This window comes from Diadema antillarum, unplaced genomic scaffold (genome assembly GCF_040938485.1).
Source record: "Diadema antillarum isolate AM-2024a unplaced genomic scaffold, OU_Dant_1.0 scf00000013, whole genome shotgun sequence".
NCBI lineage: Eukaryota > Metazoa > Echinodermata > Echinoidea > Diadematoida > Diadematidae > Diadema > Diadema antillarum.
The window spans coordinates 1,182,295-1,310,828 of NW_027270902.1; the positions used below are offsets into that span (position 1 = coordinate 1,182,295).

Below are 128,534 nucleotides of genomic sequence, written 5' to 3' on the forward strand. Positions count from 1 at the left end.
TGCGATTACAGCGGGGATTACAAGCTTAATATCAAGGTAAAGTTCATGAACCTTTTTTACCTTTGCCCTTGACGTACTGCACCCATATTCGAATTTGACAGCTATCAATGAGTTATGTGTAGCTTTGGTGTGAGTTTATTATTTTAGCTCCATCTAGGGCGAACGATGACGACCCCTAGTGATTCACCCCAATTGTCTAGTCAGCAAACGCCATTAACCAGGCACACTGAATGAATAATATGCTCAAAACCTACAGGAAAATTGGAGGGAGAACACCAAATCGTTGACGGCGGCGACGATGACAACAATGAGGAGGGAAAGTGACGCCTATAATATTATGTCTCGCGGGTGAGACAACAGCGAGCTTTAGATCTGGGATGCGAACGCTAATTCGAAATAATTAGGAAACATGAATGAATAAAATAGATAAACAAATAAATCTACAAAGGAATAATTATAAGTTCTCTATCTGCGCGAGACGGCCGTTTCCATTGTTCGATCCAGGAGGATGCGTTGTCTTTATCATTCGTGTCGCAGGTCTAAAGCTTGCTAATAAACCAAGAGGAGAACTTATCAGAAAGGCAATGTTCATTTTCTACGACGTACGCCCTATACATTTTATTATACTGTACGTGAATGAAAGTAATATAATATGCAGTGCACTCCCGTTATAACAAGCACGGTTATAACGAAACTAAGGTTACAACGATGTACAACAGTCCACAATATTATACTGGTTGTTATTTTGTGTGTGTGTGTGTGTGTGTGTGTGTGTTTGTTTGTTTGTTTGTTTGTTTGTTTGTTTGTTTGTTTGTTTGTTTGTTTGTCCGGTTATAACGAAAGGAAAGGAAAGTGCCGGTCCCGAAGACTTGAACAAGAGTCTACTGCATGTACAAACCTGCATGCAAATCAGTCTATTTATCTCAGTACGGTCAACGACGCTACTGAATAACTACAAAGAAATGGACATTTTTCATATCATAGGGCCTACATACATATCATATAAAATCATGTAGTAGACATGATAATAGGCCTACAGTCAAAATTGTCTATAGCAGCCACTCAAAGGAGACAAAAAAGGAAGCCCCTGCAGACAGGTGCCCGCTAAGACTAGTCTGACTGTACATAATATAGGGGAGACCCAGGAGAGTTGAGCCACTTTTTACATAATTTGTCATATTTCTCCCTAATTGTATTTTGGGCTGAAGACTTTCTTATGATTGGAAGTTAAGGTCATATGTCATAATCCAGTTTTGTTAATTATACGGAAGGTGATTGCATTTCAGAATAAGAGCCCGTTCAACAAAAAAAAATGTCAAATGGCACAAGTCTCCTGTAGGACGAGGAGAGTTGAGCATACCCGCAATGAGAGTTTAGCCACCCATGGGAGAGTTGTGCCATACTGTACAAAGGAGTGGGAATGTCGTATATCTCGTGAGGATGGGCCCGCATAAATACATTTAATGTGCTGTTCTTATCGAATATCACTATTTTGTAAATTGAAATACAATGACTCTAACGGAGAACTATGATTTTTTTTTTCAGATAGAAAGAACTTCAAGATAGGCTTTCCAAGTTGTAGACAAATTGATGATGTCATCGAAATGTTCTGACTTAGAGTTGGCTACCTGGGGCCGACAATCAATAACTTTAAAACACTTCCATGACATATGCTCCGGCGACAAATACCTCGGCACGAATTGCTAATGTTGAAGCTTACACAAACCCTTACCCCTACCGTAACCTTAACCCTAATCCAAATCCTTACCCTGCTCTGACCCAAACACTCAATCATACCCACGAGGCTCACTCTCTCTTCGGAGAGATATTAATGTCAGAGCAATAATTGTCGGCGGAGCATATGTCGTGTCACCCTTTAAAACACAATAACTTCTTTGAGAAATCGTTACTCATGAAGACAATAATTGAGTAAGCGAAAAACCATTGGCAGCTTAATCAAAACTTTAAAACAACATTAAAACACAACTGATATAACCCTTACTTAGATCTTACAATGCTTTTCAGAGCTCGCTCAAACAGATATGCAACCTTAAACAGGAGATAAAGATTGTAGTGCGTGGAAATTAACATGACATTTTGTTTCATTTAGCTCACGTCAGCTTCAGGCTATGCTATTGATATTTATGTATCATCCCCTTTGTTGTGAATTTCAATTTCCACGGGGTTTCATTCAACGTCTAAAGACAACAAGGGGCCACAAACTTTCCAGAATTGCCTGAATACAGACACATCTTTTCCAGTCACATCCTTTCAAATTTCAGACGATGATATCGTATTGTTAACAATATCTGCTCAAAAAATGTAGTCCCATGAACGACATAATGCCAACCAGTGACTCTTCCATCTACCTGGCAAAACAATACAAAATAACAAAATGACCTCAACAAATGATTTGTTAGATTCAACGAAATGCAGAATACCATGATTGCAGTGTGAACCAACACAACTTTAACAATAATGACACAACAAATGATGGTGCCCTTCACTCTTAGAAAAAATGTGCTGATTAGAACCTCCTCTTGTCCCGTATTTAAGATTCTTTATAGACCCTTTTTGTATAGGGTTCTACAATGTATAAAGAACCCTATACAAAAATGGTCATTTTTCTGCTTATCCATGTATCTCTTGAGTGTCATTCGATCTACACCAAATGCTCGAGCGGCAGCTCGAACACTGTTCAACTCTTCGACTGCTTTTGCTCCTCGCTGGAGCAATCCTGGATCACTCCCACGGTCTGATGTCCTTTTGTATATTTGTGGTATTGTCTGAAAGAAAAGTGAAAAAATTGTATAAATAAGATAATGGTAAAAGGAGAGTTGAGCCATGGATCATGTCTCCTCATGATGAGTGGCTCAACTCTCCAAAGGTCGGCCATTTTTGCATGTGACTTAACTACCACTAGAGCAGTTGCATCATATTTAACCAAAAACATCAGAAATAATCAATAATGCAGAGGCTACGCGTTGCCCATATTGCGACCAAAGTAACTGCTAGTATATGAATAATAAGAAGGGTCTTACCTCTAACTCTCAAATCCACTTTTCAGCGCGATATTTGGTTTTCCTTTCACAAAATCTCCCATGAGGTACCATGGATCTTGCTGACTTAACTGGAAAGAAAGTTATATTATACACTACCAGCAGAGGGAGTTTTAACTTTTTATCTAAAGTGCAAGTGTGAGATTTAGGGGGTGGATCAACTCTCCTTGTGGCTCAAGTCTCCTGGGTCTCCCTTACGTATAATGCACACACACACACACACACACACACATATAAACATGTTGCGAATTCACGTATTGGCTCCAATATAACGAAGAATCAAGAAGTAAACTTGTAATGCATTATTTCGCCAATAAGAATGAGTTTAGATGCACGCTCCCGCTACAAATTAAATTTGTTAAGATCACAATTGCTGATCTGTAAATTAACAAACATGTCGGAAAAAAGGAACCAGTGGGACTCGAACCTTTCATCTACTCCTGGGTTGTGTTCCTTTTTTCCGACATGTTTGTTACAGATCAGCAGTTGCGATCTTAACAAATTTAATTTGTAGAGGGAGACAAAGTGAAGAAACTTGCATCTGAACCTTCACCCCTCTGAATAATATCTTTCTTTCATTCAAGAATGAGTTTGTTGTACTCAAATTTTCGGCGGCATCCACCTTCTTCAGGAGTCGAGACTCCTGAAGAAGGTGGAGGCCACCGAAACTTATATATATATATATATATATATATATATATATATGCATAATATATACTAGGTGTTTCAAAAAACATTTCCCACTTTTGATTCTTAATAATTCATAAACTATATATCAGATAACACTGTCATTGATACGAGTAATAGTTGAATAGTGTACAATTTGGTTGAAGGTGGTTTGAATATGAAAACATAAATCAGTTTCATGAAATCCATGATTAATTTCACAGTTAGGTTCCAGATTTTGCTCTATTTTCAACCCTCTGTACAAAATTTCACTTTGCACAGGGGTCAATGGGTGTGTATGGGAGTGTGTGGTTAACACCCTGACAATGGTCCTAAACAATGGTTAGGGTTTGAATGCTTCATTATTTATTCATGAGAAATTCCACTATCACAACTAGTCTTTATTCAGCCTCTGGCAGTATCCGCGTGCAAAAGTCAAACGCCTGCCGATACTGTTGTTGGGTCTCGACAGTGCTCTCCCTACTTCTGAAAAATGAAATTACAATGAATACCTTCTGTTCTATCGTAAACATGGTGACAGGAAGCAAAGAAAATCAATTAGAGTATACACTTGTGTGAATGGAGCCTTAAATAAATCTAGTGTGAAACATATCCCCCAATGATAAATGCTGCTGAACTCTTAACCAAAAATGATTTCTTTTTTGTCAGACTATTTAATTAGTAGACAGTTGTATTAAAATGAGGAACTTTAGATCATTTATGCTTATTTACATCCCAAATTTAGTGATATGTGAAGCAAAAATTGAAAATGATTGGCAGCTGGAATGGAATGTGGTGTTTGCAAGCACATGGAAACGTGTGCTTCCTCTTTCCATGTGCATGCAGTTTACCCTTTACCGTGCATGAATCCAGACTAGCAGTACCCAGGGCAATCCACATGAATTATTGATTAAGCATTCATGTGCCTGGGAGCACAAGACTGACGCCTAGTCAACAGGTGGTTCAGGCATGTCTATTGTTCAGGGCCATTGTCGGCACGCACTCACATACACATCATTGGTTCCAGTGCAAAGTTCATTTTTGTACAGAGGGTTAAAAATTGACCAAAATCTGAAACCTTACTTCAAAATCAATCTTAGATTTAATGAAACTGATTTATGCTTTCACATTCAAATTACCTTCAACCAAATTGTACACTATTCAGCTATCATTTATATCAATGACAGTTTTATCGGATGAATGGTTTTTGAGCTATTAAAGATAAAAAGTGGGAAACGTTTTTTGAAACACCTAGTATATATACATATATATATATGTATATACATATATATATATATATATATATATATAATATATAACTATATATAATATATATTATATTATATATATATATATATATATATATAAATATATATATATATATATATATATATATATATATATATATATTTATACACATTTGGGTGTGTGTGTGTGTTTTTGTGCGTGTGTGTGTTTTCTATCTCCAAAAGCCACTCCTCTGAATACACAGATGATGCAGCCTCCATTTCTTTTTTTCTTTTTAAAGATCTGGTTGTGTGAGGATTTGTGGGTCCACCTGAAATAGCATCAGTCTGCGAATAATGTGCATTCAAGCATACACTCATCTGTAACGGCCGACTCCAGTCGAAATTCTTCAGCTGTTTGTTAGTAATAAATCATGCTGAACACAATAATTGTGTTACAGTTATTCTTGAATATACAGTGAACTCCCGTTATAACGAACATGGTTACAAAGAAATTCCGGTTACAACGAAATAAAAATTCAGGCCACAGCATTTTCTGTTCTATGGCTTTAACTGTTTATTTGTTCAGTTATAACAAAGTTTCGATATAACAAAAGAAAACTGTTGGTCCCGAGGACTTCGTTATAACAGAAGTCCACTGTTTATATCTATAGCATGGCCAGTGAGGGCATTATCAGACTAGGATGACATTTTGCACACCCTAGAACAGCTGTAAATGACACAATTCTTTTTATGGCTAATTCTAACTTTCAAAGCAGTGGCATTATCCTATCCAAATTATTATAACTGGACGTGAAGAGTTGGGAGTGTATTTTTTTTAAAGAAAATGAATAGAGATATGTTAGACACACCTTATCTTAATATAGGCCTATTATTGTACCAAAAAAGTATTAAATACACACACACACACACACACACACACACACACACACTAACGCTGGTTTGATTATCCCAAACTTTGAGATTATGTAGTATAGAAGACCTGCTGTTTCAGAAACTGTATATTAAAAAAAAGAAGATTTTTGGTCGGTTTGTTATGCACAGTCGCATAATTCAATAACTGCATTGTTTGATATAGGTTTTCCCGCCCGATTTCATCAGATTTGCATTCGAATTAATGACAAGGCGTTCAAATTCGAGGGACTTTTGTCACTGATCTACTCTCACGGTTCATTTTAATTCTTTGAGAATTCAATTTCATTTTATGTCATTTCTTTTAGAATTCATTTCATTCAATTTAGAGAGAAATTCATTTAATTTAACGGCTCAAAGTTGGCATTCAATTTCGCGCCAGCTGGATACACGTTCAAATCCGCACCAAATACCAGTTTCCATTTCATATTCAATCAGCATACCTAGTCCTGTAATTCTATGCAATTCTTATGAAAATTCTTACGTAGATGAATGGCAAATTCATCAACGTTCAGTGTTATCATTTCATTTCAACTTACATCTCTTTTTCACGGTTTTTTTTTTTATTCTGCTAGTTTCACTTTCTATCCCCTTCAAAATGGATATCACATTATTTTACAGAATGGTTAAACTCCGACTTTGCTAACATAACGAGAGAGCACATGAGGACGTCAATATGTCAAGTGAGATTATTATAGCCGTATTACAGATTTTGTTTTCAGTCACGGTCGAGGTTTGAAATTTGTGTAAGATTCATTGCATTGGGATGTTCCTTCTTTTCACTTAATTATTCATAATTTCGATGTTCAGTCTCTCAGTCTCTTCAGCCGTCGATCTGTTGACGCGCCAGGCAACTTGGCATGTACGTCTGAGAGTGGTTGTACCATAATTCAAACAGATGGAGAATATACAAGGAGAACATGAGAAGCAACGAAAAACACTTCCCAGATGCTGTAAATGTTTCCCTTTTCGTTCATCGCAGCTGTGCTGGTGCGAATTTGAATGCGTTGCACGTGCATCTTTAATTTGAACGCGCTGTTCACAGTCATGTTCATGTGACAAAATCAGGAATTCGAATGCTGATGAAATTAAATTGAATGAACTACTTAGGTTTTTGAATGTTTTGAGCTTGGTGATCATTTAAATTCGCTCGAAAATAAATGCTCGCATCATTAAATCGAATGCAAATCTGTTTGGACGGGAAAACCTATATTCTCTCGCATGTATACCGCACTTACATGCATCACACACCTCCAGACTGCGTTATTAAGAATTATGACTGCTAATGAAACTTTTGTGCAAATGCACACTCACAAAGTAATAATAAATACAAATGAAACTTTTTGTTGGTAATTTCTATCAATATCTCCATTAAGTGTCCCTGTCGCTTTGAAGACTGACATACGGCATTGCACTATTCTTTTGCTCCATACAAGATGGCAGTAAATGGAGACGTAAAGAGTGAAGCATCGGGTATAAAGCATACAGTGAAGGTTTTCCGTTATACACATTACAACCGCCGTTGGCGAGATATTATTATTTTTTGTGTAATTTATATGTTTTATTGATTTCAACTGTTGGCATACAAACTTAATCGTTTCTAATTATAGCATACAAATGACACAAGCAAGAAAAATAAATTTTGAGAGAAAAGAAAAAATGATAGAAAAGAGAATAAAGGCAGCAGAATAGAAATACGTTTTCAGACCTTAGGATCTCCATCAAGGGGAGATTCGAGGGGAAATGATAAACTCGAAGATAAGCGGTAGTTCACAACAACAACAAAAAGGAGATAATTCCGATTCGCCACAGAGAGAGGGGAAGAGGATATTATCATAAAGGCCTTATACCCAATAGTCAGGAAATATGGATAGTGGCGATAAGCTGCAAGCAAGGAAGTAAAAAAAGACACACTATATTTTAATCATTTCTATTCTTTTGGCTAGATGCTATCCGGAAATAGAGTAACCCTACACTGTAATCCGTTTTGTAGACAGAATGATGTTTTCCTTAGCACGCAGATCTATGCTTATCTATATAAAAAGAATATATTGTTTTAACCTCATCATAACGAACTGAGAATCGATATGTCCCAAATTTCCGAATTGATTTCTACGTTCTAATTCAGTCGGGTCCCCCCCCCCCCCACCCCCATCATGAATTCTGAAGGCGGTAATTGGTGAGACAAAAGAACTTGATAAAGATTAGTTTCGGTGAAAGTCCCCTATAGGACCGGTTTTTTAATTATGATTGTTATTATTATTATTAGTAGTAGTAGTATAGTAGTAGTATGATTATCATTATTATTATTATCATTATTATTATTATCATTATTATCGTTAGGTCTACTACTACTACTACTACTACTACTACAACTAATACTACTACTACTACTACTACTACTACTACTACTACTACTACTACTACTAGGCCTACTATTAGATAAGTAGCTAGTTACGGTTACAATGAAGTAAAAATTCAGGCACCAATATTATCCCCTGTATGTTTTTTAATGTTCTTTTTTTAGCTGTTTATTTCTTCGGTTACAACGAAACTTGGATACAGTGCACTCCCGTTACAACGAACACGGTTAGAATGAAATTCCGGTTGCAACGAAGAAAAAAATTCAGGCACCGACATTATCCCCTGTGTGTTTGTTTGTTTGTTTGTTTGTTTGTTTGTTTGTTTGTTTGTTTGGTTGGTTGGTTGGTTGGTTTTTGTTTGTTTGTTTTTTATAACTTGTATTATTCATTTCTTCGGTTATAACGAAATTTCGATGTAGCGAAAGAAAACTGCCGGTCCCGAGGATTTCGTTGTAACGAGAGTCGACTGTACAGTTCACTTCGTCTTTTTCTTCCCAGCCTCATCTCCTCACATTATGCCTTATTCACACGCCCTTCGACATATCCGTACGCCCGGACGACTGCGAGCAAGACTAAATTGATTCCCATTTGTTACGATTTTTGTACACATGTTTTTAACAGAAAACACATATTGGGTTTATCGACAAGGAAATAGCAGGAACCTGAAAAAAAAAAGAAACACAAGATCAGAAAGTTCATCAGAGATGTATACCAAAATATATCTACTTCTTTCCTGATGTAATAAAAATTATGTTTTTTGTACAGCGAAAAGTGCATTTAAGTTTCTTTAAGCGCTTTTCAGAAATGAGAAAAGACAAATACATATACAAGAACTCACAAAAACAAAAAAGAACTGTTATATATCCAGTGATATTTCATTTTATATATAACTTTCAGTTGTCAAGGGTCAACTTTGCGCGGAACAGGCCTATTTATTTATATATTTATTTTCCGCGTCTTTGTCTCTGTTATCTACTTACCTCCTCTTATTGCTTCTTGCGGGAGACAGCGTTTGGGATTTTGTTTGTGTGTTTTGTCTCTTTAATATTACAATGTATTTGTGTTTCGCGCAAAGGTGATGCATGATGGAGAGGGGCGTTTGGCGGCTCTGATAAATGCCCAGGCAATTGGCCGACCATGTCCACTGTCTGATTGAAGCCACTCTAAAGCACACACTCAGACAAGGGACCAGGATGGCACGCGCGCTTGTTATACTCGCAGGGCTCCTCTCGGCTGCTTCGCTCCGGGTGGATGCGGGATCAATCTGCCCAACGTACTGGACAGAATTCAACGGGTATTGTTACAGGTAGGGTCCATTTGCCACATTTTGTTTGTTGTCATGAACGATAACTATACCGCTTTTTTATTGGGGGTGGTCTTGTGTATTTGGTAGGAGAGTAGATCGTATCACCGGGCGCTGTTTTTTCGTGGCTTTGAATTCCGTACTCAGAGGATGAAATTTCGGCTAGAAATAACACCACTTATTCACAGACTCCTGGAAATTATGAATTCAGCCAACTTACGACAATTGTTCGCTCCAGTTTTTAGAAAACATGCTTCAAACATACCCCTCTAAAAAAAAGTTGTCTTTTTGGGCGGTGCAAAATCGGATTGTAATTCCGGACACGATTTTCGTAATGGAATGATTGCGGTCTTTCGCACCTTGTCCTTGCACCAGAATCACAATTCATCCCACGAATCACCGTACACATTTTCACCGAGCGGACGATAAAGAAAAAATTGGCAAATGACGCTCAAATTTCGTATTTTACAATAAAATGTCTATCTTGAACATTTCGAACAGTTCACGCAATAAAACCTTGTGAGAAATCGACAACTTCTATTTTACGTGCTTTGTCTATGGGAGCTGCATGAGCAGGTGACGAGTTGCGGGCCCCTTCCTTAGCGCACAACTATTCCGCATCGTTCGCGTTTGAGGACGATAGCAGCAAATTTCCGATATCGATCAGTGAACTGTTGGAATCTTCAGCATTTTTCCTGTATATGAGTGGGATTTCATAGAATTTCAGTCACGAAATGTTATTCAAACATGCATAAATATTAACTTTGACGAGGTGTGGGTCACTAAACTATAAATTTTAGGGAAATGTGAATTTCTTCGTGTTTTTACAATTTTTTTTTGCGATTTCGGTCCACACAAAGTTTTGAGGCTATGTGACACCTACAGAGTGTCATTAGTACGCAAAAATGTGCGTGTCCGGAATTACCATGCTGTCCGGTACTACCATACCTGTATATAGGCCTACTAGAGTCTATATATTACCGGCCAATTTCGCACTTTTGTCAGTCCATTTGATATAGTATAAAAGGTTCATTCAATTTAGCGAAAATCCTCGTCACTGCACATTCTTTCATTCAAAATTGCAACTGGTTCGTTCAAGTAGCATTTTGATCAATGAAATTCGCACATGTGCCTTTCGAATTCGTAAAACGGGCATTCAAATTGGCACGTGCTTCTTCAGTCATTCAAATTCGCCAACACTGGCGGAAAATGGTATTTCAGTCATTCATTTCGCGTATGGGCAGTCAAATTCCAAACATGTTCATTCAAATTGGCGTAATGTAATTTCTATTTTGAAAAGGCGAGAACCGTGATTTATACGTATTCAAATGTGAATTTTTGTTTCATCCACACACTGTTAAGTATCAAGGTATCTTTGACCCTAAATAACTCAAGTATGTTGTTCTGTGACGCCCCTCTTCTTTCATACATGTTATCAGAACTATACCTGCACCAGTACCATAGATTCACTTCACTTTCTTATGTCCAGTCATGGCAGCACGAGTTAGATACAGGCGTATCTCTCAAGAAGACAGGGAAAGAATCAAGAAGCATTTGAGGGTAATAACCTTGACAAATTGATGGCTAGAGCTGATCCAAGAACTTTATTCCTAATGATGATTAACGCAATATAGCATCCACCAAATGAAAATAATGAAACATGCAGATGAAAGAAATAATCACGATGTAAATTGAAACCTCCTTCTCCCAATTAATGTCAAAACAAACTTAAGATTAATGTATCTGTGAATGAAATAATTCTATCGAACGTTATAAACACATACACATATTTTGAAAGTACTGTTGAAAAGGTGATATCAGAATAAAGGATGAATACGAAAATATGCATTAAGATGCTTGCAAACAATACCTATGATGAATGAAAATGGAAAAAAAAAGGAATAAAAGCATAAACGTGTCTGCTAAATTGAATGCAGTAAATGCGAAATAGGATGCCCAAGAATAAATTCGAATGAACGAGCGCAGCGTATACGTGATCACGTGACTATGCTAAATTGAACGAACGATTTGCGAAATGGTGTTTGTCTTACGAATTTGAACTGAAAAAGTGCTGATTCGAATGATGTTAAAGGTAATTTGAATGCTCCAAAATGAATTTGAATGAAAAGATTATAAAATTGAAATAGCGAACATGCCATCTAGTCTTGATTGTGCTAAATTGAATGCAGCAATTAGGAATTGGACTGAAAAAAAGTGCGAAATTGACCGAGAAAACCTATAATATGCCCCCAATTTTTTATATTGTATTACTTTCATGAAAACATTCTACTTTTAGTTGGAAACGTCATATTTATTGCACAGTGAGAATTTTATTCTCGTCGAATTCATACATCTAACTAAATCGAAAAATCACATGAGATAGTATTTTTCTTATAGTAATGTCTTTTATTGAAAAAAAAACCTCAACAAAACAAAGGACATGCTGACAGTATTATATACACCAGGTCTATGGTCTTATATCCTGGACACAAGTCATGTCAGGCAATGGCACACTTACAAAAAATGCTAACGATAACCAAGATACATTATACTTATACACATAGGCCTAATATACATGTATTTACATCAACATTTGATGACTGACAACAATCACACAAAATCTATAGTTAATCACCTCACATTTCCCCATGCAGTAGGCATATTATGGGCCCAACACTTCTCACTCCTTATATATAGTTTCCGTTTTATAGTATTAAAGAGGAAATCCACCCCAATATAGATAAACCTCAAAATTATAAGAAAACATATTGCATAGATGACGCTAAAAAACTGACAAAAATGGATATGAAATAAGGAAGATATGATATTTTGAAATTACATTTTTTTTTTACATTTCTTGACCTGTCTGTCCAGTGATTTTCAATATTCATATCAACAAATTGACGATGTCATGCTCTCACAATTCACTGCACCGATTTTCCACCCCGGAACAGCTGTCTTTTTTCCGAGTCCTAAATTATGACATCAAAGGCTCAAAATCCTTAAAGGACAAGTTCACCTTCATAGACATGTGGGTTGAGTGAATGCAGCAATATTAGTAGAACACATCAGTGAGAGTTTGAGGAAAATCGGACAATCCATTCAAAAGTTATGAATTTTTCAAGTTTCTGCTCAGTCACGGCTGGATGAAAAGACTAAGTAAGCTTGTGATGTCACATGAGTACAACGATATAAAGAAAATATAAAGAAAATTCAACATATTTCCATTTTTTCGCATATCAAAAGAATGCTCAACTTCTCTCTTTCAGAAAGCAGGGGGATTATTACTATCCTTAACATACGTCAGTAGCAAATCGAAGAAATGTGCAGTTTATTCAAAAAGTAAAGTTTTGTGAAATTCTCTTTTTATTTTCCTTATAAATTATTGTTGTACGCATGTGACATCATACACTGTAGTAGACTTCTCATCCAGCAGTGATTGCGAAGATACTTCAAATATTCATAACTTTTTAACGGATTGTCCGATTTTCCTCAAACTTTCACTGATGTGTTCTACTAATATTGCTGCATTCTCTCAATCCCAATGTATATGAAGGTGGACTTGTCCTTTAACGAGTGCATCGGTACATTTGGTGGTTTTAAGTTCGGTGCTAGTGCTAGTGCTAGTGCTAGCTCCCAAATAACAGCTTGAAATCGAACTCCAACACCGACGGTCAGATTAACGAGGCGATACCGATCAAAATTATCGATCACCAGCACTAGGTGTTGGTGGAATCACAGCTGCACCGCGAGCTCCGCAGGAATTGCGCGACGAAAAAAGTAATGGCACGTGATTACAGTCAAATATTAAAAGATGTAGCCAAAACTGCTTAGTTTGCGTGTCGACTACTTTATAAGCCCACCGCACACAGTACCAGAGACTTTAACTCTCCCGCTTTCTTATTTCTGATTTCTCACTTAGTGTCGTCGTATGTTGAAAAATAAGCCTTAGATAGCATGAGATAACATCTAGAACCCTAGTCTCTGGACCCCAGCCACAAGGAACTTCGCGCTTTGCGCACATCAAGTTGGAGTCTTCCGTTTGCAAGGGGTTTCAGGCGGGAGAATTTCCGGATCAGAAGGCGCTTGAGGTTGGAGTCTCTACAGTATTACCACTCACGACTATACGACCTGAAGACCATGAGACAAGGACCAGGTCGTACGATCTGGCAACGCACACTATACGATCAGACTACACTAGACTTACGACCACTCTGGAAAGGATATTTTTACCAATGAAATAAGTGCTGAGCGCATAACCACGCAGTGCACATTGCGTGCGCTTCGATTCTATGCTCTTTGCAAATGCGCTGTCTTTTGTTTGGCTGATGAAAGCCCACAACCGGTCGTGGTAATTCAAATTGTCAACTCACTACGACTGGCACTAAGATCCAGTCGTACGACTGGAAAATGGCAAGACTGGTGACGTCACACTTCCGGTCTTAAGATCGTACGACCGGGCTGATCGTATGGTGTGCCTCGGGCTCTACTCCTGATGAAACGGAGATTAGTCAGCTTTGACCTTGACATAACATGCGACATCCCATGGTAACACATTTTACGATACCGTACATTGTAGCTCCTGCAACAAGAAACACAATTGCAATCACATCCAGTAGGTAGTATTGGACGACGTTCAGGTTTTTGAGAGGACCCAGGTGATCGCTACCGTGCTTGATGACGTGTCGATCCAGAATGCGGTCCTCTGAGCTGGCCTCATCGGGCGATCACGGAAGATATCCGAAAGACGGCTTGCTGTCTCCGAGTAACTCACATTAGTAGTAATTGTTCGCAAGGCGTTGTACAATTCGTCCTTAGTAAAGTCCTTGCTAATATAGTCACTCGGAATTCGAGATGTACACTCCTCATGGCATTGTCCATCTCGTCTCCTCACACAGGCATAACAATTGTAGGGACCCCGTGATATATGGCCTCGTAGTAGGTATTATGGCCACCACGATAAAAGAGAGCTTTAGTTTTGGGATGCCCCAGTAAGTCGTTCATCGGAAGCCAAGGGAGGGTTTTCACATTCGGCGGGAGAGGAAAAGATAATTTGCCCGCCACCTGCCAAACTACCCTTTGAGGCAATCGTCCGAAAACTCGTCCAGGCACTTATGTGATCTTCAGTCATATCAAGAAAACTTCCAAAAGAACATACAATAATGCCATGATGCCCGGATCCTTGAAAAAAATCTTCCAAATCTGGCGGGAGTGGGCGAGGATCTCGGGTAGTGAGTCCTCCAACAGATATGACGTTTGGAGAAAGGACACACGGATATTCCCCAGCAAAATCACTGTTCACTAACCACAATTTAGACTGTTCAAACATTTCGGTAGGGGACTTTCCATATCTCTCAGTAATATTACTGTATCTGTCTATAAAGTTTATTCTATCGGCGACAGATATTAGGACGCACATAATGGTGTTGATTACTAGTTGATAGAAAGTCATGGCCGTTTGTTTGAAAACGGTGTTGCAAATACAGGGATTAACGATGGATTAAATACTTAAGATGCCGATATGGTAACCATGCATGGATTCGGGAACGGACACACTGCAAAAAGCGGTATACCAAACTCTTCAGCTATTATGGCACCACAGAGCCATGTTATGTCGTACAAAACGGCGGAAAAGTTTGACGAACGCAGTCGAGACATCAGCTTCTCATCATTTAGCAATGCGTTTTAGCAATGCGTCACAATCATGATTGTTTCCGTGCCTCTACGAGCTTCCCGGTGATTTCAAACTCTTTCATTGGATCGGGCGGGGAAAATGCCAGTTGACTTAAGTTGTCGAACATCTCATGGACCTCCATGACGGGAATAGGATGTGTAAAAACTTCAAGATGAAACATGTGACCGTATACACTGTCCATCTCTGATCCTATCTTCGAAAGCGTTGCTGCCCAGATAGGTGATGTTGTATCCTCTTTTTACGAGTTGCTCGCTAATAGAAGCTGATAAATAGAAATGGCTTCCCTTGCCGAGTATGGCGTTCACCAGGATGTTAAGCCCTGAGCTCCGAGCAATCAGTAGAAATAGCAAGTAGGCAAAGATGCCTCGCGCTTGGCCTGAGAAAACTAGAGTGGCCATATCGGTATCATACAAGTGGAAATAGCCAGTGACCGTTATTTTCAGCAGCCTGTGAGCGGACAAAAATTAAGAGAGCCACAAAATTAAGATTTGTTTAGCACACACACACACAAGGTGATAAAATATCTAGCATGAATGCAGAATTGTATTCTGAACGGCTTTGAGAATTCAACAGACGAAATTTGGATTGGAATATTGTAATCTTATGTTATGATAAGCGTATGTCCAATCAATTTGGGTAAGCTTTCCCGCAAAGAACCGTTGTACATGCACTATAATCAATAAAGCTAGGGATTGTATGGTGGTGATACAATCATTGTATTTGCCATGTGAAGTACATGTATATTACAGGCAGAAATTGAATAAAATGTAAAGACAGCTTTCCAGTTGACAAAATAAAAAATGTTAGTTGGACAAATTGTGGCCGGTCGGCACAATAAGATTATAATACTGCATTCCCATGTAGACGTCATCAAAGGGGCACCACACCACAATAATTGCAGATTTTGCTTGTCAGGTCTGATCGGTCTACATGGGTAAGAAACAATAAACGACCATCATTCCAATTGAACGGGCTCATCTTAGTCGTGTCGTCACAACAATTAACGATTGAGTGACAAGCGATAAGTCATGTAAGATTCCAATATGTATAAGATATGTATTTATATATTTGTTGTTGTTCATAAAACTGGCTTAAGCATCTCTGCCACCTGATTGGTCAATTATCATTCATTGAATTTTACGGACAAACAGTGAACCATGCGTCCGGTAAAATCTGAACGCATGGATGACACGTATATGGTGTTGTATACGTGCTGTACTGGATGCATAATTGGGAAAAGGTTGATTTTCATGAATCTACAGGCCCTTTTTAAAAGAATAATACATAATCCTATTTCGTGCATGGATCGGTGGGGATGGGATGCTCTCGTTTAACTTCGGAAACACTTTATAACCCACTCTCTGCGCTCGTCGGTTTAAGCATTTCCAAAACTTGCGCATCCAATTCTCAATGATCCACTCTGTCCTGTGCATCATTTGTATAAAGTCACGTGACCACGCTGACTCATATAGTTGTACTTTTTAACCAAGGACATTGAAGGAACTAACTTATTTCTGGGTCACATGTTAGCTTTAAGTTGCAGCGGTTTAAAAAAAAAAGTATGATCTCTCCCCCATTCTAATAAATACCATCAGGCAATTTCAGTTCTCATTCTTTTTTTTTTATTGTCCGTTTCCACGATTCTCTTTTGAAATCTCTGGCAGTGGTATTTCAGAAAACGATTTACACTAATAAAGGATATTCAGACACTGTGAAGAGTAATAGGACCTGCCTTTATTACTCCATTACGTTCATGTTTAAAGGGTATGATTTTGGTTGTGGTCCTCATGAAAGGTGGGCGGTCTCACCTTTTTTTTTTAGTACCACTTGGTTTTGGATATCTCGGCCTTTTCAAAACTAATCATTATCAAATAAATTTTATTCTTTTTTCTCTGTAATTGCATTCGCTCTTTCATAGCTTATAAATAATTTATTTATTTCATATTTCATAATCTCTAATTGCCTTTCTCTCTCTTTCTTTCTTTTTTTTCTCTCTCTCTCTCTCTCACACACACACACATAGATTAAGCCCAATTTCAACAAACCTGAACTATCCCTTTAATGGGATGATATTTTACTCGAACTTCATCCCAGTCGAGGTGTATAGCGACAAGGGAATTCAAATGAGCGGATAAGTGTGATAGGCCCTAATAATCCAGTTCGGAGTTATAGCTCATGACACATTGGTACGAACAACCTTTCTTTTTTTCTCAGTCGGTTAGGGGCACTTCATTCGTTTTTAGAGCGACATAATTCATAAGCTACAATTTATAGGATTCACCGATCCTGTTCAAACAAAGAACGAACCTACGCAGCGACCAGATGCCCAGAATAATCCGTCAATTAACACCTCTAAAAGCATCCATCTAATTATTTGGCAATTAATGTATTAACACTCTCTTCGTATTGAAATTGCCAAATACCAATTTTGCTGTGAGGTAGATATGATGGCAAGCAACAATTATGAGGATTTCGTAAATAATCATTACATTACAGATGCTTATCCCAGTGAATTAAAAAACTCACATGCCTGTTGTCATCCGGTTGGTAGGAGTGCCTTTTTTTTTCTGCTCATGCGCAAAGTGGAACTGCAAACTGGCGTTTACTCCCCATAGTACTTCTTTCCATGTCTCCCCCTCCTCCTCTTTTATCTGTAAACATGAGCCTGCAAAGGATATTATTTTCCCGCAATGAAAGCCATGCTGCTAATAATCTCGCGATCGTCTAAGATTGACTCCATTGTGGTGCATGCGTTGTCGATGCTTCATTTATTGTTTGGCTTTCTATACCTTTAGATAGTAAAATACCAAAGTGACATGATCTTATCAATGTCGCCGCCCATATCTGCTCCAATTACAAAGTGAAAATGAGGAAATAAACCCAAGGAGAGATAACAGAAACGAATACGGGTTCGACGTCATGACTTACATTGAATTCAATTGGGTCGAATCTGTTTCTGAAACATTTCACGACAACAAACAAAATAAGATGCATGATCACTGGACAATCCAGTACGAATCAGTGAAACTTACAACAAATGTAAATACAGTGATATAATTTTGAAAATAATGATAATGCAAGGCTATTCTTCAGTACATGACGGAACCATGGCAAAGGTCCATAACGAATAAGCGTGTGAAATATACCCCAAGTTGTTTTAATCGTTTTTATGGTTTTGCAATATGTATTTGGTATGCCTATGTCCCTTTCTTTTGGATGTGATTTTCCTTGTCCTCATTCATTGCAAAGTTGTTTTTTTTATGTGAATCGTGATTTATGATTATAATGACGTGTAGCTTCAACATTGTAAACGTGTAATAGTTGTAATAGGATCAGCCTCTAAAGGCTAATGGCCTACTGCTGATTTCCACCACCATTATACTCGAATTGTTATAATGTAAAATTATTATTAATGTCAAACTCCATCACACTTTTTAATTATGACTATGTACTTACCTGAAATAATTTTTGTTTTTATATTTTGATTGATTGTCTCTCCGTGTATTCCTTACTAAATTTGTGGAAATAAAGTTGAATTGAATTGAATTGAATTGAATTAAATTGAATTAGATATGACGAACCAGCTGGAAGCAATGCGTGTATTAAAGTATCATCACAGTCGGTTTTTGCGGTTGAATGCGTATGTTGAATACCTATGTTGAACGAGATGCCCACGAGCATTCGTGTATTGCACATCTGTTTATTGAAATATAATTACACTGCCATTTCAAAGGAAGTGCCAATAACATCCGTGGATGGTTTCGATTTTTACATGACAAAACGATCTGGATAATCAGAAGGAACATAACAGACTTTGCTGCTCGAGTTGTGTGTTCGACTTCCTGCTTCTGTCTGTATTCGCCTTTCCCCTTTACATTATAAGCTGCGTTTTGCTCGAAACACGATGAGTTAAATCGAAAATCTTTAGGGGATTTTATATTATACAATGCATGGTTATGGCATTCGAGTATTTTTGTCCCATTAACTGCACAGTGCGTACACCAGCATAATCAATTATTACAATATTGTCACTTGATCCGTGGCGCATCGAACGAAATACACGCTGTTTCCTCATCTGGAATAATGAACGTCGATTTTGCAAATAATGTTTCTTGTGTGTGTGTGTGTGTGTGTGTGTGTGTGTGTGTGTGTGTGTGTGTGTGTGCGCGTGTGTGTTGTGTGTGTGTGTGTGTGTGTGTGTGTGTGTGTGCGTGTGTGTGTGTGTGTGTGTGTGTGTGCGTGTGTGTGAGGGGGGAGGGGTGGAGGGGTGGAATGTAATTTTGTAACATGATGATGACTCACACACACTTATAGTACATTTCCGCTGCATGTTCAGTTGGTTTTAACAAATACAGTGACATCAAACAGTGGTGTCATTAAATGTGGACAGACTTTGAATTGTAAGAAACATCACAGTGACATACTTTTCATAAGTGCTTCAGAAAACTGTAGTGATTGTTAATAGTGGATGCAGTCAGCGGTTTGTGAGGTGAAACATATATTCATATCCTTTTCCATCTTAATTATGAAAGCAGCTGCTGTTTAAATCTTTAAAAACCGGGTTGAAAAAAAAATGAGTGAAGAAAATGGGTTCCATCACGATTTGAACCCGAGTTACCTCTGGGGAAAGACTATATTATACAAGCCATGAATAATGATAATGATAATTATATCAATTTATAAAGCGCAAAACCTACAAACATAATCATATTCTTCTGCGCTGCAAAAGCTTCTGATGTGCTTGATAATAATGAACAGTTAAATGAAAAGATGTGTTTTGAGTTGTGATATAACAGTGTGGCGGATCCAGAGGGGGGCGCAAGAGGCGCACGCCCCCCCCCCCCTTTATTTATCGTAAAAAACAAAAGGAATTGAAATGAAACCCGGAAGTGGCACCAAAAATAATAGTTACGCCCCCCCCCCCCCCCCCGCCCGACAGAATTCCTGGATTCGCTGTAAAGACTGCTACGGTTGGGGATTTCCGGACTTCTCATGGTAGATCATTCAAGAGTTTGGGAGCTGCACAGGCAAAATCAATGCTCTGTCTCCCAGAGTTACTTTTGTTTTACATGTTGGACTTTGTAAGAGAAGAGTGTCCTTAGAACTGCGCAAACTATGAATATGTCTATGAGATTTAAACGCTAATAATTCGGATATGTAACTAGGGGCTTGACCGATGAGTGACTATACACAATCAACAAAATCTTAAACAATATTCGTTTACGAATCGGAAGTCAGTGTAAGTCTTTCAGAACGATACGAATGTTTAAACTACTTTTGTAGTCATGGTAGTGTCTGCCTTTTCCCATTAGGTTCTGTATTGTTTATTATACCACTGCTTTATTCCCATGGAAAATGTGCAAAACACAAGATGTAGGGGCCTAAGTTCCTTTCTTCTTTGCAATAATGAGAAAATAATGCATGTTTTATCACTTCTCATGTAGTCAGCAAATCTGACAAATTCATTTAGAGCACTGCTCAAAGTTTTGATATGTGCCAAAAAAGGTGAGAATGGAAAGAAGTAACGGCAATCATTGTGCTGTAGACAAGCTTGCCATTAGAAACGTCTCGTGCGAGAATCAAATAGACACAAAATGGCAAAAAGAAATGTGGAATTTTCAAGTTGGCTTAACTGAACTTGATAAAAACCCGATAGCTGGAGCTATATAGTGCGATTGTTTAGTTATCAGCCTGGGAAGTTCAACCGGGTGTTTGGAATATACGATGACTTTAACCTTTTGCATGTCACTTTGATCATGAACCTTGTGCACATTTGCCTCATTAGTACAGAACGGGTTAACATGTCCTCATGAATCGCACGAAGTTTATACGATCAGGGCCGAATTTGAACATTTTCCTTACAAGTGTTTCCATCTTTGTTCAGCTTCGGAACAGTGTGATGATGCCTAATTAAACAATGTAACAGGTCTAAAGGAAGTGCCACCTTGTACACTAATATAACTCTGTACATCATTAACAAAGTGACACTACGTGTTTTATATTCACAAAGTAATGAACATTAACAAGGTAATATATATTGGCAAAGTATATGAAGAACTTGCTTCCAAAAGGCGCTGATTGTTAGCGCCTTTTGGAAGCAATCTCTTCATGTATTATATTCACATGGTAAAATATATCAATAAAGTAATACAAAGTCAAAAAATTCAAAATAATTATTATTTACAAGCTCTGCTTTTTAGTCCATTTACTGAAATAGAAGGAAAACTGCAATGACTACATGTATTATTGAAATATGTGGTGTGTGATTTGTTGTATTCTGTACTCATGTTAGCGGTATTTACATTGCCTTTACTATATACGGAAATAGTAGAATTATTTTAATGGAATAATTTAATGAATTCAATTGAATTGAACTGAACAAGGAGAGAAAGAGAGAGAGAGAGAGAGTGGTACAGGTAAGAAAAAAAATATTGTTCTTCTTAATGCTGATTTCACTTTAATATTCTAATTTCATATATATCACATTTCGCACAAAAAAAAAAAAAATCCGTAAAAATACGCTGCAGTAAATGATTATGTGGGATATAAGTATTAATTGTATGGGCAATCAACCTCACCGATGTCGAATCTATTCTTAGAGACCGATTTGATATTCTTCGGTTTATACTAAAATTTACATAATTATGTGAATATATACCCATGCTTTGTAGAATACATAATTTCCAGGACTTCGCCAGTTGTTCTACTTGTGCAAGGTCAATACGGGCGAGGTTGACTGCCCGTAGGTCCCTATATAATTATGTAATATACACAAACAGACAAATAGGCCTAATACAGCAGAGGATACATTATCCTTTCACACAATCACTCGTTCTCAGGGACATCAATCGGGTGGGGGATGGGGGGGGGGGTGGGGGGGGGCAGGGGGAAAGTTCCCCCCCCCCCCCATGAAAATATGGAGGATGCAAACTTATCATTTTGTCACCCCCCCCCCCCCCATCATTCCCGAGATGTGGAAAATTGTCTTTCTTTTTTTTTCAAATAGAAAACTGTCCAAATGTTTCACCCGAAGTGTGCAGCAGATTATTGCATTTAGTTCCAACCATGCAAAATCTCACTACCGTGGAAGGGGGATAACCCCTCCCTCACTCCTCACCCCTCCCCCCCCCCCCCCACCTGCATCACCTCCCGTTAGGTCACCTTTCATAAATTGAGTACACTTTGGAGGTTGACACATTTTCGAATATTTCATCAAAGAGACGGGAGTAAACCATATCTATCACTTCAATTCCAATAATTCCAATACTTCCCGCATGTTTTATTGACACTTTCCCCACTTGGTTAACTACCCAAAGATTAAGTAGGCCCTACATTTCTTTAATTTCTTTAATTGACATGCATTTTCCCTAATTTTGTATAAAATGTGTATAGGCCTAAGAGATATATTCATTTCGGTTCAAAGCAAAAGCTCCGCCGAATTGGAGGGTTTGGGAGACACAATCTTTCTACCCGTACCATCCCATCCCATCCCCCCCCCCCCCCCGCTATAAAAGCCTCCGACCCCTCTACACATTGATTAATACTACACTTTGAGAATTGACAGTTTTCCAATATCCAAATATTCCATCAAGATGTTCGCGAGATAGTTTACTCGCAAAATTAAGCTCCCTCATGTGTGTGTGTGTATGTGTGTGTGTGTGTCATCTAGGCCTATATGGAGGGAGACCATAGGTGACAAACTCACTACACTTCTCAGGTGCAAATTTCCTGATATTCCACCAAAAGTGTGCGCCCAAAATTGCTGAATTTCAATTTTATTTCAATTCTGAATTTCAAGGTTCCCGCGAATGAGAGAGGATACGAATATGCCCAACCCCTATATCCGACCTCCCCCCTCCTTGCTTGAGGGAGACCATAGGTGACAAACTCACTACACTTCTCTGGTGCAAATTTCCTGATATTCCACCAATTAGTGTGCGCCCAAAATTGCTGAATTTCAATTCTATTTCAATTCTGAATTTCAAGGTTCCCGCGAATGAGAGAGGATACGAATATGCCCAACCCCTATATCCGACCTCCCCCCTCCTTGCTTGCCCCACCCCCACCCCCTTCCCCTCCCCATCATTCGGTACCCTTTTCATAAGCGGTTAAAGAGGGGCGCACGCAATTTTCCCCTATTTCTTAGTTTTTAACAAAAGAAATAAAAAGAAAGAACCATCTTTGTCAGCCAATTGTAGTGGCAGCAGAAAAATGAGTTGAAGCCTTTTATTGTTTTGTTGTACTTTGTTTTTTAGTTTTGTTTTGTTTTGTTTTGCTTTTGGTTTTGTTTCTGTTTTTGGTTTTTTTTTTCGCTTGTCAGCCGATGAATCCCGGACTGGTCACGAGGAATGGAAAAATTGCGCGCTGAAGCAGCTTTTTTTTTTTCCGGAATTCTTGGATCCGCCCCTGCTTTCGGGACTGACAATTTTCCAAATATTCCACAAAAAGTTTGAATCAGATCGTATTATTTCAATACTAAAAATGCAAAGGCTCCGTCGTGTGGGAGGCAATCCCACGTACCCACCACCCCTCAACTTCCTACTCGTATACAATCTATAACAGGGTGCAAACGTAGAACAAGAGCTGAGATACCGCGATTAAGTCAGTGACACTTCTGTGAATATTTCTTTTTCTTTGTTTCCTTTGATAGAAAAAAAAATACATACACACACACACACACACACACACAAATGATTTCATTTACAGAATACGCCCGATCTTGGCTGAGGTCTGAATTTGTAAATTGAATGCAAAATCTCCCTCGTGAAGGAGGGGCGATACCTCCATTCCGCACCCTCCCTCCGTCAGCTTGGTCGCTCCGCTCGCTCGCACAGATCTTCCAAGTTTTGCTCCCCCACCCCAGTAGTGTAGCCCGTCTAGATAGTAATAATTCGACCTTGATTTTTCCGAGAAAATGGGAAAAAATGAGAGTAATAAATATAAAAATAGTATCGCTATGTATTTTGTTGAAAATCAGGTCACGTACTTTGGAGAGGTCAGAGAGCTTATAGTAATAATGTAGCCTTGAAAATAGGGAGGAGCGGGCAAATCAGAAAGTGAGAAAAAGAAAATTATGAATGTATCGATAAATCTATAGTATTGATGCTGAGTTGATAAAAATTTGTTTTGACGGGATAAAGCCCGTAGAGCTGCTGGAGGAACGAGAGCAATGTGAGGAAGAAATGTGCGGGTACGAAGTGTACACTGATGAGCGCCGGACATATCAGACAGTGACCGACGGTCAGAGCAGACAGCCAGTGAAACAGTATATCATGAATGGACGAAGTCTACTGTGAAATGCGAGGGTACGAAGTGTACTCTGATGACCGACGGTCAGAGCAGACAGCGAGTGAAACAGTATATCATGAATGGACGAAGTCTACTGTGAAATGCGAGGGTACGAAGTGTATACTCTGATGATCGATGGGCATATCAGACAGCGAGTGAAACAGAATATGACATGTAGTATGGAGGCTGTGTCGATGAACATTTGTTTTGACGGGATAAAGCCATAACTGTGAGAGGTACTAGGGTAATTAAGACATGTGAGGGTACGAAGTGTACTCTGATAAGGTCAGAAAACTTAGAGTAAAAATATGACATTGAAGAGGACGTAGTTGTAAAATAGGAGAGGAAGGAGATGTTTGATAGAAGAGGGCTAATATGCAAGAGTGAGCGAAAAATACTCTGATGAGGTCAGAAAACCGATAGTAAAAATATGTCCTCGAAGAGGAAGGAGTTGTCTGATAGAAGAGGGCTAATATGCAAGAGTGAGCGAAAAGTGCACTGCTGAGGTCAGAAAACTTATGGTAAAAATATAACCTCGAAGCTGTTAAAAATAGAGGAAAACAATGCAAAATAAGCCGATTGTGATGAGCTCTGATACATTTATAAAGAGTGAACATGAACAACATCGATCATTCTACAGGTAAAATCAGTATTGCGATCTTTGTCTTGAACGTGTAGCACTTTGAGTTAACTGAGAAAATGGCCTCTTACAGTTATTCTGATGCCAGTGCCTATGTGAATGATGAGGGGGATGTTGCTGGTGTTTCCAAGGGACGAAATGAGGACGGTGACAGTTCGGCATCAATGGTGAGTACATTATCGTTTTTTCGATGGATATGTTTAACACAGATGATTTTAGAAAAGTTGATTGTCACAAAATTAAAATACAAATTAAGTATAGTTTATCACGTCTATCACTTAATTACAGTGCCGTAGGGACATACTGCATTATTATGAGTCTACGTTTCAAATGATCCTACGTTTTAGTTATTTCTATTCGTTTCATTGTTATTTTTTTTGTAGAATTCCTCCACGAGTGGATATGCTGGAAAGTCAGTGACGTCACCATTTACTTTCGAGGAAGGAGCCATTCCCTTTCACTTGGGTTCAAAACGCTTTGTTGTAGTGAAAATTTATCAAGGCACTGTCTACGTGAACATTCGCGATTATTATCAAAATCATCTTGGCAAGATGTGCGCGGCTTTGAGGGGTATAAACCTTACTGTGGAGCAGTGGGAAAAGATGCGTGATGCGATGTTTCCAATTTCGCGTGCGATTAACCAGTTGCAAAAAGAGGCCAAAAAGCAACAACTACAACAACATCAGAAAAGGAAGAGGGAGAACAGCAACTCCCATTCATATTCTCGCAGCACTTCTTGGCAAGGTCCCGATTATTATCATTAATGGTCTAACAGAACTCGCGCTTCTATTTTTTTTACCCACCCCCTATAGAATGAATATCCACTATCACTACTTCTACTGCTAATAATAATAATAATAATAATAATAATATTAATTTTTTCGATAGGTCAAAGCTGAACTTACCCACCACAAGGAAATGAGAAGCATAAAACCATTGCCCGCTGCCAAACACGTGTCGGTAGATGAGATTCGGGAGATGGTGACATCGAAGAGGGCCAGTGAGACGAGCGGAAAGGACGAGAAGGAGATGGGAGCAGGTCAGGACGGCGAGAAAAGGAGGGAGAGATCAAACCTGATTGATATTCCATGGGCGTCACCAGGGGGGGTGCGTTGGGTGCGAACGCACCCCCCTTCAGACCCTAAAAAAAAAAAAAACCTTCAGTCTGCGAGCGACCTCAACGCCGGACACTAAATGATTATTATTTTTTATCTATTTATTTATTTTTTTGACATTTTGCATCGGGGACAAAAACAAAAAAAAAGAAAAAATCGTGGGCAAAAGCAATTCGCACCCCTGGTTCTGGCAGCACTGATTTTATACATAATTATCTACTAGTGCAAGTGTATTCTATACAGTGTTGACTATATACATAGATTTTGGACATCCTTCCCATGCTTGGTCACTTCGACGCCACCTCGCTGGTCATACCCCCCCCCCCCCCCCAGTCATGAACATAAACCGACACCCTTGACTACCAGTGGCGGATCCAGGGGGAGGAGCTCACCGGGCGTCTCCGCCCCCTCTTAATTTCCAAAGCGAAAAAGTATAGCTACAAACGGCAGTTTTTGGACTGTAATGTCAAAATTTTCAAGCTCGCTCGCTGGCATTTAGTCGTAATTCGTAATGCCATTCTCCTGAAGTTGCTGCCAGTAATTGCCGGCAGTTCCACCCGGTGCCCCCCCCCCCCCCCCCTTACTGCAAAAAAAAAAATATATGTAGCTACAAACGGTAGTTTTGGGACTGTAAAATGTCACAATTTTCAAGCTCGCTCGCTCCGCTCGCTCGCATTTAAATTCTCCTAATATTGCTGCCAGTAATTGCCAGCAGTTGCGCCCGGTGCGCCCCCTCAATTTCCAAAGCAAAAAAACGATATAGCATCAAACGGCAGTTTTGGGACTGTAAAATGTCAAAATTTTCAAGCTCGCTCGCGTTTAATCTTTATGCAATTCCCCTGATGTTACTGCCAGTAATCGTCCAGTTGCGCCCGGTGCGCCCCCCTTAATTTCCAAAGCGAAAAAATATAGCTACAAACGGCAGTTTTTCTACTGTAAAATGTCAAAATTTTCAAGCTCGCTCTCTTCGCTCGCTCGCATTGAATTGTTATGCAATTCACCTGATGTTGCTGCCAGTAATTGCCAGCAGTTGCGCCTGGTGGCATGCGCTCCACCCCCCCCCCCCCCCCGCCCCTTAATTTCCAAAGCGAAAAAAAAATATGGCTAGGAACGGCAGTTTTTGGACTGTAAAATGTAAAATTTTCAAGCTCGCTCGCATTCAATCGTTATGCAATTCACCTGATGTTGCTGCCAGTAATTGCCAGCAGTTGCGCCCGGTGCGCCCCTTCCCTTAATTTCCAAAGCGAAAAATATGGCTAAGAATTGCAGTTTTTGGACTGTAAAATGTAAAATTTTCAAGCTCGCTCTCTTCGCTCGCTCGCATTTAATCTTTATGCAATTCCCCTGATGTTACTGCCAGTAATTGTCTGCAGTTGCGCCCGGTGCGGCCCCCCTTAATTTCCAAAGCGAAAAAATATAGCTAAAAACGGCAGTTTTTCTACTGTAAAATGTCAACAATTTTAAGCTCGCTCTCTTCGCTCGCTCGCATTGAATCGTTATGCAATTCACCTGATGTTGCTACCAGTAATTGCCAGCAGTTGCGCCCGGTGGCATGCGCTCCCCCCCCCCCCTCTTAATTTCCAAAGCGAAAAAATATGGCTAAGAATGGCAGTTTTTGGACTGTAAAATGTAAAATTTTTAAGCTCGCTCGCATTTTATCGTTATGCAATTCACCTGATGTTGCTGCCAGTAATTGCCAGAAGTTCCGCCCGGTGCGCCCCCTCTCTTAATTTCCAAAGCGAAAAAATATGGCTAAGAATGGCAGTTTTTGGACTGTAAAATGTAAAATTTTCAAGCTCGCTCGCATTTTATCGTTATGCAATTCACCTGATGTTGCTGCCAGTAATTGCCAGCAGTTCCGCCCGGTGCGCCCCTCCCTTAATTTCCAAAGCGAAAAAGTATGGCTAAGAACGGCAGTTTTTGGACTGTAAAATGTAAAATTTTCAAGCTCGCTCTCTTCGCTCGCTCGCATTGAATCTTTATGCAATTCCCCTGATGTTACTGCCAGTAATTGTCTGCAGTTGCGCCCGGTGCGTCCCCCCCCCCCCTTAATTTCCAAAGCGAAAAAATATAGCTACAAACGGCAGTTTTTCTACTGTAAAATGTCAAAATTTTCAAGCTCGCTCTCTTCGCTCGCTCGCATTGAATCGTTATTCAATTCACCTGATGTTGCTGCCAGTGCCAGTAATTGCCAGCAGTTGCGCTCGGTGGCATGCGCTTCCCCCCTTAATTTCCAAAGCGAAAAAATATGGCTAAGAACGGCAGTTTTTGGACTGTAAAATGTAACATTTTCAAGCTCGCTCTCTTCGCTCGCTCGCATTTAATCGTTATGCAATTCACCTGATGTTGCTGCTAGTAATTGCCAGCAGTTCCGCCCAGTGCGCCCCCCCCTCCCTTGATTTCCAAAGCGAAAAAATATGGCTAAGAATGGCAGCTTTTGGACTGTAAAATGTAAAATTTTCAAGCTCGCTCGCATTTAATCGTTATGCAATTCACCTGATGTTGCTGCCAGTAATTGCCAGCAGTTCCGCCCGGTGCGCCCTCTCCCTTTATTTCCAAAGCGAAAAAATATACCAACAAACGGCAGGGGTTTTTTTTTACTGTAAAATGTCAAAATATTCAAGCTCGCTCGCTCCGCTCGCTCGCATTTAATTGTTATGCCTGTCTCCTGATGTTGCTGCCAGTAATTGCCGGCAGCTGCGCCCGGTGCGCCCTCCCCCCTTTATTTCCAAAGCGAAAAAATATAGCTCCAAATGGTAGTTTTTTTTTACTGTAAAAGATGAAATCCTAGCTACGCCGGTGCCCTTTCCCCGCTTGGTTTCCCTCAACAACAGTGAAAGTCTAGGGATTGAGAGCTTCCTATATTCCAAATGTCTATCCAAAAAAAAATCTCGCTACATTAGGGTCAAAACGCACCCCCCTTGAAAAAAAGCTGGTGACGCCCCTGTATTCCCAATGATATCCACTGCATCACCCGTACGACCTATGCCGGACCGTTCATCACAGCCACCAAAGTGATCATGAAAAAGATCAACGAACTTGTACTGGAGAAATGCTACGGTTGTCAAACGAATCATCCTAGTCAGAAACACCACGAGTGTCTGTGGTTAGACTGGGAAGCGAAGATAGACACATACATGGATTCAGCAATATCGCAACTGACGGAGCCGGAGTTCATAGAGAACTTGGACGCCGTGTACGACATGGACAATTTGTGGGAGGATGAACGTTTGATAGTCCTGTGCGAGGCTGTGGAGTTTTATCACTTTTACTTGCGTACACCAGAGGTGGTGGAAGAACTATCGCAATACATAAAGTTACACTGCTAGTCACTTTATGGCATGGGTGTGTGTGATAATGTTACATTATAGCGATGCACTATGCATTAAATAATAATGATTATAATAATAATCATAACAATAATAATAATAATAATTCAATTGACTATCTAATCTGTCAATAACGCATTAAAAATTGAAGCCGAGCAATCCAATTGGGATCGAATGTGAAGAAGAAGAACTACAGTCTCGATGTGTCATACTGTTGGTATTTTCTCGTCACATGAAAGGTTGAAAGAAAGAGAGAGAGGAGGGGAAGTAGAGAATGATATTTTGTCTTTCGTTAAAAATTGCACATATATATATATATATATGTATTGTTTGCCTGTACGAGTGTTCGGTGTGATACGTTCAACTAATTATCCAAACGGGATCTTGTGTGAGAACCTATTACACACACACACACACACACACACACACACACAAATAATGATTGATAGAGAGAGAGAGAGAGAGAGAGATAGGAGGGGAGGAACAGAGATGAGTTTTCGTGGTTCGTTAGAAATTACACTGTATATTATATATATATATATATATATATATATATATATATATATTACTTGCATGTACGAGTGTTCAGTGTGATTTGTTTAATTAATTATCCAAAAGGGATCTTGTGGACATGCCATCCTATTACACACACACACACACACACACACACACACACACACATACACGCAACCCTGAAAAATTATAAAGTACGATAGCCCAGGGACATCGTCCTTTGCTCCTTCGAAAATACAAAGTTCAAACGTCTCAGAGTGCACAAACAAGTTTTAAAAATAAGGGTATTACAGTAAGGTGACCGGCGGATGTCTCTTTGTCTTTCTTGAAAAACACAGCCCTCAAAAAAAAATTATAAAGTACGATAGCCCATGGACATCGTCCTTTGCTTCTTCGAAATACGAAATTCAATCGTCTCAGAGTGAACAAACAAGTTTTAAAAATAAGGGTACTTCAGTAAGGTGACCGGTGGATGTCTCTATGTTTTTCTTGAAAAACACTGCCCTCAAAAAAATTATAAAGTACAATAGCCCATGGACATCGTCCTTTGCTTCTTCGCCGAAATACAGATCTCATACATCTCAGATTGAACAAACAAGTTTTAAAAATAAGTGTACTATAGTAAGATGATCGGTGGACGTTCCTTTTCCTTTTTTAAAACACAGCCCTAAAAAAAAAAAAAAAGTTTACGCAATATGATGTAAGAAGCTAGTACCATAATCACTGTACATAACGCCCCTTGCTCTGACCAGTATAAATATAACTTGCGAGAACTGGAGTACAACCGTTCGAAAAAAATGGACAAACAAGGGAACTCTGGAGCTGTCGCTCCAACACCACCACCCCCACCGCCACCACCACCACCTTCACCTCAGAAGGGGGGGAAAAACGCACCCCCCAAAAAAAAAGAGAAGAAGAAGAAGAAGGAGAAGAAGCCAGGCCATATCCCAGCGGGCACTATGGCTTTTTCAATGCCATCTACTGTACGGATCCCGGCACTAGAAGGCTTGGAAAGAAATGGGGATGGTGATATCATCATCCCCTTAGAGCTGCTAATGGCAGTTCAAACACCCGATGAAGAAGATTACATTTGGTAACTCTTCTTCTTCATCACACACCACGTGAGTATACCCTTACCTGTGTTTTTTTTTCCTAGATCCGTGTACTATTTTTGTACATTGTATGTTCACTCGAATATAAATTGACAGTCCGTGGTCTGACGTATCATCATTATCATTCTAGCAGCATGGATTCCAATACATTTAACGAGAGACTGACAATATGCAATTCGCTTGACGATTTGAATGCATTGTTAATGGAATATGAACAGTACCAGGGTAAGTGTCATACGTTCATTCATCCCTACAAGAAATGTATGGTTTCTTGCGTGTTTGTGTCTGTGTATTTGTGTTTTGCCAGTCATTCTCTATTCTCTTTTTTTATCTTTGTTTTTTCCTTCTTTTTTACCTTCACATATAGACCAACGTCTGCCACCAACACCACCACCACCATCACCATCACAACTCACATCACCCCTAGCGACCGAAGCCGGCCCCCGGACCAGCCAAACACATTTTCCACCGCTTTCCACCGAACCACCACTACCTGACATCTCTGCTGCTCCTGCCCAGCAAGGCGGCACCAACACCACCGCGGAGGAGGAGGAAAAGGAGGAGGAGGAGCAGGAGGAGCAGCAGGAGGAGAAGGAGGAGGAGGAGGAGGAAGCAGATACACCCACCACTTCTCACGAGTCGCCATCCCCCGCATACTTTCTTCGACGAGTGAGTCAAAGAACCAATAAGAAATTTAAAGCCAATGTTGTTGATTACACCGTCTCTTTTCCTACCCATAACGAACTGACGCCACTGATAGATGCCTTGCCGCGTGCCAGTAGTTTATTTCAACGTATAGTAGATGATATGATAAGAGATGCCAGTGATCACGACATGATTCGACTCGTTTTTAATACTCCTAAGTTAGACAAACCCATAAGTCTTCCTTTTGTGAGAAAAGATCAACTAAGTCACGATGTGTTCATGCAAAAGTTAGAGGCAACCTTACAGTCCCACGAAGAAATAACCTTGGACGAAACGGTAGCTTTCAACGTGATACATATGGAAATGCCAGTAGGTGGTAAGAGGGATAGGAGAAAATGTTCGGATTACGATGAATTACTGAAAACCATGCGATGTGTGTTGCGCATTAATAATAATACTGACAATGATAGAATGTGTTGTGCAAGAGCGATCGTGACCATGATAGCCAAAATTGAAAATCATCCCCAAAAGCAATCTATTCAAAGAGGTACTAGATTACAAAGACAAATGGCTAGACAGCTGCACGAAGCTGCTGGTATACCCATCGAACAGTTGTGTGGTATTCCGGAAATCAAATGTTTCGAACAGACTCCCATGATGACCAATTACAGAGTAGTGGTTGTTTCCAGAAGAGCCTGTAACTACATCACCTATATTGGTCCCGAAGATAGAGATCATACGATTTATCTTCTGCAGACAGACGATCACTATGATTTGATCACCTCCATGAAAGCCTTTTTGAACAAAAGCTACTATTGCGAGAAGTGTATGAAAGGCTACGATCACAGGCGCGAACACTCTTGCCAACGCATTTGCAAATTGTGTTACGGTTCGACTTGTCCCGCAGTTAGCCGAGCGGACGAATATGTAGAATGTCACAAATGTAATCGTAGATTTAAGAACGCTACTTGTTTGAAAAATCATGTCGAAAATAAAGTGTGCGAGACCATGTACAGGTGTGTGACGTGTGACAGAAATGTCAGCGTGGAACTCTTAAAAAAACACAAGCGCGAGCATGACTGTAGCAAGAAATTTTGCAAACACTGTCAGGGCTTTTTTCCGTTCAATCATCAGTGTTATGTCTCACCCGAACCCCTCGAGAAAAATAAACAAAAAAGTTATATATTTTTTGATTTCGAGTGCACTCAAGAGAGTGGGATACACGTGCCCAATTACTGCGTGGCCCAAATTACCTGTTTTGAATGTCGTGACCAAGCTATCCACACTCCTTGTACGCATTGTGGAGAAAAGAGACAATTCATTTTCAAAGGACCCACGACTGGCGATGATTTTTGTAAATGGTTGATAGACGAGCATTCCAACGTCATAGCAGTGGCCCACAATATGAAAGGGTATGATGGGATGTTTGTTCTTGATTATCTCTATCGCAATTGCATCATTCCCAAGATGATTTTGAACGGTGCAAAGATCATGAGCATTGATATCTCCTTGAATGACATCAAGATCATCGACTCCCTCAATTTCTTACCAATGCCTCTGGCGAACATGCCCAAAACTTTCGGTATTGAAGAACTGCAAAAGGGATACTTTCCTCACTTTTTTAACACGACCAAAAACCAGACGTACACGGGTCCCCTACCCGATGTCAAATATTATGGTCCCGATAGTATGTCTTGCGCCAAAAGGCAAGAATTTTTGAAATGGTACGAGAGCGAGAAATCCAAGAACAAGGAATTTATCATGGCAGAACAATTACACGCATATTGCGTCAGCGATGTCGACATCCTGCGCAAATGTTGTATGCGCTTTCAGGACCTATTTTTTCAAGCTACCAACGGCGTCATCCCCTTTGAGAAAAGCATCACCATTTCCTCGGCCTGCCACTATGTGTACAGGAGAAATTTTCTCAACGAGAATACCATTGCTGTTCTTCCCCCTAAAGGCTATAATCTCCGTTACAAGCACTCTAAAGTCTCAATAGAATGGCTAACTTACATGAGTGAGAAAGAGAATGCGTACATACGTCATGCGAGGAATGAAGGGGAGGTAACGGTGGGTAGATACAGGGTAGATGGTTTTTGCGAAAGCAACAAAACTATCTATGAATTCTACGGGTGCAAATATCATGGATGTCCCAAGTGTTACCAATTTGATACGCCTAGTCCAGATTATGAAGATAGGATTATGGGTGAATTATTTCTAGACACTCTGGCTAGAGAAGCGTACATTGTACAAATTATGAAGGAGTATCAAGTGGTCACTATGTGGGAATGCGATTGGCAGAGAATGAAAGACGAAAATCAGGTACCGCCCCACATCAAAACACTGCCCGGTATCGATGACTATGTACCACTTGACCCAAGAGAGGCTTTCACGGGAGGTAGAACCAATGCTACTTGTCTTTTGTACGATTGCAACGAACACGAAAAAATCAAGTATGTGGACTTCACCTCTCTATATCCATGGGTGAATAAGTATGGTGTATACCCCTTAGGACATCCCGAGGTAATTACGAGCAATTTCAAACCTGTTTCCAACTATTTTGGTCTTATCCGATGTAAAATACTACCTCCAACTGACCTCTTTCATCCTGTTCTACCTAGTAAGATCAATGGTAAATTAATGTTTCCATTGTGTAGAACGTGCGCTGGAGATTACAATCAGCAAACCTGCCAACATTCTGACGAAGAGAGGATGTTACACGGTACTTGGGTTTCTATCGAACTGAATGAAGCCATAAGAAAGGGTTATGAAGTTAGCTCGATCGAATCTGTCTGGCATTTCCCCCGTAGAACGCAATATCAGAAATGCGCGGAAGAGGAGGAGGAGGAGGAGGTAGAAGAAGAAAGAGAGGTCTGGGTTGGGAAGCCACGCGACGAATCAAAAACTGGTTTATTCCGGTATTACGTAGATCAATTTTTGAAAATTAAACAGGAGTCCTCGGGGTGGCCAGATTGGTGTAAGTCAGAAGCCGATCGAGATAAATATATCGCGGATTATCTTCGTCACGAAGGTATAGCGTTAGATAAAGAAAACATCAAGAGAAATGAAGGCATGCGCGCGCTGGCGAAATTACAATTATGTTCATTTTGGGGTAGGTGGGGTATGAGAAATAACTTGACCAAAATAGAGATAACTCAGGATCCTGCAGTATTATACGAGTTTCTCACAGCGGATGACAAGCAAATATTAGATTTAAACTTCGTTTCTGACGAATTGGTAGAAATAAGATGGCAAGTGGCGGAGGAATTTGAGGAACTATCTAAACAATCTAACGTGGTCATAGCTGCCTTCACTACCGCTCAGGCCAGGCTTAAGTTGTTTCATATCTTAGATCGTCTAGGAGATAGGGTGCTCTATTATGACACGGATAGCATCATTTATGTCGAAAGAGGACATATTCCCGACGAATGGTCGCCTCCCTTGGGAGATTACCTCGGTGATCTTACTGATGAATTGGATGGTCGTTATATTGTGACTTTTGTGGCAGGGGGGCCAAAATCTTACGCTTATCAATTGAACGATGGTAGTACTGTGTGCAAAATCAGAGGGATCACTCTAAATTACAAAAATTCCCAAGCCCTGAATTACAATGTCTTGAATCGCATGGTGAAAAAATTGAATACCAAAGAAACTTACAAAGTAACGGTCACCGATAATCATCACATCACGAGAGATATCAAAAGACAGCGCATTTTGTCTAAACCACTCAGCAAAGACTACCGCATTGTTTACGACAAGAGAGTCATTCAAGATAACCTGTTTACCGTGCCATACGGATGGGTTCCCCACGAATAATAATATAAATCATACCTCTTAACAACAAGAAAGGCCATTTCGGCGTATGCCTCTCAAGAATGATGAACGTGTCTGATTCTCGCGCACGGGTGAACGAGGGGGAGGAGGAGGTAATAGGGGAAGTGGAGTATCCGGTAGAACTCACGGAACGTGACATTTTGACAGTTAAGCGAAATATGCCTTGGAAATCAGTTTTTCTATCTGCTTTCCTAACCCTTCTTTTTGTAGTCACCTTTAGTTTAACTTATCATTCGGAAGAAAAAATCTTAAAACTCCTCCAAAATGGTGTAATTCCAGATACTGAACTCTTTAAGCCTTTACGTTCATTCTTTTTCAACGCATCCAACATCCTGGTTTAGCTATTAAGACGCAACACTAAATAATGTCCATCTCATCAGAGTATAAAATAGACTGCGATGACACTAAACCGCGTTAGTTCAGACGCAATTTCTCGAAAGAAGAGGGGAAAAACACTGTCATCGTCATGTCGTTAAAATTCATTCATCCATTTACCTGCATAGTGGCAGGTCCCACGGGGAGTGGTAAGACAGTATTTGTCCGGAAAATTCTAAACTCTCACCGCGAGATGATCGATCCGCCTCCAGAAAAGATAATATGGTGTTACGGGGTTTATCAAAAAGCTTACGAAGAGATGATGCGAGAAATGCCTTTTGTACAGTTAATAGAAGGCATACCGGGCAATCTGGACGAGCTGATAGATCCTACATTTTGTAATCTTATTATCATAGATGATTTAATGTCGGAATGCGGTAATGACGCGCGAATCACCAATTTGTTCACTCGCGGTTCTCATCATCGCAACCTCTCCGTCATATTCATAGTACAAAATCTTTTTCACCAGGCCAAAGAACTCAGAACCATCAGTTTAAACAGTCATTATCTGATTGTGTTTAAGAACCCCAGAGATAAATTGCAAATTGCTCATCTAGGTAAACAACTATACCCGGGGCGTGGCAAATACTTGCAAGAAGCGTACCAAGATGCCACTCGTTATCCTTATGGATATTTGTTGATTGATCTAAAGCCCGAAACGCAGGAAGAGTATAGATTACGTAGTAAGATATTTCCTCCCGATTTGACCGTTGTGTACGTTTGTAAAACGTAAGATCAGAGAATTACTCTCTTTTGTGCATCACGATAATACGTGGTGGTTGATTGTGACTGGCAGGTAGCCATAAAATAGACGTTTGTAGCATTTTTGCGTCACTCTTTCAATATGTCTCGTAGATTAAAGAACCACTTGCCGGAGCTGCAAGTCTTGAATAAATGTAATTCTAAACAGAGAAAGGCTCTTTTAGAATACGCCAACAAAGATCTCATTTTATGTCTATCCGAATGTTGCGCAAACTGCTTAAAAGGTAACGTTCAATTAACTAAGAGCCAGAAGAAGGCATTATCGCGGCACAAGAAAGAGCTGCGCTTCGTAGGTAACAAACGCAATGATTATAAAGCTCGAAAATCAATGTTAGTCCAGAGAGGAGGTTTTCTCACATCTCTGCTGGGACCTATTTTGTCAATGTTATTAAAATGATGTATTTTCTAATCAAAGTGATACTAATAGATTAAGTTTAAGGTGTCGAACGAGTGTATGATTGTCAGAATCGATTCTCTTTGTTAAACTTATTGGTACTTGTCATGGCTAATAGTAGTAGTAGTATGCAAAACACCAAGAAAATGATATTGGTGCCTCACGATTTTGCTAGTTCTTTGCAAAAAGTATCTCCACAGCGTGAAACACCCACGGGTAAAGCTCTGTCTATATTGGACGAGTCTATTCGTGATGTGCTAGAAAATCACACCTTATCGGATAGAGAAAAATTGCAAAGATACAATGACATCTTGTATAGATACTTGCAATTGCAAAAGCAAAACAGTCGGAAGAAGCCGATCGAAGTGCTCTTAGGAGAGCGACACGCAGATACCCATGATCCGACATCTACAAAAGCACAGTCCGACGAATTGTCTGACCATCAATACGCTACCTTGAAGGAGGATGTGTTAAAGATTTTACCCCCCTCGGTAAAACATCGAGGGAGTTTGTTATTAGATCATTTACTGCAAAAGAAAGACAGCACCGACTGGCTGAATAAAAATAGAGAGTTGATCGTTGGTGATTCCATTGTACCAGGCTCAAATGTAGTAGATCTAATATACGATGTCATGAGGGTACGCAATACGCACGAACCAGCGGGTTGGAAAGAATTTCTTAAAATTCTGATCAATAGCAATACGCCCGAATCACTTATTGTCAATACGGCACGACGCAACGCAATGCAAGACATGAAAATTAAAGGGTTCATACCTACGTCTGTAGACAAGAGGGTTACTAAGAAAGGGTCTAAGAGCGCAAGCTCAATGATGATGATGACTACACGTGCAAAGAAAAAAAAGAAGAGAACTCTACCTTTCAAGTGGGAAAGTCTCTGAATTATTGTGACCTAATGCATTGAGATTTGAGAGAAATGTGTTTATGATAATGAATAGTATAGTATTTTCTTGACGATAAATGTCTAAGCTAATGTTACTGAATACGTTGATACATCAAGACAATTGTTGAATGTGTATTGTGTTATATCATTTTTATATTATCTTTCTCGTCTTAACCCTACCGCGTCTCGGTAGAATAAGAGGAAACGAATGCCCATGATAGGTCACACATATTGATACCATACATGTATCGCAACGTTTTTATGCTCCTTCGCCGTGTATTGTTTGGTGTAATGTTTTGTTATAGGATAGATTACAATTGATGCCTTACATGCATCGAAACGATTTAACGAGAGTACAACGGTACCTATTGACTTTTATGACACTTGTGTACGATCGTCAAGTTTTATGTGAAGACGACTGATTTTTTTTTTCAGCCTACCCGATGGTATTGTGAAATGACGTTGGTAATGATTATCATAATCATATTTTATGCATTCACTGAATGTTACAATACATAACGAACCTCTACGTAAGACGTGTACACGTGAATTCAAGCAAGATGAAGACAAATGAATATGAATTGTAAACGCTTTATTTATTTATTGAGACCACAATCGTGTATTATAGTCAAACATGTACAGACAATAAATCTACCATGTACAGCGTATAAAACTTTGCAACTGTATCACTCTTGTCCGAGTCTATGCTACACATTCTATAATCTTATAGACTAAGCTGCAATAATTCCCACAACCGAGGTTTTGCATGTTTGCGTGTGTGTGTGTGTGTGTGTTAGTGTGTGTTGATTAATACTGTAAGACTAATACATTATAAACGTGTAGCTTATGTGAAGTTGTGTATGTGTGCGTGTATGTGTGTGTGTGTGTGTGTGTGTGTGCTGATGTGGTTAGGTTAATACATTATAGCGTGCAAAAATTTACATTTACTATATATATATATATATATATATATATATATATATATTATTGTTAACATGCAACACCATAAACTCTATAAGATAAAAAATAACTATACAAATAGTCTTCAGGTTATAACATTCACGCCGTAATTCTTAATAATATCAACTATCACAGAGACAGAGCTATACATCATACATTTTGAGCATACAATATCTACGCCTGACTTCATGGCACCTATGTACATAAAAATCTTAGCAATATAATCAGAAGATACATAGCGTAATATACCTACGTGTGTGTGTGTGTGTGTGTGTGTGTGTATTTGAGATTTTATTTTCTTGACAAGACAGTACGATTTATATTCTACGAATATACTTCTTACTGATACCATCATATCAGACAATGACATTATTCTACACGCGTGTGACATTGCTAACAGAATGCAAGTTACTATATCGCGGTCAGTTAAATAGGATCAAGTCACGTCACGACATAATCATTACAGTGTACAAGACGACACAGGGAGAGAGAGAGAGAGAGAGAGGGAGAGAGAGAGAGAGAGAGAGAGAGAAAGAGCTATATCTTATACGTACAAACTACGAACATATATGAACAGCTTCGCGGTACTTATGAGGGTACCAAAGACAACACGCTTCGTTAGGTTATTATGTAACAGTACAGTCAGACATCTAATTACTACGGCATGCTTTGACGTACCACGTTAGAACCAGCATATCTTTCATAGCATAGCATCTATTTCAACATCCACGACTTTGCTATTTGATTGTACAGAAAATTCGCATCTACTAGTGGTGGCGGAGAGTGTAAATAATTGTTGATGTAATGGTACACTCTCTGATCATTCTGCCCCCGTGTGCGAGAATTAAATTCAGACAAAATGCTACTCATCGAATCACCTCTGGCTCTACGTATAAGATAATAAAGACAGTACTGCCCGCACACTGTAGACCAGCTGGATTGTAGCGATTTTCTATTGTACGTCCACACATCGGCATTGGCATTCAAAAACTTGGTAAAGTAGGGCGAACATAAAGTAGGGTGTCTACCATATGAATCAAAAAATTCACCACGCCCTCTACTGTCGATGTAAATAGCAATCCAATGAGAACCTATTTCTCTGTGACCATCTACATTCGCAATCAATGACACGGTTTTTTTCTCAGCCTCTCTTCTTCTTTTTCTTCCATTCCTTCTTCTTCTCGTGGCTAAAACTGGTAATTTATCGGCGGGAAAAACACCAACAAAAGTCCCGTTTAGTTTGGGTTCTTTCTGAACAACTCCCAAGAGTTCACGCGTGTTCATCTCGACAGATATCTAATTACCATAGTCGAGAGTGACATTACGATTACGATCAACTTCTAAGATAGATTCAAATTCGGAATAAACGACGACATTCACAGTTTCGGACAGGGGAGAAGCAAAAGTCAATTCCAGTCGAACTGATCCGGAAGTCTTGGGTTGAAAGTAATCGTCGGTCGACAGATCTGGGGTCAAATCAAAGGCGTAGAGGGCGTATCCCTTTCCGTAGTCGTCTCTAGTGATATGATTTCCCTTGTCGTGAAACATACTATTGGTACCAGAAAACAGAGTCTGATAGGCCAAGATGTAATTGGGGGAAGATCCAGTAAACTGAGGACGGAGCGGTTTCCACGGTACTTGTTCTGAATTAGCATACAACGCTATGTAATTCAGGTCATAATGATGAAAATTGAAGGGATTTCTGGCGTAAGATCCATTGTAAGCCGTGTTACTGACACAACCAATCACCATTCGCTTGGGAATCTGTCCTATAACCAGGCTCTCTCGGGTAAAAGACAACTGTCCTTTGGGAATTGAAAAAGAGGTTGTCACGACTCGTCTGATAGGATACTTGGCCGTTTCCGTTTCCAATGTTTTAGCGTGCAGTAGCGATGTGGTCGGGCTCAATTTCACGCGTCTCACCAAGAGACTGGCTTCGGTGATTTTGACTTTGTAGCTTGCTTCAGGGGTAGACGACATGAGACTAAATGCGTTCTTGCTGCGATGAAGTTTGAATTTAATGTCCACCCCTCCCATAATCAACCGATCTTGGAACGATGCATCCACGTGTAGCCTTCCTACCATGTCTACCGTTTTAGACAATTTGGTAAACTCGTGGCGTTTATTCAGCCCTTCGTTGGTATTACTCGAGGCCAGAGGGTCATTGATTTCCATATATCCCGCCGTGTCTTTGTAAAACAAGGACGAAGTTAGCTGCGACAATTTTGCATCACGACCGTAGGTGAGAAGATTTTCGAACATAGCTCTATAAGGATAGGTGTTCGTGGAAGGGGTGATGAGTGTATCGTTGAACATCACATCTACCTCGCTGAAGAGCGAATGTAGAAAAAGATTGACTGGTGCTACAGAAGATTCATCGGTGAGGGCGGTACCATCCGCATTAACAACTTTCGCCTTGAGATGTAGCAGCGTTTGAGAAAGATCGGTATACTCTTCCGGCGAACTTTGCAGATGAAATTGTATGGGCGTGGCATCGGCTATGCTCGTCACGGGGAAGAACTCGACCCATTTTCCTTGCTCTATGGTCGTCTGAGTCGGGGGGATGCTGAACAGGTCAATTTCCGATTTAGAACAGTCGCACGATAACTTGTGTAGCTTTTCCATTATGCCCTCAACTTTAGCTTTCACTCTCTGTCTTCGGTTAAAAATAGTAATAGAGTGATCAGGACCGATCAAAAATATTGTTGCTTCTTTTCACCGGTCGAGAGCCAGTGTAAATGAATGCCTTCTTCTTACGTCTGGTCTTTTTATTCACTTTCTTGTCATTCTTCTTCTTCGTCTTTCTTTTCACAGGAGGTGCGTCCATACTCTCGACCAATCGACGTTTAATTTTTTTCGCTTGTGCGGCCGAAGCAGTTTTCAAACTTTTTCCCGCCATGACATCTTGAGCTACATTAACACCTGTTTGCAACGCTCTTTTCCCCAAGTACTTTGTACCAGCTTTCAGGAGTGGTACGGCCGATTTCCAGATACCTTTAAGCATACTTCCCAGCCCATATCCCCGTTGCACTCTCGCCCCTCGAAAATAGGGCAGAGATCCACTCCCATACTGGGGATGAGACCACACTTGTTCTCGATGGCGCGGCATTACACCGTTAATGTAGATAACGACAAGCTCTAAAATGGAGTTTAATTACCAACTTTCCGGACTGAAATGGCACTTTTTCCCCAAAGTCACTTCTTATATCAACTTGTATAGTGTCTATGTATTTTGATTTTACGGGCAGATAGTGAGGGGTTTGATAAGTAAACGTGACGATCTCACCGGCCCTTCTGTGGGGAACGGGAACAATTCTCAGGAGAGGGGCACTGATGTCACCCACGGGCTGATTGCAAATCACGTCCGTATACAGATAAAGTGTATTGATCCCTCCATTCACGTTCGGAGAAAAAGGCGCCTGTGCGTGACCGCGAATGATGCCGCGGGGAAATCCCAACAGGTAACCTAATCCCTCGCTTAACTGTATGGCGCTGACTTGATCGAAATCAAAAATAACTTTGCCCGAGCTCGAATCGCGTTGTACAGTGAAGTTGTTACGAAATCGTTCAGGTAGAGCAGCTGTCAGTGCCTCGCATATACTACCTATATCTTTGTAATGTCCTTCAGGTATAACGCAATGACTGACCACCTCTTCGGACAGTAGAAATTGAAATGTGTTGTTCGTAATATTCACGTTATACCAAGAATAGGGATAAATTATTTCCACCAATGCCACCTCCCACTGCGCGTGAAATATGAGCGGCGCGGCCAATTTAGTCTTAAAACTGGTGACTGTATTATCCGGAAAATAATCGAACGAACTATTACTGGGTAGAGTCACGTAAAATTGTTCCTCGCCTTCCATACTGATTCTTTCGTCAAAATGATGCCCTCCCTCAATTGCGATAGGTTTTATCGATGTTATCTACCCAAGCATTAAACGTGTCTGGATAGCCTAGAAATTTCACGAAATATTCAGTTTTACCCTCTCGCTTTCGCCGTCTCAGTATCTTTTCCACCCTATACATGTCTGCCTTGTCCTTACGCACCCTCTGCAATTCAGGTTCGTAAAATGTACCTTTCAATTGTTCGTTATTATCATCGGTTAAATGATAGACGGGTAAATCACGATGTTTACGACCAGACACTGTGTACACTTCCTCTGTCCAGTTGGGGAGGTACCCCTTTTCAAAAGTTCGTTTCATCTTACTGATGCGTACTCTTTCACCTTTTTCGTAGCGAGGTCTGTTTTGTTTACGTAATGCCCATGATTGATCACCATACAATCGCTGCCAGATGATACCTTCATTTTTCTTGGTGACGAGCACGGGTTTTGTTTTGATCGAACGGTGCTGGGCATTATTGTAGGCTCGGAGGAGTTTCGGGAGTATGCGGGTATACTTCAACGTGTTGGAGTGAGTAAAATATTTCCACATCTTTTCTTTCAACGTTCTGTTAAAACGTTCGACGACACTAGCCTTGGTTTCGTTTTCAGTTGTAAAAAACTCAATGTCTTTCTCTTTCAAGAAGGTTTGAAATATTCTGTTGGTAAATTCAGTGCCTTTGTCCGTTTGAATCTTTAGCGGAGACCTCTGCGTTTTGAAGATAATTTTCAGAGCACTGACCAAGCTTTTGCCACGTTTGTCTTTGATGGGCACTACCCAGGCAAATTTAGACAAAATGTCTATACATGTAAGGAGATACCTATACCCCGAATTGTAACGGGAGAGCGCAGACATATCTACCAAATCCATTTGCCACTGATCATCCATACCACCAACAATGACTCTGCTTCTACTAAACCGACGTCTGGCCGGTTTGTGCAACGTGTAGGTGTCAATACCCTCTAACCATTCTCGTATTTGTTTCCTACTTAAGCGATATCGACCATCTTCTCGCACGAACTTGTACAATTTTTCTACCCCGCCAAAACTGGCTTCGTGTTCTGGATTAAAATAAATGTCATTCAGATATCGATTCATGTTCTCAACGTGTCAGTGCGAGCACGTCCACAATACCTATATACTCCCACAAAAACAAATGTTTATCAACTCTGTCTCAATACTACGTATTTATCGTGACAGTCATATTCTGTATTCAGTCACTGTCTCATATGCCCGTCGGTCATCAGAGTACACCTCTTACCCTCACATTTTACAGTAGACGATACTGTTTCACTCGCTTAGACTTCGTCCAGTCATATGATATACTGTTTCACTGGCTGTCTGCTATGACCGTCGGTCACTGTCTGATATGTCCGGCGCTCATCAGTGCACACTTCGTACCCGCACATTTCTTCATCACATTGCTCTCGTTCCTCCGGCAGACGATACTGTTTCACTCGCTTAGACTTCGTCCATTCATGATATACTGTTTCACTGGCTGTCTGCTCTGACCGTCGGTCACTGTCTGATATGTCCGGCGCTCATCAGTGTACACTTCGTACCCGCACATTTCTTCCTCACATTGCTCTCGTTCCTCCAGCAGCTCTACGGGCTTTATCCCGTCAAAACAAATTTTTATCAACTCAGCATCAATACTATAGATTTATCGATACATTCATAATTTTCTTTTTCTCACTTTCTGATTTGCCCGCTCCTCCCTATTTTCAAGGCTACATTATTACTATGAGCTCTCTGACCTCTCCAAAGTACGTGACCTGATTTTCAACAAAATACATAGCGATACTATTTTTATATTTATTACTCTCATTTTTTCCCATTTTCTCGGAAAAATCAAGGTCGAATTATTACTATCTAGACGGGCTACACTACTCACCCCCGTATACAATGGTGAAAACGGATCGACGCCCCTTAAATTGCTAGTTTTCGTTAGTTCTTTTTTATTGCACTCTTTCAGAAAAAAAAAACATACTTTCTCGTAGTAAGGCTCCATATTAAATGTTTGTCTCTTTTCTTTTCTCCTATACACTTTTACAATGTTCTAGACACTTCGCCCGCCAAATGACTTGGTGGGAAGCCGAGATACACTGTCAGACGCACGTACTTCCCTCTGCCAGTGACTGCAGTACGTACACCATAGCTCACCTTGCGTCCATCATCACACAATCTGAACAGGAATTCGTGTACACATTCTTCAACACGAATGCCAATGCAGACTCCGAGGTACGTGACCTAGTACTTTGATAATCCACATCATAACTGAGTGATTACACTTACGCCACCTACGCCGCCTAAGTCTTAAAGTACATGTGTACCTCAAAGCATAGCAGTATTTTTTTTTTCACGTTATAGTAGCTATAGATAGTGGCGAACATATCGCAAGTTTTATTCGCAAATTATAGGCTGGCCGAAAGGAGAAATAAGTACACTATTTTGAAAATCAGCCGTAAAAACGTTACTTTCTCGTGAACATTTTGAATTTAACGTGTTGTTTTTGGTTGGTTTTTTTTTGCATAATTATACATTATGTCTTATTTAAAGGGATCGTATAGTTTTGGTTGAGACCTAATTTAAGGTTTCTAACATTTTTTGGTGAGATAATGAAAAACCTCTTCTGAAATATGAAAGAACATGTAATTCTATGAGGAATTCAACGTTTATTTGATGAATACTTATTGGTTCTGAAATGGCTGAGATATCCCAAAAGAGCGAGTCTAATAAAGTGTGGGACCCACACTTAACTTTACGATCGCTTTATTTTCCTTTGTTTTTGGATGTTTCAGTCAGTCCAAACCCGATTTTCATCAAATAAACTTTGAATTCCTCTTAAAATGGTATGCTCTGTACTATATCAAAAGTGTTTTCTTGGTATCTCACAAAAAGTTAAAAGCTAAATTCTCATCTCCACCAATTTACTGTACCATCCCTTTAATAGAATGAGAGAACGTTCATTAATGGATCTTCAAATACGTCTTTGTTTGTTTCTGCGTCTGTTTTGTTTTGTTTGTTTTGTTTGTTTTTGATTTGTCTGGTTTTTTTGTTCTGTTCTTTTACGGTGACCTGTCTGTCTCACTTGTTTTTGCCCAATCTCCCTGCGCTACTTCCGGCTTCCCATAATGCACCCGCGTCCTGTCTCTGGCTGGACAGACGGACGCGAAACTTTGGATCGGGTTCAACGACATCGCCGAGGAGGGGGAATTCGTGTGGTCCGATAGGTCGACTGTCTACTACCGAAACTGGATTTCGGGTCAGCCAGACGACTCTGGGGGTCGCGAAGACTGTGTACACATTTACTTGACCGGTGTGCATCGTGACGAATGGAATGATATAGACTGCAACGCCAACACAGTTCGTCACTTTATTTGCAAAGGACCGGCACGTATTTTTGACCTATAAACACACAAACGTTGAGTGTATACACAGTCGTACAATCGGTTTAACTTTTATTACGCCGTGTATAGAGATTTTTCTCATTATTTCATGATACAGTGAAATGTCAGTAGGCCTATATACGATGTCCAATAATAAAGAGAACCATCTTATGTCACAAGAAACGAATTTGCAAATTTATTAGATTTTTGCTCATTTGATTTATTAATTTTGCTCTTGTAACCTGATATCTTTGGAAACTGCTACGTGTATTTCACGATGAAATAGAAGGTCGTTATGACGCAGTCGAATATAAGAAAAACCCTCTCACAACAAGGTTATTCGCAAATTCCTTACTTTTTTGCTCATAATTTCTTTGGCTATAGGAAAACCACCATTACAATTGTCAGGTATGCAACGGGAGCTCGTTAGTGTAATGAGGTAGTAGAAGAACACCCTCTCACAAGGTAATTTGCATATTCTATACGTCTGCTCATCATATTGAAATATTATTGTTTTCCTCTCCAGATAAAGGCTATAATCATAACCAAGAATCATAACACATTGTATTATCAAAGTATTAGGGTCTTCCTAATAAGGAGGTTCCCTGTGTCTGGCATTTTCTTGTCGGCAGTCGCGGAATCACATCAACAGACTTACAATACAGCGTGTCCCAGAAAAAAAACGGAACCGGGTTTCCATGCACTTTTTTTACTATCGAAATCATACATGTTCTTCATGAGATATACATCAATGGAAAGATAAACTTTTTCTTCTTTCGTTTGATATACAACTTAACGTTCATCGTTCATGCATGACTGAGTTAAAACAATGAACAGTGGTGCTACCAAATTTTCATTTGCACGCGCAAATGGTGACTTGAAGTGAAATTTTCAGACTTTTAACGTTACGTTTTCGAAAAACAAAATTCATAATCCAAATATTCATATCTTCTTCTTTCATATGAGACCCTGCGCGTCAAATATGAATAACGTATGCTTGAGAAAAATTTGCATGAAAACATGCTTCATTTCTACCGATTCTACTCTCTAAAAAAAATCGAGTGAAAATGTTCACTCTAAAAAGAGTGAATACAAAAAAGAGTGAATTTCGAGTGAAATTGGAGTGAAGTTTGAGTGAAAGTGCTCATTTTCACTCATTTTGGAGTGACGTCAGGGATCACTCCAAAATCTTCGAGTGATCCCTGACGTCACTCCAAAATGAGTGAAAATGAGCATTTTCACTCAAAATTCACTCCAATTTCACTCGAAATTCACTCTTTTTTGTATTCACTCTTTTTAGAGTGAAAATTTTCACTCGATTTTTTTTAGAGAGTACGGATGGTCGAAAAACGAGCATTCAGCTCTCCCGACTTAGCATTAGACAATAGGCTCATGTGCACCATTGAATTCACACAAAACAACCGCAGTGCTACAGTGAATGTTGTGGGGGGGGGGGGTATTTACAGAGAATGCTGTATGAGACGGAAAGCCCTTTGATGTCTTTTATTAATTAGAATAAGCTATGAGACATAACCAAGAATTGAAGAATAATGTCGTGAGTATATTCAGGCTGCACGCAGTCCAATGGCTATGGGAAATCAACATTACAACAATGATATACATTTCGATGATTTTGTACCTCAAACTTATTTCACTGTTTTCATTCCTCTCCACCTTTCCCTAACGCGTGGTTAGTCCTTCATCACTGACAGGGTTTTGAAGTTTTTGAAGGGGGAGGTGAAGCAGAAAGAGAGAGTACATCACTTTGTTTATCACTGAACTTGCGCTTCTAACATTTCAAAGGTACTAGTGCAGGGCAGAAAGTCGTCTTTTTTGTTCTTTTTTTTTTTTTTGGGGGGGGGGGGCTTGGAAGGTTTTTTTCGGTCCGTTGATCCCACCCCACCTTCCCAAACATTCCGCTGTTGAACACCCTTTGCTCTGTAGTTAGCTGCATGGTCAGGTAAGCTCATGATCATGAGCTAATTAACGACCCTATTCATAACCGAACCGTCTGTAACAGTCCTTTTTACCCCTCCCTTCATGTTTGTGTAAATATTGAAGCATGCAGGCCATTGTTAATCTGCCAAGTTGGGCAGGTGTCGGGAAAGCTAACTGGCTCCTTATTTACTATCTATCTATCTGGGTAAAATGGAAGCATATTTTCAAATTAAGTTTTCTCGAGCAGGCGTTGATTATTTTTTTATGCCTGGGACATCATATGAAAGAAAAAAGAGTGGATATTAAGGCTATGATTTTATTTTTTTGCAAAAGATTGCTGACAAAGTCTGAAAACATCATCCAAAGTCGCTATTTGCTCGTGCAAATGGAAATTTAGTAGCATTACTGTCTATTGTTCTCAGTCATGCACGAATTTTGAACAATGAGTTGTGCATCAAATGAAAGAAGAAAAGTTTCTCTTTCCATTGATGTATATTTCATAAAGAAAATGTCTGAATTCGATAGTAAAAAAGTACATTGAAACCCGGTTTCGTTTTTTCTGGGACACGTTGTATTATGAACGAACAAAGACATGCTGTATCAAATAGGCCTACATAGGAGAGGGATCTGAGCAACAGGGTCATTTTGTTCCCTTACCATGTGGCATCTACTGTGCTTATCAATGTGTAAAATAAGTGAATAAACGAATAAAAGATAAATAATTAAATAGTTAATTAAAAAAATATATATACACATACATTGTGAGATATGAAAAATCGGTGCATAGCTTTGACATCATTATTTGTCTCACTGTTCCTCCTTTTCACAGGTACATGTATACGTGTATATATCATATATACATACATATATTTATGTATGTATATATATATATATATATACATATATATATATGTATATATATATATATATATATATATATATATATGTATATACATATATATGGTTGCGCCAAAAACGAAAAAAAAAAAAGAGAAGAAAACGTGATGATGACGCGGACAAAATGACGTTTATTGTGTTCACACATGTCATTTTATATTTAGCAGGCAAAATGTTAGACGGCGCTGGGCTGCAATTTCTTTCGTTCTGAAGCGATCGCCGATTGGATCATAAGAGGGCGCCAACGGTTTCGAACATGGGGGAGGGGGCAGAAAACCAATTCAAACAAGATACGAACAAAACATGATGATGACGCGGACAAAATGACAACGTTTATTGTTGACGTTGTTCGCACATGTCAGTCAATAATTACTTGAATTATCAACCACACACTGAAGAGAATCCCGTACTTCCTATATACGACCATGTTCAGAAAATGCTCACACTGATTTGTAAGTTTTATCAAGCTTATGGATTCAATTGTCGCATGATCTATTATTTTATATACAGGGCAAGCCACCATATAACAGTGTGCCAGCATTGTATGATTTACAAGTACAACGAACTATGAGATAAGTGCAATGTTTCCTACACAGAAGTATACAAATTGTTTTGTAAGCTAAAATACATAGATTTTCGGGTCGCTCGCTGCGCTCGCTCGCCAAAATTTATCAAAATTCATTACATTTCAATCACCCTCAAAAGACCCCTTTTACGTGCTTGAAAAAGCATATCATGTGGACTTTTGTAAGACCCTACTGGGATGGGGTTGGAGTTGGACACTTTCTCAGAAATTAGGGGCGCAATTTTCGCGCTTGCCCCGGGGCGCCGTTTTCATTCGATACGCAAGTGTATAATAAATGTATTATGTATTATATTTATATATATATATGAAAAATATGGAAAATGAGTGAAATTTCACCATAATCTCCACTTGACCTTTGACCCCATGGCTCAAAACTTTTCCTACATAATCACTGTGTGGTATACATAATACATGTATGTTGCACAAAATTCAAGTCTGCCAACCTCAGTGAGAGTTTGGAGTGAGACGCTGTGAGGGGGTGGGAATGGTGTCAAGGGTAGTGTCTCCCCCATCCCCCAACATTGATTATATGAGCTGAAATTCAACTGAATTGTTTTAAAAGTTTAATCCACAACATTTTGTACAGATTCTTATGAAAATTTGCCATTGTCATGGCAACTCAATATGCCTACCAACGAAAAATGTGTCTTGCACATCTACCTTAGATAGAATTCACACATGCCAAATTTGGGGTCAATTGCTCATATTGAGAGATTACTCTAGTAGTTCAATCAACAAGATTCTGCAACAATTCAAACCGACTGCCTGCCCAACCAACCAGCCACCCGACCTCAGTGATTCCTACCCCATACACACTATAATTAATGTGTGTGTGGGGGGGGGGGGGGGTGTACAGAGTGCTGGACAGACAAAAAGAAAAACAAATTGCCCCTGTTGCCACTTCATGGCAGAGGCACAAGATGTAAGATGTAAAACTGGATACTTTCGCCTGACTTATTTTTTACCTTCAATGGAGTAAGAATAGTTTCACATTATCAGGAGGTCTCGGGTTTGAATCCCAATGGAATCCCATTTTCTTTGCTCATTTTTCCACTAATAAACTATAGTCATTTCTGGTCAGTTTCCTTCTCTCTGCATTTGTTACATACTCAAAAGTTACATCACTTTGGTGATCCCCTGCATTTACTCCAAAGTTGAATTATCCTTCAAATTTATGTCAGGTTCAAGTGTGTGCGTGTGTGTCACAGTCACACACATACACACTGCTATAGCTTCTGACCATTCGAGCAATGAGAATTACGGGTTTCTGAGACAAACACTGTACTAGGGCTTTCTATAGCTCAGTCGGTAGAACACCGGGCTAGCAATCCGGAGGTCTGGGTTTGAATCCCGATGGAATCCTATTTTCTTTGCTCATTTTTCCGCTGTTTTTAATTCCATGGAATCAGACATCAACTATTATAAAATCGGCTTAGAATCTCTGCAATCTGATTGGTCAATTGTCATGCATTGATTTTACTGATCCACAATGAGCCATGCCTCCGGTAAAATCTGTCGCATGGCTCAAGTCTTGTTTAGTATAGTAGGTGTACCGGACGCACAATGAGGAAAATGCTTATACATGTATTTCATGAATTTACGGGTCCATTTTATAACACAAATGATGCACGGGCCTATTTCGTGGATCAGTGAGAATTGGATGCTTTCGTTTAACTGTGGAACAGTCTAAAACCCACTCGCCGCAGTCGTGGATTTAAATAGTTCCAAAGTTAACTCCCGCAGCCAATACTCCCCGATCCACTCTGTCCTGTGCATCATTTGTATACTGGAACATATGGTACGCAAAAATATTTGCATGCTTTTACTTCCGCACTAGTTTCTGGTTAATGCGTGAAATGTGTACAAATTTCAACGCCGCAAAAACTTCCCCTTTTACAGTATACAGGAAACATTTAGTAAATATGACACAACAAACAATTGTATGCGTATATACTCTTTCAATTTTAATTTCCACTGCTCAAATCTTGGGGGATTTTTTTTCTCTTTCTCTCTCTCTCTCACACACACACACACACACACACACACACACTCTATCTATCTATCTATCTATCTATCTCTCTATCCCCATAAAAGTACAAGAAAAAATGAAATGTTGCGACTATTTGTCACAAAGAGTAATTTTCACCTATATAATGTGGAAATAAAGTTACTTTCATCCACACAGAATGAGTGTTATTCTCTTCACTCTGTCTTGACAGGAATATAGTCATGTCAACTTTGTCACACAGCTAATTCATTCTGCAGACGTACAATCAGTATCCTCCTCCAAGTGTGGTAATATACTTAGCAAGCCAGTCATTAGTTACATCATGAATATTTGTGATGAATGCACATTTCATGATTACAGAAAAGCATCATCACACAGGCCTACTGGAATTCACAAAATGGTTCTGTGATATTGAAATGCAGCATGCTATATCCGCATGTCACTAAAATATCCATACCAAAATCCAATTCCAACTGACAGTTGTACAACTAACATAAAGTTTGATGGCACACTGTTTATCATTTATATTGTTATTATTGTCTTTATTGAATAAATGAAGAAATCTTTGGGTAAAGATTTCATCACTGTTTACAGATTTAAGTAGCTGTGTTATCACACAATTCAATATACAAGTACTTGAATAGATCACAAAAGATAATTGGTCACAAATGAAGTGAGCAAAATGTGCATGCAACTTTCTGACTCAATATTGACTATTTTGAAAGAAGACTTTACTAATAAATGCAGTGTATGTCTGTACTGTCTAGTCTCCATTTCAGTAGCTGGTTTAATTATGTTGGGCCTACAGCTTGATAAGCTTCACTGAGACAAGAAGTGCTCTACATTTCAGAAGTCAGGTTTTATGATTTAGCTACCAGATTTGCAAGTTAAATTTGACTGAAACTTAAGAAAGATCATACTTGCAGTTAATGGAAATAAAATGTATTCAAAAGTCATTGTATTTAGAACACAAGGTATTTGAAGTACCATATCAAGTTGTATTTTTCATATTTCTTCTTTACATATAATTTTCTATCAATATAAAGCAAAGTATTCATATCATCAAAACATAGTTATTTCAATAACATGTCTTGTTACTCAAATGGCAAATGCCCTAATAGAAACAACTTTACCAAGAAAAATAAGATTCCAGAAAAATAGTGCATACAAAAGGACAAATGCTAAAAAATGAAGGCCACATTGAAAGGGATCTTGTCATCATTAGGATATGAACACTCAGACAGACAGGGAGAAATCAAGGCACTTGTAAGAACACTATCTATCCAATTCCAAATCACTGTCTGTCTACATCATGACCAAAAATTTTCAAAAATACATGGCAAAGAGCAATAATTTCATGAATGTCAAAACTCAGACTCGTAACAGTTAATCATTGGGTGTCTCTATACCTTTCCCAGCTAACTTTGTTGGATGCATTTCTCACAGTTCGATGATTGGTAAAGCCGTTTGCATTCATACTTTTGCTTCACTGTGGATTAGTTACGTTTTAGAGAGTTTGTGTGAACATGTGTCTCTGTGTGTATTTAGAATAGTGTGAGTTCAAAGATGTGTGTCTGTGTGTGTCTGTGTGTGTGTTTGTGTGTGTCTGTATGTGTGTGGAGAGAGGGAGAAAGAGAAAAAAAATGGGGATATGTATGGAGGTTTGGGGTAGATAGAGTAGTGTGTGAGTGAAGGGAGTTATGTGTATAGAGATAGGGGCACATATGGAGTAAAGACAAATGCCACAGTTCCATATTACCTCCATAAAAAGTATGATTTTGGCAAGAGAATCCAATGATTAAACTTTGACACACTATTGCCTTGTTTCTACAAGCTGCTGAGCAGTGGCTTCTAGGGTTAAAGTAATCAAAAGCTTGGCTGGAACTCCATGTGATGCCATTACTCGATATACATCACTGCTGGGTGACTACTGAAAGTTTCTCATCTGATAGAAGCATGACATACATTGTACATTAACATCAGCTCAACAATTTGCTTCTCCGGAAAGTGGACATACACTGTACAATGACACTTTGGAATGTTCAGATAGAATATTGCTTGTTTATGCAATATATTTGGGAAATATACATGGAAATATATTTTGTATATGTACAAAGAAATGGTGACTAAAATTTAATGCTTAATTCTACAGAAAATGACAGATGACTTTTGAAGTAAGTCATACTAATTTCTTACAAGTAACAGGTAAATTAGATATTTGCTTGAATAATAAGTAGCCATAACATCAAAAACAAAATTAGATGATTCTACACTACACTGCTGGTCATGGAAGCCACATTACCAATATTTGCATTGACAGAATTGTGGCAATACGCTAGTCTTGATGTTCACAAGTAACAATCATTGAAAAGTTGCATTACCAAAACCTTCTCATTCCAAGACAGGATAAGATTTCTAATCTCACTGGTTTTCAAACCACAAGAACTGCAATTTCCAGGTTAACAAAACACATGAATTGCTATATTAATGCAGCAAAGATTCTGTCCTACCTCACTTAAAGCCTGTAGTGTGGGTATCCATGGAGGAGGAAGGCTGGCCTAGCTTGGATATATTCAAGAATCATCACAAAGAATTGAGTACAGCTTTACCACTAATCTCTGTGTAAGTACACACACAGCTAAAGAATCTCGGCTGCAGTTGACCGTTACCAATGAGTGTACACTCTGATTCGCTGATGGGTGCTATCTGTGGTTTTCAAATGTACCCTTATGGGTGCTATCTGTGGTTTTCAAATGTACCCTAATGGGTGCTATCTGTGGTTTTCAAATGTACCCCAATGGGCAGCGAGTGAATCAGGCCTCCCATGAATGCCAAAGCTACCAGTAATAGCTTGCCTTGCCAAGATAATGTCAGATATACAAACAATGGAGGTTGATTGGTCTTATTATGTACCACCATGATAGGAATGCTTCAAAGCATATGACTGAACACGCAAGATCCATCTTTTTATTCAATCACAAAGAACTGAGTTCTGTAATGTCATATACTGTACACACCATATATTTAGCGTGTCTAATTTTTTTGTGAATCGGGACTTCCCGACAATTTCGCAAGTGTTTAAATCGCAATGGAAAGTACAGCAATGCACAAAGAAATGTACATTTTGCACACATGTATGCTGCATTCATGTCGGGATCAGAGTTACCAGGTAATATTTTTGCACGTGGTTCAATTCATGAAGTAGCAGCCAACTAGCGAAACTGGGAAAAATAGAAACCTGGCAAAATATATGTGTATACAGTAACACAGTACACAGCTCTTCCTTCCACCTATATATCAAAAGCCATAAACATCACCTAGCAAGTGTTCAAATTCCTAGCATGTTTAGATCACATGCATTAGTATTTCTGACATGACTTCTCTATAACCAGCATTCTCTTTTCATTTCTCATCAGGTTGGACACTGGCAAAGAATCTTTGAACTCAAATAACACTAACAAAACACCACTACAAAACATTGAGTTTGGATTTTCATGTCCTTATAATTATGGTGTTTTAAATCCTACAACAGGTCACATGACTGTCTAGTTAAGTCTTAATATCAAGGCCACAAACATTCTTTTCACATATTGGAATGGTACAACCATCTCAAACAACACTGACTTTTTGTTCTTCTTCAGAAACAAACATTACATGTTATAATACAAGCATACTTTTTTTTTGTACAGCTTCTTTATAATATATCTTGACATGTATAAACCATGAAAATAAGTCACTCTCTCTACAGATTTTTGTAGTTGAAGGTTAAAGTTGTTCTTATACCTGAGCAAATGTAAGTCTTAATTGATTGTTAATGCTTAGATAGTATTTATACTCTTATAAATGCAAAGAATGAAAATAAATGTTGACTATATTTTGTACATGGAATATATATATGAGGATTCTCTTATATGAAAAAGAAAAAAAAAGGAGAGAAACATTACATACAGCAATATGATTACGTCAAATGCATTTGGCAATTCAAAGAGTACACACAAGTCATGTAACCAGACTGAGATACACCAGCGTAATGTACCAAAGCAGGCAGCTCTAGAGAAGTGTTGATCGAATGGTGCACAAGATATACAGGAATATTTACAGAGGCTCCATTCTGGCAGCGTTTGAAGACAAGACTTCCACTGACCACATGTGACTGTGCTTTCCACAGGTAAGTATGTAAGGACTGGGCAGTGTGGGTTTCATACTGGTAGTGAGATCAATATTACTCAGCTACAGTAGGAAAGAAACAAAAACTACCTGGTACTCAGCAGTATGGCAGTGCCAAGTGAGTAGTCTGTGTGAAAGTTGTAGGCTCTGTCTGATCATTGATTTAAATTTGAGAATTGTGCACCTTCCAATTCATTCTACACTACACATCCCATTGTTTGCATCACAGTCATACAAGTGTCAATCAAGGACACCTTTTCTCTACTTTTTCTATTCATCAAAGAGATCTGTGAGGTGAGAAATCTTACAATATTGCAGAGTTCAAACAGTGATAACATCCATGGATAAATGACCATAATCATGTTTAAACAACAATTACAACAGCCCAAATAGGTGATCTGCCCACGTGACAGGTCATCACTCCATTACAGTCATCATTCCAGATCAAACTTTTACATCCATTTTTGTTGCCGTGTCACTTAAACCTGTCAGTAATTAGAACCTGAGGCAATTAAAGCAAGTGGTATCTGGAAAGTTTGCTCTATCATTAAATATGCAATTTCCCATCTCTTGAAATACAGGAAATATCTGAAGTGTTTCAAACTCAAGGCTAAGTGGTGTGAATTCATCTGCAGTCAGAACCTACACAGAGCTCACTATGTTAACATGGCATCATCATATCATAGTGTAACACAAGACTGTGAGATTAGTGACAACAGACTAGAATGACACACAGAGACATCAAGCAGTGATCACTATTGTGTGTCTGATAAACTGTGTTGACTAACATAAATCATTACATAATGAGCCTACATTGCAACAAAATACGACATGACAAGTTAACCTGTGATACACTGCTGCACTGGTACCATCAGTGTATAAACACAAGGATGTGATATGTGCAGTCAAGTGGGGCTCAATGACCTTTTCACACACAATGAATAAAAAAACCAAAAAAACACAATAATGTAACAAGCTGCACATCAATGTAACAATCATATCCACTTAAGATAGATAATGTAATCATTCATCACAGTAACACTCTTTGGTTTGAGTGATCTCATTTGAGTAGAATACTACCAATATCATAATCATTCAGACAACTCATATAATAACATCTTATATAACATTCACATTTTGCCCCCGTTGCTTATCACCACAAATCAGCCATAAACATCAATTGATATCTACTGCAAGACATGTTCTTGCAGCTTGGAAACAATCTTGCCTAAAAAACAAACAAATAAACAACAAAATACTGCTGCACACACACATACATAAGACTATGTAATAAGTGAGGAAAATATGCATTTGAACCAGTATTTTCAAAGGTAAGTCCAAACAGACTTGTATTGATTGCTAATTCAATTTTTTTTCTTTTTTACTTGTGCGTCAACACACATCTAAGACTGAATTGCTATCATAAAATGATTCCTCCTATAGAAAAAAGTTGGCTAGATGTTCCTAGAGATTCTAAGTGCAGCACTGACAGTATCAATGAAAAATACTGAAATCATACATAGGAAGTTGTAGTAATGCACAAGTCAATGGTAAGTACATCATCAGCTATGAAGCAAGAACAAATCACACATCAGTGTATGGAAAGTCGTTACAAGGTTCATCTTCGAACTTGGAATGGCCACATTCACCTTGTCAGTTATAATCATCTTGTGCACAAATATGAGAAGACATGAAGTGGAATGAAGGCCGCAATCAGTCCTGACAGGCAACCCTCTATAGCAGTCTCTAGATCTCTTGTCAAATGATCATAGAAAGTACCACCTTAACTTGGCTCAACAATATTTGGTGGATTAATTCATACAATTGTCATATCCAGATACAAGGCAAGTGCCAAAATATGTCTCGCCCATTCGCGTAGAAGAAATTAATGTTTTTCCAACTCCCGGAAGTTCATTGACTCCGACTATGACCTTTGACCTTGTGGTGACCTTAACTCCCCATGGGACATTTACCAGCCAAGTTTGGTCACAAATGGACATATGGAGCAAAAGTTATGAGCCATAATCGAAACATGAGCCATAATCGAAACACGCCGTAAACACGTAACACTGGGCCCTAAAAGTTCGTTGACCCCTGTCTGTGACCTTTGACCTTGTGATGAACTTCAACTCCCCAAGGGACATCTACCATCCAAGTTTGGTCACAAACGAACATAAGGATCAAAAGTTATGAGCCATAATCGAGACGTGCCGTAAAAACTTAACATTGGGCCCTAAAAGTTTGTTGACCCGTCTGTGACCTTTGACCTTGTGGTGACCTTCAACTTCGGTCACAGACATATACATCAAAAGTTATGAGCCATAATTGAAACACGCTGTAAAAACTTAACAATGTGCCCCAAAGTTCATTGATCCCTGCCTGTGACCTTTGACTTTGAGGTGACCTTCATGTTTGGTAAAATGTGTAACTTTGTATAACCACTCTTCCCTCCAAGTTTGACTGAAATTGAAGTCCTCAGTAGAGAGTTATTCAAGCTTTTGTAGCATTACTGACAGACGGACAGACGCCGCTGACGATCCCATTGGGTGCGTTCGAGCGTTCTAAAGTGAACCAAAGCGAACTGAACCAAAGCGTTCCGTACCAAACTGTGCCAGTTTTGGAGTGTTCGAGCGTTCTGTGAAGAAAGCGTACCTCACGAGTTATTTTTAGAAAAGGTCATGCATTTTTGTAGCAAGAATGTCATCCACCTGGTGCTTGAACAACTTACAGCTGTCCCGAACAAAAAGAATGATGTCTTTCCGTTGTGACGTATGCGCATGATACGCGCATGCTTTACAACGAACTTTTGGTACGCTTTGGTACGCTTTTGGAGCACATCGGGAGGTGGTCCACATTTGGCTCGGTACAGTACGGTACAGTACACTTTAGGAGCATTTGAACGCTCCTCTGGCACGGGTACGGTACGGTACAGTTCGCTTTAGGAGAGCATTCGAACGCACCCTTAGTCTCCCCGCACCTCCGGTGGGCTGGACAAAAACACTGACTTAAGCCCATTCCTCATTACAGTTTTGTTTTGTTTTGTTTTGGTCGTTTTGTTGTTGTTGTTGTTGGAGGTTTTGGGGCTTTTTTTTTGGGGGGGGGGTCCTATACTTGTTTTCAACTATACCCTTTCCAGACATAATGTGCACTGTTATGCAAAGGCAATTTGGAGTGCACATGAAAGTATCAATTCGTCCTGCCAGTCCCTGATACACAAATGTAAATTTCTGTTGACATTTGATTTTTGTAGTTCAAGGTGGTCACTTCTTTCGTAGGAGGCTTTAAATTTGAGAGTTTAAGGCAACTTTGTGCAGCATCGGAATGCAATGTTGGGCTTATAGATATTTTCATTGCTTTATGAAAGACAAGATGGCACCCCTCATCCTCAAAAACCTGCAGCAAATTACATTTTAAGTCCTGCACACTATTGTAAAATACTATCTCAATATTTTTTTTTTCACACAACTTTTACATAATGGCGGTTTTGAACCTATTACTGTCCAGTACTTTCACCCTGATAGACTCACAGGTAGTCACCAGAAGCTGTGTGTTCTAAGGCCAGAATATACAATCCTCTCAAAAAAGCTTTCATTTAACTCTTTAGATTTGTGTCACACAGTTTTTATCTGAAGTAATAAAGGAAAGCTACAAGCATCTGATAGGAAATGCTGGAAGTCTCTCATCATACAGTAACAAAACAAAAAGGACAGGACTTTTTTTCTCTGCAGTTCGAGTGTGACTAACAAAGATAGATCCCTTCAAAAACTAAAATACTTTTATTCACACAGTCATTCATAGGGTCATTTGGATAAACCTTGATCGGTCTTTTCCTGGGTTAAGTTGGACTAAAACAAATACAGTGCTTAATAAGTTTTTTCTACAAAACCAAAAAGAAAAACCAAGTACTTAGAGTGTCAGAAGCAAATGTCTTGGATGGACTTGTCCTTGCTTATCTGCAATGTCAGTACTTTATACAATCTAAAGTGAAGGTACATGTATTGTAATTACACTCTCACAAATAAAATACAAAAATACAAAATAATGATACCAATCAAGCTAATTCAAAGTTAAGTGCACATTTTAGAACTGCTGACACAAAATATTGGGAAGTCTTCTAGTGAAGCAATTGAAAGCTTCATCTTAATCTCTTGCTAAAATTCCTGCAGGTATATACTTTCATTCTCATAAACCAGTGAGAGCACTATGGTTCCTTACTCATCAAAATGCTTATATTAGGATTGTTGTCATAAACGTCTATCACTTTGTCCTCTCGTCTGCATGAATCACATTGCTGTAACATACAGGTCGTACAAATTGCAATTCATTACAGAAATAGAATTGTAGCACAACTAACTTTACAGTGACAATAGACAACATGTACACTTTGACTTCTGTTACTGTCATGTCATAAAACTTAATTTTCCCTATCTGTCACATCAAGGCCAATGACCCCATTCAGACTAGTTGTCTCCTTGACAACCGCATCAACTTTCTGTGAGCGACGGGATTTGGTCTCCCTCTGTGGCAGTGGAGTGTCCACATGCCCCTCCACTTCACCATTTGAAATGGCACCATTAACAGGATGAATGTCTCCATTCATTAAATGACCATTTACCATCTTGGGCTCCCCCTCTGCACTCTTCTCATGTTTATTTTTCACCTCCAAACTTGCCTGGTCTTCCTTCTCTGAGCCAAGGTGATTGGACACGATATCCTTGCTATTCCTCTCCTCCTTCTCTTCCTCTTCTTTACTGCTCTCTTTTACCATCACCTCCTTGTCCTGAGATTTTTCACTGTTTGACTTATTTTCAGTCTGGGTAACTTTCACCTCAGACACAGCTTCTTCAGACTCTGTCCTCTTACTAGATGTCACACCTGTCTGTGCCTCTGATTCTATACCTTCTTGAATATCTTCTGAATTTCCACTTACAGCATTCGTCTTCTCAGCACCCAGCTCCTCTTGTCTCCGACGGTTTTTGTGTCGCCTGCGTACATTTTTGTTTGACCGTACTGGCTCGCTCTGCTCACTACCTGCTGGGACATGTGACTGTTTCTGTCCTTGGTTTAATTGTGACCCTTGACCTTGGTGTGATACTGGTCTGGGCTTGGACCCCTGCTGTCCTTGCTTGGACCCATGTTGACCTTGAGACCTGTCATGCCGGGCCTGGTTTCTACCCTGCTGCTTGCTAGAGGTCTGGGCTGGAGTGTCTTGGTTTACACCTTGGGATTGACCTCTGACATGGCTTTCAGAGGATTCTGGTCTCTTGTTCTGTGGTTTTGACCTTTCAACTCGTTGGCTCTGATCCTTGGTCTGATTACCATCTGGTTGATTAGCAGCCTTAGGATTTCTCGGTCCTTTGCGACCCTGAATTCGAAGAATCAAGGATGTCAAGATTGTCAATTAAAACATACCAGGAATAAGGCTGCATGCAATTAAAACATGCCTTCACATATCTCAAATTTCACTCCAAAACTCTGCAACACAGAAACCAACAATTTACTCCAGTGTAAATATAATCAACTGTAACTGGTACTCTCATTTACACAAAACAGCCCAATATTCAAGTATGTAAATCTTAAGTTTTTGAAGTATTAGTACACCACATTGTGCTGTTTCAGTCACTCACTGTCCCAGTACTACACTCTTTGTACTCTTTGTTTGTTCCTTAATCAGCTCTATTGCACTTGTATCACATACATAATCAGCAGTAAATGCTGACTTTGTGTAAAAGCTCCATTCAAAAATATAGTAGCTAACACTTTGACAGTTCTTCACTCCTTACTACAAAGTTCAAGCTACTGCAAACTTGCAGCTGGATACAACATGCATAGATACAGTAGTCATGAATAAGTTAATAAAAGATATCTGACCTGTGTCAAGGATCGCTGCAGTCTGGCAGCCATCTCTGCCACCTCTGCCTTCATGTCAATCTCACCAGTAGGTGAGCGAGGTGACACAACCTCATGGCTATCACCCTGTACCATGCTACGACTAGACATGGCCCCTGGGTCCTCACTCACTGATGTTGTTCTGGAAACAGTGTTGATGCTAGACAGAGATGAGACAGACGGCCTGCGAGTCGTATAGTGATGGTGGACAGGAACAACTTCACCAAACGTTTTGATTTGCTGCATAACAAGAAGAAGAAAATGCAATCCACATTATCTAATGGGACAAGCTAAATGCCTCAAAATTTAGGTTCCAATCATGACAGAAGAGGATAAGCTACTAAAGGATATCTTCTTTATCACTTCAGAGGAGTACAAGCACATCATCTTGGGCAATAAAACTCAGATAAGCTAAGAATATTACATGTAATCAACTACTAATACGAAGTTTCCTACATACATTTGATTTTGTTTTGATTGTCCATACATTTCTCATTGCTGGTAGTCAACTTGAAATATGACATGTTCTCCTCATCACCTTTACTAACTTTGCCAATCAGAATGCAATGCTTTGAATCACCCCTCCTACAATAAATCTGAATTTTGTACGTAGACTGGTTTTTTTTAAACCACTTATATATGTAATGAGCAAAGACATACATTGTATATGTATGCATAAAAATACATTTTATGCATAATTAAATATCTTTGTATACACAACCATAACACAAAATGACTTTGAATTTTGCAGACCACTTCCTATTAAAGTAAGATTCCCTCTTTGACCGAAGTTTAAACGCGGCTGGTTAACCAGTTCCTTACGCAATTCTCTGAGTGCCTTTAATGCCCCAAACGAGATTCTTTTTGCCCGTCGACAGAGAGGCGGACAGGTTGGTAATCCACCTGTGTGAAGGCATTCAAGCAGTACATTGTATCCCCCTTTCCATGGTCAACTATATGTGCCAGCGAACAATGGAAATATCGATCGGGTGCGAGGTATGAATAGAGCGCGCGCTGACGAGCTCACAGAATCTTTTGTTCTACACAAAACCAGGCACCTGAATGGGGTGACTGGGGTCAGCGAACACAGAAATCTAACTGATCTCAGCCTAGATCACTATGTACAGTGTACATATTCGTACAAGTATACCAGGTTCCCGTAAGGAACGGAATTATTGCCTTAAGTATACAAACTTTGTTTGTTTTGTTTTTTTCTAAAAAATACAAATGATATTGAAAGATGAATACAAACCTCAATCAACTGATCTGGGTTCCACGTATACCTCAAGGTTTTTCCTATCTCCTCATCAACTTTACGGTCAGACACAAATTGCTGTTCAGAGACATAAAAGTGCAGAGAGTGGAAATAAAGTAAAACATGGAAAAGAACAATTCAATCTCATGCATAAAAATATTGTTATGAAAGGCAAAGATGACCCCCATTACTATCATTCCCACTTGTTACATCAAATACAAACTCAATTCAGCAAGTCTACATGAATACAAATCATGTTACACGCAGACCCTAACAACAACAAACCCAAAACACACATTGGCAGAAAAGTTCTTAGCATTTTCTTATTTGCTGACCTCTTGTTTTCATCAGCTTCTATTTGGGAATATACAGTGTACATCATATAGGGAGGTAAAAGAGGATGCTAAAAGCAAGTTTTTCTTGATTGTGTCTAGATATCCACCTGTGCCAACTCACCAGGAAATCCTCATAACTAACATACTGCAGTCAACTATTAAATACATGACACTTCTTACAATCAATGACAAATGAAAATATGAACAGGCACCAATCTTGGTGTAAGCTCTTATTACACATCTATTCTAGAAAAACAAGAAGGCTACATGACTGCACCACGGAACTCCGGGTAGCACTTTCCAAACACTGATTAGACACAATGTTTAGATTAACTGTGCTAAAAAAAGGGGAAGGGGTAAATCAAAGGGAAGAATGGTAGAAGTTTCAACAAAATGGAAGTGAAGTTAAAGTAAGATATGAAAAGACAAAGTTTTCTTAAAACAGTGATATCATTAACAACAACACAGAAATAAGATGAAATGATGTCTGCCTACACACATACCAACCTGACTCATACACAAACCCATACTAAATTTCCCTCTTTGACATTAAATCAAAAAGAAGAGTTAGTGTCATTCGTATTGGATTTTGTTCCGATAAGCTGTTACATATTTTTTGATCTAACATCCATTCTAACGAAACTGTTTGCCAGACTTCATTCTTTTTCTTACAGTCTTCTCAAACATGGAGCAGAAATTGCACTTAAACTCATCAATAACACAAAATAGATTAAAAAATAACATTTGAAATGTACATACACTTAACATACTGTGAGTGCATTTCTTACACTGACACCAGACACTAACATATGACACTAACACCAGATCTTGATGAGTCGGTTCAGGTTTCTATACCACTAGACACTAATATATGACATTAACACCAGATCCCAATGAGTCAGTTCACGTTTCTATACCTTAATCTCTGCTCTGAGCTCCATCAGCTGGTCTTCAGACATGGCTGCTGCTCTCAAAGTCTTCTTCTGCAACTCTCTGGCTTGCTCCTCCCTTCCTTCAAGCATCTCTGTTGTCTCTTGCTGCAGAGAAATTACCCACAATTCCACACAATAAAGACAATAGTCACAAACGTTTCCTTAATATCTCTCATTAATTAGCTTGCATGGAAGTTTCTCAAAAGTTTCACAAAGCCTCTTCTCTCTCACATGTCCTATTTCAGCAATCATCTTGTCCATAGTGTAAGCTCCAGTGTTTTGATTAATTCTGTTCAAATCTTACTCAAGAGGACCTTGAAGGCATAATTTACCATTTGCAGATGAAACAAAAGCCCAGCATTAGTGCTTCAAGATAGTTCTAAAAGGCAGTTAGGGATAGAAACAACCAATGTAAAAATTTTAACCAGTATAATCGATGTTAAGTATTGTTAAATACACAAAATGTGAACAATAGTTATAATAAAAACTGTCTCTAGACTAAACCGTCTAGTTATGGTTTAATGAGAAAAATAGTGATATCTCCTTGTATCTTAGGCTTTCTTGCAAAATATCTATATGGTAGGGTGTCTTGTGATACACCTGACTTACACATCGTATGCATCAAAAGTGATATCTTGAACATTTTTAATATCACCGCTCCCAAAGGTAAACAGAACCTAAGAGGTCCTTACTGAGCAGCAAACTTGCAATGTGTGCCACCTGCAACAATTTTACTATAAAGAAATGCATGAAATGGCCTTCAAATAGTATTCTGTAGTAATATACTATAAAGTAGCCTGCATGAAGACACATAAGCAAGCTGTAAGATATTGGATATACTTTAGAAATATGTGACTGGTGCTCCAGGTTAGGTTCTATTAAATCTTCAGGGAAATTTCAAAATAACTTACACTTTAGATTATTTCTATTGATGAATAAAAACTAAAAAAGTCGATCAATCATTTTTTCAATATTTATGTAAAAAAGGACTATCAAAACACAACCATGTCAGATGAAAATACAAAATGCTACAAAAAAAATTTAATGTGTATAATGCCTTAACCTGTATTTGCTTTTCTCCCCAAAAGAAGTCCCTAGTCCAAAGGATCACTCAAACCTTTGTATACAGCAGTGAAAACTATAATAATATATTTTTTTTTTAAATGATGGGTCAACATCCTCACCTTCACAGCAAGAAAGCTGTTTGTGACATCAAGCCGCCTCTCTGTTAAGAAGCGTAAGATCTCATCAAAAGACTTGGCTATACTCTTTTCTGACTGCTCCAGCTTCTCCTTCAACAAGTTTTTATGGCGTGTTAAGGCTGCTGATGTTCTGTGCAGGTCTTTAGATGATTTTTCTAGTACTGCGCCTGTGTTACAAGACATTGCAAATTACAAAAGGTTTCATTTTCATCTAAAAATTTGTACATTGTCTACACAGAACAATAAAGAATCAAAGTTGCTTGCATAGATTTGATGTTCGTTTCGTCTTAATGGATATGATGCTGACTAAGCTTTTCAAGATTAAATGTGGATTGTTGATACCACACGGTTTGCATACTTACCAATGAAAAAAACAATAAAAAGAGAACATTTGTGACGGCATATTACAAAAACTGAACTACCCTACAACAAAGCATCAAAACAAAAAGAAGGCATAGATAGCCATGTCCAATTCTATTTCACCTCAGCCTTCGACCTTGGTAAAACAAATGGCACTGCACTTTGACTAATTATGCATTTGTTGTGCAGATGATCTATTATAGTGCATTCAAAATCATGTACCATTCATATAATAATGCTCCATGCAATGTAACAATGACTTTGTACCATTGTTGTACAAGTTAATGGAATCAATGTTACACATACATACACTGTATTATTCACACTACCAAATGGTGCATTATCTGTCATACACCTATTTTAGATGACAAGCAAACACAACGAAAAAACACACCAGTTAGTAGCTTTGGAGTAGGCTTACTAGTTTATTTGTTCTCACCTAGTTTCTTGGCTTTGACAGTGTCATGTACATAAGGCAGAGTGACCTCAGCTGGGACATGAAGCTTGTCTGTTGGATGAGAAGAGCTTAACCTTTCCTCTGAGGTCGCTTGAAACTTGCCCCTTGAACCTCGGTCTCTTTCATCACTTCTTGCAGCTAGTGGATGAAGAGGCAAAAGAAGGTAAGCTATCAACATTCCACAAGTATCTTATGTCTCGAAAATGACAATATATGCTTTGTGTATTGAAATTTGTGTACCTCAACTGCTATGTTATTCAAATTCTAAATCCCTAATTACTTTTGTTTTTTGATACGGTAACATCACAGAAATGTCGAACCAATCAGTGAAAGTATAAAAAGGCTCAGTTCACATTTTGTGACATAATACACCATCTTTCCTCCCTTCAGCAGTGTGTGCTGTATAAATAAATGTACTTTATACACCATGGTATTTAGTGAGTCTATTTCCAACAATTTTGTGAACATACAGTACAGTTCTGCATGGAGAAATGTATAAGTGCATGTCACATTTATGCAGGGATCAGAGTCAATATTTTTGTGTGTTTTTAAGTTCACAAATAGCACCTGAGTCACGAAACTGACATAAATATAAACTCTACAAAATATTTGGTGTATACAGTAATGACGGACATGCTCTGGTAAAAGTTGAATGTGTAAAATAGTGATTCTGTCTCTTACATGATTCTGACTGTGCCTGGTTGGTGCTAGCACTAGGCTGGTGTTTGCCATCACCGACCCTGTCTTCTCTGGGGTAAGATTTACGATTGTGATCCTCTCTCCTGCCCTGTGGGTACTGTCTTGGCTGGGACTGCTGTGGTCTGTCCCGGGAATACTGAGGTCTCTCGCGGGACTGTTGTGGTTTATCTCGGGACTGCTGTGGTCTGTCTCGTGATTGTTGTGGTCTATCGCGGTACTGTTGTGGTCTCTCCCGGTACTGCTGGGGCCTGTCCCGGAACTGTTGGGGTCTGTCCCTGCCTGATTTGTTGGAATGGCTGTCAGAGGGCGTGGCATTGCCATTGCTACCAACTTGAGACACTGTACCTGTCGAGGTAAAATGGCAAGAAAAAAAAATAAAATAAATAATAATATCAAATTTAATAAATGAGAGAGAGAGAAAGAAAGGAAGGAAAGGAGAAAAAAGAGACACTGGAACACAGATCGCAGACAATAAAACACAGACAGACAATCAGTATGATGAGTAGTACAGATGAGATGCATTTATTTGGAAAAAAAAAAAAGAGAACTGAATTGAAGGAATGGTTCTTTTACACCTTTCAAAAGATCTAAAGAGGGGAGGGGCACCTATAAAATGAGCCAGTGTTTTAATGTACCTTTCTGTTCAACAACAATCTTTTATAAGTATTATTCTTCCACAGAGCTTACAAAACTACATGTATTTGTTTTTCAAGGAAGCTACCATTCCCTGAATTCTTCAGAAGCCTGATGCACCTTGAAAAGCATGGCAGGGCTTCAAACTGTCCATCATCTGCTATGGTTCAGGATGGATTCCAACTTTAATATCAATATCACAAGTTAGATTCATTTTGGAAGATAACTGCCTATTGCATAAATCTTTGGATACCAGAAAACTCTTACTGGCCAAAAGAATCTTCCTATCTGAGAGTAATAAAGTTTTCTTTCTTTATGATTTGTAGTATTGATACTTCATGAACCCTCCACAATCATGACAAGGTCATACACATTTGTATGGCTTCTTCTTGACCACACTTTGTACGAGTGGAGAAGATCTCTCCCCAATGAAGGTCATACAGAAAATTATGTGCAATTTGCAAAGGGTCACTGCATGATCATGTTTCAAGCTTGCAGCATTCAACTTTATTATGATGCATGGTTCAAGAGAATAAACATTCCTTTATGATATATGCTGAGACAACACTACCTAAGAGATAAATCGTATAAAGCTGACAACACTACACATCATTACTATCTTCTCTCACAGATTTGCCTCATTGACACCCAGGACAACATTAAAATGCAAAAATAGTGGTGATAAAGCTATGATGAGTAATTATGCACTAATTGATCTTTGAAGCTTAAGCGTCATGCTATTGAATACAAAGAAACTTCATCTTATTTTCTTTGGTCATCATCTAGCCTATGAAAACTTGCTCCACTTTTTTGGAATACAGGTAATGTTTCACACACATCTGGCAAGAAATAAAACTAAAATACACTGGCTTTGGAGTTGAATTGGCCATGAAGCCATGAAGGTCTTAGTTTCAAGAAAGCAGACAGACAGTTAATCACATTCTATCTAGTTTTAAAATGCATCTTACAACATCAGCAACGTAAAAGAAAAAGTCGGGATAGAGTGAAAAGAAGGTATGATACTGTCTAGGGCATTTCAGTCGTTGTCACCTGCATTGCTTGTACTTGAGCCAGTCCCAACCTCGCCTACATCACTCCCCTTCTCCTGGAGGGGTACACTTGGGGGTAGGGATCCCTGGGGTGGGGCAGCCTGGCTGTCAGCTCCTTCCCCTGTCTGCTGAGCTTTCCTCTTCTTCTTGTTCCTCCTGCTGGCAGACTGGAGGGAAGATAAGTACACTGTTGTATGAGCCTTTATCAAACACATCATGGTCAATTGTGATAGAATGATAGAACTTCATCTCACTCCAGGCCATCCAATGGAATGACAAATGGAAACAATGAATCTTAGCTATGAAAAATGGGTGCATGACTATTATCTTAAACTTCAGCTGTCTATTCAAAAAGCACTTCATTGTTAAACAATATTGTATTGCCTGGGTAGAAGAGCATTTAAACAGGATTGCTATGTGAAGACCAGTTTAATGAACCCTTCACTCTCACAACTTGCAGACAGGCAAAACTCAGTACCCTAACTCACAGCCTGTAGACATATAAACTCAGTACCCCCTACACCGTAACTCACAGCCTGTAGACAGATACGTAAACTCAGTACCCCTTAATCTCACAGCCTGCACACAGAGAAAACTAAGTACCCCCCCCCCCACACACCTACACACACACACACACACACACACACACACACACACACACACACACCTACACTTCACTACCTTCACCACAACTAATCAGACTAAAAAAAAAAAAAAATGCTTCCATCTGCATTGTACAGAACACACTGTAATCTATTTTTACTCTGTGAAATGGCTTCAGCATTGAAATTCATATACAAGAAGACAATGATCACAATGTCATCACACAAGGATAGACCTTCATCATGAATATCATTGTATAACTTTTATTCCAGGTGTGAACCATGCAAAAACACACTGTATGCATGTACACTAAACCCAATACCACATGACATCTCCCCTTATTACAATGAATCTTTACAATAAAGGAAATGATACATTTGTAGATGAGCAACAATACTGCTGCACACATCCCATAGAGATGCCACTGATTATCAATATGTTCAAAAAGAACATGGTCCTTCATACATCTTGATTAGAGCCCATTGATCTTGATCACTGATCAAGAATTGATCTTCGTAGCATATTCTAGGCCAGGTAACATGGAAATTAATTGAATGGCTTTCCTTAGATCCTGATAAAGAAATGCATTTACCTACAGACAACCTGAGAAAAAAAAAAAAAAAAAAGGTCCCAGGCATCGTTCAGGATGGGAGGGCAGAGGCATCAAAAGTACACATGACACCAACAAGTGATGCTATCCTTGAGACAAGTTGTAGCCGCAATGACCCTGACTTTCAGGACAGGTTTGGAGTGATCTCTGAATATCTGGTAGCTAAACTTATCGCAGGAAGCAGACTGTAGACACTACCTTGGTTGGGATTCTACACACTAAAATATAATTCTAAATATCATTTTCACTTTAACTGTCAACTCCTATCCACTTCTTCTCTGCCAGAAAACCAGGCCAACTTTTTAAGGTGTACACAAAAGTCAAGGTTGCTCCTCATCTCTACATTAACAAGCTTCCTGTGACAGCAACCAGCCATACAGGTACACTGTACATTGTATTTGATAGTATATACTGCCATACAATATTTGCTCCATACTTTATCTGCTAGTTTGCATTCCTGAACTGTTTATACAGACATTAAGTTTATTTCCTTGCTCACCTGTTGTGCAATTTAGTTTCATTAAGTATTTTAGGCAAAAAAGAATTAAAAGCATACACTTTATTGTGATGGCAAGTGTCTATCTTTTGAACCTGTTCAATCAAGTTTGTGTAGATCTGAATATGTGATCCACAATCCAATGCACCATCCTCATTATTATAAAGATATCAATTTAAGTTAAAGGGTTCTGTATCATTCAACACAATTTATGAAGAGTTCAAAGAGCATAGAGAACCACAACGTACAAAAACATTAATACACAAACATGCATACAACCCAAACAAAAACACACACATTTTCACCACACACATTCTCTCTCCCTCTCTTTCTGTCTCTCTAGCTGCCTATCTCACACACACACACACACACACACACACACACACACACACAAAACAGAGATACACATTACAGAATACCTCATGTACACGGGAAAAACACATTGTAAAAACACAGATGTAGGTACCATGCACTGACATCCTCTGGTTAAAGATGAAATTACCAATGCCAAGGTGACAGGAAAAGTACTATTTTCAATCACAGAGGAATTCATGATTTCACTAGAGGCTCAAAAAGTGCATGATAAAATATGTTTTTTACCAAAAATCATCATGTTTCTACTTATCTGAATGTTCCTATAGTTTTGTTGTTTATTGCAGCTGCACCACACTCAGATGTGATTATGCATAGGGGTCTATGAGGCGACACTGATAGCACTTTACACACACATGATGAATACATCATGTACATGACATCACTGTATAGCATAATCAGCATTTTGTCTTTCACATAGCAGTGCTATGATCAACTACAAGGTGCTACGTAGACCAATCAGCGAATAGGACTTCACTGAATAAGGATATAATACCAAATACAGCACTGAGGAGATTACCATGCTCTCTTACCTTTCCTTTCTTCCCAAGTGACTGCCATTCATTCAGCACTGTTTTGGCTCCATCTGTAAGATAAATATGACAACATTTAAATTATCCAGGACTTTATTCTTCCCATTTCAAGAGCTCATTTCATGAAAAAAAAAAAAAAAAATGAACAATTATGATTCTTTGGTTGGATTAAATGCAGAAAATCATCAAGAATATATATGCAAAGCAATTCCACTGCATACTGCGTATGTACAATGTATGGCTCATTGTTTTTATACAACGGTGCAAAATTGAAAGGCTCTGTTCAAAAATGTTTTTGAACAAAATTGAAGAAAAAACAAAACAAAACAAAACAAATCTGAACTGCATGGTCATACATACCTCCAGAATCAAAATATTGTGTAAATATGAAGCTATGAAATAACTGGGTCGATTAAACACCAAAGGCTTTGGGGAAAAAAATGACACTGAAAAGCTGTGAGTGATCAGATACACTGTCGGGTACCATTGTACACAATATAAAGTATTCAATATTGCCTACAGAAAATCATGTTCAAGAATGAACCATGAACTCTCACCTAGCATTATAGCATTTGTGAATGTAAATCTCTCAATTCTAACAGCATGATTCTCCAAACTTTTGTTGGGTTTTATTGAAATCGAACATCATACAAGACAGCAACAAAGTTCAGCACATTTCTGAAATTGATCCACCAAAATTTTTATCAGCGTCTTTCAGCAAAACCCTCAGCATGAACTTTGAATGCAAACAATATGAAATTCCCAAACATGCATACAATTTGGAGTAGTCACTAAATAACCTGAAAGGTTAAAAGTCCATTGTGATAGTTCTCTGGAAAATAATCCATAAATACAGTGCTGGGTGTTACACACATGTAGGGGTGCCTATATTGAAGAAAATGTACCAATTATTTTAAGAAATGATTTAATGGAAGCCACCACAAAACAACTCTGAACATGTAAAGGCAAGATAAAGGCAAGAGCGACTTCACAGAAGTGCCCACACACACCGTATTGATTCTGATACTGTACAATGTAAAACATAACATTTTAGCGGCATGAAATTTTGGGGCCAACGGCCTTTTCATGGCATGACATTTTCGCAAAGTGCCTCTGGCATAGTGTAGATATGAGCCTTAGCATGCATCTTAATTTTGTGAATCTTGGCTCTCCCGAAATTTGCAAAATTAAATTGCACGCGAACATTCTTCATTTTACAGTACCAGGGTGGTCCACGAGGGGTTTTAGCATGTCGCTGCAACATGCTAAAATTCTTGTGCAACATCCTAAAAAGCCAGCAACATGCTATGCAACATCCTCAAGAATTTGCAACAAGCTCAAAGTAAAAGTATTCAAAAATGTGCAAAACATGTGCATAACATAAGAAACATCAAACTACCAGGTACTTTAGATATTTGTGTGCAAAACATGAGAGAGAACAATGAATGTAAGCAGCACAAAGAGAGATAAGCAGCAAAATATTGCGTACTATGTACTCATCGTGTGCGCTCTGCGCATATTCAATTTCTGCAATATTCTCAGATTCTGAGCTTGCAACATGCTAAAATTTCAAGTTGTGGACCACCCTGAGTACAATGTATGCATCATGTGTATCACGTACGCATTGTATGCACAGTGAACACTGTGTACATGTACGTATAAACTGAACATTGTACACATGATAGTTTAATAGCCAGTTTTTACCAACATGCAGTTGACTGACAAATCCAACACGGTGCTCACCTGTTAAAACAGTAACCGCTTTAGCGGGAACCCCGCTTAGGTGCAATGAAACTTGATGTAACAAATTTTGTATGCGTTATCGGACAATTTCTGGCTGAAACACCTCCATTGCCCTTTGTCAATGTTTTAAAATAAGAAGTAAATCCTTTGTATAATTTCAAGGATTTCATTACCATACCAGAAGGATTATTTTCGAACCTATTCCCGATACACCACGTCGATGGTACATTGTATGAACACTGTAGGTCAAAACATTTGCCATTAGGCCTACGCAGGAAGTACTATAAAACATAATATATTCGCGGCATGAAATTTTTGCAAATTGGAGCCGACAGCCTTTTTCGTGGCATGAAATTTTCATGAATTGCTACTGGCATTCAATGCATGTAGTGTAGACAAAAGCTTTCGCGTGCATTTTAATTTCGCGAATTTTGGCGCTCGCAAAATTCGCGAAATTAAAATGCACGCGAAAATTCCTCGTTTTACAGTAATGCAGGCGTTTACTTCGAGAGTCATCAGCTTCATCTCCTGATGGAGAGTTACCTTCCCCATGTGTGGCCCATTCTCTCCTTGTTCGTGCACAGTAGGCCCTATGCATGTGTGTGTGTGTGTGTGTGTGTGTGTGTGTGTGTGTGTGTGTGTAGCAGACAGCGTAAGAAGGCATGAAAATGAGTGGATACATTGTATGTGTTTGTCGCAAACGTGCAATCACTGTCGTCACATAATGTGCATGATGTTAACATGTCAAAGTTAGCAATGCTGCATCTTTTTCAGCATACGGGTAGTTAGTCTTTATCGTGACCTGAAAATGTACTGTGAAGTCTAAAAAGGTTAATGTAAAAGTGGAAATTTTCGCAGTGTTGAAATTTACGCGCACTTCGCGCAACCAGAAACTAGCGTGAAAATAAAAGCACGCAAATAGTTTTGCTTGCCATATGTTCCTGTGCGTGATGTCTCGATTCCACAATGTTATGCAGTGTTATACAGTGTTTAACATCACAATGTTTGTCACAGTTTGGTGATTTCATATCAATATGGGCTGTGAAATGATGTCCTGTCCCTTTAATAGTGAACTCCAATAGCAAAAGGGATACACCTGTGACTTGATGACATTGATACACATTTGTACGTACAGTACTGTATATGCCCATAGCATGTTTGAAATGACCGGCATGCTGGATTCATGGCCTTTCTCACTAAACTCAATGGCCCGAATTCACAAAGGTGGTACAATTGAAACCATGATTTAAACCATGGACAAAAACCATGGAGCACCGCGTGTTGCCGCGTGTTGCACAGAATAATTCGTTAACGAATTCTGTCATTTTGTAGACAAAATGATTATTTTGTAATTAAAGGACAAGTTCACCTTCATAAACATAAGGATTGAGAGAATGTAGCAATATTAGTAGAACACATCAGTGAAAGTTTGAGGAAAATCAGACAATCCGTTCAAAAGTTATGAATTTTTGAAGTTTTTGTGCAGTACCCGCTGGATGAGAAGACTACTGCAGTGTATGAATAACTTAGATGTCACATGCGTACAACAATATAAGGAAAATATAAAGAGAATTTCACAAAATTCCATCTTTTGAAAAAAGTACACATTCCCCTTACTCGTTACCGATAAATGTTATGGGTAATATTATTCCCCCTGCCTTTAGAAAGAGGCAAGTCAATTGCTCTTTTATTATGCGAAAAAAGTGAAAATATGTTGAATTTTCTTTTATATTTTCTTTATACTGTTGTACGCATATGACTCACAAGCTGTAGTAGTCTCCTCATCCAGCGGTTCCAACACAAAAATTTTAAAAATTCATAACTTTTGCATCGATTGTCCAATTTTCCTCAAACTTTCACTGATGTGTTCTACTAATATTGTTGCATTTTCTCAATCCTTATGTTTATGAAGGTGAACTTGTCCTTTAAATGGCCATTTTGTCAACGAAATGGCTGATTTCATAACGAAATATTCCGTGCAACACTTGGCGCTCCATGGTTTTTGTCCATGGATGGTTTAAACCATGGTTTCAATTGTACCACCTTCGTGAATTCGGGCCAATGAGTGTCATAGCATTCAAATGCCCACAATCATTGACTTATACAGTATGTGTGAAATATGAATTGCCACTGAAGAACGTAAATGTTGTATTTTTTTTTCTTTATTTATTTTCAAATCTACACTAGCACCACAGCAGGTTAATGTACCAGGTACTAGAGTATGTACAATGAATGGATTGCATGTTTACTATCTTTACACTGGTGTAACTTGCATTTAAAGCATGGGTAGTGCCAAACGTACTGAATTACCGCACTCTCCATACTCCTGCAAAAACTTGCCGCACATGCTCTGTCCATGCCTGTTGTATCAAGAAGACAAATATGTACTGTTGTGTGCTACATATGTTTCAGTGTTCTGCTGTGGTGAATACTGTCTACTACTTTGGATTTTCTAAGTCCTACTAGTTTGGCTTCTCTTTGAATAATTCGGCTTTATTCTTGTTTTTACGGATGATTCTTCTCGCATACCATATTTCATCTCTCCACTCCCCAGTACCAAGTTGGGGTCATTGGAATTAACCCGTTGAAGACGAGTCATGAGTACACTCGGGCAGGTGTCTACGGGAAATACATGTTGTAGCAAAATCAGCCCGTCCTCAGTGGGTCAAACTTTATTACCTGTTGAGGACAAGCTGATTTTGTTGATAAGCATTTACCGTAGACACTTGCCCGAGTACTTAGAGACTTTTCATCAACAGGTCGATATTCTCATATTGACTCAAGTACACTGTACATTGTACATGAATTGATCCTGTACAAGCCAAGAGTCAATCAGCAAAACTTGAAACACATGGTGGCTTAAGATGGAAGTTCAGTGTATAAAAAGTACTGTATATGTACAAGTCGTATAGATCTCTGAAACTGTGTCAATACAAAAGGTGAATTGTGTGTTTGTATGTACACATAGGCATCCTGTCTCCATACACTGTTTATTTCCATATTTTCATTTCAATTGTCATTGTGAGGTCAACTCAACTCTTACGTATCTCATCTGCTTAACAAATATATCATATGCATGCAATTTTAACGAACTTTCCATTCCATGACTGAGCTAGCACTTTTTTGTTGGTGACTGGTAATGAGATTAACCCACAAATCAAGCCCTTGTAAAGATCAAGAGCAATTATCTCTGACTAGATTGAACAAACAAACAGAACAATAGCAATTATAGGGAGTTTGCCACCTGATTGGACTTTGTCCTGCTGACTTGCATACAATGACAGTCGAAGCTACATTGTACTAACATGTGATGTGGTCGTCAATGTGGATGAAACCACACAGACAGGATATGAATCTCCACCAATGATGGACATGGTATCTGATCACCACCTGTATCATCCTTCACATCTTGTATACCAATAAAATTACTCTTCATACATGTAGAGCTCTTCAAAGTGATGAGTGCTATTTTAAAATGTACACCACTATAAAATCTCAGTGTAGTTTCTGTGTAAGATTGATGTCCTATTTTAAGATCAGTTTCATACAAGTTGTATACATTTACTTGACGTAAATACACTTGTACATTCCACCAAGAATGCAGCAAATTAAAGAGTGAGAGAGAATGCAGTTAATGATAAAATGTGGTGCTAATAATTAGAATCATGCTGAAGAAAAATCAAACCTCCACTTTCACCCTTCTACTTATTTTTCACAGACAGGTTATTAAGTTCCAAACTTATCATAAACCTGTCTATTAAACACCCTGCAGTGCAAAAACTTGAGAAAATTAAAATGTCAAGTGCATGAGGGCAAGTATCACTGTATATTTGATATCAGTAAATGCTCATAATATCTTTAGAGTCTGTAGAAGTTTTGCATTGCAAGTGCACACATGCAGTAGTTATTTTCTTGAGCCCTACCTACAATTGTACGTCTCTGATGCATCATTACTGTTTATTATAAAATGGGTTCAAGAATGTAGCCAATAGGAAGCGCTGAAATGAGTCACGTGTGCTTCCTTTATTCTAGTCCCATTGCACTGCATGTTAAATCCTATTGCCGATCGTCTGTGCGCGCGGCGGCTCCTCTGAATTGCATGCATACGCGCTGTCAATCCTGTAAACAACTTCTAGTTCGGGCTGCCGGCCGGCCGGCCTTTCTTCCCTCGTGCATAACATGTGTGGCGTACGTATACTCTACTAATACGTACACTTTGTACAGTACAGTAGACCAAGCGTTGTGGGACCGGACGCGCACATGGAGTCACTTTGAAGGGCAAATCCAACGATTTAGCAGGTTAATTCTCACGCCGTTTTCAGAGTATGTTGTCTAGTAGGCCTATATGAGGAGTCTATATCAAGTCTTTAAGGTAAAAGGGTGCATATTCTATGTAAAATAAATAAGTTTTCATGCGGGAACTTAAGTGTCCGGAAACCCAACCCCCCATCGGGATTTCCGAGTGCGACGTGCGTAAATGTTTGGGACGAACATCTTCGGACGTCTTGACCCACAAAGGTACATGAAAAACGCTGAAAAATGCTGTTACTAAGTAGTTTTCGAATTTTCGACCCATTTTATAAAACAAATGATGCACAGGATTATTTCGTGGCATTAGTGGAGGCGTAGCTCACTCGGGTATTTACAATGTAGTGCAACATGCACTCGGCTTCGCCTCGTGTATGTTTCACAATTGTACAATGTAAATACCCTCGAGTGCACTACACGCCTACACTAACGCACTCTATCCTGTGCATCATTTGTATATCATTGGGAGCAGTGATTTGAAAAATGTTTGAGATCGGTATACAACTGTAGGCCCTACATGTATCACATTTGATGCATCCACAAAACATCCTGCCATATAAAAATTTTGCAATAAAGCCTAAAATACAAAGAGATATCACTATTTTTCTCAATAAACCATAACTGTATATGTACACGTTTTAGTCAAGAAACATTGCTATCATAACTTTTGTTTACATTTTGTATAATATGATTTACTTACTTAATTATACTGATTCAAAATTTTACATTGGTTGTTTCTAAGATCCCTAACTCACATTAAGGAACTACATTGTATTTGATGCACAAAAGCTGGGTTTTTGTTTCATCTGCAAATGGTAAATGATGCCTTTAAAAGTGGACATTTCTCCAGGTCATCCCCTGAGCTGACTGATTTTGTTAAAAACCAGCCATAAACTGGAAACTGGTTGAGACTGGTGGAGATGGCACTGACGTTCACTGATCCCTAAACTATGCATAGTGACTACACCCATGTTGGACAATAGACATTCACACTGCTACGCTTCAGCAGATTTCAATGGGGGTGGGCCATAGTAAATATGTACATATTGTACATTCACATACCTGCTGGGATAATTCAGTAGTGTGTGATTACAGAGTTTAATACATATGTGTAATTTGATATCTGACAGCAAACACAGGTACAAGAGCATTTACAGTATTGTATACTTAATCGACCACAGTCCCTCACATACACTGTAACACTAAGTTAATAATACAGTACAGGGACTGCCATTAGGATGAAATTAAAACAATCTCTGTTTTATCATCAAACTGTTTCCAAATTATGATAAGATTTTTGTAGATACAGCAAAGAAGAAAATCAATGTTGGTGAGTGCATACTGTTTCAGAAGAAATGTGGTACTGTAACACTTTACTACTGAGAGGCCTACACTGTATTTAAAGGGGATGGCTAGTAACTGATCAGTGGGAATCAGTGGGAATGCTGAGAGATGACTGTTCCAATTCTTGTGGGCTTCATTTCAGAGTACCGGTACATTATATATCTACTGTTGTGTGAAAATTATTTGCTTCAGTATGGTCTCATATTCAAGAAATGTGCAGTTTAATGTTTCCAGGTTAGCGTGCCTGGTCAGTGACGGGGCATTAATCTGCACATTACTTGAATATGAGACCGTTCTCAAGCAAATAATTTTCACACAACAGTAGATAAGATATATAATATACCCTTAAATGAATCCCACAAGGATTGGAACAATCATCCCTCAGCATTCCCACTGATTCCCACTGATCAGTTACTAACCATCCCCTTTAAATGAGAATGAGAATAATAAGAATAATTACCAGGAAACCTTTATATATTTAGAATACACAATTCTATAAGAAATCACTCCCTGGGTCTGACTGGATGAAGACTACAGTAGCTACATTAGCTTCACTGTTGAACCATGTTCTTAGCCGTAAAATACTGCAAAATTTTACATGTCACTAGAGGTACAGAAGAGTGAAAGAATATTGTTCGTTTTAATATTTGTTTTCCCTGCATGGACTGATGTTTGGAGAAACTTTGCACAACAGAATGAGCTACCGTACTTCAGATACAAACCTGTACATTCGTACACAGTCATGTGTAGGTTAATAGTGTAATGCCCACATTATGGGCTTCATGTTGAGTGGTTTGCACAGGCCAATACCAGCCATCACATAAGTGGGAGCACCACTTTTAAAATGGGAGAAAGACTTGTCTCCTGACCCCTCCCGGAAAAGCAGTAACCACTGTATCAGCAAGTGGCTCTCCACAGTCTTCTCTGTCCATATGCAGAACCATGTCTACTACTGGTATGTATGTTAATATACAAGGGGCAAGGGTGCCACCACCTTTAAAACAAATATTTAATGTTAATGAGTGCAATCATTTTGAATATTGTACTCAAGAACATGTAAGTTTAATTGTTCTATTCAACGATGTGAAGCACAGTTGAATAGAATGTTCAGTTAAACTTGCACCAAATGTAATATTCGAACCGTCGCACAAACGATAAAATATTGAATATTAGTTTTAGACAACACTCTACATAGGCCTGGTCTAGACCAAAACAGATCTACAAATGTAGAGCTGTAGGAGGAGGTCCAAGGACGAATAATTAGGCCTAGATCTAGATCTGGCTCAAGGTCTAAAATGGGTGTGCATACAGTGTATGCATCAATGCTTTATGATACATAAAGTTCAGTGTGTCCTGGGATCTATTGCATGGCTGGCTCGCTTGATTTACCGTTCAACAGACATCTGTTGCACTTTAAAGTGTATCTTTGCCCACAAAATTATTTTTGATATGTGAAAGAGACACATTTCAGTAGTCCATTGCACCAACTTTCAGAGAAAAGGGGTCATCAATTAGTGAAATAATGCATCTGAAAGTTTCTAAACACAATGGGTCTGGGAGGCAAGACTACAGCAAACCCTATTGTTTGCAGTGGGTTACAGAACCACAGCGGTTCCTGAATCTCCCAGACACAGTGTGTTTGGAAACTTTGAGATGCATTATTTCACTAATTAATGACCCATTTTCTCTGAAAGATGGTGCAATGGATTACTGAAATGTGTCTCTTTCACATATCCAAAATAATTCTTTGGGCAAAGATATACTTCAAGAGTGAGCATGGGATAGCTGATCGTAGTGAACTGGAATTCTAATGTGACATGAATTAGACCATTAAAACTTTCTGGTTCTAACAATAACATTTTTCCATGTTACATCAATTCCCAGCCCAATGCCTTCTTAACAAAGGAAACCAACCATCTTCTAGGGATAAATTTGACACTTTTGTCAACATGCCACCCAGAAACTGTTATTTTGTTTTATCAAACTGTACATTTGAGTGTATCTTTGCCCTGAACCTTTTTTTTTTTAAGTTTTCTGAAAAAATACCTTGACCATTGTATCAAATTTTGACATAAGAATGTGAAAAGATCCTAGAACTACCAATCAAAGTATTCTCCAATGTTTCAAACTTCTTAATAGTATCACCAGGCATCATGCATGTTCCTTATTTTAAGGGCCACTTGTGCCTGTCAAATAAGTTTGATCTACACGTACAATGTATAGCTAAAAGAAAGATGAATATGTATAGCTAAAAGAAAGATGAATAGTCTGGTTGCAGGTATAGACATCACATTCAGTATAGTTTGCTTTTATTTCAATTGAGCTCACCTTCCATGAATGACTGTATTGCTTTATCCACATCCCCATCATGGTATTGAACAACAAGGGCAATGTCATCTTTGTTGCTGTTTGGCACAACTTCTCGTACTCTGGCAATCTGCAAGAAAAGAATTACAAAAATAAGAGAATTAGGGCCTACACAAAGTTAGTCACAGGCGGATCTGATCCAGGAATTCTGAAAAGGGGGGGCGCTAAAAATATTTCTGGTGCCCAATTGGGACATGTAATGAAAATAGGATGCCATTCAAGGCCTTTCTTAGCATGAATAATGATGATAATGATAATGTTTTTATATACCGCGATTCAACACAAAGTAGGTTCTCAGGGCTCCACACTAACTTTTTTTTTTTTGGTGGCCCGATGGGGCCACCAAAATCATCAATTTCAAATTTTTGGTGGCCCGAGAGAAAAATTTTGGGGCAAAAAAAAAAAAAAACATTACAAGTCCTGTGTTTTTTAATGAGTCACACACTCACTGCATGCATTTATGCATTTCCGGCACAAAAATGAAATAAGTGAGTTTTCAATTGTTTTTTAAACCTGATACACACAGACATAAAATATTTCCAAATCCAGAAATGAAAATCGTTGCTTCCGGGTGATTGTTTGACGATGACTGTGTGTGTGTGTGTATGTGTGTGCGTGTGAGGGGGATATGAAAAGTAGTTTGTAGTGTACATTGTGATACAATGGACCAGGGAAGTTTTGTTGGACTGGTATACATCCTGGGGCCAGAGTCCAAACTGTTTCCACTTGTCTGCCTTTACATGGCAGGAAGGAACTTTTGACTCACAAAAACATGTCACCCTGTGCACACTGTAGTAAAACCAATGACTTCATGATTGAAGACTCATTGACAGTGTACTATTCAAGATTTAATAGTGAATATGCTGAAACAATCACCTTCTTATACCCCGCCCATCACACGTTGAAAGAAATCAATACCACATTGTAAAACATTCTCTTTTTTGAGAGAGAAAGATTTGCGGTGACACCATGTGTATGAAGTCCTTAACCGGATCGTTGTTTGGCAGAAGAGCCTAGAAAGAGGAGAAATGAAAGGCTGTTCTGCCAAACAACGATCCGGTTAAAGGACTTCATACACATGGTGTCACTGCAAATCATCTTTCTCTCTCATTTACTTCACCATGCAAACCTTCAAACAACACATTCTCTTTTTTCTTTGACATAGTACAAGTGTACATCACTATGTATGACAACTGCTTGTAATCATTGGCATTTTCATGGTGAAATTTTAGTACCTCGGCTAATTATAAACTGTGCTTGTCTTGCAACAGTTTCTCAACACCAGAATGATAAACAGTTATTTAAAAAATGAAACGGGAAAATGAAGTATGGTGCAAACGCCAATGAAGTGGTCCTCCCAGAATACATACACTGTATTGTACACTCACATCAGTCAATCAGTACAAGTATGATATTTAAAATATACCATATGGAGGACTGTATTTGACCCTGAACACAAAGAAGAAGAAATTGTACCAAAGGCTATCAGCTCGAGAGGAATGGTTTCAGTGAGAAACTACAACTGTACTCTGGGGCCCCTGCCCTTAGAATCAAAGCAATACACAGCCTGATTCCTTTTCTTTCCATTATAAACAAATTTCTGAACTTAATAGAAAGATTCAAATCTGAACATCTTTTAAACATGAAATGGCACTACATGTAGCACCATAATCTCAGGTATTACGGTACCCCAGATAACAGCGTGGTGCATCATATGTACATGTACAATGTAGACTTGTAGGTACATGTAAAACTCACACCTCTAGTTTTACATAGACCTGATGGAAACAAAACTCCTTCCCTTGTCTTGAAAAGTATACTGTAAAATTTTAGCAAAATGGAAATTTTGGCACATTTTGCGCAACCAGAAGCTAGCGTGAAAATACAAGCATAAAAATATTTTTGCATGCCATACTGTATGTTCTGGTAGGTAATATCCTCAATTAAAAACAAAAGAAATTCATCTTACCTGGCCGAGTGCAAAATATTACTCACTCGAAAATATCCACTTTTACAGTAGATTGCATTGCAGAGCAAGTACTGTATGTCTACACACTGGTAGAAAAATGTTGCAATTTTATAACCTTACTAGAACATACAAGTATCTTTAAAAGTCACATCATAATTTGAGTTTTCTACATGTTATTTTCTGTGCATAGTATGAAACAGTGCTAATTTTCTGCTGATTCTCACAATGGTGCCAAACTGAAAGCAAAGGACACTGTGATGTTCACGGCATTCCTTCCATTCAATCCACAAAACTTGCCTCATCTGCTTTAACAGGCACACTAGATGTTACCATTCCATTGCACAGTAACTGTTGCGATGCCTACAATGTACAGTGTACACTGAAAAAAAAAAGAAGGTAATATTGAGCAACTTCCTGTGGATGTCTCCTGTCTAGAGTGAGATATTGCAAATTACACTGTCTGTAGTATGTCAACTGTTGGCTGGAGTTCAGAGCTGGCAAAATGGACAAATTTGATGTACATGGACTGTGCATTCCTGTATTCCAGTCAACAGCAATTACATCATAGAGGTACATGTAATGTACAGTCAATGGCAAGAATGAATTTGCATTTTAAGAACATTGATAAGAACACAAATAATGCCTCCAGTGACACTTCATGGTGGAGGCATAAAAAGAATAGATAGCAGGTACATTGTATCATGCTAATGAGTAATTCATTTGTTCTGAACAATTCTTACAGCCTACAGGTAGTTTCATTCTGAACAATCAATCATGCAATTTCCCACACATTATGATCAGCAACCATCAAGAGCAATCACCTGTTGAGTCTGCCTACATCACTGATCTCTATGTACGTAAGAATCACACAGATCAGTGGCCTCAATTTAAAAAAAAAAAAAAAAAACAAGGGCAAGTTGCACTTGTGTACTACAATTTGTGTCCCCCCCCCCCCCCCGAAAAAAAGGAGTATTCCAGTTTTCCTCGCCCATACACAATAAACAAAAAACAAACAAACAAAAACAAAAAACAAAACACACACAAAAGAGAGCTTCTGTTTTTTCTAACAGTGCAAATGGTACATCACAAAACAAAAATCCTGTTTTGTTGTTAACGTGCCTTTTTGCCTCACCTTGATCCCTAGCTTCCATAGTTTATTGGCATTTAATACATAATGCACCCTAGTAACCTTAATTCAAAGTCACTGGGCAGATCTGTGGCTGTAATATTAGCACTATTATAGTGGTGTATAATAAACTCGTTTGATCAGCTCCTACTGGTGACTTTCACCTTTCAAACTTCAGTCTGTGAACTGCAAATATACTCTCACTATTCAAAGGCTCAAGGTCTAGAAATACATATAGTCACTGTCTCATGACAGTCAAGTCAAAAGTTTGTTGGCCTGACATAACCACAAATATGGGTTAGGTCAAAATACTTCCTACCAAACACTATTAACACAACCTACCAGTACACAGTATAATGTGAACCTAAGTGACAGGCACTGAAGGAGCGCTCTCTATGTATACAGTGTATCTATAGTACCTGTGTGTCGAGTACTTGCATTCAATTCTCCCAAATCTGGGAGGCTTCCATACATTGTATGTAATCCTGTGGAGGTCATTCACGGTAAATCTGTTTCCTAAAGAATGAGCTGTTTATATGTACAATGTCAGGAATAGATTTATCGTTCCATTTGTTTTACAATGTCAGACTCCAATCAAATAAACATGTAGATTGGTAATATTCATTGTATGATAGATACCTTTATAGCCAACTGTCCTCTTGTGTGCCATGCATTATTTCAAGCAGGGCAAAAATTACTATAAAAGCTGATGAAAGAGTTGTCTTACCTGCTCCCTGAAGGCTTCTTGGGCATGTCTGGGATGGTCCGTCATGACTGCTCTGGTTCTCTCATCAATCATCAAAACCCCAGTATCACCACTGTCCTCTGTACATCAAGTATAATTTATAAAGAAAAATATTGGCATTATCAAATGACATCCAGAAACAATGCAGGCCTACAGATGTTTGAACTACAAACCACTACACCTGCATCTAAGCAGGGAGGCAGATTCTCTTCCACCTCCTTGGTCTACGTGCCTCAGAGTTGAATCCTATTAAATGGAGTAAATTGCACCCCTAAATGGCATATTTTGTTGATGGCACCACGCAAAATGCCATAATATGGCACCCAAAGAGTTGTAACAAATGTACACATAGTACACTGTAGGGCTTTTTACACTTGTAAATTTTTGCTTAGCCCCGGACCAACGGTGGGGCTAAGGGGGGGCCTTAGCCCCACCGTTGGTACGGGACTATAGCCCACTTTCTGTTTACACTCGTTTTTGCCAAAGTGGGCTAGCCCCACCGATAGTACGGTACTATCTGGCCCTGCAAAATAGCAGGGGTACCGTTAGCACCGCAATTGCGGTGCTAGCACCGCAATTGCGGTGCCAAGCAAGTGAGTGTAAACAGAACGAAAAAATAATCCTGGGCTAAGCGACGGAGACGAAGTCCGACCCTCACTGACCAATCAGAAATAAGGTAATCAAGTGCTGCCGGTGCGTGCGTGTACGTGTACAGTACACAGCGTAATTATGAATATTCATGTGGTTTGGAAAGTCCGGGGCTAAGAAATACGAGTGTAAAAAGGTCAGTTTTCTCCTTAGCCCCGGACAAGAGATAGTACGGGACTAATTGGTGAGTGTAAAAAGCTGAAAAAATTGGTACGGGACTAACGATAGTCCTGGGTCAGAGAAAGTCCGGGGTTAAGAAACACAAGTGTAAAAAGCCCTTGTAGATACTCACTATAGCCTGGATTAAGACCAGATTTGAATTAACAAGCAATAATCATTCACCAGGTGATGGATCACTGCAGTAAAAAGGACACAAAGAATGATCAAAATCTCCAGCAGACAATAGTGACAATTTCCAAAATATTAACCCCCCCCCCCCTTCCTTTTGCATAAAATTCTGCCCTATATGAAACCCATAAGTGAGCAATAGGCTTGATTGTATTACATTTCAATGACAAGCATACATTGTAGGACCACTTTGCTCATGATGCTCTTGGCCATCTTCCCTTACCAATGATGTAGGCTACTGTGCCATGTTGTACTGTACAATATTGTACTGTAAAAGTGGGTATTTTCACGTGACTAATTTTTCGCACTCGGCCCGGTAAGAAGAGTTTTGTGTGTTTTTAATTCTGCAGAATCAAGACATCAACTACTGTAACATATGGCAAGCAAAAATATTTGCATGCTTTTATTTTCGCACTAGTTTCTGGGTGCGCAAAATGCGTGAAAATTTCAACACCGCGAAAATTTCCCAAAAAATTGTCAAACCTAGGTTTGACAAGGCCTTGTGGCTACAGGTGCCATTTGGTCTCGCATTCATCCATTTCTCGCAATGCTACGGTGTGGCGAGTTAGTCTCATTTCTCAGCCACGAGGTCTTGTCAAAAGGCTAGGCCTTGGTTTGCTTGGAATAGAGGGAGTGGGAAGAGCACAGCTGGTTAGGAAATACACTGGTTTGCCACTTCTCATTCCTACAATTGTACTTCATTGACCCTGCCTGGAAATGTTGGTTCAGTAGACACAGCTCACACTAACACTCACAACAAGAGGGAACTATTCCCACAGATTCTAGTAACAGCTGGCCATTTTTGACATAAATCAAATCAGTGCTGTCAGGATTTTTGGCAAACTTGCAAATATTAACTTCCAGTAGACAAACAGTGTCTACATAACAGCCTATTGGCATTACCAGGGTAGTCTTTTATCAAGGCACTGCAACACCTTGAAAATGAATTACAGCTGTATGCAGAACAAAACCTACCGATGCTTTACTTCATGCACTAAGGTGTGTCAAGTGTCAGAATCGCAAAAATCTTGTGTATTGTTAATATGTATAGGTGTGAAGGTAAAATTCACATGTGTGTCAAACTCATAATACAAGTTCCCTTACATCAGCATGAACAGTGGAATTCAGTATCAAACAAACATATGCCAACTTCTCAGATTCCAGACTATCAATAACACAATTTCAATTTGATCGTGTTTACATATGTTGTACCTTCATTTGAGTGACCAATGGAACAGTCTAATACATTGACACAGACCAGAACTTACTTCATCAGAATATGATTACATAGACATTATTTCTTTACTGCTGTAACATGTCAATATCACAAATTTTATGCCAAGAGAAGCCAAACTCCATTTCAGACCTTACGGATGTTGTACAATACTAGTACCACCATTGGTATTTTAGGGCGGCTACATCCCTCTGTATTTATAATTTCACATGTTGTAGGCCTACACTCGTAAGTTGTATGTAACAATGTTTGGAATACTAGTGATTCACACATCCACTGTTTACCTTCACCCAGAACCTTCTAGCCTAAAAAAAAAAAAAAAAAAAAGAAAAATACTTGCTCCTCTTGGGAAGCTGCAATGCATGAAGGCAGAATCTGGCAACACTAGAGTGCAGTACATACATGTGGACTTATAGATCAAATATTGATGCATCAAAACTTATTTATTCTCCCAATATCTCTGACTATACATGTAACTAAAATACACAAGTTATGAAAGGTCTTACACAAGGGGAAAGCTCAGCTTGTGCAACACATTATACAAATGGTGTCTGCACGGTCTGCTGCCCACCAGATCTCAATCCATTTTACAGGGTCACAAATCTGAGGCGAATCTGAGACCTTTGAAAGTTAACTTGAATTCAACAAAAGATATAGGCCTACATTGTAGTTCTAATGCATGCTCTGTGTTAAAAAGCCATCAGGTAAACCATAGCAAAAGCCATCATGTGACACTTAGATTATTTGTCAAATTTTACACATTTTGGGACATTTTCAATTCTATGTTTTAGTCCACAGTAAGAGTATTAATGTAATTGTGACATTGTTTCCTAACTAATACTGATATAAATTTTGACATTTTAGTTTTGCAGTAAAATCGTGCCAATAAAGGTATACAGTAAACTGCATAAATATTAAACTTATTTTCAATACACCAATTGTGGTCCCGAGCACTGTCATGCAGGCTAGCCCGGTGTGTACAGTATACATCGATACAAAAATGTATAAAGCAGAGTACAATGTTATTGTATGATCTCTGTAAAGAGTGTACATGTAGTTGTACATAGTCACCATATTCTAAAATTATTTATCATACTTCTACAATGTTCAGTAGGCCTACATGTACTTCTCACAGGTAAACTCTATGTGGAGGAATGAATGCATGGAGTGATTGGTGACTACGAAGTTCTTCACTGGGAAATCCCATGGAAGGTCAACAAACTGTTGCTGCTCTCGAATTCACTCAGTGTCACAGATTTCACTAAAACATTAAATGTAGGCCTACAGTGAACTTGTCCTTTAAATGTAGGCCTACATTGTATAGTAAAGAGTTGCTGAAAGAGCCTGTGAGGCAAGATGACTGACTCTAAAATTCTTACAAAAAAGATCTACATGACAGCCATGCAATAATGCATGCAGAGAGCCTGTGTTTTAGAACCTATAATTGTGACTAGAAGCTTTTATAGCATTTGTTCTGTAATAAAGCTTGATGATAAGTATACAAGTGTATACATTGTACAATGGTACATTGTTGTATATAATTTGGGGGTACCATCCTTGATTCCCCCAAGGTTCAAAGTCAAAACAATAACAATGAATGAAAAGCTTCATGCTTTTTAGGGAAAGCCCCATTTAAATTCTTGTCTGAATGAATCTGTAGCGGTTTCCAATATCTCTGTATTTTTATTGTCTGGCTGCCATCAATTATGCTGTCTGACAAGTCAGCATTCTGTCAACAGCCACGCGAACTTTCTTTGTGCGCCGGCACGAGACAGGTGCGCACTACATTCTCCGCCTTTGTCATCGTGCCGAGGTACGCGTATTTCACATTCCAACAGTAGTCGGATTTTCATAAACACACCCCTTGTTTTGCTGTCACGGAAACAAGCTACCAATTAGTGGCGAGCTGCGCATCTTCATCAGCCAATTACCACTCTCAAAGCTCTTGTCCGTGACACGTTTTCTCCGACCACGCTGTTTCATTTTCCACGCTTCCTCACTTCACGATTAGCTTTCACCCTGAGAGCACGTTCTAATCGTTAGGAGTCACTCACATCCGCATACTACGTCCGTATGTACTTCCCACGTCTTCTCGCGCTCGATACCTCGCGCCGTGGACGGTCATTTCATACGGATTATACTCCATACGGAATATCATACTTCCTCGGATTTTACACTTCACGACATTCGCTGCCTTTTACATCGCGGCTCGCCCTTTCTTCAGGCTACACTCCAACCTGGGGATTTTCTACATCGCTGCATTCAACGCGATCTGCGTCCCATCACATCGCTGCTTCGGTCCTGCTAGCGAGCTGTCCGTGGTGTGCAGACTCTACCACGACCAGGGACCGCGCAGTTCTTCTATCCAGCGCTCCAGCGGTGGATCGACTCTACCCTCGCTTGTGCTAGCCGCGGCACTCGGAGGATACTCCATGCTGCCGCCGGATCTTTTGTACATATTTATATGGGACACTGTCGTCTTCGGACACCCAAAGTGCATTCGGAGTTAGTCCATATCATTTCATATTCGTTCGGGAAGTGCAATACCCATTACAAGGACACCGTTCACCTCTACTGGTGCCCTAGTGCATTACACTACTGTCATACGGTCGTCTACCACTCCTGCTGGTGGTGCCTTCAGCTTCAAGTCCCGTCGCCATTCGGTGAGTTGTTAGGTATTACATCATAGGCCCGTACCATAATACCTACATTGGTGACCCCGACGTATAGGCCCAAACTCTTTCACCCAAGCATATCATTGACAATACTAGACTTTTAAAGTCCATGCAAATTTATTACGCCAGAGTGCTACAGATTTGAAATTCAGCAAGTATAAGGAACTCATGAATCGTGTACACAACTGCTTGCAAATTTCGAATCCTGTTTGCCATCTCGTGTACAGCAAACAATGCAGTAAACTGAATATGTGGTACATGTATATTAACAGCTGTATAACAATACACATGGTACTAGTTACACTTGTACCAGTACTCCCCAAACCTTATGGCCATTTTTACAATCAGTGGTGTAAAACACGGTTTTGGCACTAATTGGTGTATAACTTTCTTATACACTGACAGATATGCATTATTTTTTCTCATAAACTTACCACCCACAGTGTCTACCTTGGGTACCTTAATGAACTTTCCTCTCTTTTTCTTTCAGATGTGGCATGCACTTACATGCTTGAAATCCAACACTTTTGGTGTATACACTCTGACATGGTTTTTTTGTCAGACCTAGCATATTAAATTGTTTATTCCTTTTCATTATTTTTGTTGTTGTGGTGATAGACAGGTATCCAACATTAAGAACTATTATGTTTACCAGGTTCTGCTTTGTCTTCTTTAAAGACTGAAATTGTCCAAACTTTATGTTTCGGAGGTGACATTTTCCGTTAACAATTAACCCCTCTTTTGAGTTAGCTCTTGCTCACAATTATAAAATTCAACTTTGCTAATTTCCATCAAAACAGAATAGTAATCTATCTGACTTAACTTCGATCCAAAGATCATTTGATTCAAATAGCTTATTATTTTTTGGTGAGTGTTTATAAATTTATGCAACTTTTCTGTTAACTTTTCTGTCACCTCCGAAACAACAGATTTATGTATTTGATTTTTTTATTCTTGACATCAGTTATACATTACATTTACAAAAATGTAACATATCCCCTCACATTATCTCTGAAGGAAGGTAGTAGAAATATAGCCTGTTGTTTTCATTTCGGAGCAATTTACAATTTTCCGTTAACACTTGTCACCTCCGAAACAATCGTCACCTCCGAAACAACAAGCATATTATATTTGATAATTTCTCGAAGACAAAGCAATTTTGTTTGATTCTGTCCAATTGACAGGAATCTCTTTTGGATGAAAATAGTAATATGGCAACAGGAAGTGAGAATTTTCTAGAGATTAATAAAAGATCTAATAAAAACTAAGAATTACTGTTTCGGAGGTGACAAAACACTGTTAACAATAGTTTTTGCTCATTTCTATTGAAGAGAAACCATATCATGTACACCAATGGTTTCATTTATTTTAGTAACATAAGTCTCAAAGTGGAGAAATCAACTAACACACTCTCACTCTTATTTTTATTGCTATACTGTACGTTTTAGGGCAAATTTACATTTTTTTCACTTTTTAACAAAGAGAATGCACAAAATACACCCATCTGTTGTATATATACTATTGTAATCAAGATCAATTCTCCTGCTTTAGTTAAGTAAACATATAGATGCTTTCATCTTAGAAGCTTGATTTCCAATTTAAGCAATTTAGTTGTGAAGATTTACCAATCGCAGCTTTCCATGTAGGTTGCTTTTTCTTGTGTTTCGGAGGTGACATTGTTTGTTAACACCATATTGTTATGTGATAGTGAAAGGCAAGACTTCAGTTCCTTTTCACTATCTATTAACATTTTCAAATACATTTAATATCTACAAAATCATCACAATAGAAGTGACTTTTGTATACCTAGCTCACCAGAATTCCCTTGATACCAAAGTGATACGTGTGGCAGTTCATGCATGCCCTAGTCCACAATCTTAAAAAAATCATAAAATAATCAAACTCCACAAAAAGGCCACATGCCTATAGCTGGTGCACAACTTGTTCTTGAATTCTTAGTTGTTGTTTTTTCATGTACAACGTGGTAATCATAAACAAAATTATGTGATTTTTTTTAAAAATATGACAATAATTATTACTTTTTCCAAGCTGAACCAACTGTTTATGACATTGTATTTTTTAAGATTATTGAAGTTATCTGACAACCAAAGTGAACAGAGGAACAAGTCCCCAGGACTGGAAAGGGAAAGATCCAAAAACAAGATTTGTAGTTCTATCTCAATATAATTTTGATGACGTGTTTACCTTGTTTTGTTATTATGTTTTATCTTAGAATTCGGCTTTAAGTACTGGAATTTCAAGGAAAAGAAAATTGTTTCTTTAAGGACAAGTCCACCTGATGTGGATTGAGTGAATGCAACAACATAAGTAGAACACATCATTGAAAGTTTGGGAAATTGGACAATCCATTCAAAAGTTATGGGGTTTTTTATCTATGCAATCACTGCTGGATGAGACGACTACGACAGTGTATGATGTCACATGCATACAATGACATAAAGAAAGTGAATTTCACAAAACTTTACTTTTTGAAAAAAGTGCACATTTCTTCAACTTGCTACTGATGTATGTTAGGGCAATATTATTCACCCTGCCTTCCAAAAGAGAGAAGTCAAGTGTTCTTTTGTTATGCAAGAAAAGTGAAAATATGTTGAATTTTCTTGATACTTTCTCTACATCCTTGTACACGTGTGACATCACAAGTTATAGAAGTCTTCTCATTCAGCTTTGACTGAGCAGAAACTTCAAAAATTCATAACTCTGGAATAGATTGCCTTATTTTCCTCAAACTCTCACTGATGTGTTTTACTAATATTGCTGTGTATACTCAACCCTCATGTCTATTGAGGTGAACTTGTCCTTTTTCGGTCCCTTATAGGGTTATTTGAGACCAGTTTGTGTCCGGGACCCTCTGTGAAGTTGATGAGTAAAATTACTTAACAAAAAAAAAAAAAAAAAAATCCCCATAAGTTCACACAAAAGCATTATGCTGCTCTCTTCAGCTGGGAAACACAAACTGTTGTCTTAACTAAACTGTAAAAACTTGCTAAAGATAAGTACGAATTACAATCTAAAACAAAATATGAACTGGTATCCACTATCATGAAAGGGAATAACTAAACAAAATAACAAGTAAGAACTGAAAGAAAGAGCTTATATTTGAAAATTAAAGCCATGAGGAAAGACATGAATGTTCACAATATATTAGTTAACACCTGAGAAGTTGGGTTGTCTCTGTGTTGTGTCACCTCCAAAACAATAAAATGATTTTTTCTTATCTTTTACTTTTTACTCTCAAAAGTGACTAATATATATGATTTGCTGGTAATTTTCAAGCAATTCAGAAAGATACATAAAATATTTTTTTAGTAATGTCAACAGCATGAATCTGGTATATAGAAAATTTATCCCAGATGAACCAAACACCTTTCAACAGTATTATAACATTTGTATGGTGGCTATCAAGAATGATGAAGAATTCATGAACATCCTTGAATTAATCTATTTATAATACTATGTGCAAACAAAAACACAATACAAGTCAAATAAGAATTTTTGCTGTTGGCATTCATAACCTATGTCCCCACCAAAAACATTACAATGGTACCCTCCGCAATGATAACTTTAAAGAAAGTGAATCAATCTACAATACAATTTGAGGGATTGAAACTATAACTCATTGCCCACACCTTACAGAAAACCCCATTCAATTTGCTTCAGAGGTCAAAGAGAAATGAGAATTTTTGTAGAGCATGTCAGGAATCCCTTCCCTCCATGTTCTGTATATTGTGTTTACACATTAATATGCAGTTCCAAGAGCATCCAAGTGCTAAACTTGGAAGAATCAGACTCCTGACATCCTTTATAACAATCCACATTTCTTTGCGACCACTTAACCAAATTGACTGGGGCTTTCTGCAAAATAGAGCTAAGATGTTATAATTTAAGACCCCAAAGTAGATTTTAGCTGATTTAATCATGTTGGGTGCTATCAATGCAAAAGTCTAATTGTAAATTGGGGGGGGGGGGGGGGGGGGGAAACATACACTATATGAATACTTGAACACAATGTTAACATTGAATGTCACCTCCGAAACAAAGTTATTCTTCCCTGGTGTTGTGGAATAAAATGTTCTGAGAGCAAAGAAACATTACTGAAATGATCTTACACCCTCATTTCAATTTAAGGTAGAAAATGGAATGCCATGTTTCCTCAGGTTACAATATCTAGCTTATGTCTGTCTTATTCTTACTGTAAATGAATATTTCAACACAATGTTAACATTGAATGTCACCTCCGAAACGAAGTGATTCTTCCCTGGTGTTGTGGAATAAAACGTTCCGAGAGCAAAAAAACATTACTAAAATGATCTCACACCCTCATCTCAATTTAAGGTAGAAAATGGAATGCCATGTTTCTTCAGATTACAATATTTAGCTTACAACCTTCGTCCAAATGGAAGGCAAACTACCGGAACCCATGCTAATTAATGAAGTGTAAAAAAACACTTGTTCTGTGTGGTTTATCTGCTTGAAACAGGAGTTAATTTCTTGTTCTCGAGTTATAATTATTAAAAACATTGATAAAAAGAAGAAGTTTTGTGTTATTGTCACTTATTCTAAAAAAAAATGAGTGTTAATATTAATGTCACCTCCGAAACATTCTATTATGTTAACTGTCACCTCCGAAACATCCATGTGTGAAAAATCCAAGATTTAAAGAAATGATTGGAATTTCATTTAACCTACATAGGAAGGTAGCCCTTCTTAAAGACTTGTTAGGTGATCCGAGTATCCTCTCGGATCACCTATTGTATCTGTACGGATTCTTTCTTCTTCTTCTTCTTCTTTCTTTATTTCTCCCCAAAAGTTGTGCAGAGGTTAGCTCAGAAAGTACTATGCCTATCAAGTTCAAACTTATACCATGTATGTATCGTGTCCCAAAGACGGCAATCGAACTAAAATCAAAGTGATCAGTCGACCGTGACGTCACTATGACGTCATTATATGAAAACACATTCTCAATCATATCTCATTAATGGAATGAAGTTTTTCAATGAAATTCACGTCACATTTATTTCAAGTTATGCGCATTCTACTCATATTCTCAAAATTCACATTTTCTCTTGGTACGTGCGCGTACGCGCGCGTTGAAATATTTGTATGCTCAAATCGAGCTCAAATTTTTTTTGCACACGTTTCAGACCATTTAGAGCATTTTTTGAAAAATTGAAAAAATCGGACGGACGCGTGCGCGCGCGCGCATATACGCACGCACAGCTCATATGCAATAGAAATTTTCAGTTTTTTCACACGGATCGGATGTCCACAATGTCAAGGAATATTTCTATCAAGTTTCAAGTCGATCCGACTCAATATGACATCATACGGGCCCGTCAAATTCAAAATTCCGCGCGTGCGTCAATGGGGATACACTGTGCAACTATGCCAAAAAACCGCCAATTTTAAATCGGATTTTACTCGTCAGGATGGACGATGACCCCCCATTTTCTTGACATATTCTAAAAGCTGATGAGTTGTACATGTCATTTCATGGGTTGGCGATACTGAAAAAATGATTAAAAGATATCAAATTTCTTAATAAAGTAAACAAAGTAAATTTTCCAAATGACGTCATCAAATTTCAAATTCACTCGAGCGTATCTCACTTAAATTTCGCCAATTTTCACCCAGATTTCAGTATGTTGTAGCTTATGAAATGTTCTTTCATCAACGTGATAACAACATTTTGATTTGATAACGTCATCACCTCGTAAAAATGGATTGAAAGTATCCTTGTAAAATTTCACCAGTTTACGTGTTATCTCTATGGGAGTGCAGTTTTTCTGGCAGTGAAAATTGACATGACTCTCTTTTTCGAGCACTAGCTCACTTATGCTTCGGTGAATTTCTACCAGATTTTAGTATGTTGTAGCTGAGACTTTGGGCTATCGTAAGTGTGCCCTCCATTTTTTCATACAACGTTGGTATCACATCGAAAAACTTGGTTGAAAAATTGCATGTGGCTTCGATGCAGCGTCATTTTGCTTAATACACAGGGCCTATGGAGCATGAAATAGGTCATTGCATAGCGCATCCGACTCGTAATCCTAAGGTCCCTGGTTCGATGCTCACCCCTGCCAGTTTTTTTTTTTTTTTGAACACTTTTTTAGGTGATCCGAGTATCCACTCGGATCACCTATTGTATCTGTACGGATTCTTTCTTCTTCTTCTTCTTTCTTTATTTCTCCCCAAAAGTTGTGCAGAGGTTAGCTCAGAAAGTACTCTGCCTATCAATTTCAAACTTATACCATGTATGTATCGTGTCCCAAAGACGGCAATCGAACTAAAATCAAAGTGATCAGTCGACCGTGACGTCACTATGACGTCATTATATGAAAACACATTTTCAGTCATATCTCATTAATGGAATGAAGTTTTTCAATGAAATTTACGTCACATATATTTCAAGTTATGCGCATTCTACTCATATTCTCAAAATTCACATTTTCTCTTGGTACGTGCGCGTACGCGCGCGTTGAAATATTTGTATGCTCAAATCGAGCTCAAATTTTTTTTGCACACGTTTCAGACCATTTGGAGCATTTTTTGAAAAATTGAAAAAATCGGACGGACGCGTACGCGCGCGCGCATATACGCACGCACAGCTTATATGCAATAGAAATTTCCCGTTTTTTCACACGTATCGGCTGCCTGAAATGTCAAGGAATATTTCTACCAAGTTTCAAGTCAATCCGACTCAATATGACGTCATACGGGCCCGTCAAAGTTGAAATTCCGCGCGCGCGTCAATGGCGATATACAGTACAACTATGCCAAAAAACTGCCGATTTTAAATCCGATTTTACTCGTCAGGATGGACGGTGACCCCCCATATTCTATACATATTTTGAAAACTGATGAGTTGTACATGTCATTTCATGGGTTGGCAACGCTGACAAAATGATTAAAAGATATCAAATTTCTTAATAAAGTAAAAAAAGTAAATTTTCAAAATGACGTCATCAAATTTCAAGTTCATTCGAGCGTATCTCACTAGTCCTTTGTCAATTTTCACCCAGATTTCAGTATGATGTAGCTTATTTAATGTTCTTTCAAACATAAAATTACAGTGTTCTGATTGGATAACGGTATCACCTCGTAAAAATGGATTAAAAGTAATCTTGTCAAATTTGACCAGTTTACGTGTTATCTCTATGGGAGTGCAGTTTTTCTGGAAATGAAAATTGACATGACTATCTTTATCGAGCACTAGCTCACTTAAGCTTCGGTAAATTTCTCCCAGATTTTAATATGTTGTAGCTGAGACTTTACGCTACCGTGAGTGTGCCCTTTGTTTTTTCATACGATGTCAAAATCACGTCAAAAAATTGGGTTGAAATTCAGGCTTATCTTCGATGTATTGAGATATTTCTTTCTTTCTGCAACTTTCTTTGCAATAACTCAAGAAAAACGGCCTCTATCACTTCTATATTTTGCACATGTTTAGTTCATGTCACGTGAATTATTTCATAAAATAACAGCTACTTGATCGGACACCATCTTGGGTATGTAAATTAGGGTCAAAGGTCATAGGTGTTTCACCCTGTATCTTAGTGAATACATGTCTTATCTTTCCCATATTTTGCACACGCAAAGACCATGTTACAAGGATCATTTCACAAAATAATCACTATTTACTCAGATGCCATCTTGTCTGTGCAAATTGAGGTCAAAGGTCATATGTACTTCTTTTTGTATCTTCGTTATGACGTGTTATCTCTATGGGAGGGAATTTTCTTTAATGTGAAAATTGACATGATTGTCTCTATCGAGCACTAGCTCACTTACCCTTCGGTGAATTTCTCCCAGATTTTAATATATTGTAGCTGAGACTTTGCGCTATCGTTTTATTTCCTTCGTTTTTTCATACGATGTCGGAATTACGATAAAAAATTGGTTGAAATTAAAGCTTATCTTCTATGTATTGAGATATTTCTTTCTTTCTGCAACTTTCTTTGCAATAACTCGAGAAAAACACGCCCTATCACCCCCATATTTTCACATGTTTAGTTCATGTCTCGTACATTATTTCATAAAATAACAACTACTAGATCGGACAACATCTTGGGTATGTAAATTAGGGTCAAAGGTCATAAATGTTTCATCTTGTATCTTAGTGAATACCTGTCCTATCTTTCCCATATTTTTCACACGTATAGACGATGTCGCGAGAATCATTTCACAAAATAACCACTATTTCATCAGATGCAATCTTGGGAGTGCAAAGGTGGGTCAAAGGTCATATGTATTCATTGCTGTATCTTCGTTATTCAGTGTATACAGAATTTGGTACCAAAGATGGCAGATATGACTCCCTTTTCTAAATGAGAATGCAAACATCACACGGCCAATGTCTCTAAACACAGATGAAACTTGTATGGTCATGCCTATTGCGATCAGGACTCGAATCATTGATAAAAAAAAAATCGGATCACCTTAATTTGTCAGTGATGACAAATTACAATCTCTAGTTATAGTATAGAGTTTGACCTGGCTTGCCCTCCAATAAATAGTTAAAATCTTAAAAATTGCATGTCAATTGGTATTTTTACCAAAAATTTATAAATCTCATGTATTTTTTTTAAAATTCACTTTATATTCAACCCCCAAATAGTTTTGATTCACAAACTATATATTGTTGTTAACCATATCAACTTTGCATGGTGAAGTTTGACTACAGAGTTTTGTCATTATGGTGCAATTCATGAAAACAAAATTTTGCTTAAATTTACTTCAGGTGCCAGGGTTTTCCTTAAATTACACCAATAACTCTTCAGCTTTAAGGTCTGAAATGTTATTTTTTCAAAAATTTGAATACTTTCCAACAGGAATCAAACAGAATAATGAAAAAATATTTTGTTTGAAATTTTGACCCTCTGAGTACAAAAGTTACACCACTGATCGTAAAAAAGGCCTTATCCAAACACCGTTTTCAGTGCCACATCACATGAAGATGATCCCATCTAAATATTGAAATGCTTCTTTCATTAATTTTCAAGATAACGCATGTAAAAATAACACCTAAAAAGAAATTTGTATTGTTGATTGTATTTTGTGCTTTCACACTACACTCAGTAGCAATCTGTCAAGTTAGTAGAAAATTGACAATGAGTTTACAAAAAAAAAAAAAATACATAAGAAAACTGGCCCCCAGTTGGTCCTGACCCCAAGGAGAATACACTTGTACCCCTGGATATCTGCAATTGTCAAAATCAAAAGTGTGTTTACTCACACTGCATGTAAATTTATTCACAATATTTCTGGTTTTGTTTTTCTAATCTGGGAAGCCTGCAACCATACCCTAGGGGTATGGTGGTCATAACATACATTGTAGGTCAATGCAGAATATGCCAGAGTTATACATTTGGTGACATCTCTTTGACCATAATGTCTTTATTTTAAAAAAATGAAAATATGGATATTATTTCCAACTCCCCCACCCCCACCCCCCCCCCCCAAAAAAAAAACACTACAAATTTTTGCTAATTTCTGCAAAATACATGTAGTTCTTGAAACATTTTGCTACGAATCAAATGTGTGGGCTGATGATATCATCACTGCACAATTTTTTTTTTAGTGTACAACATAATGTTATAACTTCAAAATATTGCTTCTGAAAGTCAGATACAATGTATATAGGGCAAGACTGGGGTTTAATTGTGTTCAAACAAAACAAAAAGTCTAAATTTCTAGATTTTGTGTAGAAACTTTAGAATATGACACTTGTGAGGTGTTGACATCATCAACTCACTCATTTGCATATAGATATGTGCATAATGACTGTTCAAGAACTGTTTTGTGAAAAAAATGTAAGTAAAACTTTCCAATTTCATAACTTCTTCAATTTCTATCAGATTTTGATCAAATCTTTACTGTTGTGCATATAAAATTTTACCCTTTATCAGATTAATTCTCAACTGATCGGGAGTTCCCATTTTATATTCAGGCCTTGAGGTTCTCTGAAGGTGGGGGGGGGGGGGGCATGGTGCCCATTTAGACAAATTGAGATCCCATCATCCTAGGGAAGCTACACCCAGCCAAGTTCTGTGAAAATCTGTCATACAGTGTACATGTAGGTCTTCCCAGAAGCTGAACATCGTCTGTGTAAAAAGTTGACACCCAATGCACTATGTATGCACATTGGACATCAGACGATGAATGATCACAAAAGCTCACTTGAGCCTCTGGCTCTGGTGAGCTAAAAAAGACCACTAGGCAGGGCTTAGCACTAAATAATAGAAGTTAACCTAGTTTAACTGACACTAAGTTTAGTGTTTGTTGATAAAGTTTTCAACAATAAGGACAGATTCTAGCACGATGCACCAGGATGCCACTGACTCATCAGAGGGCTCCGCCTTGTGAGCATTCAGGTGGAACAATCACAATACCGGCAAATTTCCCATACAATTGTAACAGCACTGAACCTGTACAGTGCTGCCAAAATCACCTCGCCACAGCATCACAAGTCTCACAGTAAACCACTCTTTCTTGGATACATCAATGTAAGAACTTTACTTCTACCTCCAATGGATTGCACAGGATGCATTGTCCATCATACTTTGATTTGTACCAAACTTCAGACAGACACACACTTTACATTGTCCACTTTGTGCACTGCCAGTAGTCCAAGATAACTACACGTGTGTGCATGTAGTATGTAGTTTCTGATGTTACAATAAAAATATTAGGATAGTTCATAAGTCTTCAGTGTGCTAACTCATGTTTACAAAAGAAGAAAATTCAGACTGAGATCATGTCTTATGTCACACACTTTCTTCCTTTACATATGACTCTCTTTAATGGAATGACAAATTATAAATAAGTAATTTTCTACAATCCAACTGGGCAAAGCATGAACCCTATCAATGGTGATCTGTAGACTTCATGTCTAGACCCATCTTCACTCCTTGGATTGTTTGAGAGTTTACACAGACTGTGGGTCAAAAGAAGTCATATGGCCTAATAGAACTTAGAAGACAGTAACTTCATATCAATTGTACAATTGTCAAAAATACTTTTGTCCATGACTGAAATGCATTTTACATGTCTAGACAGCTCATCTTTAACAATTTGTGCACAACTCTGCATGTATTTGCACTTGTTACGATTTGCAATGTTTATTTTTTGATCAGATCAAACATTTTATTCTAAAGCCATATGCTTGATGACCCATACTGTCCTTATTTGTGGACACGTCATGATGATAACTGAAAAACTAAAAACTTTTAAAAACAAAAACAAAAACTTAGGAATAATTGTTCAGAGAGTCTGTCTATCATCGGTGCTACATGTACAGTGTATGAAAGCTCATCCTGGAAGTCATTCTAATGATAGGAATTATTTTGCCTTGATATTAGGGCGATACGCTTACCTAGAGAAATCAAGGAGGTTGAAGAGATGGAGTAACAACGGAGTTATTCCCTTTGATCTATGTTCGAAGCCGCCGTTCAAAAATATTTGAAGCATGTGCCAAACAGGATCTGCCGCGCCGATACGAAGACAATAATTAACTCGTGTCTCATTGCATAATCACCAGCCACTTTCAAAGGAAGATATGTCTTTGTGATGGTAATTACTTTTCGCTATCCCTTCTTATAAAAGGTAGGTGGTACAGACACGAGGATGCGCGAACAGAAATTGAGGGGAAAATGCTGAAATGAAGATGAAAATTACTCGACTGGGCATACCCGGGTGGAGTTATGAATTTTTGAAGTTTGTGCTCAGTCAAGGCTGGATGAGAAGACTACTATAGCTTGTGATGTCACATGTGTACAACGATATAAAGAAAGAATAAAGAGAATTCAACATATTTTCACTTTTCTCGCATAACAAAAGAACACTTGACTTCTCTCTTTCAGAAGGCAGGGGGAATAATCATTACCCTTAACATATGTCAATAATAAGTTGTTGGGTTATTGGGCGGTGAGTTGGCTCAGTCGGTAGCGCGTCTGCCTCACAATCACGCAGCCCGGGTTCAAACCCGAGTCTGGACTGAGCAATGTTGTGTGTATTAAAAACATACCGTCCCCTCTAGCAAGAGGCAAAACACTCTGTCCCTCGGATAGGACATAAAATGGAGGTCCCGTGTATGAGAGAGTCACAGCTCATGCACGTAAAAGATCCCGCTTCATTCATTCATCGCAAAGAGCAGGGTGTCTAACCCGGTGAAGTGGTCCCATCCCACATCCAACTGGACCCCATGGAAGACCAGCTTAGTGTAGCTGAATATGGGCTATCCAGCCATCTTTCACAGATGGAAAATGAACAACAACAAAACAAAAACAAAAAACAAAAAAAAAGTTGAAGAATGTGCACTTTATTCAAAAAGTGAAGTTTTGTGAAATTCTCTTTTTGTTTTCTTTATATCGTTGTACGCATACGACACCAGACACTGTAGTAACTGTAGTAGTCTTCTCATCCAGCAGTAACTGCACAGATACAAATGTACTTAAAAAATTCATAACTTTTGAATGGATTGTCCTATTTTCCCCAAACTTTCCCTTATGTGTTCTACTGTTGCATTCACTCAATCCACATGTATTAAGGTGGACTTGTCCTTTAATAACAAATTTGTGTAAACACAAATTTAAATACCCGGTACCTTGTTACGGTTTTGGAAATGATGACCAGACCATCGTTTATGAACATTGCCACAGTACATCAAAACCAAAAACAAGAACAAAACAGAATGTCAGCTAAAATTAAAATCGATGCAGATGTTCTTTGTCACTACTTCTTCCATACCACCGTATGTGCAGCAATTTCAGAAAATTTCTGAACAAACGACTTGACAAAACCATTATGTCAACGAAATTAATTCAGAGATGAACAGTAAAAAGGAACCCAAATTGGCAGAGCTCAAACTTCTTGCCACCTGAGGGAGGTAGAAGTAACCCAAAACTGGGTTCATAATGATCCGTGGGTTAGGGACTGTATCTTCACTGAGAGATCCATTCATTACACAGCGTTGTTCAGAATGACAATAAGAGGTGTGGGGTATGCCTCTTTCAATGGCTCCTATTCGCTCAATGACTGCAAGGCATCACTGCGTCACTGGAGCTCAGGATTTTTGTGGAGTGAAAACAGAAAAAAAAAAATCCAACACTAGGCATATTCAAAGACACACTGAAAAAGCGTGATTTAAATCACAATTCAAATCACACTTTTTTATGCTCCAGTTCACACTAAGTGTCCAAGAAAAAGAAAAGTTGCACTGTTTCGTGAAGAGAAAGCAAGATCGAAATCGCACCGGTTCAAGTGAAGGCAAATTGGGCATGCCGAGTCCTGGCATTTCACATTAAAATGATCGCGACGATTCAGTAAAAAGCACGACTATTTTTTGAGAAACGTCACACTTTTAGTGGTGCACAAGTCACGATTTTAGGCTCACTTGAAGTACAGTGTAATAGTCGTGACTATTCTGTCCACATACATTTTTTTTTTTTAAGGTTTGGGAGTGGCAATTCAAAGCGTGACCCAAAAAAGTGTGACATTTGGTTGCTGTGTGAATCTGCCTAATGTACTGTTTTTTGAAGGATATGCAGCCTACTATTGTATGTTTCATATCTAATTCATACCCGTTGCGCACTTGCTCATTTCCACCCCAGATTGATCCCATGGTCTTGAAAAGACGTTTTTCTACAAGTTTATCTCCGTACCCCCCCCCCCCTCCCCATTCTTCCTTCATTTTTTTTTAACTACCTTTGCTGGCACATTGCGCATCAGTGATATGATGCATGAAAGTTGCAATACTTTCAGCCTTTGGACAAGGGTGTTTCGCTGTGTAGTGATCGGTTGTATGGAGCAGTTGTCGTTCTCACATACGTTGTATTCCTCTTGACTGAATCATAGACTTAGTCATAAATTTGGACAGAATTGGACTAGCGGCTAGACCCTAGACCTAGTAGTAGAAATCTATTGGAGGAAGCAACTGTTCAACATATTCTGTTGTCGATATCATTTGGATCTAGTCATCGACACACTAGCAATTTTTAGTACTAAAGATGGAATTTAGGCACAATACTACGAGACCCGAAATCCTATTATTATCTGCAGCCTGAACGCTTCCTGCTCGAGCTGGTTGCAGTTTATACAGTATCTGAGCTACAAATTACTGTATACACCGAATATTTCATGAGGTTTTTATTTTCGCAAATTTTGCGAGTCAGATGCTATTCGGGAAATTAAAAACACGCGAAAATATTGAGTCTGATCCCGATTGGTGATATGGATGTGACGTACTGTACATGCACACGTGTACATTTCTCCATTCAGTACAGGACTCCAAAATCGCGAATTTTACCACTCGCGAAATTGTTGGGAGTTCCCGAATCGCGAAAATTTACAGTTGTAGACTTGTGAAATTTATGGCGCATGCACGTCTTACCTCTCTTAACAGTACTTCGTAATTTAGCACTAAGTAAACTCAAACTAAAAGCAGTTCAGTTGATCTTGAATGAAGGAATAGAATAGGTCTGTATTGCATCCGTTATGATCTGGTGGACATTGACTGGCAGCAATACCTACAAAAGTCAACATCTTCCACAAGAGGGCATGATTCCTGCTTCAGGACACCATTATGCACCAATCTGGTGTATAGCTCATCCTCCTTCCCCGGAACTAACAGAGACTGGAACCACCTACCAGCAAACCCAGCTGACTCACCCTCCCTCGAGGCATTCAAGTCCTTCTTGAGGGAGACGTACAGAGTAACTGCAGCTCATGTATGAAATTATGGATTTTTACTTGCACTCCATGTTGGTCTATATATTTTGTAAATACTGTATGGTACACTACTTGTGGAATTTGACTGGTGGAGCACACATACGGCTGCACACTCTCACACACTACAGTGCGTAATCTTCAGGCATGAAGCTGCACTTAACGGAAGAAGAAGAAGAAAGTCTTACTCTAGTCGACACCACTAAGTCTAACTTCATGTTAAGTTAGACCCTAACGACAGTAACGTTACGAATTGGCCGAGTCTATTTCGTATTTGGTGTGGTAATCTATGTCTATTTGTTACACCTCCCGAGTCCTGGTGAAATTTACCCCACAGTAGACCCAGTTACTACTAGAACATGAACACTATAGCCTGCATTAGTTCAAAAAGGGTCAATGAAAGGACACTGTACTTATTCACCGAAACGGCGAAAGCCATCCACCCACCGAGCCGTGACTACCGCACCGGGCCACAACGGTGGTCGACCCTCAAACTTCCCCGCCCCGCAGACTTGTCACAGCCTGACACTGGATGGTGATAGTGGTACACTGATTGATTGAAACGTTACGCATGCAAGGCCCAGCATTTAGTTGTTTAATAACCTGAGCTGAACCACGGTATTTACGAAAGGGAATTGCCTACTTAATAAATTCGCAGGTGATGACCTTACCCCGAGAAGCGTTCTTTCGCGGCATTCTGTTTCCAAGTACCTCGATCAGTAAATTTCAGAGAGATCCCTTCTTTCCGCAGATATTTCTGCAGGGCACTTTTCTGGTAAAATAGGTATCCAATCCTCACGTTGATCATGCATACATACAATGTACACACGTAGATGCTAGGTTTACGTTTACCGGTACATATTGGGATCGATCTCTTGGCCGATCCTATCCTTGTACGTGCGATGGTTGGATGGTGAAAGCGTTGTGTGACATAAGTACTATACGCGAATGCGAGCGCCCAAACCAAAGAGAGCGTAGTTTTTGCTGCAAACGCACGAAGCTAGCTCGCGCTCTCTGATCCTTGATTCTACCGCATCCATGCATTTGCAAGAGCTCGCACGTGCCGTACGTAGCTCACAGGCCCTACACAATCAGTGCTGCCAGTGCCGAGCAGCAGACTTATAGTGCCCTTTTAGTCCTAATTGATTTTAGAGAAATCAAGGCCTAGTTGTGATACAAAACAAAACAAAAAACAAGGACATTTGTAGAAACTAGAAATAAAGTGGATTTGTTACGTATCACATTTTTGCAAATGGCACAATTTCAAGGGATAGTACACTTCTCTTAAGATGGGATTCAAGTTTTAACTTGTTTAACTTTTTTTTTAATTAAAAGTTTCTTTGATGAAAATCGATTTTGAAATATGGCTGGGATATCCAAAATAAAGTAAAAGAAAGAGGTCCTAATAAAAGTAAATGGGCCATCACATTTTGACGCTCTCTATCTAGAAATGTTAGATGGTTTCTCTTTTCCTCTCCCTATATCTTTATTAATTTCTGCTCGCGTTTTCCCTGCACAAGAAGTAGAGCACGAGCTATGAGGACATTCAGCAACATTTCTTTTTATCTCGCTGTAAAGTAGTCTTTTGCTTTATTCAAAACGCATTTCCCTTTTAATCAATAAGATATAACATAACATTCGAAAAACTAATAACTGAGCAACATAACAATATAACAGATGACACATCATCTTTAACACTCTGTTTATTATACACAAAAGTGTAAGCATATAGTCACACCAAGTTTGAAATTTTTATCTCCTATGACGACCAGGGATGACATCTCAGCGTTTTGTATCCAGTGGAAAAGGCGCTCTAAAAATATCAACTATTATCATTGTTTGTTTGTTTTTTGAATCATTTAAAATGGAAAATCATCATGAAAAGCATGGCTTGTGTTTTTATGACTTACTCTAGAGAGAAAAGGGTCACGAATTACAATTAAACATTAAAAGAATGGTGAGTAAAACACCATTTATCTGCATTCAACTTCACATTAGTGATGCAGACACATTACTGACGGAAGGGGTAAGATCATATATAAAACATTAGGAAAGGAGAGAGGGGAGAGATGGAGAGGAATTTAGGGGGCAATGATCTTGTTACATTAATATGAAACGAGATATGTGTATGGTGTATGTGCTCAGTTTCCGGTCATATCCTTATATGATAACAAAAATCATCATCATCATCATCATCATCATGATAATTATGATATGAGATGATATCTATCTATTTCTGGAATATTGCATTACCATCGTCATCATAACAAAATGAATGGTAATAATGATAAAAACAGTAATAATGATACTAATAGCAACAATGATAACAATAATAATAATGATAATAATAATAATAATAATAATAATAATAATAATAATAATAATAATAATAATAACAAGAAGAAGAATGATGGTGATGATAACAATAACTATTTAGTTATAATCATAAATGAAAGGAATGGTGCATGAGATAGCAATTTGGTGTATTAAATCAAGCTATGCTTGTAGCGGGTTTTTTTTCTATAAGAACTTCATGATATCAATTTGATCACAGCCCTAGTTCTACAAGGAGGAAAAAGGAGATTCGTTTGGTTTATTTCCCTTTTATAACCTTTTGCTGCATTTCGTCGATTGACCAAAAACGTTATCGGTACATTGTATATTAGTAAATCGCGGTCCCACCTGCCACCTCCTGCGTCATATTGATCGTAAAGTTTCGTTATTAGGGCGCCCTCTTCAATGATATATCGACAATGCGACCATTACTAGTATTCTTTCCATGCACAATATAATCGTGTGTAGTTGTACAAGAGAATCAGAAATTGATTCCTCTTATTGTAAAATTTGGAAATAAATCATCAAATATACGATACAGATGTAATTCGATTTCTGATGTTATTAAGTCGTTTGCAGTATAGATCGGATCACCGCGTCTTATTCAAAGGGATAGTTTACAGTATTGGTGGAGATGAGGATTGAGCTTTTAACTTTTTGCGAGATACCAAGAAACTACTAATAAAATATTACGGAGCGACCCGTTCTATGAGGAATTCAAAGTTTATACAACTCGGTTTCGAAATAGCTGGGATATCCAAAAGCAAAGTCAAGCAAAGCTACCCTAAAAGCAGGTGGGTTCCACTTTTTTTTTTACGATTGCTCTGTTTTGGATATCTCGGCCATTTCAAAACCAATTTTCATCGAATAAACGTTGAATCCCATTTAGAACTGCATGCTCTTCCATATTTCATATAAGAGATTTCTCATTATTTCTCTCTCTCTTTCTCTCTCTCTCTCTCTCTCTCTCTCACTCACACACACACACACACACACACACGCACACACACACACACACACATAAAATGTTAGATACATGAGGTTATGTCTTGACCAAAATAATAATAATCCCTTTAAGCGATGGCGACAATAGCCCTGCTGGTTACGAAGAGGGTGGTGCTACCAGACTACACTTTCACCTCCCTGCAGCACTAAAAACATTGTGTGACCACATTATTGATCTCACTGCAGTATGTCGCACATTTTGTACAAATTGATTACTAAGTATTCAGTGACCGATCCAGGTGGGGGCGCACCGGGCGTGTGCCTTCTCTTTATTTTCTGTTAAAAGAAAATAAATAGAAAGAAAAATGGGGGTGCTCGCCCCCCCCCCCTTTATGTACCGGCGCCTCCCCTTTGCGGAATTCCTAGATTCGCCCCTGTTTTTCTTTACCCGTAGCAATTTCAAGTCTGTTTCATACGATAGATTTGATTTTAAAAAATATTTAAAAAACGTTGTCTCATACTGCAGCCTATACAGACTGAAGCCATGTGTGTGAAGTGAATTTAGGTCATAGAAAATCTCTCTAGACTCGACTTAAAGGAGCACACAAGACGAAAGTTTACCATACTTTATTTTGATAGACATTAACGAATGGTTTTTTTATTGCAATCTATGAGTTTTGAAATGAAATTAAAAAACGGGATTATTCCTTTTCAGCCAAAAGGGCAAATAAGACGTGGTGTACAAATCATATATACAGAAGTAAAGGCTTGATTAGCACAATAAATTAGCCGTACGTCTGATTGGATCGACGATAGAGAGAGAGGGGGGGGTGGGGGGCGGAGAGTGGAGCACTGGGTGATTATGCTGCATTGTAATACCATGTTGCCGGCAGCCACAGCAGCCACGTTTCAGGCCATCGTGGCCAAATCGGGATGGACGTGAAACGACGCGATGAGACGGGATGGGCAAACGTGAAAAGCCGTGCATTGTCGTGGATGCCATGTCAGATCTTTAAACTGTCAAAAAAAAAAAAAGAGGCGGCCCGTCACGGGACACGACGGAAAATATTGATAGTCTATAGCCCGACCAGACGTTGGGAGAACAGCGTCTGACAGCTATCGTTCACCGATTCGGGGACTGAACAAAGAAGACAGAATTTCGGAGTAAAACATGCAGGAGAATGTCTCATCTACCCACTGCGCACTACGTTTCGGGCAAACGGGGCTGCCGTGGTCGCAGGGAACATGGTGTAAACGCAGCTCTACGAAGACTGGGGACTAGGTTGCTTTGCATCCTATATCATGTTTGAGTTAGCATCCCCCACCATAATCTCCCAAGACAGTAAAACATGTTCAATATAGAGTCATCTGCGTCATGATTGTATAGGTAAATTGAACGAATGGCAAATAGCATGATGCGCGCCAAATGTTGTGCATTGATTTTCTTCTCTTCCTTTTTTTTCGGCTGATCTAGCCAGTTTCGGCTTTTAGCTGACGAAGGCAAATACAAGAGTTATTTGGTTAGCTATTGGAGAACATCTCATGCATTTCGCTCGACAGACACACAGGTTCTAGTCAGGCAACTTAAATATCTTATTATACTTATGGCTAAAAGCAATACTACACCAATTTTGTCCAAGTCTAATGAAATATTCAATAAATCCTTAACATCGCTTGTTTAAGTCAGTATAATCGTGACTTTAAAGATACTAAAGTAAACTACAATGGTAATTTGCAAGCGAAATTCTTTCATTCATATTCTTACATGTATAAGGACTTCAGCACGGAAGATTTGAGTTTTTGTTTATTAATCAGTTATCTGGGATGTAATACTAATCTATATTTCATTTCATTACCAAAATAACACTAAAACCGAAATTTTTCTAACACCAATCATTATGATCGGATAGATAAGATCAAATTCTTGATTCAATTGATGTAAGATCTATGTTACAGTATAATTATTTTTTCTCGTTGTATCTTGGAAGAAGGAATGGTAAATGGGGCTATGGAGGCATAATTTACACCCAGTATAACATGAGCAAAACTTACAAAAGTTACCAGATCAGCAGTCCCAAGTCTACAGGATTCCACACCAGTCATGGCATGTATACAGCAACACATCACTGCATACATGCATGGCGCCCCCTTCCCCATCATAATGTTAACGAATAAGAAATAAATAAGTTGGTAGTAATGGAAGGTGACATTGTAAGACACGTTAGCTTGATGTATGTTTTCCATATCAAGCAAATTTTATACGATAAATACATAACAAATTTTCTCCTTCAACGTCAAAATTTAATAGTTACATTCGAGGCGAAAAGAAATTGATCCATAACACTGCAATGTCAAAGAAAGTATCATTGAGTCGACTCAGCCATCATGGGTGAGCAAAATGAAAACAACAGCAAACAAACAATGCAAAATCCTGATCACTTTATACACATCATGTTCTCCACATGAAGCGAAAGTCATGAACTGACCTTTGACCTTACTCCGCATACAGTCAGACAGTAAAGCAATCTAAGTCCCAGGGAACTTGACTTTAGTCTGACCTTGGTCTGCCCTTCCTATAGTTACTCTATGGTCGCCTGAAATCTGCCCTCAAAGCAATTCTGGTAGAATGTATACAAAGAAGTGGGCTCCAACTTGAGGGGTATATTTTGAGGGGTATATTTTGAGGGGTTTATGAAATGAATTCATATTGGGTGATTATTCAATTAAATAAATTCTCTGACTTTGCATCTTCGTGTAAAACACTGAGTAAGCTCAAGATGTTGGAAATATATATAGATGGCTCATGCAGTTAATCACTATTTTCAGAGATTTGCCACTTGATATTCAGGATCTCATTCATCTGCAAGCCAATTTTGCGTAATCTTTTCCGTCATAATTATGTTTGGTTTGTTTGTTTTGTGTGTGTGTGTGTGTGTGTGTGTGTGTGTGTGTGTGTGTGTGGATCATAAGTCTATCTGTTTGTTTTTGTTGTTTTTATAGAAAGATTATGACTATATGCATGCAATAGAATGTGTTTTCTCTTTGCGGATGTGAAACCATTCAACAATAGGTGTCATTTTTTAAATTTATATTTCCTTTGTTCTGGGATAATGAACGTTTTAGAACTTCACGAAACGTTATAAAACATATATTGCTCACTACAATAGCGAGATTATACCAGCATTATAATAATTAGAGTATAAAATCTTGCTGTTATACAAAGGAATGCTCAGTAAGTAAAATGAATCCGAGTTATTCGGGTTAACTTTTCATTATGTTGTTATCGTCGATGTTTTTTCTATCCAATACTTAACGATTCATCTCTAAAGTGCACCATTTGTTTCACTATTACGGCGCGGAGAAGTATATACCGAGGTCATAATCATTCACGATGGTACACATTCCGAAGATAGTACTATAGTCCTAGACCACTTGTTGTTGTGTGATCCAGCGGTGATAATTTACATTCGCCTTCAGACTTCGTGGTCTTCATTGTTCAGTCCTCTGTCTTACTAAGTTTACATAATAATCCTTACTTACACAACAATCAGACAGAACTTAATCAATCGTCTCGACTTCTTGATTTTTTAGAGCTTTTTGCTCTTCGCACGTAATTATCATCACTTTATCTCCAACAGACAGGGAGAGAGAGAGAGAAAGAAAGAAAGAAAGAAGGAAAGAAGGAGAGTGGGAGAGGAGAATTAGTGAGACATACTAACTGCAAATTTGAAATGTTAGTGGCCTGAAACAAAATGAAACGGATTTGTTGCCCGATCGGGCCAGCAAAAGAAACAGCTAGTGTATAAAATTTGGGGGCCCAATATCAATTTTATTGGTCCTGATGGGTCACCAGGCCACCACTGATGTCAAGTCCTATATAATACTACTAGTTTAACTGACTTAATCTGACCTCCGTGAAAACAGTCACTTATAGTAAGATATCTTCACTGTTTGATTGATTCGCTCATATAGTAAACGTACGACGAAATTGACAGTGAAATTTGGCCTAACGATCATAAACACGTAAAGCAATGTGTTCCATCTGGAGCCGTTTCCTCTCATAATGTAAAATTATCGTTCAAACTTGTTTTCTTGTCCAACAGGCTGTGTATAATGAGTGTTCAATTTCATTTTCTCTGTCTTAATTACGCCTAAATGCCTTCATAGTCATGCGAGACAACAAGCTTATTATGCCTTCCATCAGTTAGGCCAAACTTAAGGTCAGTTATCATTTTGGCCACCGCATGTAGTTCTGACTATAAAGACACAATGCAATTGCATGTTAAAGATGTTGGCAAATACTGACATAAAAACTGTAAGCCCTATGGTTTTCGTCTGAAATTTTCTTCGGCTATAGAAAAACCAATAATGGGTTTCGTTTTAAAAAATCAATGTCAAGTTGCACGCTACATGTAGAATTGGATGGGTCAAACTTACGCGAGTTCTGGGTAGTCTCCGCCATAATGATCCAAGGTGTAGGCCTACGTCCACTTCTCGAATAGACAAACTGAATCTTTCTCATGTAAAAGAGCAACTCAGCTTGAGGTTTGATACACACTTCACTACAATCTACGTAAACCCACCAACGAATTTATCTCAAAACTATACTATTTATAGAGAGATGAAAGTGACATTCAGAGCCCTCTTTGATGGCAACCTTGTGAAAAGACGTTGGTTTGTTCGGTTTGGTTTGGTTAACTCCTATAACACCCATATCAACGGGCATGACGGTATACATGCCCCTATTCAATAAGATGCTGAACACATGAAGATGCAAATACCGATAGAAAAGGACTTAAGAAAGATCTCTCAAGAATCCTTGAGCCTTGGAAACAATGCACCGGGATTTGTTGGTTACAAGACCTTAACCGTTTTACTTCCGTTGAAGAAAAGCGTCAGTCCAGTGGTCTCAAACAACTGCAACTAACAATATCAATGACTTAATCACTGCCACAATCTCTGTGAAGTTATCTACACTTATCACTTGTTATTGATTTGAGATTTATGTCGAGAAATAACCTTTGAACCTGATCAAATCTTCAAGGAGCGATTGTCAGCTAGATGCTTGTTGTCCGGCGGTTGTCAAAATGAGGCTGGGAATGCACTTTGTTTGCTTTTTGGGGTCACACAAATGTGTGTTTAGTAAATATTACAATCAGCCTTGACGATGCTATCGGTAGAGTGTGTCATCGAATGGTTGATAGCGCATCGAGTCAAACACAGTGTATGTCACGAAAACACGCTGCTGCTATTCAACATCCTTATCGTATCATTGTAGAAATACGTAATTAATGATAACAATAATTTTCATACCCATTGTTGCACAAGGTCTATCGTTTTTCAACGTACCCTTCAATGGACTTGTGAGGTACCGTATCATCTGCATTGCATGTGATTAATCTGAAAGTGATGATGACGAATTAAGAAACTTGGGCAGGCGGGCTGTAATGGATTTCACTTTAGTGTAGGGCAGTACAAGGTTAGAGTTCTCGCAGCGACAGAGACTGTCAAAACAATACCAGTTGCACCGTATACGAGTATCACCGCCTCGTCCAGCCCCCTCCCGTTATCAAGACCCTGCCTGTGCCATCCAATGCTGGAAGCACATCTGTACACTATTGATCGTTTTACTTCAGGTCACAAAACTTTGATCACAGAGCAGTACTGTTTTTGTGATTTCAATCTTTCACGTCAATACTGCTTTTCTATTGGATACTGACATTGTGAAATAAGTTTTTGTTGGTTGATTGACAATTTATGATTGAAAATGTCGTCATTGAATAAATAATGTATAAGTGAAAATATTATCCTAATCAATACTGGATCTATCACTGGAAATGATATTAGATACATTAAAGCATAATTATAGATATAATTTGTAATATAAAGTATCTCAAGAACTCTTGTATCATGCATGATTCCGTATCATTAGTCTGTGTTTTAGAGATTTTTGTGTTGTTATCAGTATATCACTTGAAACGAGTAACATTTTCATGTTTACTTTTTTTTTGTATGTTTCTGCAGCAGCACCTGTAGAGAGTATATCATATTCCGTATGATTTCCTATAAACATTAAGTAAAGAAAGTAAATAATTAAAACAAATCTGCTCGATAAACTAAAGATTTACTGTGTCATGTGTTTGATTTCCATGTTGACCGAATTTACCATTAAGGTCAATCGTTTATATATAAAACAAAAGACAAAAATGCTTATCAATCTACCTCGAAGGAAAAAAACAGAACTTTTTGTTTTCTCTACACATGCCACAAAACAACACTAACAACACCTTAATATCTCCGCGCTCCAGTGCAGACATATAACACAGACTTTGATAATCATTGTTTTCAATGTATAAAACTTGTAGTGGGCCTACACAGCTCTGTGTCATTTGTAAATTTGTGGTTGTCGCTATTCCTGGTACACCACCTGCCTAATGTATCAAAATTTGTTGGTTTTAACTTTGCTATAATCCAATTTTCTACAAAATTTGCGTTGTAGGAAATATTAAATATCATTGGCAGTAGCGGATCGAGAGGGGGCGTCCCGGGCGCCCCCCCCCCCCTCTATTTTCTTCGGACCTTTTTCTTTCTTTTTTTTTTTTTTTTTTTAATGGATATTTCCACTGGATCGGTATAATGTAGTCGATTTCAAGGGCTAGTCAAAATCATATTGCAACTGTCATAGCCTTTGTGTTTGCACAAAATAATGCCTCTCTGTCGCATTGCAATACTATTTCCGGAATTCCAAGCAGGGCTGGAAAGTTGCCACACTTGTAATCGGGAGTTGCCGTGTAGTGACCAGTGTGGAGACGTCCGACATAATTTTCCTCCGAAATTTTGTGGTTTTTGTAACATGCGTTTGTCCGCCTCTATAATAGCAAATATATTGCAAGTAACAGATCGCGAGAGAAAGAGCCAACGATGTTCATGAACGTATATATCCCCGAGATTATTCTTCACTCAAAGATGAAGTCCCTATATCTTGTGTAATGTGCACAGCATAATCATTCTGGTCTGCATTGGTCATGTACGTGTTTTCTGAAATCTGGGCCTATATAAGTCAGATATATATGTATTTAAATATAAACTTACTTTAACACGTTCTCTTAAATTCAGGGGCATATCCAGGGCGCCCCAATTTTCGCCTAGGAAATTTTTCCACCGAATTATCAAGGAGCAAAATACGTATTCTTAATCATACAGTCGACCCCACTCTGCGTGTGCCATAGTATCATATAACACAATAAAGCATAACTATAATATGACTGAATGGGATTATACGGTAATAAATCTAAAGCGGGGCATTCTCAATATAGCTTTCCTCCAATCCCGTGATAATTCAAATTCAAATTCAAACTTCATTTTCACTTTTTTTTCTTCAACAGAATGTACAAGAAATAATATTACGAATTTGACATGCGAGTCGTTGAAAATAACACCAGACAGGATTATCAACGCATTGTACAGCAAAACTTCCTTGATTGAGGTTGTAAATCATGCACGTCATAATAATACATTTCGGTGCACATTTGTTATCAAAACTTAACTGAAGTACCTCACCTGTAAACAACAAAAAGTATACTCTGGCGGTATATAAAACCTCAGACTTGTACAGGCAGTAAACGGAACTCAATCATGATAGTGCAGATCGAGCTTTAAACGTATAGGCCTATTCCTTATCTGTTATGTATAATGAAGTAATGAAATTCCACTATTTCGTCTGTTCTTCGTTTGTCTTGCATGAATAAACTTTCCATATTTTCATCTAAAAAAAATAAAGCTCATGATTGACCCCCAAACCTGGTAGGAATAGCCTTACCAGGCAGAATGCAATCAATATACAGGATTTTTGAACATTTAAGAAATAGGGCCTACAGTGTCGATTGGCGTGCTATAGTAAACATGGATTCAAGATGTAGAAAAGCATCAAATTGGAAGCCTATATGACTTCATTGTTTAAACAAGTTGTAATTTCATTTTTTAAAAAAACAATGAAATGACAACGCTTTCTTAACTTTGTATACCGAAGACTAGCCTAGGTTTATTTTACAGAAAGGATGACAAAGCAATAAAAACATAATTTTCTGCTACTTATAAAATTATACAATATGGACTGGGTATCAAAGCTCTTGGCACTATTTTCTAGCGTTCTGTTAATGACCCTATTTAGTTATTATTGGGGTATAGTCTTAATTAGCCTCTGTATCCTAAAAAGTGCGTAGTAAAAGCTGACTATCTTATATGCCTGAACATGTTAAAATAAATACTATAAATACAGTTTCATCCTTGTTGTAAAGTTAAGATATACACGATGAGAGACTTTGAAAGTAAACAATTAAAAAAAAAAAACAAGCTGCTCTATGGTGAGAATCCCCTTGTAAGAAATTATCACTTTGAGGTTGTGCACAATGACTGGATTATTGATGATTTTATTATTGAACGGCGATTCATTGTTCATCAAAATACTGAAAGTCCGATATCTTAAGTTATACCACGACTCTTAATGTCGAAAATCACTTACTTGATATTTCCAGTAGACCTTGGTGTTAGAATAAAACCTTCAGTAAATAGTTTTGTGTCATGATGACATTTGTTCATCTAAGTCTTTTGATGCCGGTTGACGGGATCATCAAAACTTTGACATCACAGTGTCTGTATTCCAAATAGACGTAGTAAAGTTGTATCTATACTATATATATATATATATATATATATATATATATATATATATATGTGTGTGTGTGTGTGTGTGCATGTGTGTGTGTGTGTATGTGTGTGCGTGTGTGTGTGTGCATAATATCCATTATCTTCCACCAGCAATGGATCCTTGCTTGTCCCTCACTGAATTTGTCTTGTTGAATACACGATTTTGAGTCATTGCATTTCTGCCCTTGTCAATTTTTCAGCAAGACATGAGAGCGCCCGGAGCATTATCATGATCACATACACCAATACAACATTAACCGAACAAAGTGTTAGTTGTTTCACATTACTCTTGTAATGCTAATGTGGAATGTATTATTTCGGATTGAATAAACACCTTTCGCTTCTGTATCTATACGATGTAACTGCGTTTTCGAGTGACTTCAACAGCCTTCAGGCTGAGACCAAGCGATGAACGTTTATGGGCTACTAATGCAATTCGAAAGGTTAAAGGAAGTTCAACGTGATAAATTTTGACAGTTGAAGGGGCTAATCTTCATTGAAATAACACAGACACAAACTGAAATTCTCTGTCACTAGTCACGTGATCACATCCTGTCTGAAACAGACGCAACACATTACAACGTCTGCAAAATTCGTAAATTTGTGGTGTGTGACAGGCATTTTCTGTGAGTGAGAAGAATTTTCGTCTTTATGTGTTCTCATTCATTTCCTAAACCCCCGCTCACCTGTCTGGTCTAAGCCTATTATCTTACTAGTAACTCTGTAAACACACAATGATAACAAATGATTATCTCTATTTTTATGGTCATCAGCATACAAAACATCTACATGACAGACTATTCAAAAGTTCATGTCTTTCATAGGGTACGGAGTACTTTCAGACTGCATTAATGACGAAGGAAGCTTTAGTCGTTACAATTGCTAAAGGTATAATCTTTTCACATTTTTGGAAACAAATCTTTTCAGCAGCATCATTATTTAGCGACTATGTACCATAATTATATAGTGGAATACTAAGCAGATAATTGATATGTCAAACTCACCACAGTTTTTCCTACAGCCTTGAATACTTTCTCTCACGATGAAAGGCGGTTAGGCTATGATGTAGTCACTCCAAGTGGTATACCAATGTGTATTCTGTGACATGAGAAGTGATCAAAGCTTCTCCATTCACAAAACTGCTCAGCTTCCCGGCAGAGCAGACGATCAGATATGTTTTGGTGTTTGAGACGGCGACGATGAGCGTAGGCGGGAAGACAGTCGGTCAGATCAGACAAGGAAAGAGTAAGTTTCGAGCAGCGCAAAGGGATTGTCTGGGAGTCTGTGACTTCAAGGGAGACGATTACTATATGCCGCATTCGAAACTCAGACAACACAGGTCAACTTTTTAGGTTTGGAATGTCATAAGTCATAGTCCTCATAACTCTAACTCCAAGCGTATGGTATAGTCTGATCTCAAAAACTTTTTTTGGTAATAAATGGTGCAATTTTCAAGACTGATGACCTTGAGACATCGTTGAACTGCAGTCGTCACTTACGGAACAGGACTAAATTCGTAGATAGATCGCTGCCCTCTCAACCTAGATCGAGCGCTATAGATTATGATGGTCATGAAAAGGTTGAGATAAACCCATTCATATTATGGTGGAGATGATACACTGCTGAGGTGCCTTTGAACTGTGCTGCCGACAATCATGAAGCTAGAAGAAATAATTGTGAAGAGCTGTCAGACAAACTTGCGTAGTATTGTTCATAGTACAGGTCTCTAATAGTGCACTCGCGCGATATCTTGACGGAAGAGAAACTTGACTGGTAGCAATATATGAAACAGCTGACGAGGCTCTTCCAACTGCCTCCGTATGCAACTTCTCTGCGTGATGTCTGTAGACGGACCAGAATTTAACGCTCTTTGCTCCAATCCTCGACTGTCGAGGTTAGGGAGGGGCCATTCTCTGCAGAACGTGAAGGAAACCATGGCAACTACACCAAATCGATAACAGTAGTATACGCACTTGATTACACACACAGACACACTGTGTCACACACACATATTGAATCTAAAGTGAGGTTTGAGAGAGAGAAAATGATGCTTCGGAGGGAGCAGAAAACGATCAGAATCAGGAACCACGCCAGCTGTCATTTCCCTTCACAATCTGTTTGGTCTATATAGATCTATTGTACACACGATCGATCTGGTTGCTAGAAGTAAACATTATATCAAAAGTGGTTTCCGTTGAAGTTTGTTCCTTGTTAAAGTGATTTTATTCTTTTTTCCATTCTCGGTGAATCGTCTTCATTTCTTGATCTGCTTGGGAGAGGTCGGACATCCCGTCTTGAGGGCCAGGAGTTTGAGTTAATTGATTCTTAAGTATACACATCTCATCGTGTCTTGCGTTCCATGAGTATGACACCGATAACAACTGAATGTAACTCGAAGATAACCCGTGATTAATATTGTCTACAGATGAAATGACGCCTCTTTATAAAGCTGAGTATTGAGCACAATTAGTAATCAATGTCCCTCATTTCGCAAGGCCGTCAGTATTCCAACACGCGTGTAAATATCCGTAAGCAGAACTTTGTAAGGATTTGTGAACATGATTTATGTATATCATCGCAGGGATGTAACAAAAAAAAAATATGTTTGTTTGTTTGTTTGTTTGGGGTTTTTTTGTAATCTGTGACTTTCGTTGTTTAATGTCGATATATATATAATATATGTATTGTATGCGTCTTTGCTTCTCATCGTAAAAGAAAAAAAAACGAAAGAAAAACAAACTTTATATTCTTATCCAAATCCAACATGTTACATCAAGCCATTCATGATAATGTACTGGCACAGGAATTATGACAAAGTTCAAATCATCCGAGTTTGAACATGAAAAACGCCGGTAATATTGAAATCATAATGACCTGCCAAACAATTCGAAGAAATGTAGGCTATATGGAGCCAACGCCATGGCAATGCCATTGGTGGCGTGTTGGTACTTAGACACGCCATCCTCAGCTTTTTCATGAACAATCATCGATCAACCAACCTAGAGTGTTAATACGTCATGATTTCCAATATGCACTTTTCGTCCGTCTGTCTGTCTGTATGTATGTTTGTTTGACTCTATCCTCCCCCCCCCCCCCCTCTCTCTCTCTCTCTATCTCCCTCTCTCGTATAATGTCTGCTACTCCAAGTAAACAGCGGCAAACAACGAGCAAACGTCCTGGCAAAAGCATGCACTCACATAAACATTAATAATAGCAGTCAGTATTCCTGACCAGCTATGATCACCATGCATGTTAATGAAACGAGAAAATTAACACCTGACTATGGATATGTGACCATGGTTTCATTGCTGTCACAAATTGTTGATTCTTCTCTCAAACTAGAGATGTGAGACACACTGACAACGTGGATGACAGCTTGTTTACTTTAATTACTTACTGAAGTCTAAACCCGTGCTACTGACGCAAACAAGATTTGCTTGTTCATGTCATTGAGTTTTCCCCATAGTAGCCCTAATACAATGTAGTTGTTTATTATCATTCACTATTATTATTATTATTATCATTATTATTATTATTATTATCATTATTATTATTATTGTCGTCGTCATCATCATCGTTGTTAATATTATCATCTTTGGTAATCGTAATGATAATAATAACGTGTATACTGTTTAATTGTTATAACGTATACATCATAACAATTATGACGTATATGTCTTATGAACAACTTTGGGAATACAGTCCTTGAAATAATGATGGGTCAGAAAAATATAATGACCCTTTTCGCCATCAGATTGTTTGTTTGTGGAACCTCATCTTTAACGATGGTCACCTCATGGTAAGTACGGGATATGTCTGCCACCTTTGCTGAGGTATGCTGACTCAATCTCATCCGTCGGAAAGAAATCTGCAGGCAGACAACATGCAGATGTCACCAGGAAAAGAAGGAGTTACTTCTCATTCTCTCAAATTTCTTTGCAAAAAGTCATCGCCCAAGTTCTGTAAATTGTCTCTTATGTCAAATATTTTAAGACATTCTGATTTTTTTTCTGGGGGGGGGGGGGGAGGGGGTTGTTTTGTTTTGTTTTGTCTTGCCTTGTCTTGTCTTTTCTGGTGTAAAGTGCCTTGAGCATTCAATCAGAATAGAAAATGGGGCTATAGAAATTGTATGTTTATGTGTTATCATTATCTGTCATTTTGTTTTGTTTTGTTTTGTTCTGTTTTTTGCTGATCCTCCATGTATAGGGCCTATATAATGTATATATTTTTTATGAAGAGCTCGCTTCCAAAAGGCGCTAAATCCGTAATTTTCAATGGATTTAGCGCCTTTTGGAAGCAAGCTCTTCATATATGAATAATTACATAATATATATATATATATATATATATATATATATATATATATATATATATAATTATAAGAAGAAAGAGTCTCAAGTACGCCATGGATCCAACGAGAAGTTTTTTTATTACAAAATTTTCGGCCTGCCTCAGACCTTCGTCAGTGTAAAGACAATGATATACAATGTCTATCATTGTCTATCATTGTCTTTACACTGACGAAGGTCTGAGGCAGACCGAAAATTTTGTAATGAAAAACTTTTCGTTGGATCCATGGCGTACTTGAGACTCTTTCTTCTTATAATTACAACATTCGAAGTCCAACACGTGGAAAGTTCCAAGATATATATATATATATATATATATATATATATATATATATATCTGTGGTCATCGTGACTATATACAGTAACTACAGACACCAGACAAACGCTCGAACATTAATAATTGTATTGGAAGTGTGATATGCCAATAAAAGAGATTTTATAATCCCTTTTATTAGAATATGTACAGAGAAGTGGATGTCCTGTGATAGACCATAAAGATAATTGATTCAAAAAGAAAAATGTAGAGAAAACAGAAATGAATCTCATCAACAAACTTTCAGTTGTATGAATAATTAAAGCTCTTAAAATCATAAATTGAAATACCAATTAATATTCATGAAAACTTTGGCAAATTATACCATTGTGATTTTTTTTCTTAATGTTAATGTTAATGTTAATGTTCATGTTCACGTTCCCATTGTATAAGCATTGGTTGTTGTATAATGCTTGCGGTGCTATTCAGCAGAAATGTTTCTCCAATAAAATTACGCTGTGATGAATAAAAAAAAAAACAGCTTTACAATCGTACTACTGTCACTTGGTAACAAAATGTTAATTAATAATGGCATGGAGAAGAATGAATACAGGATCATTATCCCAGTTATCAATATTGAGAATCGTTCAAATTTTGCAGTTGTCTAATTGCCCAACTGGTTCATTCTAACATCAATTAACAGTGATCATAATTAGAAATATGTAAGTGGCTACCTGCAATGCTACTTTTCAACCAGATTTTGCCCTATTTGCTTATCACAATTGTGAGTAATTATAGAAACAACAGCTTCATCCATATTTCTGACAAATCCAGTGACGTAAAATACAATCCATTACTGTTTGTCAAGCAAGGTCGTGTAAATTCCAAGCTGTTGGTTTTCAACCACGATGTGTTCTTTAGCACCTATATACTAAGTTTAGAGAGTTTATTCCTCTTCAGGAGGAATCGATGAAAATAGATTAGCTGGCAGGACGATATCGGAGAGAACAAACAAGGTCGAGCAGTAGCCAGATGGTGAAGTATGAAGCACGCTTCCAACTTGTGATCAGAAGGCATCGGCGTGAGAGGAGTAAAACATGGTTCATGCTGACCTGGAAAACAGGTCGAGTCTCGAGGTCTGCCGCCCTTTGTTTACAAGCTGGGATTGAGTGAAGAGCGCCCCCAGGAGAGAAATCTAGGAATCATCTTCGATATTCACTGCTTGTTGATTGCGACACAATAATGGCAAATTGAATTCTTACATTCATACTAGATTTACGTCCTTTGTTCCACTCTGCTGACGAATTTCGAAGGGTAATACAAATATCTTCTAACCATTTGAAGAGACATAGGCCTACATGCGAAACATTTTTATAATAAAAATTTCTTATGATACAAACGCTCTCAATTTCATGGATATGGATATCATGGTATAGATCTATTTGGATTAGGAAAAGAAGTGGGTTTATCAGCAACACCTTGATTATATAATTGAATTACTGTGGGAAACAAGCCAGAAGTGGTTGCACATAATTTGTTATCGAAAATCCTACAATTATGGCTATTGTATGTGTAATGATAAAACACTAATACCGGATCATTCATTTTAGACGTGATCAAATCTTCTAAAGGCTGATTGGAAAACATAAAGATAAAAAAGTTAAATGAACTCGCAGTTCTTGCACGCATGTCCTTTCCTTCTCTTTTCTTCCTCCTTTCATATTATTGTTAGAAATTGCTATTAAGAAGAAGTTTTGTGAAACGCTAAATTTGTTCCTAACACGAAGAAAGTTTATTGTCATGACTTGCGGTGCTTTCATGTAATATTTTATCCGATCGCTCTTTCCCAAGCAGATTTGAAACCGAGCTGACGCCGATTCTTACCTAGTCTGGCTTCCAGACCGTCTGCTCGTACTAAATTTCCTTAGCAGAATATTAACGCACTCTAACGAAGAAAAAAAAAAGAAGTAGCAGGTTACAGCTGGTGGATGGTCCTTTGCCCTCAGCAAAGGCTGCGACTTCGTCGCCGCGGAGGGCGCATTTTGTAAAAGGAGTACAGTTAGCAAAGGGTCTGGAAACTAGACTATTTCTTACCATGTGTTTGACATGCGCAGACGACAATCGATGAATGTCTGAGGTCTCACAGCTGGGAATAGACTAGAATATCCCAAGCACCTTCACTATTTTGCTGAAAAGACATAATTAAGATAATGATATCAATAATAAAGCCGAGAATTTATGTAAATATATTTTTCCGCGTTGATAGGCTGGAACAATTTAGTGAACAGTTGAATAAAGAGATGTGTTTTAATAATGCTACAATTGGGGATTTCCTGATTTCTAATGGTAAGAATTTCAGTTTGGGTGGCACAGTCAAATGCCAGGTCTCCTACTGATATCGTTTTACGTGTCTAAATTTGTAGAAAAAGAGTATCTTTATATCTGAGCAGGTTATGAGTATATTAATGTAATTGGGCAGATTTGAATAGTAGTAGATATGTTATGGTAATGACTATAACTAAGGTCTTGACTACTAGTAATAAGTGCATTATGACACTGATGTACTATACAGTCATCAACTTATTTACAATATTCGTTGGCGAATTGGAAGCCAGAGTGCAGATCTATCAAATAGGGGTGATCCTTGAGAATCTAGATCTACTTGACAAACCAGTCTAGTACAAGTTTGTTTTGTTTTTTGTTTTTTTTTTTGACTTGCTGCAGCTGCCCAACTTGAAAATTATCGAGTCCATTTTATATCAACCTGCTACAGTATAACTTATTGATAATGTTTACACGGGCGAGTATTTTCACCTTATCAACGTATTTTCTAATACGTCCATAGTTATATATGATATGGTATGACAATTTACATACATTAATTTTGTGATGTGTGTTTCCATGTTCATGTGTGAATCAAAGAGCGCTCCCAAGATTTTTAGTTTTGGAAGATAATTCTTATTTTATGGCAGAACTTCCAACATGCCCTATTACAATTGATTTTAGATGTCTGCCTAAATATGCCTAAAGGTAGCAACTCAATGTCATTTACCGTGTGTTGGTTTTGCAGCATCCTTTCACTTATATCTAATTTCCACATCGTCCATGTTAGAAGTGATACGGAGCAAGTACATTGGAGTAAAAGACAAAAACCTTGGTGGATGTGTTATCTGCGTATAATGGTATAGGATTATCCACACAGCTTGGGAATGCATTATAAGGTATTAAAATGAAATATCCTGTGTACAAAGTAACACAAGGACCAAAGCAGAGACACTTGCGGACTCCACAGGGCACTGGGAAAAATCATTAAAAAAAGTATCATGAAATTCGATATGTTGATGTCTATTTGCAAAAAAAAACAAGAAAGTCCAAGAGTCCAAGGGTAAAATCTTACCAGTAAAACAGTGAATGTTTTGTGACGAAGTACAATGAAATGAAATGAAATTAAATGAATATAGTTCAGTTCAGTTTTAATCCATTATTCTATTATCAATACAATGTCACAAAATCCAATCAAGTGTCAATATACGTCAAAGCAGAATTAATGTAGGCCCTATTATAATATGACATCCAATATATACATAAAGTAAATATGACGTAAAGCAATTTGATAAGTACACCTGGTCTTTTTTACAGAGTATAGCTTCCTCAGTGTTACCTCTGCTCTAACAGAGGGCTTTGTCAGTTACACCACCCTAGCTTTGCCAGGTACACCTATTCACCTGGGTCGAGAAGGACTCATGGATAAAAAGTCCTGTCCGGGAAGGTACACACTTAACGGGATTCGAACTCAGGACCTCCGTCTAAAAGTCAGAAGTCTTATGCATTATGACACGGTGGAGCATTTCATAACGAATATAATTATTTTATTACACTCAAAGAAGAGTTGTAAGAAAGTAATGAGAATACATGGGACCATCTTTATAGGCAAGCCTGACTATAAGACGGTCCCAGGTAATCATGGTAATGTTGCAAATTGTGCACTCAGTGAATTATCTCACAGTACATGTTAAATCTTGCCACTTTACTGAGTTGACAGATCGTTCAGTGAGGTGAAATGTGAGATGGTAAAATGTGAAATGGGATGATAATGTTGAGCTGTAGAAGTACGTAATGTGTATAACGATGTCAGTAAGATGTGCAAACATGGAATATTTTGTTTAGAGTATAATAGATTCACCAAATAAATACTTGAAGTCTCGAACACACATCGAAAGTTTACTATCCAGATTACTGTATTGGTTACAAAGCTTCGGTTTCACTTGGTTGAATTAAACTAATTCAAATTAGTTTGTCTTACATGGACACTAGGGAGGTAATGAATGCTTGTGAGCTAATAACCACGTGACCAACAGTTTGGTTTCCCCTCTAAAGGACCAGGCAACGAGGATAAATTGCCTTGCCTAGACACCACCCGGTAATGGACAGAAGCGCTAGCTACAGCGAGGGGACTCGAAGGCAATGATCATAGTGATTGACACGACGTGGTCTTACACACTCACCCACAGCAGCTCCTCTTACACTTTGGTCTAAATTATTCATTATAAAGCATTTATGATACAATTGTCATGTATCCTGTTACTTATAATCATTCCATTACTTCCATGACTTCTGAGACAAGTTTCTTGTGATATGGCTTTAGACAGAAATAAAGAAATAAGATCATTTGAACAGCCTGTCTTTTCCAGTTCCCTTGAAATGAATTCTAAAACAGACATAGATATGATGCCAGTGGACACCAAGGAAAAACATAAAGCACACATAAAAATCAAGAAAGTATAAAATACACATTAAAATCATATCTTATCTGATGATTCTGTCGGAAAATCCTATAGGCAGTGAAATTCAACCTATAGTCACTTCTGACAAGAAGGTGTTATACCACCAGAGTGCATCAGCGGAGTTTTTATTCTTGACCACTTCAAGGAGGCTTAAAAAATCTTTACGAGAAGTGAAGTGGGTTTACGTACATAGGGTATTACTCTCCTACACCGACAACCAACGACTTTTAAGTATTCGCTTAAAAACCCGGCAAAATAGAGTGCCATGGCAGAGAATATTACTGTTCCTGGGCTAGGATTCGAACCGAAGACCTCTGCATCACGCACGCATTGAAGCCTGTACGGTCTATTATTCGCGTAGTATCAACCGCACAGTCACGGCAGCTCATAATAATACTGATGACAAAAGAGAAAGAGCGAGCTGCATGTACAGCAGAGCTAACCAATCCTTAGATGGAAAAATTTCCATGAGTAACAATGCATCAAAGAAAACTGAGAAACTCACGTCATTTTTCGCCCAGATAGTTGTTTGATGCAGATGAGGCATTTACTCGCGTCTTGATACTTGGTGGAATCGGATAGTCGAACAATTCTATATCTGTTGACAAACGTCGGTATAATGACTCAAGCTGTTCTGTAGAAAGTTGTCCATAGTACTGGTCAAGGACAGAAGAGCTGCTACTATTTGTTGGATTCGAGGAATTAGGAAATCTAATATCTTCCAGAACACCTAGTCTATTGAGGATCACTCTAGAATCTTCCTGAAGCGTTTCAAAGTGACCAATGAAGTCATACCTAATATCGCACGGCGCACAAAGGCGAAACATTTCTTTCCAGTGTTCTTCTGCAGGAAGATCTAGAGTGTTCCAGAAGCTACCTACATAGTCCACAAAATCACTGAAAGTCACCGTGTCACTGTTGATATCCGACGAATTTGATCTTGTATTTTGATTTTGTTTGAATGACTTCTTCTTTATTGATCCAGATATTAGCGGCGTAAAGTACTTTTTGATTATAAGGTTTTTACCTGAAGCAAACTGGAATTTATCTCGATACGCGGACAAGATTCGGGCGAATGGTTCTCGAACAAATAAAAACGTAGTATAGTTCCGTAGCCTTTTTGTAGCCCCTTCCACATCTAACTTGGGCAGTGTAAGTAATTGTTTCTCAGCAAGCACGTGAACGTTCTCATGGCTGATGGCATCAGTTGAATTTATTACCCCGCTTAGAAGCAGTAAAAGCCGCTTCCAACCAGTACAACCTACTTTAGGGACATAGCAAAAAAGTGTCTTTAATTCGTCAAGCACGAATATGTGATCCATACGAGAAAGCGACTGTTTGCTGAGAAAATCAGTCTCTAAAGTAGTGTTCGTATAACCAAATCGCGTGCACGTCTTACGTAGATGTGAAATCCGTTGATACTGGCGATCCAGGACGGAAGTCGACCAAGACATCTGTGTATAGGTGAGAAACAGCAAACATGAATGATATTAGGATGACTGCATTGACTCAAGAAAAGCGGTGCAGACCGGCAGGCATAATGGGCTCCGCATGGTTTTTAAGATTTTTTTTTTAATTGTCATGAATTCTACCTCTTTTTCTTGTCCTTCTTTCCTTTTCTGTTCTTTTTTTTTTTAGTGGTGGGGGGGGGGGGTAGGGGAGTCTTGCAGGCAATCCCCACCCCTTAAAATGTATTGCAATAGTAAATCAGGAAACTTTCGACAACGCAGAATATCTTGATTTAATAGCCCCTCTATAGCCAAACCCACAACAGAGAGCCTGCGGGGCAGACCTTGTTTTTGTTATGAGACTGTTTATAGATGTTACATCTATATAATGTACATTATTGGTTCTCTTCCCAGCCCGCCTGACCCTTCCTCCGTCTCCCAGTTTAGGTATGTGGTGTTGGAATAATATTGATGGTAAGGTGTGTGTGTGTGTGTGTGTGTGTGTGTGTGTGCGTGTGTGTGTGTGTGTGTGTGTGTGTTTATCGTTTACGGTCAGACACTGAAGCTTTTATGGAGACAACGGTTGCGATCGCTCGTAGCAGTGGCGTATCCAGGGAGGAGCGCACTGGGCGTGCGCCCCCCCCCCCTTTATTTTTTGTAAAAACAATAAATGAAAAGAAAAATGGGGGAGGGGTGCGTGCGCCCCCCACCCCTTTGATTTTGTAAGGCGCCCCCTCTTTACGGAATTCCTGGATCCGCCCCTGCGTAGAGTATCAAAACAGACAACCTATACCGGTAAGTACAATGCATAATGGATTTGTCTTACGTGTAATCTAAAACAAAAAAGGAACCAGTTACGACCGCGGTGTAATTCTATTGTTGATTTTAATTGGTCTGAAAACAAGCATTAACTATAATGCCTTGTACATCTAACCAATTCCGGCCTTAGACTAATTTTCATTCATTCATTCATTCATTCATTCATTCATTCATTCATTCATTTTAAAATTATTGTGATATCTGGCGATATTCATAATCTTAGAAAGTAGAAC

At 38.5% G+C, this 128,534-nt stretch overlaps 3 protein-coding genes across 4 annotated transcripts; 1 reads left to right on the forward strand and 2 right to left on the reverse strand.

Moving 5' to 3' along the window:
* The first annotated feature begins 9,442 nt into the window (after positions 1–9,442).
* LOC139721366 (echinoidin-like) lies at positions 9,443–46,415 on the forward strand. The gene is made up of 3 exons (XM_071632685.1): positions 9,443–9,553; positions 45,065–45,242; positions 46,167–46,415. The coding sequence occupies exons 2-3, from the start codon at positions 45,081–45,083 to the stop codon at positions 46,413–46,415; spliced, it is 411 nt and encodes a 136-aa protein (XP_071488786.1). The 5' UTR covers positions 9,443–9,553; positions 45,065–45,080.
* A 12,706-nt stretch (positions 46,416–59,121) lies between these two features.
* Positions 59,122–61,375, reverse strand: LOC139721377 (uncharacterized; the record flags this gene model as incomplete). Its single annotated transcript, XM_071632694.1, has 1 exon — positions 59,122–61,375. A coding segment is annotated over one exon (975 nt), but the record flags the coding sequence as incomplete, so codon positions are not given.
* Positions 61,376–61,659: 284 nt separating this feature from the next.
* Positions 61,660–118,635, reverse strand: LOC139721532 (SPATS2-like protein). Of its 2 annotated transcripts, none has more exons than XM_071632858.1 (11): positions 117,653–118,635; positions 84,996–85,093; positions 81,135–81,243; positions 71,412–71,464; positions 68,799–68,964; positions 67,098–67,460; positions 66,399–66,554; positions 65,582–65,766; positions 64,383–64,502; positions 63,128–63,208; positions 61,660–62,115 (listed from the first exon to the last, which is right to left on the reverse strand). In XM_071632858.1, exons 2-11 carry the CDS (start codon positions 85,065–85,067, stop codon positions 61,828–61,830), a joined length of 1,593 nt encoding a protein of 530 aa, XP_071488959.1. In that variant the 5' UTR covers positions 85,068–85,093; positions 117,653–118,635; the 3' UTR covers positions 61,660–61,827. The 2 variants fall into 2 exon arrangements, with proteins under 2 accessions (XP_071488959.1, XP_071488951.1); XM_071632850.1 differs by lacking the exon at positions 117,653–118,635 and adding an exon at positions 105,335–105,540.
* Between the last annotated feature and the right edge of the window lie 9,899 nt (positions 118,636–128,534).

What these genes read in the sequence shown, in the direction of transcription:
- LOC139721366 (XM_071632685.1), top strand. Translation starts at nt 45,081, where the DNA reads ATGACTTGGTGGGAAGCCGAGATACACTGTCAGACGCACGTACTTCCC. An exon ending in ATGCCAATGCAGACTCCGAG is followed by an intron (nt 45,243 to 46,166) that starts GTACGTGACCTA and finishes CTGGCTGGACAG; the next exon opens with ACGGACGCGAAACTTTGGAT.
- LOC139721532 (XM_071632850.1), bottom strand. Translation starts at nt 105,359, where the DNA reads ATGCCGCGAAAGAACGCTTCTCGGG. An exon ending in CTCAAGTACAAGCAATGCAG is followed by an intron (nt 67,461 to 68,798) that starts GTGACAACGACT and finishes TTACCTCGACAG; the next exon opens with GTACAGTGTCTCAAGTTGGT. An exon ending in ACCCAGATCAGTTGATTGAG is followed by an intron (nt 62,116 to 63,127) that starts GTTTGTATTCAT and finishes CTTGTTATGCAG; the next exon opens with CAAATCAAAACGTTTGGTGA.